Here is a 144,179-nt window from a genome sequence, read left to right as displayed (position 1 = left end):
TTCAGGGCAGTCTTTTCCAGTCAGACTCAGAAAGAGATGACAGTAGGATTCTGTAAGCAGGGCAATTTTTATAATTCATGCTGGAACCAGGAGAAAGACTATGCTAGACTCAGCATCTTCAAATCATAATGTTTTTTACATCTAAGTCTCCTAATCACACAGAAATGTACATGTCAGATGCAGCACTAGTCTGGATGTCTTTTTTAGTCCATAATCCACTTTAATTTTCCATGTTATAGTAAGGCTATTTGGGTTACCCAGGCCAAAACTGCACATTAAATGAATCCTTTGCCTCCCAGGACCTGTTCTGCTTTAGTATGGCTCCCAAGCTTAGTCCCTGGATCAGAGTGGCCCATGGGTCTCCTGTATTTCACACAACCATGGTGATGGACTCCAATCCCATCCATTAGGCCATGTGGGATCTAAATTCCCTCTTAATTTAGAGGAGGTGTGGGCATTGCCACCCCAGGGACCTCAGGATGGAGGAATAAAATATGGATTAGAATGGACTTGCTTGTATTCTACTATAGAAATACTGTGACTCTAGCAATGGAAGAAATTATGTCATTGATGTGGAGACAGTGGCCATGGGAGTTGCTGTGGCAGAGAGAGGGACTTGCAGTTGTCTTGAATGATATAGCAAGGATACATGTGGGACATTATATATCCTGCCATAACCCACTTAATGGACTGGGGGAGAGTGTAAACTACAATGTAAACTATAATCCATGTTGTGCAGCAATGCTCCAAAATGTATTCATCATATGCAATGAATGTAAAACACTGATGAAAGAAGTTGCTGATATGGGAAAAATGGGGGTGTGTGGGGAGTAGGGTGTATGGGAACCTCATATTTTTTTAATGTAACATTTTGTATGGCCTATGTATCTTTAAAATAAATAAAAGATAATAATCAAAAAAGAGCAGCTGGGTCTTTGATGCTTTACTTCCCTACATTTGGAGGGGTAGGAAGTATATTCTCATTGTCAACACAATATGGACTGCTTTTAATGTGAGAAAATATGTTTTATTTTATTTTATTTTAGCTTAATATTAGATTTAATAATTATTTTGGGCTTCTGACAATAAAATCTAGCATGTTCCCTGTTTTTTTTTCTCTTTTTTTTTTTAAATATCACATTGAAAAAATACTAGGTCCCCATATATCCTGCAAGCCCTCACCCTACTCCTCCCAAATCAACAACCACTTTCATTATCATGGGGCATTCAATGCATTTGGTGAATACATTTTGGAGCACTGCTGCACCACATGGATAATGGTTTACATTAAAGTTCACACTTTCCACCAGTCCAACCAGTGGGCCACAGCAGGACATACAATGCCCAACAACTGTCCCTACAGCACCACCGAGGACAACTACAAGGGCTGAATATGCCCCCACATCATGTCTCTTCTTCCCTCTCCCAAGCATCAGCAGCCACTGTGGCCACCCTCTCCACATCACTACTACAATTTCTTCCCTTACTAATCTCAATAGTTCCCCAGCAGAACACGAGTAAATCCACTCTAATCCATACTCTATTCCTCCATCTTGTGGACCTGGGATGGCTATGTTCAGCCCCCCTCTACATCAAGAGGGGGTTTAGATTCCACATGGATGATGGATGCAATTCCCATGCTTGCAGCTGTAGGCACTCTTGGCTCCCTGGTGTGGTGGCTGAACCTCTTCACCTTCCTGTCAGCTGACCAGGGTAAGATAAAGGAACTGGAGGGTAGGAGCTGCAAGACTGCTAAGGCCCAGGGCCTGCCCATCACGTGGACAGTTCAGAGATCCAAGTCTCCTGAGCATACACCAACCCAAATGCCAACCACAGGTCAGGTAAAAGTGGCAGAAGAGGCATATGTAGAAAGCTTATAGCAGAGTCCAACTCCATCACACTCAAGAACACAAACTCCAAAATAGGGCCAACTGACATGGCTCTGAATTCCAGATCCATCTGTCTTGACCATAGAACCTGTGGGTCACTGCAGCCCTCAGGAGAACCAGCACCTGGATTTCCATCTACCTTGGCTGTCTCTGGTACCCTGCTGAGGCTTGCATAAGCATCACCCCCTAATGACCTCCCGACTCTTTTTTGAGACTCATAGCCATATAAACTCATTTGTTCTTTCCATTTCCCCATTTTATTGGAGGTCAAAATGCAGTTTTTAATACCTGATATTACATGTAAGCTGAGATATTCTGCCAGCTGAGTTGACCCCTTTGTTCATGGTCTTTTTGTAGTTACATCATCAGCTGGTGCTTGGTAGTAATCCCTCGGTGCCAGGGAGGCTCATCCCTGGGAATCATGTCCCATGCTGGGGGGAAGGCACTACGTCTACATGTTGAGTTTGACTTAGAGAGTGGCCAATATTGAACCACATGGAGGCTCTCAGGAGGTAACTCTTAGGTACCCCACAGCTATAGGCTTAGTTCATATTTCAGGTACACAGGCTCATAATCAGAGCCATCAGTATCAAGATCTCATCATTGGACTATCCATCTTTATTGGTCTTTGCCATTGCACTTGGGGAATTGTTGTTGTTCTCTTGGGGAATGTGATAAAGCTCCCCTGGTCAGGAATTCAGCACTCTCTCATCTGTCATTTCCAACTGAAACCATTATGAAAATATCCAAAGTTTTCTATGAACCCTGTATACATGCCCTGGAGAACTTCCAACCATGTGCCACTGACTAATGACACTCCACACAAGTGCTCCTCCCCCACCATAGTTGAACCTCTCTGTAGTCCAAAAGTTCTTCAAAAAGGAAACCCAGTATATTACCAGGTTCCTTTAATAGAAAAATGAAATATAATAATGGGTTTAAAGGTTAGATATAGAATACATAGAAAAATTAAATTAAGGAAAAATAAATTGGGGTATCAAAGAAATGAAAAAATGAAAAAGCTTTATTTTTGACATTTTGCCTTTCATCACTGCTACAGGTGTTGCCCTGTATGTACATTGGCAAAGCAATTTCTTCCATTTCTTCCTCAGTGTCTACCTCCTTTCTTTCTTTTTTTATTCCTGATTATTAAGTTTCTCTTGTCACAGTAATTCACATATACAATATATGGTACTCACACATATCCAACATCAAACTCTTTGTCCCTTCCCCAACAGTGATCTTTTTACATGTTCATATTATATTTGCTGCAGCTAATGTACAGGTACTGAAATGATAGCTTTCAAACATGGTTCCATTTAGGTTTACATTATGGTTTATAGTTTAGACTATACAATTTTCTAAATTTTTAGTCATCTTATGTTTACACTATGGTTGACATTTTAGCCTATAGAATTTTATACATTTTTGGCATAATTTAACATGACCTATATCCATCACGGCATGATCTTGTGGAACACTTTCATTGCCCCACAGTTACCCTGATTCCATGTATTCAACACCTCTTTCCCCCTCCCCTCAGGGACCACCATGAAAATCAATCTTCATTACTTGAAGGACCATATTCAGAAATACTTGCAACAATGTTGAGGGCTTCACATACTTGACTGCCCTAACCCATTGGGAGCCACCAATTCTCTCAAGAGATACAATTCCCTCTGTTTGAGAACATCAGTCCTCCCCAGGATATGGGTATACCTTCACTCTCATTGTATGCATCTCCACCCAATGATATAATCCACTATGACAAAATGAACACCCACACACTCCCCAGAAGTTTCCCTGTGTCAGATGCCCACCTCTTAAGCATCTCAAACAGGGAATCTTCCATATTACATTCTCTGAAGAGTTTTCTCTGCACCACAATTTCAACCACATACCTGACAATCTCCTATGATCAAATGTTCCCCTCACCCTCTCCCCAATTAATTGGGCAATCTGACTCATCCTCCCATCCCTAGCACCCCTAAAGCCCATGTAGCCCCACCCCAAATTATCCCTTTACCCCTATTTTATGCCTTCCCTGTACAAATACTTACCTCCCTTTTATCATAGATTTCACCCAAGTAGCTATCAGCTCACACCCTTCCTCTTGTTGGCATACTCTCTTAGTTTCTGTTTATCTGTGAATATTTTGAAATCATCATCATTTTTGAATACTAACTTTGCTGGATAGAGTTCTCAGTTGGAAGTTTTTTTCTTTTAGTACCTTGACTATGTCATGTCACTGTCTTCTTCCCTCCATGATTTCAGATGAGAAATCAGCACTTAATCTTATGGAGCCTCCTTTGTATGTGATGGTTCTCTTTTCTCTTGCTACTTTTAGTATTTTCTCTTTGTCTTGAGCATTGGATAACTTGGCAAGTATATTTCTTGGGGTAGGCCTGTTGGGATTTATGCTGTTTAGGGTGTGTTGAGCTTCCTGGACATGTACATCCATCTCCCTCAATAGGTTTGGGAAGTTTTCAGCCATTATTTCCTCCAACACCCCTTCTGTCCCCTTTCTCTTCTCTTCTCCTTTGGGATGCCTATAATATGCACGTTTGCATGCTTTGCATTTTCATTCAGGTCCCTAAGCCCTTGCTGGACTTTTTCTATGATTTTTTCGACCAGTTCTACTCTCTGTTTGATTTCAGATGTACTGTCTTCCACATCACTTAATTTCTGCTCTGCCTCTTTGAGTCTGCTGTTATTTGCTGAGAGTGTATTTTTGATTTCTTGAATTGTGCTGTTCTTCACCATCATATCCGTTATATTTTTGTGTATGATTGCAATTTCTTCTGTATTCTCTCCAATTGTTTTCTTCATATTCTTTATCTCTTCCTTCACCTCATCAAATTGGTCCCTAATATATGTTTTCAGATCTTTAATTACTTGTTCGATGTTCTGCTTCTGTTCCTGGTTTTTAGTTTGTTCATTGGATTAGGGCATGTTTTCCTGACTATTGATTTGGTTTGTAGTTTTTTGTTGCTGTCTGGTCATCATTTTATCTTGACATGTTTAGTCAGTTGCTTAGCTTCTTTGTCTAGTTTGGAGTTTAATTAGATGTTTTTGCATGTGTGTTCAGTCTTCTCTTTGTCACTTTGCTCTTCTTATTCATTTCCTTGTTGGCTAAGTTCATTTGAAAGAAAATAATAGGGGCAGAGAAAGCAAAAGGAGTAAGAAAAGAAAATGAATAATAGTATTGATAGTAAATATTATCAGAGGAACCATGTGAGATATAGGAGAATGGATATTAGACTCATGTAAGGTATGTAGAGTTATAACACTAAGAAAGTAGAGTACACAAAAATCTGAATATGTGGAGGAATACAGTGTGAATTAAAAGGCCTGTGTGTTCAGGAGAGAGGGAAAAAGAAAAGAGAGAACAATAATATAAAGAGTGAATATAAGGCAGAAAACAGAACAAAGGTATTAGCAATAAAAAGTAAAAAAAAAAAAAATATGGGGCCAAACAAATAGAGGTGTAATGTAAGAGAAACAATCAATGATGGAGGATAGAAAGATGTAGAGGAAAGGGAATAGTGTTGGTGGCCAAAATCAATACACAGAGAAAAGAGTAAATGAAGGATGGGGAAATACAGCAAATGTGAAGCTCTCCCTGCAGCACCTAATATAAGAGAATAAGAAAGCAGAGAAAGAAAGAAAGAGGAAAAAAAGGGACTAAAGGGAGGGGGGAAGTAAATAGGGAAAGGAAAAAGAGAAAGAAAGAAAAAAGAAAGAAAACAGGGCCTTGGGGGGATAAAGAGGAAGGAAAACAAGGAAAAACCAACCAAATACTAGGGAAAGTTTCAAATGAGGAATCCTGTTTGTAGTTGAATAAAATGCTTAGGGATCTGATGTTCCCCATTTTCTCCCTTCCTCGCTACCCTCTCTCCCAGGCTGCAGGAAAGCTGCCTGAGAGGTCTGGTAGGAGATTCAAGTGGGTCCTTGTTGAATCAGCTCTGCACAGAAAACAATGCTCTTAATTCAGAGAGAGAGCACCCACACCTCACCTGGAATCCCAAATATGCTATTGGAGGCTTGGAAAGCACTCCTACAGTCTCTCTCCTTTAGGTATGCTATGAGAGGTCTAGTTGATTTTCTGACTCCACCTTCTCCCCAACAAAGTTTCCTACCCCAGGGTATCTAGGTGAATTGAGCTTTCTCAGCAGATTCACCACTCCTCTCTTCCCAGACTCTCCCCAAGCCAGCTGGTATTCTCCTCCAAGCCCCCCCCCTCCAAAAGAAAAAAGCGGGGAGAACACCAGAAAATTGAACCCACACTAGCCAGGCCCGCTTTTTGCACCCCCCACCAAATCCCTCCTACCCACGGAGTCAGTCCCAAACCTGAGGGCTAGGGCAATCCTGGACCTCCAGAAGTGTTGGACTTGGGAAAGGGAAGTCCAGGACTCTGCAGACCCAGGTCACATAGGTCCAAGAAACACAGGCTATGGGGACTCAGGGGACATGGGCCTGGGGATCACACACATGGGGACCACAAGGCCCAGGAATGACACCACACAACTGACAAATCTCAGGAAATATAGTGGCTGCCAGCCCCAGGGGGAAGGGTTCTGCCAGTCCACAGCTTCTGACCTCTGTACTTGTAAGCCTCAATTCTACCTTTAGCAAGCACCACCTCCACCACTCTCTCTCCAAATTGATGTCCACACACCCTCTGCTCTGCAAGGCCCCAAGACAACCCACACTGACAAGACTCCAACCCACTTGATTGCCTCTTTGCTGGATAGACTGTAAGGTGCAGTCACTTAGATACCATCTTGCCCTGCCTCCAAAATAGACTTTAAATGAAAAACTATTTTGAGAGACAAAGAAGGACACTAGATATTAGTAAAAAGGGTAATCTTTCAAGAATAAAGAACAATCATAAACATTTATACATCTAACCAGGGTGCTCAAAATACATGAGGAAAACAATGGACAAACTAAGTGGAGCTAGACATGCCGGTACAATTATAGTGGGGTATTTTAATACACAATTATCAGCATTAGACAGAGCATCTCCATAGAGACTCAATAAATAAACAAAAACTTTGAACATTATATTAGAGGATCTGGACCTAATAGACATATACAGAAAATTACACCCAAATACAGCAAGATACACATTCTTCTCAAGTGCACATGGATCATTCTCAAAGACAGATCAAATGCTAGACTACAGAGAAAGTCTCAATGAATTCAGAAAGATAGAGATCATACAAAATCATTTCTCTGACAATAGTGGAACGAAGCTAGAAATCTGCAAGGGCCAGAGACACAGATTAGGCAGCAAGACACTCTTAAATGTCTTTAAGCAACACACTCTTAGAGAAACAGTGGGTGAAGAAGGAAATCTCAAAAGAAATCAGTAACTAACTTGAAACTAATGAAAATTACAACACAACACATCAAAACTTATGGCATGCTACAAAAGCTGTAGTGAGAGGGAAATTCACAGCAATAAATTCACACATGAAAAAAGAAGAAAGAGATAAAATTTAAGACCTAATTGCACCCTTGGATGAATTAATAAATAAACAACAAACTAACACCAAAGGAAGAAGCAATGAATAAATAATAAAGATCAGAGCAGAATTAAATGAAATAGAAAATAAGAACAAGAAAAAATAACAAAACAAAGACCAGATTCTTTGAGAATATCAATAAAATTGACAAACCCTTAGCTACACTAACAGAGAAAAAAAATAAAGATGATACAAATTCACAAAATAAGAAATTATAAAGGGTATATAACCACTGATCTCACAGAAATAAAATCTACCATAAGAGGATATTTTGAAAGACTATATGTCATCAAGAAGAACAATTTAGAGGAAATGGACAAATTCCTAGAAACACATAAGCAGCCAACATTAATGAAAGAAGAAATTCATGATCTCAACTAACCAATTACAAGTAAAGAGATAGAAACAGTTATTAAAATCCTCCAAACTAAGAAGCACCCTAGGTCAGACAGATTCACAGGCGAATTCTACCAAACATTCCAGAAAGAACTAGCACCAATTTTGCTTAAACTCTTCTACAAAATTAAAATAGAAGAAACATTAGCTAATCCATTCTATGATGGCAATATTGCCCTAATACCAAAGCCAAAAAAAGAGAACACAAGAAAGGAAAATTACAGACTATTCTCTCTAATGAACCCAGATGCTAAAATCCTCAACAAAATACTTCCTAATCATATTCAACAACACATCAAATGAATTATACACCATGGCCAAGTAAGTTGCAATTCTGGTATGCAAGGATGGTTCAACATAAGAAAACCAATCAATGTAATTCAGCACATAAATAGATTGAAAGAAAAAAATCACATGTTCATATCTATAGATGCAGAAAAAACATTTGACAAAATACAGCACACTTTCCTGATTAAATACCTGAAAAAGATAGTAGTATAAAGAAACTTCTGAGAGGTGGGGCAAGATGGTGGCTGAGTGAGCTTACCTGATAATATCTCCTGCAAAGAAGCAGCCGGGCAGCGTTGGAGGTTTTTCGGGAACAGGCTGTTTCAGGATTTTTGCAGGTCAGGAGGTATCTGGACATCGATTTGGTGGGAAGGTAAAAGAGAAAATATGTCTATAAAATATACACGGAGTTCCCGGCTGTGTGCGGAAAGCTCCCTCCTTGGGTGGGCGGTTTTTTTTTTTTTTTTTTGGAGGCTCTGCAATACTGGGGAATTCATAAGCCCTGAGTGGCCTATTGGGGGGTTAATAGGACAGGAGGCGCTTGCAGACTGATTTGGGGAGACAAACGGGAGTTTTATGGCAAAGCGGGGGGAATTTTTGATTGCAGACACAAACAATTGCACTTCCGCCTAGAGCCACGCCCCCCCCAAACCCGGCTGCTGATCTACAGTGGACTTAAAGTGATAGTAATAAAGAGACGCCACCAGGGTTTGGCAGGGTGGGAGACGTTTGGAAGCTGATTAGGGGAATATTTTACGAAGCATGGGAATTTCAGGTTTGGACTCTGTTATTAGTATTTCTGGCTGGAGCCCCACACCTGGACCTGGCTATTAATCTGTTTCATTAAATTGGCTGCAGCCTAGAGGTGCCCCCAGGTGGCCTTTCTGGGGGATCACAGGGTGGGAGGGGTCCTGAAGTCAATTGGTGATTCATCCACAGAATAGACCCCAGCGAGTGAGTGAATTGTGGGGTACAGAACACAGGATAGAGCTTGTGGATGTGACCTCACCCATAGGGCTGGCACCAAGCTGCAGGGATCCCTGAAGGCTGTGATGCACTGTGGTGCTCCCAGGCTTCCTGTTAACCGGATTTGAGGTTGCCAGGTCTGAGTCCCCTAAACCATGGTGGCCCACACCCCAGAGAATCACACCTCTTGAGTCTTCAATATCTCAGACTTTCCATCCCTGAATCCATCATGCTGTGAGGTCCACCCGAGGTCCTTGAATGTCCTAGCCCTCAATGTTTGTGTTTTTTCTTTTTTGTTTTGTTTTGTTTTTATTTTTATTCTATTTTATTTTTTATTTTATTTTTTTAATGTTCTGATTGCTAACATTGCATTATCCCCTAGTCTTTTCTCCCAGCATATCCCCCAAAGTCTTTTTTTTTTTTTCAGTTATTTAAGGTTTTTTTTTTTTTATTGGTATTGTGGCTGTGGTGGTTGGTGTATATCTTTTTTCTCTTTTCCCTATCTGTTCCCAGCCCTTTACTCACCCTCTTTTTCTTTCTTCCTTTCTTCTCTCTTTTTTTTTTTGTTATCTCTCTCTTGTCCCCCATCTTCATCTTATTCTATCTTATCTTAACTATAAAATAGGTGCTGCAGGGAACACCTCACATTTGCTGGGTTTCCTCATCCTCCACTGCCTCATTTTTGTGTGAATAGATTTTGGCTATCTACACTCTCCCCTTTCCCCTACATCTTGATATCATCCATCATCTACTGTCTCTCCTACATTCCACCTCCCTTTCTTTGATCCACAAAGTGTATAACTCTTAATTTCTAATACCTTTGCTTTGTTTTCTGTCTGTTATCCACTCTTGAAACTATTGCCTTTCTTTTCTCTTTCCATCTCTCACGAAAACAATAGCTTTTTAGTTCACACCATACTCCTCCCATATTCAGTCGTCTACCTCATTATAGGTACTCTACCTACTGCTATAACTCTACACATTTTACATGAATCTAACCTCCATCCTCCCAGAGCTCATTTTGTTGCTTTGTTAACATATATCACCAATACTACTTTACACTTTTTCCTTGCTTACACAATTGCCGTTCCCTGGCACAAACACTTTCCTTTAAAGTGAACTCAACCAGCAATAAGAAATTAGAATAAGAACAACAAAGGGGCAAAGATAAGATACAACACTTACACAAAAACAACAGCTAATTAATCTCCAAGACTAGAAAAAGAAGCTAAGGAAATGATTAAACCCGTCAAGATAAAACGATGACCAGACAGCAACAAAAATCTACAAACCAAACCAGTAATCAGAAAAACATGGCTGAATCCAATCAACAAACTAAAAATCAGGAAAGGGAACAGAACTTCACGCAAGCAATGAAAGATCTCAGAACATTTATCACCGACAAATTTGATGAAGTAAAGGAAGACGTTAACAACATGAAGACAACACTTGGAGGGGAAATTGCAGACATATGCAAAAAGATAACAGATATGATGGAAATGAACACCACAGTTCAAGAAATCAAAAATAAACTTGCAGCAAATATCAGCAGACTAGAAGAGGCAAAGCAGAGAATTAGTGATGTGGAAGACAGTACATCGGAAATCAAACAGATAGTAGAATTGATCGATAAAAAGATAGAAAAAATCCAGGTAGGACTTAGGGAACTGAATGATAATGCAAAATGCTCAAACCTACATATTATAGGCATTCCAGAAGGAGAAGAGAAGGGAAAGGGTTCAGAGGGAGTGTTGCAGGAAATAATGGATGAAAACTTCCCAAATCTACTGAAAGAGACAGATGTACATATCCAAGAAGCACAGCACACTCCACTGGTTATAAACCCCAACAGGCCCACCCCAAGGCATATACTTGTCAAATTATCCAATGCTCAAGACAAAGAGAAAATTCTAAAAGCAGCAAGAGAAAAGAAAACCATCACATACAAGGGAAGCTCCATAAGATTAAGTGCTGATTTCTCATCTGAAACCATGGAGGCAAGAAGGCAGTGGTATGATATAGTCAAGGTACTAAAAGGAAAAAATTTCCAACCAAGAATACTCTATCCAGCTAAACTAGCATTCAAACATGATGGAGAGTTCAAAATATTCACAGATAATCAGAAACTGAAAGAGTATGCCAACAAGAAACCTCCCCTTCAAGAAATTCTAAAGGGAGTTCTGCAGGAAGAAAGGAAAAAACAGGACAGGCAGAGTTGGAGGAGAGTGCAAGAGCAACAAAAAAGGCAAAAAGAGAAGGAAAAAAATGGAAACAAAATATGACAAACACAAGTCCAATCAAAATATGGCTAACACAAATAATTCCTTGAAAATAATAACACTGAATGTCAAAGAATTAAACTCACATATCAAAAGATTCAAACTGGGACATTGGATAAGGAAATATGACGCATCTATATGCTGTCTCCAAGAGACATACCTTAGACCCAGAGACTCATGGAGGTTGAAAGTGAATGGATGGAAAACCATTATACAAGCAAACAATAACCAAACAAAGGCAGGAGTAGCTATATTAATATCAGACAAAATAGACTTTAAATGTGAAACAACATTGAGAGACAAAGAAGGATACTACATTTTAGTGAAAGGGACAATCTGTCAAGAAGATCGAACAATCATAAATATTTATGCTCCTAACAAGGGTGCCTCTAAATACATGAGGCAAACGCTGGAAAAACTAAGTGAAAAAATAGATGCATCTACAATTATAGTGGGGGATTTTAATACACCACTATCAACTCTGGACAGAACATCTCAAAAGAGAATCACTAAAGAAAAAAAATTTTGAACAGTATATTAGAGGTGCTGGATCTAATAGACATATACAGATCATTACACCCAAACACAGCAGGATATACATTTTTCTCAAGCACACATGGATCATTCTCCAAGATAGACCATACACTAGGCCACAAAGAAAGGCTTAATGAATTCAGAAAGATCAAAATCATACAAAACAATATCTCTGACCACAGTGGAGTGAACCTGGAAATTTGCAAGGAACAGAGGCCCAGATTTCACACCACGATTTGGAAATTAAACAGCACAATCTTAGAAAAACAGTGTGTCAAAGAGGAAATCTCAAAAGAAATCAATGACTACCTTGAAACAAATGATAATGATAGTACAACATACCAAAATTTATGGGATGCAGCAAAAGCAGTACTGAGAGGGAAATTTATAGCCATAAATTCATATATCAAAAAGGAAGAAAGAGCAAAAATTGAAGAACTAACTGCACATTTGAAGGAATTAGGAAAATAACAATGAAGTAACCCAACAGGAAGAAGAAGGAAGGAAATAATAATGATAAGAGCAGAACTAAAGAAATTGAATATAAGAAAGCACTTGAAATGATATACAAGACCAAGAGCTGATTTTCTGAGAAGATCAACAAAATTGACAAACCTTTAGTGAGACTAACAAAGAAAAAAAGAGATAAGATATAAATACACAAAATAAGAAATGAGAAAGGTGATATCACCACTGACCCTACAGAAATAAAGACTATCATAAGAGGATACTTTGAAAAACTATATTCCAACAAAAATGACAATTTAGAGGAAATGGACATATTCCTAGAAACACATAAGCAGCCTATATTGATGAAAGAAGAAATTGATGATCTTAATAAACCAATCACAAGCAAAGAGATAAAATCAGTCATTAAAAATCTCCCAACTAAGAAGAGCCCAGGGCCAGAATGCTTCACAATGTTTTGAATTCTACAAAACATTCTGGAAAGAACTAACACCAATCCTGCTGAAACTCTTCCAAAAAATCAAAACAGAAGGAACATTTCCTAACTCCTTCTATGATGCCAACATTACCCTAGTACCAAAGCCAAACAAAGACACCACAAGAAAAGAAAAGTACAGACCAAATTCTCTAATGAACCTAGATGCAAAAATACTTACCAAAGTACTTGCTAATCGTATTCAACAACACATTAAACAAATTATACACCACGACCAATTGGGATTTATTCCAGTATGCAAGGATGGTTCAACATAAGAAAATCAATCAATGTAATACACCATATAAACAGATTGAAGGGAAAAAAATCACATGATTATATCTATAGATGCAGAAAAAGCATTTGACAAAATACAGCACCATTTCTTGCTAAAAACACTCCAAAAGATCAGAATACAAGGAAATTTTTTGAACATGATAAAGAGTATATATGAATAACCTACAGCCAACATGGTTTACAATGGAGAAATCCTAAAATCTGTCCCTCTAAACTCAGGAACAAAACAAGGCTGTCCATTGTCTCCGCTCCTATTTAACATTGTCTTAGAAGTACTTGCTTGAGCACTGAGGCAAGAACCAGATATAAAAGGCATTCAAATTGGAAAGGAAGAAGTCAAAATTTCATTATTTGCAATTGACATGATCCTATACATAGAAAACCCTGAGAGATCTACAACAAAGCTGCTAGAACTCATAAATGAGTTCAGCAAAGTCACAGGTTATAAGATCAATGCGCAAAAATCAGTAGCATTTCTGTACATGAATAATGAGCAAGATCAGGAGGAAATCAAGAAACAAATACCGTTCACAATAGTAAATAAAAAAGTCAAATACATAGGAATAAATTTAACTAAAGAGGTAGAAAACTTATACACTGAGAACTATACAAGACTGTTCAAGGAAATTAAAGAAGACCTAAATAAATGGAAGAATATCCCTTGTTCATGGATAGGAAGACTGAATATTATTAAGATGTCTATCCTACCAAAACTGATCTACACATTCAATGCAATCCCAATAAAAATCAACACAGCCTTCTTTAAGGAACTAGAAAAACTAACTATGAAATTTTTTTGGAAAGGAAAGAGGCCCCGAATAGCCAAAGACATATTGAAAAAGAAAAATGAAATTGGAGGAATCACACTTCCTAACTTCAAAACATACTACAAAGCTACAGTAGTGAAAACAGCATGGTATTGGCATAAGGAGAGACACACAGACCAAAGGAATCGAAGTGAAAGTTCTGATATAGAACCTCATATATATAGCCATATAATATTCGATAAAGCCACCAAACCCTCTCAACTGGGAGAGAATGGCCTATTCAAAAATGGTGCCTGGAGAACTGGATAGCCATATCTAGAAGAATGAAAGAGAATTACCATTGCACACCTTATACAAAGATCAACTCAAGATGGATCAAAGACCTAAATATAAGAGCCAAGACCATAAAAATCTTGGAAAGCAGCATAGGGAAACATTTATAAGACCTTGTAATAGGAAATGGCTTCATGAATATCACACCAAAAACACGAGGAGCAAAAGAACAAATAGATAAATGGGACTTCCACAAAATTAAAGCCTTCTGTACCTCAAAGGAGTTTGTCAAGAAAATAAAAAGGGAACCCATACAATGGGAGAAAATATTGGGCAATCATATATCTGATAAGAGACTTATAACTTGCATATATAAAGAACTCATATATTTTGAAAATAAAAAGATAAACAGCCCATTTAAACAATGGGGAAAAGATTTAAACAGACACTTCTCCAAAGAAGAAATACAAATGGTTAAAAAGCACATGAAAAAATGCTCCATATTTCTAGCTATCAGGGAAATGCAAATCAAAACTACAATGAGATACCATCTTACTCCCATAAGATTGGCAGCTATGAAAAAACACAAGAATACAAATGCTGGAGAGGATGTGAAGAAAGGGGAACACTCATCCACTGCTGGTGGGAATGCAGAAGGATCCAACCATTCTGGAGGACAGTTTGGCGGTTTCTCAAAAAACTAACCATAGTTTTGCCATATGACCCAGCAATACTACTGCTGGGTATATACCCAGCAGAACTGAAAACAAGGACACAAACCGATATATGTACACCAATGTTCATAGCAGCATTGTTCACTATCGCCAAAAGTTGGAATCAACCCAAATGCCCATCAACAGATGAGTGGATCAATAAAATGTGGTATATACACACAATGGAATACTACTCGGCTGTACGAACAAATATACTGCAAACACACTTGATAACATGGATGAATCTTGAGAACCATATGTTGAGTGAAGCAACCCAGGCATTGAAGGACAAATATTACATGACCTCAATGATATGAAATAAACAAGCTTCCTCAGAGAGGTAGAGACTGTAAGATAGGCTTAGAGGAAATTTGGGGGTGGAGGAAGGATGTGAGCCGACGTCTGCAGGGGTGGGATCTATGATGAGCTGGTGGTAAGTATGAGCACAAAGAAGAGATAAAATGGGGGCAAGGGGTTGCCTTTGGGTGGGGCTTTGTGGGTTTGAGGGGGGCTTGGGATGGGCAGATGGGTAATATTGCCCACAAAATTGGGGGGAGGGAGGGGCAACATATGAACATAGGAGAGTGTTCAGGTGTTGGCTAAGAGTAAAATGCTGAGAAAATCATATCAAAATATAATTAGGAGGGTTACCTGTTTAGGACGCTCAGAGGTAAAGGTCTGATGCGGGACAGACTCCTGGGGAATGTCTGAATGCTCATTTTGCCAGGGTGGGTTGTGCCATTGGGTAGAGACCCAAGAAGTGAGAGTTGGGGTGGACCCACATCCTGGGGAGGACTAATGCCATCAAATAGCGAGAACTGTATCTCTCGAGAGAAAGGGTGGCTCCCAGGGCATTAGGGCAGTTGAGCAAGTCAGGCCCTGAACACTGTTGCAAGTATCTCTGGACATGGCTCCTCAGGAAACGGAGATTGGCTGTTGCTGTGGGCACCAAGGGGAGGGGAAAATGGACGTTGAATGGATGGAACCAAGGTAAATGTGGGGCAAGAGAGGAGTTTCATGAGAATACATGAGGATGAATATAAAACATGTAATATTACACCAAAAAAATATAGGGGACGACAGACTAATAATGTAAACCATAATGTAAAACATAGGATAACTAAAAAATTTAGAAAACTGTATATCCTAAAGTATGGACCACATTGTAAGCACAGATGTCATTTTGTTTGAAAACTATTGTTTCCGAGTCTGTAATCAGTTTCAGTAAATATGACATGAATAAGTTAAAAGATTATCGCTGTGGAAGAAAAAGGTTTTATGGTGGATGTGTGGGAATACTGTATATTGCATATATGAATTAATGTGATCTAAGACTCTTGTGAAGAGAAGCTCAATAATTAGGAAAAAAGAAAAGAAAAAGATAGGATGTAGAAATTTTTCCAAATCAATATGTACTCTAGATCTAACCTTTAAACTCATTGCTATATTCCATTTTACTAGTAAGGGAACCTGACATTATATTGGGATTCACTTTACAGGAAGTTTTTGATCACAGAGTGGTTCAACAATGGCGGTGGAGGAATACTGGTATGGGATGTTATTGACAGGCGATATATGGTTGACAGGGAGTTATACAGGGCATATGTCCAGGGTGCATGGTAATGTTTGGATATACTCATAGTGTCAACAATTAAAAACAACAGCCAGGGGGGTACTGGGTTCCTGGCTGGGGGTGCTCTGTCATGGTCCCTAGGGGAGCAGTGGCAGTCCCCCAGGAGCAACGGTAAGAACCAGGAAGGAATGAGGGTCCAACAGTGAGCCCCTGATACTAAAGACTATGCTTGTGAGCCTATATGCCTGAAATAAAAACAAGGCCTAGAGCAGCACTGTGCCTGGGAGTTTCCTCCTGACAGCCTTCATGTTACTCAAATGTGGCCAGTCTCGAAGTCAAACTCAGCATGTAGATGCAGTGCATTCCCCCCAGCGTGGGACATGACACCTGGGGATGAGCCTCCCTGGCACCGAGGGATCACTACCAAATACCAGCTGATGATGCAACTAGAAAATGACCTTGAATTAAAGGTTCAACGTGCATCAGCAGAATATCCCTATCTACATATAATAACAGGACTTTAAAATGCTGTTTGACCTAATGTAAGGGGGAAATGGAAAGGAGAACTGAGTTTATATTGTTGTGAGTCTCTAAACAAGAGTCTGGAGGTTGTTAGAAGGATTGCCCTTATGCACACCTGAGCAGAGTCTCAGAGACAGATAAAGTAGATACAACCCCAGGTATTGGTTCTTTTGAGGGCTAAAGAGACCCACAGGTTCTATGGTCATGGCAGATGGGGTTCACTGCCATGTCAGTTGGCCCTTCTTTGGAGCTGGTGTTTCTGCGTGATGGAACTGGTCTCAAATGGGGTCTCTTTTCACAAGACTTTCATGCTACTTTACTGGAATTGTAGTTGGTGTTGGGGTTTAAGATATATTTAGGGGATTTAAATCTCTGGACTGACAGTATGATAGCCAGGCCCTGAGCCTCAACAGACTTCACCTCCTACACTCTAATTTATTGGACTTACTCCACTCAGCTAACATGGAATTGAAGAAGGTCAACCACCACACCATGGAGCCTAGTGTGCCTACAACTGAAAGCAGGAGGATTGCATCCAGTATCCATGTGGAATCTAAGCCCTCACTTAACATAGATGTGCAATGGACACAACCAATCCAATGTCCACAGAGAAAATGTGGCATTGGTGTGGGAAGTGTGGCCATGGTGGTTGCTGGATGCGGGGAGTGGGAGGAAGAGATGAGATGGGGAGGCATTTTCGGGACTTGGAGTTGTCCTGGGTGGTGCTTCACGGACAACTATGGGACATTGTAGATCCCCCCACGGCCCACTGGATGGAACATGGGAGAGTGGGCTATGATGTGGACCATTGACTATGGGGTGCAGTGATGCCCAGAGATGTACTTACCAGGTGCAATGGATGTGTCATGATGATGGGAGAGAGTGTTGCTGTGGGTCGGAGTGGGAGGTGGGGGCAGTGGGATTGAATGGGACCTCATTTTTTTTATTGTAATATTTTTTTTAAAAATGAATTAAAAAATAAAAAATAAAAAAAAAACATAAAAGTAAGTAATGGAATAACCAACACATAATTTAGGTTGGTTATTTTGAATTTCAGGAATGGAAAGTCAGGGTACAGAAAAATCACAGATAAACTAAAATGTTGATTCAAAGATGGACTCTATATTTACGACAAAAATGGATTTTTTAACAATGAAATTTTTTGAGGTACTGGGGCCGGGAATAATCTGGGCCTTCATATGCAAGATGCTGGCACTCAAACCCTGAGCCATTTAGGTTCTTCTGAGTTGGTTTTTAAATTGTTTGCTTGCTTGTTTGTTTTTTCATTTGTTTGTTTTTCAGTAGGCACTGGGAACTTAATAAAGGACCTCCCATGTGGGGAAAAAAAAAGAAAAGAAAAGAAATAATAGGAAATTAGCACACAATGGTCATATATGAAAACCCTTCAACTAACATTCTATTCAGGGGCAAACAAGATTATCCAGTCTCAACCAAGTGAACAAATGAATTCCTGCTGCAGATGCCAAATTGATTCATAGTATTTGATTTAGCAGCCAGTAAACTAAGACAAATTCCTAGAGGAAAATAAAGGTAAACCTCTGTAGGACCTTGTGTTAGACAATGTTCACTTAGCATCTATCCCAAAAACCTTGAATGGGAGAAAAAATATAGATAAATGGGTCTTCATTAAAATTAAAAACTTTTGTGCATCAAAGTACTTTATCATGAAAGTAGCAAAGGCTACAGAATATACAGAATAGTAGAATATATTTGGAAATTATGTATCAGATAAGGGTTTATTATCCAGAAATATAAGGAAATTCTATAACTTGCCAACAAAAAGACAACAACCTAAATAAAGAAGGGATAAAATTTTAATAAATGTATTTCTAAAGAAATTAGATAAGCAGTCAATAAGCACATGAAAGTACCTCAGGGAAATTCAAAAGGAGAATGAGATCCATTTCACACCCACTAGAATATCTACCATGATGTAAACATTGCCTAATAAAATAAAACAGGCCAATAAGGCAAACCCATGACTTTAATGCTGATGCTATTGAATCTTATTCCTGTAACAATGAAATTAAGCCTAATTATAAGTAAAGCCTAAGAGTTACCTCTTGAAAACTTGCTCATTACTCAAATATGGTCTCTCTCTAAGCCAAGCTCTGCAAATGAAATCACTAGCTTCCCAAGATGTGGGACATGACTTCCAAGGATCAGCATCCCTGTTACCATTGTATTATTATTAAGCATTAATCAGTAATGCATTAGGAAAAAGATCTTGGCCAAAAGGGGAAAATATTAAGTAAAACAAAGTTTTCATGGCTAATCAATTTCAAAGTGAGTCAGGAGTTCATTTCAGAGATTATTCTTATGTAGGTCTCAGCAAGACTTCACAAACGTCCATAGTAGTCTCAAACAAAATATCTCTTGAGTTTCCTAAGGTTATCTGGACACTATAGGCAAGGCACTAGGTCTAAAAAAATCAACACCTCATCAGTGGGCCCTATCTGTGAAGATATGAAAATCTATTTCCCAAATATAACATAGTTATATGCATTTATGAATTGCCTAATCATAATTCCTCTACTCCTCTTATTTGAATGTACAATTTTCTATTTATCTGTTAAGAATATTTCTCAAAGACTTATATCTTAGTATTGTTCATATGCCAGTTGAGTTCTGAAACCCAACAAAGTTGTGACCAACTCCTTCTCTCCAGTTCTTCAGGTTTGTCTTGCATAATTAACAAAATTATGAACCAGTTCCATCCCAATATCAAGGAGTATCTTCAACTGCAAGCAAAATAATTCCTTTTCTCTGCCACATAATATATACATTCCTTTTCTGCTTGAAGAAGTCAGAGTGCACATAATCACAAATCCCTCAGCATTGAGGAGTGAACAAGAATAAGGGTGGAGTGTAACCACAGCAATGCAAATTCATTATTAACCTAGTTATCATCTTGTGTTAAAGGGGTAACTTGTAACACTGATTTATATTTTAAAAAAAATACAATGAGATACCTTTTCACACTCACTGGAATACCTACTATGAAAAACAGAGATGATGTGGAGAAATGGGAACATTTGTTCATTGTTAGTTCAAATATAAAATGATGCTTATACAGATACTTTGAAAACCTGGTTGGATGTTCTTCAGAAGGTTTAGAATAGAATTACCATACAACCTGGCAATTGAACAGCCAAAATAATATTTCTGTGGGAAAGGAATAGTTGAGCTGTGGGAGCAAGAATATACTAACATGTGCTGAAAAATATCTGTACTAAAATGCATTCAAAATATAAGACAAAAATAGATGTCAAATAAAAATCCATAGAATTCCACTACCTCATTCTCTTTTTATGTAAAAGTAGAATTCAGATGTTGAGAACTACAGTTCTACCATGATTTTCTCTCTTAAAGACCAATATCAAGGTATAATATATTTAATTCTCAAGTTAATAACTTTCCAGTGTTCATAGCTCAACCAGGAATTTGTTGATTTCTTTTGCACTATGGAACCTTCCTTTAGTATCAAAGTAATAATTTAATATTTCCTATTGTATTTGGTTAATATCTAGATCAACCAATGCATTGACACTGTAATTTTCATAAACAAAAAAAAGTTGCATTTGTTTGTTGAAACAATTGTAACCCTAAGACTTAACATAATACCTTGAACACAGTTTACTCAAAAGATATTTTTTAAAAAATATTAAATTATGGAATAAATAATAGAAGCAATAAATAGCACTTATTTACAGCTTTGTATTTACTTGACATTATATAAATGAATTGTATATACTAAGTTATTTATCCTCATAACAACTCCAAGAGGTGGTTCTATTAATACCTATAATCACATTTGAAGAAACAAGGCACATAAACTCTAAGGAATATTTTCAAGTCCACATAACTCTTAAGCATGTTATAAGGATTCAAACCTAAATATTGGGCTATAGATTTCTTGTATTTAAGAACTTTAGTACTTCAGTAGAATGAAGTACTTTAGAACTTTAGTAGAATGAAGTAACATACTCATCTTTCTACTTTGTTAAATGCATTAACAGACCTGCAGAAAATATCATCTGAAGCACTGAAAGTCTTCATTTTGAAATGGCAGAAATAAGAGAGAAAAACAAAATCTGAAAGAAGTCCACTATCAAAACTTGATTCCATTATTTTTCACAGATTATTCAATTGTTTGATAAATGATGTAAAATTTATTTTTGTATCTGAGCAATTAAAAGCAATCATTTAAAGAGGAAGAAAAATAAGTAGAATTACTATTATTTTATTATTTTTAGAAGTATTAGAGTGAAAATAAGGAGGAGAAGAAAGAGGAGGAGGAGGAGACAGAGCAGGATGGGAGATAGGACAATTATAAAAGTAAATGGATGAGATGAGTTGTACCTACCGTAATTCTGAGGTGCCATCACATTTTCAAGGTACAATATTACATTGTATTTGCAGATATGAGTTTCCATAAAGGAAATATTTGAAGTCACAGCAGTTGATAAGATTTAAAAGTATATATAGTAATGCTACTTCTACCAAGGATATAGAAATCTAAAAAGATCAATATTTCAATGCTGACAATTTTAAGAAGTTATTAATCTGCAAAATCCTAACTTTTCTTTACCCCACCAGAAAGAAGAGGTTGGAAACATCTAAGAAATCAAATTCAAAGAAGGGAGAAATCCATCAACGTGGAGATGGGATAAATGAACTGTTTCACCTTTGACAAAGGGTGGGAGAAAATGTGACTACTCTATAAGCAGATAGGAAGAATACATATGTATTTTTCAGAATTATTAATGACAAATGTGAGTTACAGTGCTAATTGGGAAAAAAAGTGAGCCCTAGATTCAAGGGCTTTGCCTTAACTTTCAGTACTTTCTTTGCAGATCCATATCATGTGCTCATGGGATAGACTAAGGGCAGGTTGGGAGACCTTCAGACAAGGTCACTGCTTAATACCAAAACATGAAATATCCCTCTCCTCCTTCTTTACTATTCATCAATTATACTTCATCAATTATAGCTTTATACCTACTTTAGTCTGCATAACAATGTATGAAATGTATTGATAATCATTGAATTGCTCCTGTATTCTGACCACATCCAAATGAAAAACAAACCATTGCTTACTTATAACCTTTTCCTGGTAATGCAATCAAATCTTAAATCTTCTAATGTGTTCTTCCATAAAAATGAGGAAAGGATCAGTGAATTGATTATATGTCAATAGGATTTAACAAACAGAAAATAAAGAAAAATTAAAACTTTTGGAAAAATTAATATAAGCTATGATAACATATATAATATGTGAATATAGATAAAGTATTATAACAAGAATAGAAAGGGAGTGCATCACATTACCTAATAAATCTTTCTTTGCTCTATATTTTTTTCTGTAAATAAGGTGTAGTAGTTTGATATGGTTATGAATTCCAAAAATAGATATTTGATTATGTTTGTAATCTGGACTGTAACTGGGTACAATTAAGTTATGATTAGGGCTTTGATTGGGCCACATTGTTAGGGCACCAAGGGGTGGGGACTCACAGATAAAAGGCACAGCAAAGGACAGAGTTGGGGTTTTTTGGATTTTGGAGTTTTGACGTTGAACTTTGATGGTGAAGCCTTAAGTTGGAGCCCTGAGATGTAAGCTCACAGAGAAAACAGAAACAAGTCCCAGGAAGAGAGAAACCCTGAGCCCAGGAAGAAGCAAACCCTAGGAAGAAAGAACCCTGAACCCAGAGAGAAGCAAGACCCTGGAGGAGAGGAACCCAGAAAGCCTGCACCCTCACAGACACTGGCAGCCATCTTACTCCAACACATGAAAATAGACTTTGGTGAGGGAGGTAATTTATGCTTATGGCCTGGTATCTGTAAGATCCTACCCTAAATAATACCCTTTATAAAAACCAACCAATTTCTGGTATTTTGCATCAGCACCCCTTTGGGCTGACTAATACTTCTGTACTAAGTATTAGCATATTACTTTGGTACTAAGGAGTGGGGAAGTACTTTTGTAGCTACCAAAATACTGGAACAGTTTTATAAATAGGTAAGTGGTGTTTTTTGGAAGAATTGTGAGATGCTGGATGGAAAAGGCCTAGATTGCTTTGAAGAAACTGTTGATAGCAATATGGATGCTAAAGAGACATTTTATGATGCCTCAGAAGTAAATGATGAAACTCTTATTTGAAAATGGAGGAAAGGCAATCCATGTTTTAAGGTTACAAAGAACTTAGCAAGATTAATTCCTGGTGTTTCATGGAAGGCAGAATTTGAAAATGATAAACTTCAGCATTTAGCTGATGAAATTTTCAAGGTAAACCTGGAGAATGTGGCTTGGGTTCTGCTTTCAGCTTATCGAAAAATGCAAGATGAGAAAAATATGCTGAGAACTGAGATGTTGGGTACAAAGAAAACAGAAACTGATTTCAGAAATTACAAGCCTCTGGAAATCAAGCTCCCAGATGAAAGTGCCCCATTTAAGGACTTAACTAAACTTGGAACTTGTAAATCAGGATTGAAGATGCATTTATCTTGGAAAGACTAATGGAAAGGCTTACTGTCTGATGGCTTGGACCCCTGCTTCTTACATGTTAAGCCAACAAGGTTTTAAGAGAACTGGATGAACAAAATCACTGTCAGCTTGGACTAAAAGGACATGTAATGGAGAGATTGAAGGAGAAACATCTTTAAGAGGAAAACCATGGAAGCTGAGTTCTTGAATTAAGACATCACCTTGGGTCAAGAGAGGAACCCTACACAGGTGTACAGAGAGGGTGTTTGCCCCAGCAGCTGAAGAGGCAGGATGTTCCCACACAATGCTGTGGAAGAGTTTTGCAACCCTAGGTTATAGAGAGAGTGGAGCACATTCCCCAAGGATTATGGCAGTTAAGGTCAGCATCCCACAGATCTGAGAGGGGTGGACCTATTCCCCATGATTTTAGAAGGCCATGTGGTTAACTCACTGCCCTGAGAGGGTTGAGCCTGTATGCCCAAGGTTAGGGAAGGCCAGGTGATCAACACATTGCTCTGAGAGGGTTGAGCCTAGATACCAAAGATTAGGGAAGACCAGGTGGTCAACTCCTTGCTCTGTATGCCAAGAGTTAGGGGGGATGTTCACTGTACTAGGGGGTTAAGAATCTACTCCAAAGGTTGACATTTCATCTGAATGCAACCTTGAATACATACATTCAGTCTTACATCCTATCTGAACATTCAATGACTGTATGGCCTATATTACTTATTTGGATTTATAGAGACTAGGTACACTTGGAAACAATTTTGAATTTATGCACAGGCTATATTATATTCCTTTCTTTGAGGCCAAGCTTAAGTTATTAAGCTTCAGCATCACTATTGTCAGTCTCTCTGGACTGACTGGTATGTATATAGAGCCATGAGATGGGCAGCTGTTTGCCTTTTTACTACACCATTTATTAGGGTGCGCATTCTGCTCATGATGAAAGGTAGGAGGCATGGAAGGATGGTGCATGCTCCTATGAAGAGGGCAACTATTCCCAAGCTTGAAATTGTTTACTATTGACTGCCAGCTTCCAAAGGGGTTATTTATATTCCAGCCATTCCAGGTTTGCACTGGGACATGAGCAATTTTTACTATATTGCTTGTAATTTCATCAATAACCTTTCCAGTGTTATCTAATTCAAGGCAGCAGTTAGAGAGATTGAATTTTCCACAAACTCCCCTTTCAGCTGCCAAGAGATAGTCTAGGGCAAGACGGTTTTGATAGATAGCATTCCTGAATTTAGTTTGCTCTTGGGCTAGTAAGTTCAGTGCATGGGCAGTTTCATTAGTTATTATTTCTACCACCGCTTGTAGGCGGATGATTCGGTTTAGCATATAGATAGGGGTTCGGTAACCCCACATGCCATCCTCTGCCCAAGTTGCTGGCCCATAGTATTGGATTATACGCTCAGGGGGCCATTCTTCACCTCCCCAGGTAATGACAGCCCTTTTTTCCTATATGTTTTGATACACTGGCTGGCTTAGCTCTTTCCCTTCTGTTAGGGGAATGAGGAAGAAGGAGGGTTTTATTGTACCAAGCATACAAGTTCCACACCAGTTTCGTGGCAGTTCTCGGAATGCAACTTTCCCACAAATCCAGTACAAACCATTTGGGGCAGTAAAGGGGCCCTTTGCAGTGGAGTTCCACACTGTGATTAAATTGGGGAAAGTACGATTTATGAGAACGAGGTCTGATTCGTTCCATGTTCCCCAAGGTTCTGTTGTATTTGTGGTATAATTTTGGAATTTTCCCCCTGTACATGTTAGATTTCCAACAGCTATAGAGGAGCTTAGGCAGGCCCTTGAAGCACAATATTTTCCTATGACAGAAGTTTGTAAGGGCCACATACTATCTCGGGGGGCAGCCGGGAGGCCAGTTGCATTATATGGTTGGCTGTAATTGTATTCCCTGGTCTCCCATGGCCATTGGTCTCCCATATTAGTACCGCCACATACATAACATGAGGAGACATTTAAGGCTGCGCCCACCACTTCAGCCAGGCTTATAAAGAGGTTTGTTGCTGCTTGTGGGATGGAAAAGGGCTTTTCCATTTCTTCATAAAAGGAGTGGAACACAGAATGGGCTTTACTTGTGAGTGGGTATTCTCGATACCCAACCCAGATGTAGGCTCCTGGGTCTATTCCTTTACCTTCAATGTGGAGGCCCATTCGGACTCCCTGAGTCTGCCAGGATTCAGGTTTAAGGATGGTGAGATTTAAAGGGTTACATTGACCACGTGGACAGTTAGCCGGGGCCATACCCTTGGTGAGGATAGCTGTCTGTTTAGCTATGTTTGTTTTCCAGGTGGCCCAGGTGACACAAGACCAATAGGGGCAGTAGTATGTACCTATGTATTTGCACCAAAAGCTCCCCCCTTGGGCTGCACCTCTCATCTCTGGAGCGCACATGTACTTATTGCTATGAGTATACGTCCGCTCCCAGCCGAGCCCTCCACAATCTGTGTTCCATGGTGTCCCAGAGTCTATAACCTGACATGTGTCAAATAGGAGGGACACTTGTTCATTCTGGCTCATGACTGGGGTGGAGGAAAGCAACCCCCCATTTTGATTAAGCACTCTTATTTCCCATTTATGGGAGACTGTTGGGGGTCTAGGATCATAGCAGGTTATTTGGCCAGATGCATTACAGACACTATAGGAGGTTCCCTGAAACTGACAGGTGGTTACCTGGCCCTTGCAGGTGTAATGACTATGATATATTAATGTGGTGTTGACATGGGCCCCTGTACGCACCTTTTGAATACATGGCTCACATTCTGTGGTGTCGACCTGGGACCAGGGGAGGTTTAGGGTTAGAAGTAGGAAAAATAGGCAAAGGGACATTGCAACAGATTAAACCTGATTCCTAATCTTCGGCTGTGCGTAGACCAATCAGCTTCCGGGTGTGATTGGAGCAGAGCTCGGTGTTCCCTCCTCAATCTTCGGCCGTGCGTAGACCAGTCAGCTTCCGGGGTGTGACTGGAGCAGGATGAGTTCCCCTTTTTCGCAGGATGAGTTTGGTTGGGCTGTGGGTATCTGGAACACAGGTCCAGGACTCTGAGGTAGCTCGCTTGACTCGGCTATGGTGAATCCACGGGATGATTTCAGCCACCTTAACTGCAGTGGGGGTGGATAAAATGACAAGATAGGGCCCTCGCCATCGAGGAGTTAGTGGAGCTGACTTCCAGTCCTTGACCCAGACTGCATCTCCTGGCTTGTACGGGTGTACAGAGCTGCTTAAGCTAATGGGGGCCCTTTCTTGGACCCAGCGATGCAGGTTATGTAGGGTTTTTCCTAAGCTTATCATCTGCTGAGCTATTGATAAGTTCCCTCTTTCTCTAAGATCCCCCTCTATATTTCTAATTAAGGGAGGAGGCCTCCCAAAGAGGATTTCATAAGGAGTTAGGCTTAGTTTTCGGCTTGGGCTGGCTCGAATTTGGAGGAGAGCACCTGGAAGTACTTGCACCCATGTTAGCCCAGTTTCTTGGCAAATCTTGGCAATATAAGTCTTTATTGTATGATTCATTCGCTCTACCTTTCCTGAGCTCTGAGGATGGTAAGCGGTGTGCAGTTTCCATTGGATGCGCAGTGCCTTTGCAATCTTTTGAGTGATTTCAGAGACAAAGGCTGGTCCATTGTCAGAGCCAATTGAGAGCGGTAGCCCATAGCGAGGAATAATTTCCCTAAGGAGAACCTTGGCTACTTCTTCAGCTTTTTCTGTTCGAGTGGGGAAGGCTTCCACCCAGCCAGAAAATGTGCAAACAAGGACTAGGAGATATTTATAGCCTCCAGATCGTGGCATTTCAGTGAAATCAACTACTAGATCTTCGAGGGGCATACTACCAATTCTCTGGACCCCTGGGGCTGTTGTGGGCCCCTGGCGAGGGTTATTCTTTGCACATGTCACACATCGTTGGCATACAGCATGGGTGATAGTGACTAGTCTTGGGATGTAAAAGAATCTTTCTAACACTTCCTTAAGATGAGTTTTTCCCAAGTGTGTGTTCTCATGGTAGTCTTGAACTACGGCTGCTGCTAATATTTGCGGCACAACTATTCTGTGATCAGGCAATGTCCACCATCCATTTTCCCCTTGTGTCCCGCCCTCAGATAGTATCCACTCTCTCTCAGCTTGAGTATATTGTGGCTCTTGGTGACTCAGAGGCTGCGGGGCAAGAACAGGCAGTGTATACTGGATGTTCTGATAATTAAGGGGTTGAGGAATGAGAGCAGTGGCCAGGTTTTCAGATAGGGATCCCTCCCGTGCCACTCTTTTTGCTTCAGCGTCTGCCCTCCGATTTCCCTGGGCAATGGGGCTGTGGCTGGTCTGGTGTCCTTTACAGTGCATTACAGCCACTTTGGCAGGCTCCCAAACTGCATCTAGTAGCTCCAGAATCTGTGTGCCGTATTTAATGCTCTTGCCTCCCGAGTTAATGAGTCCCTTTTGTTTATATAAGGCTCCATGCGCATGCAGGGTAAGAAAGGCATATTTGGAGTCTGTGTAGATGTTAACCTTGGCTCCGGCTGCAAGTTGCAAGGCTCGGGTGAGGGCAATGAGTTCAGCTTTTTGTGCTGATGTGTTATTTGGGAGGCGCTGTGCCTCTACTGTGGTCTCAGATGTTACTACAGCATATCCTGCTCGTCGATTGCTGCCCTGCATAAAGCTACTCCCATCTGTAAAAAGCTCCATGTCGGGATTTGCCAATGGCTGGTCTTGAAGGTCTGGCCTGCTGGAATATACTTCTTGCAATGTTTCCAGGCAGTTATGGGCTGGAACCCCTGGCTCTACGGGTAGCAGGGTGGCTGGATTTAGGGTTTTTACAAGTTCCAGCTGGATGGATGGGTTTTCACATAATAGAGTCTGATATTTAACCAGGCGGCTGTTAGTAAGCCAATGTGTTCCTTTGGCTTCTAAGATTGTGACTACTGCATGTGGAACCCGGACAATAATAGGCTGCCCAAGAGTCAATTTTATAGCTTCTACTGTAAGCACGGCTGCAGCCGCTACAGCTTGCAAACATGAAGGCCATCCCTGGGCTACAGTGTCCAGTTGTTTAGATAAATACGCTACAGGTCTTTGCCAGGAACCGAGGTATTGAGTGAGTACTCCTACTGCTATGCTTTGGCGGTTGTGAACACAGAGGTAGAATGGCTTACTGAGGTCCAGAAGTCCGAGACTCGGTGCTTCCATTAGAGCTTGTTTGAGAGCAGTGAAAGCATTTTTCTGTGGGCTTTCCCAGAGCAGGGGATCCCTATCTCCCCCCTTTGTGGCTTCATATAAAGGGCGCATGAGAACCCCAAAATTGGGGATCCAATTGCGGCAGAATCCAGCTGCCCCAAGGAACTCTCGCAGCTTCCGGTGAGAATTGGGCTCAGGCAGACTACAGATCGCTTCCTTTCTCTCAAGTCCTAATTCACGGCGCCCCTGTGTTATTTTATAACCTAGGTATTTGACCTGAGGTAGGCAGATTTGGGCCTTTTTCTTAGACACCCGATAGCCCTTCTGCTGTAGATGTTTTAAAAGAGCATGGGTTCCACCAGCACAGTCCTGATAGGTGGAACTTCCGAGAATGAGGTCATCTACATACTGGAGAAGAAAACAGTTATGGCTTTCCGCCTTAAAGGATTTGAGATCACTGGCCAGGGCTTGTCCAAAAATAGTGGGTGCATTTTTAAATCCCTGAGGCAATCGCGTCCATGTCAGCTGCTGCCTTTCACCTGAATTTGGATTTTCCCATGTAAAGGCAAAAATCAGCTGACTCCTTGGTGCTACCCTAATGCAGAAGAAAGCATCCTTAAGATCTAGGCATGAAAAATAGATTGCCGATGCTGGTATTAAGCTGAGCAGAGTACAAGGATTTGAAACTGCAGAATGAAGGGCTACTACTGCCAAATTAACTGCTCGTAAGTCCTGGACTGGGCGGTAATCTCCATCTGGCTTTTTAACTGGGAAGAGAGGGGTGTTCCACGGAGACTGGCACGGCTTCAATATGCCCTCACTCAGCAATCTCTGAATATGTAGCTGGACCCTTTCTTGCGCTTCGCGTGGAACTGGATACTGCCTTATGCTTACTGGACTGGCTGTAGGCTTTATTTCAATAATAACTGGAGGAATGTCATGTGCCATCCCCATCGGGTTCCCCTCTGCCCATACTTCAGGCACATCTTCAAAGGGGAGCTGTGTGGCCATGGATTGGCCAGTCTCACTGAGGCAAAATAGTCTCCATTCCTCCTGCAGAGGAAGGGTTAGCGCTACCTTCGGAGGGTCTTGTGGCCCCAAGATCAGTGTGGATTGCCCTGTGGCACTAAAGGTAATTTGAGCCTGTAGTTTTGACAGCAGGTCTCGACCCAGGAGGGGGACTGGGCACTCCGGAAGATAGAGGAATTCGTGAGTGACTTCCCTTCCCCCAATGTTGCAGGTCCTGGCTTGAAGGAAAGGCCGTTGGGCACTTTTGCCAGTTGCCCCTACGATAGTGGCTTGTCTTTTTGATAGAGGCCCAACTGGCTTGGTCATTACAGAATGTTGAGCCCCAGTGTCAACCATCATCTGTATGGTGCGGCCCCCAATTTGAACTCCGACCATAGGCTCCTCGGGGCCAAGGGAATAGGAGCCCGGTCTGTCCTAATAATCTCTATCAGAGTCCTCCATTCCTGCCAGCCCAATGATCTGATTTGCAGGTTTCTTCTCTGAACCTTTATGGTCCCAGCGTTTGGGTTGTGATACCCCACTGGCCTTTCTGGCTAATGCTTTGGCTGCAGAGGCCGGGTCAAGTGGCCAGCTAGGACACTCTCGCTTCCAATGTCCATCCTCCTTGCAGTATGCACACTGATTTCGCCCTAGACGTGGGCCTTTCCCTCTCCTTGGGGCTGGGGCTTGCCAAGTTACCTTCCTTGTTACAGGAATGGACTTTTCCACTATGGCTGCGGCCAGAAAATCTGCCTTTTTCCTCATCTTCCTAATTTCCTCCCTTTTTGTTTCTTCATCACGGTTGACATAAACCTTAGTAGCTACTTCCATGAGCTGAGAGATATTCATTCCAGCAAACCCATCTAATTTCTGCAGCTTTCTCCGAATGTCAGCCTGTGACTGAGCAACAAATGCTGCATTTACCATTGTTTGGCTCTCAGGAGCATCTGGGTTAAAGGGCGTGTATACACGGAACGCCTCACACAGTCTCTCATAGAATTGAGCAGGACTCTCATCTAGAGCCTGTAGAATTTGACTGGTCTTTGCCATATTCACTGCCTTTCGGCTCCCCACCTTGAATCCTTCAACTAATGCCCTATGGAATGTCTCTAGTCGGTTGAGCCCTACGGCGCTATTTGGATCCCACAGGGGGTCCTCTTCTGGGAACTGCAAGCGGGCATATTGATCACTGTCCAAAGTTCCCTCAGGTGGGTGCTCTCTAAGCCAGGCTAGCGCTCCCTGTGTGACCCGCATTCTCTCCTCAAAGTTCAATAAAGTCATTATAAGTTGTTTACAATCAGCCCAGGTGGGTCTGTGGGTCTGTATGATGGACTGGAAAAGGTCTGTCATGGCCTGAGGCTTCTCTGAAAATGGTGGGGTGTGGCTTTTCCAGTTAAAGAAATCTGTTGTTGTAAAGGGCTGATAGATAAATGTCTGGCTTCCTCCCTGAACCTGGCCATCTGCATCGTAAAAGATTGGGGCCCGGGTTTCACCGAGCGGGAACTGGAAAGCAGCCTTTTCCCCTGCTCCCTCTGCCCCCGGGGCTCCCTGTGGTTTGAGCTGTAATCTCTTAGCGTCTCCTCCCTGACTGACACGCAGTGCTGCAGCGGCATTGCCAGAGGCAACTGGCTGTAAAAGCAGCTGGTCTGCATTTTTCCTTGCCGAAGGTGCCAAAGACCGCTGCGGAGACGGTGAAAGCTGCTGTGGGGATGGCGTAGGGCTCTCAGGTGCAGATGGTGATAAAGGCAACTGCGGGGATAGTATAAGTGCCCTCTCTGATGGTGACAAAAGCAGAGGCGGGGGTGGTGACAAAAGCAGCGGCGGGGATGGTGAGGATATTGCACTTCCCTGTGCGGATGACGACTGTGGGTCACTGCTTAGGGAGACTAGCTCATTTTCATTCCTTAGTACCGCCGAGGCGGGAGTCATCGCATAAGGCGGTGGAAATTCAAATTCATCTGGCCCTTCCAAAACAGGCAGATTAGCACTGGACTTGGGACGCACTTTCTCTGTGCCCTTTGCACGGTGATTGTTTGGTCTGGTCCCTGGGACGGCACTCCTCGGTTTCTGCATTAAGCAAATTCTAGCTTCCTTAGCCATGCACTTCCTTAACCAAGGCGGGTTTTGGCTCACAGCGTTCTCCCAAGCATCAATGTAGGGGAATTGGTCCGGATGCCCTGGATTTCCAGTCACTGCCTCGTGGACTTTACGGATGATCCGGGGATCCAAAGTGCCCTCCTGGGGCCAGCCCATGCCGAAAGTTGGCCATTCTAACTCACAAAGCATCCTAAGCTTTCCTGGCTGAAACCTTATGCCGTACATCTCTCCCTGGAATGCACGGGGGAAGTTTTCTAGCATACATCCTAACGGGGTTTTACTGTGTGTGTTTCCCATTTCCACCCTGTGCCGGCGGTGTACAACAGTCACTCAAGCCTTTCGCTTCGTCCGTCTCTGGCCGCGTCCCTCGCGGGAACTTTCAGGCGCCTCTTAATCTTAGCAGATCGGTATAAGCCCCCGATATGGAAGATGGTCCCTTTGCAGGGACCCCCCAGACCGCCCTTGATCATATGAGGTCGCCACGGAACCGCGGATCGGGACTCCGCACTCGCGCCGCAGAAGCAATTTTCCGCGTCTCACTCAGTCGCCACAAGCACACGCACACTACCACCCCCCTTTCCTTTCCTCGGACCTGGAGAGGAGACGGCTTCCTCCTGTATTCTCAGGAGTACTAGGGCCTCCTCTTTGAGAGTTGATCAGACTCCCTCCTAATTTCAGAATTAGGCCTTCCCTGCACTATGCCCCCGGGGGTCTTACCAATCCGACGTGTGGAGCTCCTTGCTTCGTTCTCAGGGTCTCTCAAACCTCCCGGTGTCCCCGGCTCCTCCGGAAGGGCTCCAGCGAAAACCGCAACCTCTTTCTGGACTCAAATGGGGTGTCCAGGGGCGCCCAGGGCTGGGTTTCGCCCAGGCCCTCCCGGCCTCCCCGGAGACGTCCGGTAGGGGCAAACAACTGTTGCCACCTCTGACCTTCTCAGCGCCTCCTGGCTGGCTCACCAGAAATGTAGTGGAGAAATTCGGATAGGCGCGGTTTCGAAGGCCAGGACACGAGAATACCGAGAAGGAAGTTGGTTTATTTCGACCGGCCGGGCTCGGCGGACTCTTGTCCTAATAAAAACCGAGCCCCGAACAGCCTTTTCCAGACCCTTTTATACAGAGGATATAGGATTAGGAAGACTAACAGTGATGGTAAACAGACCTTTGGTTAGGTTCTTCAGATCTTAGTATCAGATAGGTTATTTCCTCCCGGTGAGTTACATATTCTCCAAATCCAAGCCAGTTTGGATTAGCATATCTTCCACATCGTCTGGAGGCAGCCCTGAATACACATTCAGTCTCACATCCCTTCTGAACATTCAAAGACTGCAGGGCCTATATTGCTTATTTGGCCATCTTGGAGACTAGGTACTCTTGGAAATAATTTTGATTTTAATGCACAGGCTATATCAATAAAACTAATTTTATGGTTACATTTCTAAATTTGTTTTCTGAATTTTTTTGCTATATTTCTGAATTTCTGGGATTCCAAAATACCATCTGTAGTAGTATAGTAATTTTGGTAGAAGAACAGAACTGAGAAACAGAGAGGATACATGACTTCTTTGGGCAACATTTTTTAAAATAAGAATTTTACTCCTGAAAATTATTCAGTATCATTATTTTCTTAAAATGCTATTCCTCCTTTTAGAGAAATAAGGTAGAGATTATAATAACAACTGCTGTATCAACAAAGCTGCTCCTACATAGATAATCAGTATTGCTTGTAAAAATGCCCTTTTAAGCAGTAAAGTGACAAAACATATCAGGAATGGCTGCTTGGAATAGAAGGTGACAACTGGGGTTATAATTTTTGGAAGGACTTCAAATTATATAGAGTAATAACTCTGTTTGAGAGAAGGAAATAAGTTTTATAGTACTTGATGGAAATGTAGGAAAAAAATGAAGGCTGTGAAAGAGATGAGTAGGGAGAGACATAATACAGTGAAATGTTATAAATCCAGGGATTACAAAGAGAAGGCAAGTCAGGAGTTATTTTGTGATGGCATTGCTATATTACTTTTAGAATAAGTAAGCCTGGTATGAATATATAAACTTTTAATTTGCTTAGAGTCTTATGTCAGTGTTAGATATCTGAAGTTGTGATATGTCAAATTCCAGTGAGTGGGATATGCTGCTTACACCAAACAGATACAGAAATTAAGAGACGAGAAATCTCCATTTTGGAATTTTAAATTCCTTCCCTGAATTTGTTTATACAGTCATTGATATAGGCTATTGGTGGGGGTCATTCATCTCTTTGCAGATAACCTGAGCTGTGTGTATCCAAATGGTGAAAGCTGCAGCCTTGCCCTTGGTAACCATGGGAACAGCTCTAGTCCCAGAAGAACAATTAAGCAATGTAAACTCTATAAACTTTAAATATTCAGGGGAAATGCAAACCAAATGTGTTAAAAGCTTACATGAAATGTATGAAGTTCATGCTAAAAGCTTACCTTGAATGTATAAATTTCATGCTAAAAGCATACCTAAAATGTGTGGGTTATGTGTTAATTCAAACTTACTATAAGAGCACTGCAACAAAGGACCATTTAATTCTTCCTCTGTATAAAAGGAACTCGAAAATCTTATTCGGAGCTCGGGTTTTGAATAGAAAGGTCCTGAGCCAAGCCGGTCATAAATAAATTCTCTTTTCCTTCCCAAAATTATTACTGAGTCCTGGCCTTTCCATATGCAAATAATTGAATCTCTCTAAACATCTACAACATCATGGCAATAGCTATGTACTTTTTGTAACATTTTGATTCAGCATAAAAGTCTTTTCTCTCAGAGAGTAAATGCATACATCATTTTATTGTGCTGTCAGACTTTTTTTTTTTATAAATTGAAAGCTTGTAGCAACAAGAACCCTGCATTAATAATGTTTATTGGTACCATTTTTCCAACTTCATGTGCTCACATCATGTCTCTGTGACACATTTTAGTTAAGGTATACACTTTTTAAAAAACATAATGTTATTGCACACAATAAATACAGTGTAGTGCAAATATAATTTTTATATGTACAGGCAAACCAAAAAATTTTTATGACTAACCTTTATTGCAATATTTGATTTATTATGGTGGTTAGGAACAGAACATGCAATATCTCCAAGGTATACCTGTATTGAAATGCCTATAAAATATTGAGGTTTAAAAATCACAATTTTTCAAATTCCAATGAATTATTCAATGATTTTTTAGGAAAATGTCTTGGGCTTTCATTCACTTAAATTTGGTAGATTAGGCTTTAAATTTACAAAATGACACTTACTATACTTCTAAATTTGGGAAATTATTACCTTTTCTTAATTGCATGTTCTTGAAGGGATTCTATAAGTGCCCCACCCAAGATTTACACACACTTGCAATACTTTCTATCCAGGGCTCCCCTAAATTATGAATTTGGGTCAAAGCTACCTCTGTTCGACCTACAAAATGAGAATGCTCTGTGGTTGCTAGTTTTCATACATGTGCCCAGACAGTCCTTTCTCATGACTTCTTTGCCTCTCTTATTCCCCTAACTATTGCCAGGACTTTTCTATCATTGTTTAGACACAAGATGTTATAGAACTTTCTGGAAATCTGGATCTGCCCAATTTGAAAATGCCAGGGATTAATATCCCATGTGTGTTACTTGGACCAGAATGAGATTTACAGTTGGCAGATAAATCATTTTTTTCCTATTTTATTTCCCTGGAAACTTGTGTTTTGCTGATGTGCCTGCTTGTTTTTTTTAAATATTTTTATTGAAATATATCATTCATACATGAACATACATAAACAATAAGTATAAAGTGAAAGTTGTGAACTTACAAAATAAATTTGCATAACATCATACAGGAGTCCCATACATCACCTTTCCACAAACACCTTGCATTGTCTGGAAAAACTTGTTACAAATTATGCAAGAACATTGTCAAAATATTACTACTAAATATAGCCCATATCTTTCATTTGGTTTATTTTCACCCAAAACAACTCTATTATTTTTTTAATATATATTTTTTGCAGCAGGTGTAAACTTAGAAAAAAAATCATGCACATATTTAGAATTAACATACAATGTCACTTCACCAACAAACTACACTGTGGTGGAATATTTGCTACAGATTATGAGATAATATAATCAAACTATTACCACCAATCATGGGCCATAGCATACATTTGGCATGCTTTTCCCCAAACCCCCTTTATTATCACAGTACATCTTTGGCATTGATGCAAGAGTATTACAGTATTGTTCTTAACACAGTCCATAGGTCACACAAACTGTATTTTTCTTATGCTCCTCCATATTCTCAGCATCTTGCAGTAGAGAGGTACATCTGCTCTAGTTCAAAGAATGATCCTCTTGCATCTGTACCATCAACCACAAATCTTATCCACTTCTGGGTTCACTGTGATACTCAGTCCCTAGATTATTCCCTAGCTTTTTTTCAGTTAACATTAATATCCTTAGAGTATCCGTTTCAACCACAATCTCATTTATAAAACAGCTACTTCTCACTATGATGTGTTATCATCAACTCTATCCATTTCCACACTTTTACAGTCAAGTTAATTAAAATGTCTTCATATTTTAAGTATCAGTAATTATTCTCAACCCTCCTTTTATCTCCTAATAGCCTATGCTTTAGGTTTTAACTCCATTCATTTATTTTTCATCTTTAATTCATATTAATGAGATCATTCAATATTTGTTCTTTTAGGTCTGGTTTACTTCACTTAGCATAGTTTTTTCAAGATTTACCCATGTTATCACTTGTGTCCTGATTTCCTTTATTCTTACTGTAGCATAGTATTCCATCATATCTATACACCACATTTTGTTTATCCATTTGTTGGATGTTGACACCTGGGTTGTTTTCATCTGTTGGCAATTGTTTATAATGATGCAATGTGTATCAGTATGCTGATGGGTATTCATATTGTTCTAGAAATAGGTATAACTCCATTCAATTTTGCCAGTTTGTCAGTGTTTGCCACATGTATCATGGAGCATCCTGGTTAGGTGCATATACATTTATATTTACTTTTTACTGGTGAATTACCCTTTTTTGTCCATATAATGCCCATTCATTTCTTAATATGGATTTGCTTTTAAAGTCTATTTTATTTAATGTAAGTATAACTACTTTAACTTTTTTTGTTGTTGTTATTGAATGCATGGAATATCTTTTCCCAACCTTTCACTTTCAATCTATTTATATCCTTGGGTCTAAGCTGAACTTCTAGTAGAGATCACATAAATGGCTTATATTTTCTTATCCATTCTTCCAGTCTGTCTTCTGATTGGGAAGTTTAATCCATTAACGGTCAGTTTCATTACTGTAAAGGCAGTTCTTATTTCGCCCATTTTGACCTATGTGTTTTGTCATATTTTATGTTGACCCGTCTTTTTTTACACTTTAATTACTGTTACTGATACAATCTTCATTTCTAATCTCTCTTCCAATACTCTCCTGTCTTTTCTTTTAAGGCTGTAATTCTTCCATTAGTATTTCCTGAAAAGCTCGTCTCTTTTCTGTTTATCTTTGAATATTCTAAATATTGAGTATTCTAAACTCACCCTCATTTTTGAACGACAATCTTGCCAGATAAAAGATAGCTGGTGGGTAGTTGTTCTCTTTCAGTTTCTTAAATATATCATACCATTGCCTTCTTGTCTCCATGGTTTCTGTTGAGAAACTGGCTCTTATATCCCTTATATGTTATGCATCACTTTTCTCTTGCTGCTCTCAGAATTCTCTTTGTCTTTGGCATTTGACATTCTGATTAGTATGTGTCTCAGAATTAGCCTGTTTGGATTTTTTTTTTTTTTTATGGGAGTATGATGTACTTCTTGGACACGGATATCTATGTCCTTCAATAGGGTTGAGAAATTTTCTACCATTATTTCTTCAAATATTCCTTCTTTCCCTATTCCCTTCTCTTCTCCTTTTGGAACATCCATGACATGGATGTTTGCAAGTCTCTAGCTATCATTTAGCAGTGTGAGACTCTGTTCAGTTTTTTCCATTCTTTTTTTTTAATCAGTTGCTTGTATGTTCACTTTTGGAAGCCATGTCTTCAAGCTCACAGATCCTTTCTTCTGTCTCCTCTTTCCTGCTGTTATATGCCTCCATTGTATTTGTAATTTCATTTATTAGATCTTTCATTCCCAAAAGATCTTCTATTTTCTATGTATCCTTTTAAACTTCTTTGTGCTCATTCAGTGTCTTCTTAATATCCTTGATTTCTTTAGCCATCTCACTGAATTTATTAAAGAGATATGTTTGGACATATATGATTAATTGGCTCAACTCCTTTATATCATCTGGAGGTTTATATTGTTCTTTAACTTGGCCATGTCTTCCTGTTTCTTGGTATGGATTGTGATTTTTTTCTTGGTGTCAGCATCTAGCTTCTTACAAGATGTATTTATTCTGGGTGTTGTTTCTCTCTCTAATTTAAGCTTTTCTTATGTTTTCTCCCTTGCTGGCTATGTAGGGAGAGCCAAGTATGTAGTTGGTGCTGTAAGCAGTGGAGGCTGAAGGTGCCTCAGAAATTCATGAAACTTCTTCCACCTTTCTTCTCTGCCAGGGATAGGGATAGAGCCACAGCTGTATATAATAATCCAAGTGGTGCCGGAAAAAACTATAGTTGCCCAGAGAGACTGATGAAGCTTCACACCCCTTTCTTCTCTACTGCAGGTAGGGATGGAGCTGCAGGTATGTCAGCAATCTATTTTGTGTGGTTCCAAAATGACCAGATTTTCCCAGAAAGACTGATATGACACCGGTCACTCCCTCCCTGTCAAGAGTGGGGATGGACCATCTGGAGTGCCCAACAATCCACTTTACATAGGCCTAATATGCCACCAATTGCCCCGATAGCTGAGAGAGTACTGTCCCTTCTGCTGTTTAGAAGGTGGGAATAGAACAGCCACTGCCCAACATTTCAGGCCATGTTGGCTGAAAGTGCCAGCCATTGCCCATACAGACTAAGAAAACCAGCTGCTCCTATCCTATTTGGTGATGGGGATGGATTCACAGGTGCCCAACACTTCAGTCTGAGTGGCCAAAAATGCCTGCTATTGTCCTGAAGGCCTGAGGAAGCCCAGCTTCCCTCCTATCATAGTTGGGGTGGTGCTAGAGCTACAAATGTCCAACTATTCAGTTTGTGTGTGCCAAGAGCACCTGCATTTACCAGGGATGCTGAGACACAGCCCTTCTATTGTCCTTTTGGATGTGGCTGTAGAGCCACATGTCCCCAACAGTCAAGTTTGTGTAGGACAAAAGTGTTCTCATTTGCCTTGAGAGGCTAAGGAAACACCAGCCCTCTCCCATCCTATGGGGGGACAGAATTGGAGATGGAACTGAAGGAATTCAACAAACCAGTTTCTGTGGAAACTGCACTTGCAACTGCACTTGCCAGGAGTGGCTAAGGAAACACAGCTACTCTCCTACCCCTTTTTGGTTATGCTGATGGAGTCCCAGGTGTCCAACTATTTAGTCTGTGCTGGTTGGAAACATTTGAAGTTACCAAGGGGCTGGTGCAGGTGCCCTAGCTGCCTTCCTGCTGGAGGTGAAGCTGGAGCCTAAACTAAGACTGAAATCTGATATGAGTGGAAACAAAGTGGAAAATCACTGTGATTTTCAGTAAGTGCCACTTGCCCTCATGCCATGGACAGTTGGCTCTTTCCAACTTGGACAGGATCAAACTTAGGCCATTTGGATTATACTTTAGCCAGTCAAGTTTTCTAATCATTACTTGAAATTAGTTGCCAACCTTCACTTCTTACCTGTTTTTGGGAAACGGAGCTTCCAACTTCAGTCACAGAACAGATTCTAAGACAGCTTGTGCTACCAGTGGAGTATGGGCACAAGCCCCCTGGCATGGAGTGCTCTTGTCATTAATCTTCTGTGAAATTGGATAGACTCCTCCTTCCATATTTTTAAAGGTATTGCAGGATGCTCTTTTCATCTCCTGTGGCCTGCAAACAAGTGTTTAGATATCTCTACATGATTTCTAACTGCCCTGTAGGACAAGTTGACACTTGAAGCTCCTTATTTTGCCATCATCTTTGCTTATTTTTTCCCTGTTTTTTAATGAATTGGTTCATCTCTTCTCATTGAAATTGTAGTAAGTGATATGTGAGTGAGTGTATCAAACCTTTAAGACAAGTCCGTTTTTGCTTCTCTTTTATTTAATGAGGATTCCACATAGAGTTTGAATAGAACAAATATTGTAGCTGATAATGTAGAATAAGAATATAATATATAAACTTTGGTGCAGTTATTTTATTAACACTAGTAAATGAGAGGAGGGCAAGATTTCAGATTGGTCATTTCCAAAAATATGCCAACAAAGAAAAGGTAGAGAGAAGAATGTCTGCCCACCCAGATCTGTCCAAGATCTAATTCCCAGAACCTGTGACTCTCTGGCCTTTAATGGAAAAACAGGCATTGCTGTTGGAAATAGTTAAGTGTATTGAGATGGGTTGATAATCTTGCATTATCTGCACATGCATAATGCAATCAACAAGGAAGTTACAAAGGAAATAAGGAGGCATGGGTGTCAGAAGCAAAGGAGATGTGAAGACAGAGGCAGCTTGGATTGATGTGTTGGTTGGCATGAAGGGATCCATAAGTCAAGGCATATGAACATCCTATAGAAGTTGGAAAAGGCAAGGAATGGACCCTGCTAACACATTGAGCGTTAGAGTTATGTTCTCCAGATATGTGAGATAATAACTTTTTTTTGGAATAAAATACTAAATTTGTGTTAATTTGTTTCAGCAGCAATAAACAACAAATGCATAAGACAGAATACTTTCAGAAAATTAATATGTGAAGACCAAATTAAAAGAAAAAATGCTGCAGTTTTCTTCCTTGACCTTAATTCACTTAACAAATCATACACTATTGTTAATATTGCAAGGTGAGTTTAGCACTATTGCTCCAAATCTATTCACCAAGCCAGAGGCAAGGAGAATCTTTTTAAGACTGGAAAATATAGTTTTCTAATTACAAGTGTATTGACTAGTGAAACCAAACATGCTCCTAATAAATTAAAATGAAACAATGAATCATAAAAATTAAATAGCATAAAAACCTTATAAGCTAATTTAATCAAATTATTGCTAATTTTGTATCTTGAGACCAGAAAAAACTATCTTATATTGTATCTTATATTCTGCTCTACCTCTTCTATTTATTCTTTATCATAAATAGAAATTCACTTACAGTTATTGATTTATATCAGTTATTGGTTTTGGTTTGTTTCTCACCTGACCAGAAATATTAAAAATGTAGTTAGTTACTAAACTCCATCTTCACTTTGCACATCATGCCTACTTCTTCCCAATTCATCTCATGTTGAAAGCATTTTACATGTACATAGACATTTTACATGACCATGAGGTCCTTGAAATATGATGGCACCTTTAGGAAAATTATTTTTTTTCTTTTTTAAAATTTTCATATCTGAGCATACTGATAAAAATGCCAGGAGAAGTATATTTGAATTAATGATTTCATAACAAAGGCAATTCTATACAATAGCATCTAGCATAATGATATTATATGGGAAAATTTCAATTCTATGCCATATTTAAATGAGCATAAACATTTTGCTTGAATAGAATAAAACTAATGAAATGGAGAATTCTTTTACATTTTCTCTCAGAATATTGTACCATATCTATTTCCATATGTTTGAATCATTCTTGTGCTTAGTTTCTATGTTTCAACAGAATTTTATTTGTCTGTGATATAAACTGACCTGAAAGAGCACAATAATAGGCCCATTAAAGATTGTGAAATAGATGTAAAAAGAGATGTAATAAAAATAAAATATTAAGAAAATAATAAATCCTTAATTGTTTAAAATTAAACAAATATTAGGAATGGTGTGGCAGTTTGATATTATTTATGAATTCCAAAAATAGATATTGGATTAAGTTTGTAAACTGTTCTATTCCCCTTGACATATTAAACTGTACTGGATTCAAAGGCTTAACTTTTGATTAATTAAATTATGTTTAAGGCTTTGATTGGGCCACATCAGTAGGATGATGAGTCCCTGCCTTCTTGGTGAGTGGGGATTCACAGAGAAAATGACATGGTGGAGGAGACAGTTGGAGTTTTTTTAATCTGGAGCCTTAGGAAGTAAACACAGAAGAATAGAAAGGAATAGAGATTGCTCCCTAGGCATGGCAGAGGCCCGTGGAAAAGAAAGATCCTGATATTCTACAGCTGAGTTTTGGAGAGACCAGAGCAGCTGAGCCCAGAGAGAAATGAGATTTGAGAGAGTTATGAGACTTATCCCAGCCTGTAGCTGATATTGGGAGAAGCTGGGACCACAGAGACTTAAGAGGAAGTGAAGGCTTGCAGGCATCAGCAGATAATTTTTCCAACATGTGGCAAGAGACATTGTTCAGGGAAGTAACTTATGATTTATGGTCTGGTAACTGTAAGCTTCTATCCCAAGTAAATACCATTTATAAAACTCAACAGATTTCTGGTATTTTGCATGAGCACCCCTTTGGCTCACTAAAGCAAATGGCCAAAATGATGATTTTGTTACTTCTTCCTTGTTTGGAAATTAAAATTTATTTTATTGTATTTACTTAATTTTAAACTATTATTTATTCTACATGTTTTTTTTTTAATTTTATAATTAATATATTTTTATACCTGGAACTATTGCTTGGATATTTTGGGTTGGAATATAGTTCTTTAAGATTTCTTCAATTAAAATGAAATTAAAGTAATGTAACCATTTATTACCTCTTCATTCAATAGCTGAATTTTTTTCAAGGGAACAAAGACAACAGCAAGTAAATAGAATAAAACTATGGAGTAGAAAGTTAACCAAATTAACAAGCCCATTATGATAAACAGATGCTTAGATGTCAACAAAAACATATACACCTTATTAAGAAATAGGAAGATATGGCCCAATCTAATGAGCAAACTAAAAAAATGGAAGAAGAGACAAAATGTGGAACATCTAATCAGAGATGTCCAAACAAATACCATAAATCAACCTAATAAAGTGAAGGAAGAGATTAAGGATATTAAGAAGAAACTGGAAAAACATACTGAAGAAATTATAATTATAAATAAACAGATAATGGATATGATGGTGATGAATGGCACAGTGCAAGAAATCTAAAATACACTGGAAGCACACATCAGCAGTTTTGAAAAGACAGAGGAAAGAATCAGCAATGTGCAGGACAATACATCTGAAATCAGACATAATAGAACAGATAGAAAAAAAGAAAAAAATCCAAAGAGGGATTTAGGGATTTGAATGGCAACATGAAATGCACAAATGTTCGCCATATAGGCCTCTGTTTATGTCTATAAAGAGAAGGGAATGAAGGCAGAAGAAGTTTATAGGCATCTGTTTAAAGAGTTTATTGACATTTGTTTATGCCTATACAGAGAAGGGAAAGAAGGCAGGAGTTTTGGAGGAAATAATGTCTGAAAATTTCCCAAATCTTTCAAAGGACATAGACATACATGTCCAGAAAATGCAGCACACTCCAAACAGTATAGATACTAACAGGCATATCCCAAGATATCTACTTTTCAAATTGTTAATGCTCAAGATATAGAATACTGAAAGCAGCAAGAAAAAGAGATCCATCACATACAAGGGAAGCCTGATAAAAATAACTGCTGATTTCTCATATGAAATCAAGGAAGCAAGAAGGCAGTGTGATGATGTAGTTAAGGTGCCAAAAGAAAAAAACAAAACAAAACTGTCAGCCAAGAATTCTGGAACCAAAAATGAGGGAGAGTTCAAAATATTCATAGATAGAAATTAAGAGCTTGTCAATAAGAAACTGTCTTTTCAAGAAATAATAAAGGGAGTATATTTCTGTTTATATTAAATATATATACAGGGTGAAAGGAAAAAAACAGGAAAGAGGTTTGCAGGAGTGTGTAGAAAATAAAACAATTGGTAAGGGTACCTAAAAATAAAAATAAAAAGAGAAATACAAACATTATATGGCCATTTTATTAGTCAGGGTTCTCTAGGGAAACAGAATCAACAGGAGATATCTGTAAATAGTATGAGAATTGATAAGATTCTTTCACATGACTGTGCAAATGAGGGACTCTGGTGAAAGTTCAATGAAAGCCCTTGATGAGTTTCTAGGAGGTATTGTCTGTCCAAAAGCTAGCCAAGAAATTCTCTCTCAATGCAGAAAACACTTCCTTTTTTAAAGCATTCAAATGATTGGATAAAACATCACTCATTGCTGATGGCAATCTCGCTGGTTGATCATAGATGTAATCAGTGATCTATGCAATAAACTCTCTGGTAACTAAAACCCATAAATGTCCTTGTATTACAATTATCCCAGGACTTTCTTTACCAAACAAGTGGGCACAATTACCTGGCTGATCACCCTGGGCAATGGTGCCTTATGGGGCTGAGTGTGGGTCTCTGTGCTGGCAGATTGGCCACTCAGTGGCTGTAGTCAAGTTAGCCTTGGTGAGGGGAAGTCCATGTTGCTGAGCCCATGCATAATCTCCATCCCTAACTCCATGTCCACTTTGTTCATGAGCCTACTGGTCAATGACAGTAGTGGTGGTGTACAAAGGCTGAACATTAGCCACAGAGTAGATCATCTCAAACACTTGATGATTAAAATATTCCTTTACTGAAGTCACCCTCTGGTGAGCTGTCTCTTGGTACACAAATATTTCATGTTGTTGTTTTTTTCCACTGAGAAAGGTTTATACACATACCTCTTCCCCAGAACTCTTTGCCACAAATTTTCCAATCATTTTCTTCCCAAATCCCTTATCATCCAGTCAAACAATTGGCAACAACCCATGAATCAGTACAATTGCACTTCTAGCCATTTCTTCTTCCAAGCAAAATGACCAACCAGATGCATTGCTCAAAGATCTGCTCACTCGGGTGATTTGTTCTCACCACTGTCCTTCAGGGATATCCCAGTAAAGGGCTGCAGTGCTGCAACTGTCCCACTTTCAGGTGGTACCTAAATATCATGAAAAACAATCTCTAAACCAGGCCTGAGTTTTCTTTCCTCCATCAATTGATTGTAAGGGGTTCCCCAAGAGGCCAAAGCTATGGTCTAGAAAAGAGAGCATAATATGGCAGGGGTGGGTATTTGGGTATTTGGGCTATGCCCTCATGTAACTTACTTCAGCCTTAAGGATCTCCCTGAGCCCTATCTTGTATATACCACTTTTGCTTTATTATGGAGTGCTGCTCTGCATGCCCAACTTTATGGTTTTGTGGGTTAGACAATACCGAGCTTATGATAGGTAACTCAGGTCTCATGGTAACTTTATGGCCCATGGTTAAGCAGTCAGTCTCTACCAACGCCCAGTAGTAGGACAAAAGCTCTTTCTTAAAAGGGGAGTAGTTACCTGCAGAGCATGGGAGAGCTTTTCCCTTAGCGTTTCTAAGGGTCTCCATTGTGATTCTCCTATAGGAGCCTGCCAAAGGCTCCAGACAGCATTTATATTTGCCAATGAAACTTCCAGCACCATTGAATCTGCTGAGTCATATGGCCCAAGTGATAGTGCAGCTTGTACATCAGCCTGGGCATGTCACAGAGACTCTTTTTGTTCTTTTCCCCAACCAAAACTAACACCTTCTCAGGTCACTCTGTAAATGGACTGGATTAGCACACACAAATGAGGAATGTGTTCCTCTTTTTTTTTGGTCATAGGTAAGGCCTGATGCAATAGCTTATCTTTCACTTTAGAAGGGATATCTTGCCATGGGCCAAACCACTGGACTCCTAGAAATTTCACCAAAGAGGAAGGCCCCTGTAGTTTTTGGATTTATCTCCCATCCTCTCTAATGCAAATGCTTTACCAATAAGTCTAGAATCTTTGCAACTTTTTGCTCACTAGACCTTATCAGCATAATATTATCAATATAATGGACCATTGTGATGTTTTGTGAGAGGGTGAGATGATCAAGGTCCCTGCAGACAAAATTATGACATATCACTGGAGAGTTGATATACTACTAAGGCAGCACAGTGAAAGTATACTGCTGTCCTTGCCAGCTGAAAGCAAACTGTTTCTGGTGATCCTTACTAATGAGAATTGAGAAAAAAAGCATTTGCCTGATCAATAGCTGCATACCCATTACAGGGGATGTGGTGATTTGCTCAAGCAATGATACCACATCTGGGACAGCAGGTGCAATTGAAATCATCACTTTGTTAAGTTTATGACAATCTACTGTCACCATTCAAGATCAATCTATTTTCTGCACAGGCCAAATAATAGAGTTGAATGGGAGTGTGCTTGGAATCACCACCCATGCATCCTTCAGATCACTGATGGTGGCACTAATCACTGAAATTACTCCAGGAATCTGGTATTGTTTTTGACGTATTATTTTGGTAGGCAGAGGTAATTCTAGTGGCATCCACTTGGCCTTGGCTACCATAAAGCCCTCACTCCAGAAGTCAGGGATTCAGTGTGGAGATTCTGCCAGTTACTTAATATGTCTATTCTAATTATGTATTCTGGAACTGGGGAAATATTCACAGGGTGGGTCTGAGGACCCACTGGGCCCATCTTGAGATAGACCTGAGCTAAAACTCCATCAATCCCTGACCTCTATAAACCCCTACTCACAGTGATGTTCTGCATCTCCTGGAATTAATGTCACTTCTGAACCAGAGTCTAATAATTCCCAAAATGTCTGATCGTTTCCTCTCCCCTAATGCACATTTACTCTGGTGAAAGGCTGTAGGTCTCCTTGCAGAAAGATGAGAAGAATTTTAACAGTATAAGTTTTCAGAAATTTAACAGGATCCTTCTGCAAGGAGACCTGGCCTTCTCCTCAATCAAGGGTCTCTGGGTTGGCAAACTGTCTCAAGTCTGGGAATTGATTTAAGGGCTGTGACTCTCTATGTCTGTAAATTGAGTTAAGGTAGAGTTCTCTCAACATAGAACTTTTCTGCTTATACAGATACAGAAGAAATTTAGTAGACTGCCCATCTATTTCACTTCTAGGTATCCCATGATCTATTAACCAACATCACAAATCCATGAGACTCAGATTATTTTGAGTGCTGCTTTAATCTACTTTTCACTTCAGTAGTCACATTCACCTTGTCTTTTCAATTAACTGCTGATACATGACATTTACCTGACCAAGATCTGATTATTCCCATAATGTCTAAGGATTCTAATTCTATTACAACACTCCCTACAGTAATATTTGGACTACAAAAAAAGAGCAAGCACAGAATTCTTCAAGGAAAATGGAGATAGTCTTACAGATTTATCCTCCCAGTCTGGTTAAAGGTATGTCCTCTTGACATTCCTAGGGGGTGAGCAGATCTTACATGGTAAATCCATCGTAGCATTGCAATCACTCTAAGACTTGAATTCCTTCTTCAACACTATACCAAGGCAAATTAGGGATCTCAACCTCAGACATGGTAGGATATCCTTTGGTCCATGTTTCTGTCAGCCACCCAAACAACCTATTAGAACCCTTTCTAACTCCTTGAGTTACAACTTTGAGTCCATAATTTCTGCTTAGTGGGCCCATATCAATAAATTCAGTGTGATCCAATTTTATATTCCTTCCACCATTTTCCAATACCCTTAGTATCCATTCCCACTCATATTCCTCTGAATTCTTCTTTTATAAGTTGGAAAACCCATGCAGTTCTTTCTAACTATAGCATACTACCTTATGAGTCACACTTTGCATTTCACTTTTAGGAGTTGGCTGTGATTTTAGTCTAGTAATAGGACTCAAAGAAAAGAGGGGTGATGGGGGTGGGTAAAGAGAAAGACCCTTAAAAGCCTTGCAAGCAACTGACCTCAGTGCAATATTTTGCATTTTCTTCTGGTAAAACAGGAGTAATCTCTTCAGGCAGTGATTATAAGGTTATTTATTCAGGGTAGGGTGAAGATTGGGCAGTGCATGCTGGACTTGGTCTGGTACATAACTCAGGGATGGAAGAAGGTCTGGACTTCCTGGGGCAGTCAAGAGGCTGTGTGATACAAGGTTGACAAATTGTGTCCTCTACAGGGCATGAAAATCATAAGGTTATCTGGTAAACTCTCAGCAGAATTTAGGGTTCCAATATCCCTGCCAATATTATCATCATTCCATGTCTCCATCCCATTCCTTGGGTTCCACTAGTTTCCAATAAATAACTTCATTTTAACCACAGATACCTTGCAGAGTTGTGATTTTAGTTTCTTTTGTAACTCTCCTACTCTTACAATGATACCCTTTGTCTGGTTTTCAGATATCTCAAGCCTGTGGCTGAAGGAGACAATATTTTCTTTCAGAGCACACATAGAAACATTTACATCATTCATGTGACATTTAAGTTTTAAATTTGAAGTCTTTGGTTCATCTCTTTCTTTTGTAACTATATCCAGAGTATTTAGGAGGAACCAGCCAACATCATCATACCTTTTGACTCCACAAAACTCTGTTAAGGTGTTGAAAACACTGTCACCCAGATCTTTGCCTCTTATAAGTATGGAAGTAGGGGAATCCAATTATGATATTTTGTGTATCTCCATTCCCAACTTATGCCATGGACTGTTAGTGGTCTCTTCATTATTATAAAGGAAGTTATCATTACCCTTGAATCCAATTAGAGTAGAGAACCAATTGAAAAACTACAAGTACCACCTCAGACATCACATCTTTAAGATTCTGTTTCTCAAGAACCACTCCTGGTACCAAGCTGTACTAGGCAGGGTTCTCTAGGGAAACAGAATCAATGGGAGATATCTGTAAACAGTAAGAGATTTTATAAGAATCTCTCACTTGACTGTGGGAATGAACAAGTCCAGATTACATAGGCAGGCTGAAAATTAGGGGCTTTGATGAAAGTTCAGTGAAGGTCCTTGATGAATTGCTGGTAGATGTTATCTGTCCAAAGGCAAGCTTGGAAATTCTCTCTGAATGCTGAAATCACTTCCCCTTTTAAGGCACTCAAATAATTGGCTAAAGTGTCACTCATTGCTGATGGTAATCTCACTGGTTGATCATAACTGTAATCAGCCCTCTATGCAGTAAACTCACTGGTGACTAAAGCCCATAAATGTCCTTGTATTGCAATTAGCCCAGGACTTGTTTGACCAAACAATTGGGCACAATTATCTGGCCAAGTTGATACATTAGCTTAACCATCACAGGATACATAAACCTAAAGTAAATATATCTAGTGTGAGTAATTCCTTGAGAGTGATAACATGAAATGTTAATGGATTAAATTCGCCAATCAAAAGACACAGATTGACAGAATGGATAACGAAATATGACCCCATCTATAACCTGTCTAAAAGAAACTCACCTTAGACACTGAGATGCAAGGAAGTTTAAAGTGAATGGTTGGAAAACAATTTTACTAGCAAACAACAAAAGAAAGACAGGAGTATCTATATTAATAATGGATAAAATAGACTTTAAATGCAAAACTACTATATGACACAAAGAAGAATACTATATATTAATAAAAAGGATAATCTATCATGAAGAAAGAACAACCATAAACATTTATGAACCAACCAATGTGCTTCAAAATACATGAGGCAAACATTGGAAAAACTAAGTGAAAAAAGAGATGTCTTTACAGTTTCAAAAGGAGACTTTAACTCAAGATCATTATAATTAGACAGAACATCTCAACAGAGGAATTACAAAACAGAGATCTTGAAAAATATATTAGAAGATATGGAAGTAATAGAAATTTACAGAACAATTCACCAAATACTGCAGGATATACCTTCTTTTTTAGAGCAAATAATTCATTTTCTAGGATAGACCACATGCTAGGCCAAATACCAACGCTTGATGAATTCAGAAAGATTGAAATTATATAAAGTAATTTCTCAGACCACAATGTAATAAAGCTGGAAATCAGTAAGTGGTAAAGAAGCAGATTAGATGCAAAAATATGGAAATTAAACAAAATGCTCTTAGATAATCAGTGGGTCAAGTAGGAAATTGCAAAAGAAATAAATAACTACCTTGAAATGAACAAAAATGACAACTAAACATATCAAAATTGGATGCAGGAAAAGTAGATTTGAGAGGGAAATTCAGAGCCATAAATGCCTATAATAAAAAAAAAAAGAAAGACCTAAAATACAAGACCAAACTGTGCAGCTGGAGAAATCAGTAAAAGAACCACAATCTAATCCAAAAGCCAGTAGAAAGAAGGAAACAACAAAGTTTAGAGCAGAGCTAAATGAAATTGAAAATAAGAAAGCAAAGAAAAATGAAACCAAAAGCTGATTCTGTGAGGTTAATAAAATTAACTATCCCTTAGGAAGACTAACAAAGGAAAAAATAAAAAGAGAATATACACACGTATAAAATAAGAAACAAGGAAGGAAATTTCACCACTGATCCCTTAGAAATAAAGAGTATCATAAGAGAATACTTTGAAAAAAATGTTTGACAAAAAGGTGGATAACTTACAGGAAATAGACTAATGCCTAGAGACATACAAGCAACCTACATTGATGAAACAAGAAACTGATGACCAATCACAAGGAAAAGGATGTTATTAGATACCAAAACCTCCCAACTAAGAAGAACTTAGGGCTAGATAGCTTCACAGGTGAATTCTCCCAAACATTCCAGAAAGAACTAGCACCAACCCTGCTTAAACGCTTCCAAAACATAGGAGTGGAGGGAACATTGCCCAGCTCATTCTGTGATGCCAACATCACCCAAATTACAAAGACAGACAAGATGCCACAAAAAAGTAAAATAATACATTGATCTCTCTAATGACCCTAGATGATGAAATTCTAAATAAATACTAGCTATTCATATTTCAACAACATATCAAAGGAATTATACACCATGATCAAGTGGGTTTTATCCTTCATGTGCAAGGATGGTTCAACATAAGAGAATCAATGTACATCACATTAGCAGGTCAAAAGAAAAACTCACATTATCATCTCTATAAATGCAGAAAAAGCATTTGATAAAATACAGCATCTTTCCTGATGAAAACACTTCAAAAGACAGTCATAGAAAGAAACTTCCTCAACATGATAATGGGTATATATGAAAATCCCACAGCTAAGATCAATGGTGAAGTCCTAAAAGCTTTCCCTCTAAGATCTGGAACAAGACAAGGATGCCACTTTCACTGCTGTTATTTAACATTGTGGTAGAAGTACTTGCTGGAGCACTTAGAGAAGAAAAAGACATAAAAGGCATTCAAATGGGAAAGGAAGAAGTAAAAATTTCACTATTTGCAAATGACATAATCCTATATATACAGAAATCCCTGAGAAATCTACAATAAAGGTTCTAGAACTTACAATAGCATTCAATAAATGCTCTTTATAAATTATATAAGATTAAGTTGCAAAATTTAGTGACATTTCTGTACATCAATAATGAGCAATCTAAGGAGGAAATCAAGAAAAAATTCCACTTGCAGTAGCAATTAAAAGAGTTGTCCTAAATGATATTACAGGATCAGATTCCACACATTATATTTCCTGCCATAACCCACAGAATGAATGGGGGAGAGTGTAAACTACAATGTAAACTATAATCTATGCAGTGCAGCAATGCTCCAAAATGTATTCAGCAAGTGCAATGCATTTGCCACAATGATGAAAGAGGTTGCTGATGTGGGAGGAATGGGGGGATGGAGTGTGGGGTATATGGAAATCTCTTATATTTTAAATACAACATTTTTGTGATCTTTTTATCTTCAAACAAATACAATTAAAAAAATGTAAGCCTGGATGATTCCAACTCTCAACCACACCCTAACACCCCAACACCCAGGAAAGGATCAGGGAGAGTTTCCAAGTACTGAGGAGGTTTTAAAGATGGCCTAGCAACAGACTGAGCCTTTCTCCTTGATATAAAACAGAATTGATGTATTACTGATGTGGAGACAGTGGCCACAGTAGTTGCTGAGGGCAGGGAAAGGGAAGAAGAGATGAGAAGTGGGAGCATTTCTGGGACTTGGAGTTGTCCTAAATGATATTGTAGGGATAGATGCTGGACATCATATATATTCTGTCATAAACCACTGAGTGGACTGGGAGAGAGTGTAAACTACAATGCAAACTATAATTCATGTGGTGTGGCAGTGCTTCAAAATGTATTCACCAAATGCAATGCATGTGCCACAGTGATGAAAGAGGTTGCTGATACAGGAGGAATTGGGGGTGTGGGGTGTGGGGTATATGAGAACCTCTTATATTATTAATGTAACATTTTTTGTGATCTATGTATTTTTTTTAAAAAGACAATAAATTTTTAAAAATAAAAATAAGAAATCCCTCTGGCTACTAACACTAAAAAAAAAAAAAGGAAAAATACTAGGAATAAATTTAACTAATGATGTAAAGGATTTGTATGCCAAAAAACTACACAACATTGTCAAAGGAAATTAAAGATCTAAATAAGTGGAAGAATATTTCCTGTTTATGGAAATGAAGACTAAACATCATTAAGATATCAACCTTACCAAAAATAATTTACAGATTATTGCAATTCCAATAAATATTACCACAGCATATGTTTTTACTCAATTAGAGAAGCTAGCTATCAATTTTATTTTGACAGGCAAGGGGCTCTGAAGAGCCAAAGATATATTGTAAAAAATGAAATTGCAGGAATCACACAGCCTGTCTTTTAAAAACACTACAAATCTTCAATGGTCACAACTGTATGGTATTGACACAAAGATTGACATACAGACCAATGGAACAGAAATGAGAGTTCTGATATAGATTGACATATATACGGTCAACTGACATTTGATAAGGCCACCAAACCCATGAAACTGTGAGAGAATGGCCTATTCAGCAAATATTGCATGGAGAACTGGATATGCATATCCAAAAGAATGATAGTGGAAGCCATCTCACATCATGTACAAAAATGATCTCAAATTAGATCAGAGATCTAAATGTAAGAGCCAAGACCACAAAGACCTTAGAAGATATTGTAGGGAAGCATCTAAAAAATTTTATAATAGGAACTGTGTTCATGAATTTTACATACCAAAGTATGAGCAATAAAAGAGAAAAAGATAAGTGGGAGCACGTCAAAATTTTTTTAAAAATTGTATCTCAAAGTAGTTTGTCAGGAAAGTGAAAAGGCAGCTGAGTCAATGGGAGAAAATATTTGGTAACCATTATCCAATAGGGGCCTAATATTCAGTATATATAAATATAAGTGGCCACTAGGCATATGAAATGAAGCTCAATATCACTAGCTTTAGGCAAATGTACATGAAAACGACAATGTGATATCATCTTACACCAATCACACTGGTGGCTACTAAAAAAAAAAAAAAAGAGGACTAAAAGTGTTGAAAAGGATGTGGGGAAAAGGGAACATTTATCCCCTGCTGGTGGGAATGAAGAGTGATGCAGCCATTCTGGAAGATGCTTTGGCCAGTTCCTTTGGAAGCTAACTATAGAACTGTCATATGATCCCAGAATCCCACTGCTGAGTATATATACAGAAAAACTGAAAGCAGGAACACAAACAGATATATGATCATCAATGATCATATTGGCATTATTCACTCTTGCCAAAAGTTGGAAACAACCCAAATGTCCATCAATAGATGAATGGGTAAGCAAATGGTGGAATATATATATGATAGGATATTACTCAGCTGTTAAGAAGGAATGCATTATTAACATATGGGATAACATGGATGAATCTTGAAGATCTTATGTTGAGTGAAGCAAGCCCAGCACCAAAGGACAATATTAAATGACCTCACTGACATGAATTAAGCAAATTGGGCAGGCTCACAGGAGATAGAGTCTGGAAGACAGTTTTATGGAAGACAGAAAGAGAGTACTGGGTTCTGAGCTAATGTCCATATGGACTTAATCTATGATAAGGTGGAAGGGTGTAGTTAAGCAGTGAATGGGCATGTCAGTGGTGCAGTGATGCTATTGGATTTGGCAGTGCAAATTTGTGAGGGGGTAGAGTGGAGGAGCTGGGGTGGACTATCCAAGGAACTGGAGAGAGGGTCAGGGGAAGAAGCAGGTGAACTCTGGAGATTTGCTGTTCTGTGGTTAAAACTACAATATTGGGAATGGTCTTATGACAAATATGGCAGTGGAAGGTTATTGGTGTAGAGTATTAGATGAGGGAGGTATACAGGACAGATCACACTTGGGGCAGGCTTCTTTGGAAAATAAATGTGTCATCTTGTCATAAAGTGTTATCTCAGTGGGTGGAGACCCACACAATAAACATGAAAATATTAACCTCCCATCCTAGGGTGTTCTGCTATGTTCTCAATAGAGGGGCAAGAGTCTCTTGAGAATGTAGGCTGTACCTAATAAAATTAAAGAGACCAGTATATCCAGCCCTCAATATTATTGCAAGTAATTATGAATCTTATTCCTTAGAAGTGAAACTTAGCGGTAACCATTGGTCCTGAGGTGAGGAGAGGTAAGGATAGAATAGATGGAGCATAGGACATTTTAAGGCATTAGAAGTATTCTGCATGATCTTGCAAAAATGGATACAGGCCATTTTAAATTTCACCAAAATTTATAAAAGTGTATGGTCCAAAATGTAAACCTGGATGTAAATCATTGACCAAGATTAGTAGTAATGCTTTATTATTTATACATTAATTTTAACAAATGTATGATCTGCATGTAAAATGTTATTAAGAGAGGAGAGGGGTAAAGTGGGAGGATGTGGCATATAGGGGAATCCTCTATATTCTGTACCTGACTTTTCTGTAACCTAAAGCTTCTTTGAATTAAAATGGAAAAAAAATAAAGCAGTTAGGACTATATAGAAGAAAATGTCACTGTACATACAAGAGAAAAAATCTTACAGTGATGAAAGATAAAATGTCAAAAATATTTTTTAATTATTTAATTTTTTTCAATTTTTTGTATTTAATTTGTTTTTTTAAAAAGCTATCATTATTTCATTTTCTTATTAATTTTGTTTATTTTGTTGGTTTCATTTTCAAAGAAGTGTTGTATAAAAGAAGTGTCACAACTGTGGCAGGGGAAGATCATTGGTACAGGGTAACAGTAATGAGGAAGCTTTGTGAGAAGGTTCACTTGAGGCATACTTCTAAGACATATGAATGTGTTCAAGTGTTCATGGGGCATTTTCACAGTGGGTGGAAATCCACACAATAACTGAAAGAATATCAAATTACCATCCTGTGGAGCTCTGCCACATTCTCTAATGGGCCAGCAAGTTTTCTGATTATAGGCACAATGCCTAGTGAAGGAGGATGGAATATTGTGACAGGCCCTTGATATTGATTACAGTACTTAACCTTTTCTTTAGAAATTGAAACTTAGCCTAGTATTATATGCTGCCTAAGAGTTACCTAATGAGGTCCTCCTTGTTGCTCAAATGTGGTCTTTCTCTATGGCAAACTCAGCATATAAATTCATTACCTTTCCCCCAGTGTGGGACATGACTGTTGGAGATGACCCTCCCTGGTGCTAAGGGATTATGCCCAGGTACCAACTAGCAATTCACCTAGAAAAACACCTTGGTCAAAAGGGGGAATTTTTAAATACAAATGAGTTTTCATTGCTAAGAGATTTCAAAGTGGATTAGGAGGTCAATCCAGAGGAAACACTTAGGCATGTGTCAGCAGGATCTCATTGACTGCCAGAGTAAATATTGCCTCATGTAGCAGGGTTCCTGAGGGCCTTATAGACATTCAGACACTATAGGCAGGACAGACAGCTCAGGAATATGGCACCCTGCCAGTGGGGCCCTACTTTGTTATTTATGCTCCCCAGTGTGATAAAGTTGGATTCATTTGTGGTTTCCCTGCACATAGCTCTTCTACCACTTCTATTTGAACCTCTAATTAGTTTTAGCTTGATAGGTGTATTCCCCAGAGACTTAAATTTTGGGTTGGCCATGTGCCAGTTGGAGTAAATCTCAGCAGTGTTACAACACCTACTCTCCAGTTCATTGGTCTCACCCAGGACAACTAACAAAGAGATGATGATGGACAACACCCAACCCAAGAAGCAGAGAGATTCTGCATCTGCAAGCAAGATAATTCTATCCATCTGCCCCATGGTATCTAAGTCCTTTCTCAATTAGAGGCAAAATGGGTATCACCACCCCAGAATCCTCATTATTGGGCAATGGTCACTGGACTAGAGTAGACTTCCTATATTTGTACTGTAGACTTATCATTATTCTAGCAATGGAAGAATTTTAATCATTGATGTGGAGGAAGTGCCCTCCCCTCAGAGGTTCTGTGAGGAGGGAGAGGGAAAAACACTTGCAATATGGGCGCATTTTGGGGACAGTGGGATTATCCTGAATGACATTTCAGTGATGGATACAAGCCATTATATATTTTGTCATAACTTACAAAATTATGTGGTACAGAGTGTAACCTATAATATAAACTGTAATCCACACTTGGTGGCAGTGCTCCAATATGTGTTCATTTGTAACAAATGTACCACACTAATGAAGGATATTGTTAATGTGTGAAAGTGTGGGAGGGGTAGGGAGTGGAGCATGTGGGAATTGCCTGTACTTTTATGTAACATTTATGTAAAGTATTTGTTAATTTTAAAAAGTATTTAAAATTAAATTAATTTGGCCATTTATTACCTCTTCATTCAGTAGCAGGATTTTCAGAAATAAATTTAAATGTTTAAAAAAAGGTTGTATTTTTAAATCTGCATTAGTTTGAAAAAGTAGCAAGTGTTATTTAGGAATCTCTTCAATGACATCTTTTTCTTGGTAAATTAGAGGACTCAGCATTGCTATCAATAAGATGTAAAATACCCAGTCTTTATTATCAGCATCTAATGAGGGATTGGCCCTTAGTTGCAAATCCATGAACAAAAGTTTACCATAGAACACAGCAAAAGTAATCATTTTAAAGCACAGGTAGAATGGATTTTTGTGCCCCTTCTGAACATATGTTTGAGGAACATATCCTCAAACAGATGAAGACAATGTAGAAGTATTATATAAGAGCAATGATCGTGGAAAACAACAAATTAATCCTTCAAAATTAAGCATTGCTGTTTCTGGAATGAAGATATCAGAACAAGGTGATGTTAACAAAAGGAAACTATCACAATAAAAATGGTTGATTATAGTGGAAAATCAATATAATACAGAGAATACACAATAGGAGACAATCATTGCAGTGGTCAGACTGTACAGGTATGTGATGAATACTATCAGAAGGCAGATTTAATGGGGCATCATTACCATGTGGACGGGGATTTTTAATAATGACATAGCAGTCATAAGCCATTGCAGTCAAAATGAAAACTACGAATCCACCCAGTGGGGCTGCATAACTATAAACAGGAGATGGTTTTCTTATTAACCAGTAAGTTGACCAACATTTTTGAGAAAATGGCAATAAAATTGGCAAGATTAATGATAGACAAGTGTTCTAGGAAAAAGTTCATGAGGGCTTGAATTCAATAATTAACCATGATAAGCATGATAATGCCCTATTCCCAGCCAAATTTAGACCACAGGCCACAAGGAAAATAAAGAAATGAGGATTCTTTAGCTCTGGTATGTTCAGGACTCTCATGAGAACAAATTCAGTCACCCTGTCGATGTTACCTGGGGTCATTTATTTGGTTAATTAATTGATGGTAAAATTTCCATTATGCTGTAATAGAGTTTCTTTTTGCTAAATAATTTCATTTACATAGTTAATTTTTGATTGTGAACACTGGAAAGCTTCAGATCTTAAATATTTTTCTTGTCTCCTTTTCACAAAGCTCAGAAATACAAACTCATAAGAACCCCATTGAAGTTCTTTGAATTGTATGACAGAGCTATTATATTATTTCCTCACTGTTAAATATATTTTAAATATTGGATAAATATATAGAGATAGATGTTATGTATATTGTTTTATAATGACAATGTTTTCCAGTGATAAAAGAGAACTGCTTTAGGAAATTCATGAGCTAAACGTTATCTCCAGCTATCTTTTTTCTAGCTGCCATAGACCTCTTTTCTAGCCCCTATTTATCATCATCCTTGGATGCATAAATGTATCAGTGGATACAATACCAATACCCTGGCATTCTCTTTATGACTTCTAGCATACCACTTTGATATAACTAACATAAAACTTATATGTCAATACTGTGCTTTCTAAAGTGTGACACTGAACTACCCTTACTTAATCTTGAATTTTTACTTCTGCCAAGTAAATGAGTCTTATTCTATGACTGTGACTTCTAATTGCTCAAATTCTTCTCATTATTTTTCTCTGAAAAAATCTATTTTTATATTTCTTATTACTTGCAATTCTGGTTCATTAAATTTCAAATAATTTGTTTAAGTTGTTTAGAGAAATGAGAGAGTGCACCATGTTTTTTAAAAATTTCTAATGGTACTCAGAACCATGCTAAAAGTTTTGACATGATTAATCTCATTATTCTGCAGGAGAGTCTTAAGCTATATAATTATTTTAATATTTGTTGAAGGGCTTGTACTCCAAAAATTATGACACTGATAAAAGAAATTAAAGAAAGCCAACATAAGTGGCAAGACCTCCATTTGTCATGGAAAGAAAAACATCATATTGTTAAGGTGTCAATAACACACAAAGGAATCTATAGATTCAGTGCAAGTACTCTTAAAAGACTGAAGCCATTTTTGTAGAAATGGAAAAGCCAATCCTTGAATTCCAAAGGAATTGCATGTTGCCTTGAATAGTCAAATCAATATTGAGAAAAAAAAGAAGTAAGTTAGAGATCTCACACATGCTATCAGGCTGCCATAAAAATTACCACACAATTGGTTCACTCAAACAGCAAGAAAATACTGGCTTAGGGTTTCAGAAGCTAGAAGTCATAAATAAAGGCACTGACAAGACAATGCCATGTCCCAAAGTCTGTAGCATCCTGGTGATATCTTGCCTAGAATTCTTGGTGTTTTTTTACTTACATCCCTGCCTCCTGTAACCTCATCATCTATCTTTCCTTGTCTCTGTTTTCTGGTTTCAACAAAGCTTTACCTTTGGACTACTCCTTGTGGCTTTCCCTAACTGCCTATAAAATTCTTCTACTGACTCCAGAACTACGGATGGAGGCCTACTCTGATGCAATTTGGCCACCTTAACTATAAAGTATTTTTAAAGTTCCTATTTACACAAGTTAACAAATTAAGGTCAATTTAAAACATATCCTTCATTTTTGTATATATTTAAGCCTATAAAGTTACTACATTTAAAGGTAATTAGAAAGCTAATGTAATAAAAACAGGTAATGACATAAAGTTAGTCAAATAAAATTGAGATTTAAAAAATAAACCCACACATCTGACTACGTGATTTTTTACAACTGTGCTAAGTATACTAACTGGGGATAGATCCTGCTCTTCAATAAGTGATGCTGGGAAAACTGTATATGCACATGCAAAGGAATGATGTTTAAACTCTACCTCATACCATATACAAAAATCAACTAAAAATTGATTGATGCCTTAAATATGAGCTAAAACCATGAAATCAATAGAAGAAAACATGAGAAACAATCTTCATAACATGAAATTCGGTAGTGATTTCTTAGATGTGACAATGAAAACAAGAACAACAAAAGAAAAAATCGATCAGATGGATTTCATTAAAATTTTTAAAAATTGTATATCAAAAGACACTATCAAAAAATGAAATGAAAATTACACAATGAAAGAAAACATTTGCTATGTATCTGATCAAATTTTAATATCAAGAATATATAAAGAACTACTACAATTCAATAACAAAAAACCCAATTTAAAAATGGATGCATGATTCAATAGACAATCCTTCAAAGATATACCAGTGGCCAAAAAGCTGAAAAATAAATGCTCAACATCACTGGTCATCAAAGAAATGCAAACAAAAACCACAATGAAATACATCACACCCAAAAGTGTGGATATTATTTAAAAATAGAAAATTAGAAGGGCTGTCAAAAGTTGCAGAGAGGGGAAACGGACTTTGGCCCAGTGGTTAGGGCGTCCGTCTACCACATGGGAGGCCCACGGTTCAAACCCTGGGCCTCCTTGACCCGTGTGAAGCTGGCCCATGCGCAGTGCTGATGCGCGCAAGGAGTGCCGTGCCACACAGGGGTGTCCCCCATGTAGGGGAGCCCCACGCGCAAGGAGTGCACCCATAAGGAGAGCCGCCCAGCGTGAAGGAGGGAGCAGCCTGCCGAGGAATGGTGCCGCCCACACTTCCCGTGCCGCTGACGACAACAGAAGCGTACAAAGAAACAAGACGCAGCAACAAGACACAGAAAACAGACAACCGGGGGAGGGGAGGGGAATTAAATAAATAAAAAAAATAAATCTTTAAAAAAAAAAAAAAGTTGCAGAGAATTTGGAACTCTTATATATTACCGGTGTGATTATAAATGGTACAAGCACTGTGGAAAAGTGTTTAGCAGTTCCTTAGAATGTTGAGCATAGAATTATCACATAACCCAAACATTTAATTTCTTGGTATTTATCCAAAGAATTGAAAGATAGAATTTAAATAGATACATGTATACCAGTGTTCATTGCAGCATTATTCACAATAGCTAAAAGGTGGAAGCAATCTAATTGACCATCAACAAATGAAAGATTAAACAAAATGTAAAACATTCAATGAAATACTGTTCAGTCACGAAAAAGAATGAATTTTTGATACAAGTCTTTACTGGTTATTAACCTAAAATACAACATGTTGAGTGAAATAAGTCAGATACAAATAGATGAATATCATATGATCTCACTTGTATGAAATACATACAACAGACAAATTCATAGAGATATATAGTAGACTGCAGTTTACCAGGGACTTGACGTATGAGAGTAATAGGGAATTACTGATATTTTGTTACAGGGTTCCTGTTTGAGGAGATGAAATATTTGGGGTAATGGATATTGGTGATGGTGCTAAAATATTGTCAGTGTAATTAATACCAATGAACTGTGCACTTGAAAGTTGCTAAAATGGGAAATTCTGAGTTGTATATAAGTTATTACAATAAAAGTACTAAATATTATGTATATATTAAATGCCAGTAACATTTGTTTTACTTTGTTGCATTTTCTATTCTTACTTATAAGAGAAATGGATATGTTAGAATAGTTAATCTTTGTATAATCAGGATTTCAAAATAATACCCAGGATAGATAGACATACCAAAAATATTTATTTAAACTAACCATGAAGTAATGAATGAAAGGATGAATAATTACTTAAATATCTATCCAAAAAATTTGAAAATCAGTTGTTTTTGTCAGTGTTTTAATCAAACCTTAATGTTATTTTAACTTTGATAATGAAATAAGGACAATTAAATTCTCAAATATATTCACTACTTTAAGTCTTGAATTATCATTTACTGCCTTGTCTTGATTTTTTTGAAATGTAATATGGGCTGTACATTCTAGACTCCTAAATAACACAAAATAAAATAATGAAGTAAAAGAAAAATTGTGGAAAACAAAGAAGACATTATTGCCAATATCAGGAGAAAATATTTTCATAGTATTAGTGGAAAGAATAAAGGTACAGAAAAATAGACATGCTCAAATGAGATCTCAGAGAAAGCATATTTAGGCTGAAGTCTATATATTAGAAATAAAATGTGAGGAAAATTAAATTAGTACTCTCAAATCACCTATTCTAAATTGTTAAATATTTTGAGTGGACATAACACTATAAAGTACTTTCAAAATTTTCATTTAATTAAAAACTATTTTGGGAAGTGGATTTGGCTCAATTGATAGAGTGTCCAAGTACCATATGGGAGGTCCAGTGTTCAAACCCAGGGCCTCCTGACCCATGTGGTGAGCTAGCCCATGCACAGTACTGATGTGCACAAGGAGTGTTGTGCCATGCAAGAGTGTCCCCCACATAGGGGACCCCCATGTGCAAGGAGAGTGCTTCACAAGGAGAGCCACCCATCATGAAAAAAGCGCAGCCTGTCCAGAAGTGGCACTGCACATATGGAGGGCTGACACAGCAAGATGATGCAACAAAAAGAGACATAGATTCCCAGTGCCATTGACAAGTATGCAAGTGGACACAGAAGAACACACAGTGAATGGACACAGAGAGCAGACAATGGGGGGAGGTGAGGGAAGGGGAGAAAAAATAAATAAACAGAAAAACTATATCAATAACTTCATTGGAAAACCCTCAAATATTTTTTTTCTTATTATAAAATTACCTTTGAGGAATGGTTTGACATGAAAATTAACTAAAGGGAGGTTGAGACAAAAGTGTCTATACCGTAGATGTAAGAGCAGAATTGAATGAAGTAAAATATATTACATGGTAAAGGGTGAAACACATAACTTAAAGCTCTGGTCAAATATAATGTTCAAGGATTTGGTAGTAACTAACTTTGTGAGTCAATATTTACTAATTTTCAAAAATAAATACATTTGATGACAAAAATTATATTGTGTCTCGTTAATATTCAAAATTTAAATACTGAGAGAAAATTCTTTATCATGCCTAGCTTTTATTCAATGAGCTGAGACATAAATGTATAAATACATCCTTTTTAGATTTGAAACCCTACAGTACATATGTTGTAATGTTGTGACCTCAGGAACTTCATTGAGCTGATGACAAATACTGCATTAAGTGTATTTTAGTTTTCTAAGGCTACTGATGCAAAAAGCAGAAATGGTTTGGCTTTTTTTAAGGGGAATTTATTAGGGCAACAGTTTACAATTCCAAGGCTTCAATAATGTCCAAATCAAAGCATCATCAGAAATGCTTTCTCACCAAATGTCAGCTACTAGTAGGTCCTGGAGTCCTGACACCTAGTGAGGTAGGATGGTAGATCTGCCAGTCTCTTTACATTCACCAGGACCTCTACTCTGGGAAATCAGGCATATACCTCTGCCCACATCTCTTCAGTTGTGTAGAGATTCTCTGTCTTTCTGCAACTATAGGTGAGCCTTGAGACTCCTCTTTCTCATGGCAGGGTCAAAATCACAGAGCTCCCTTTCTGTGTTTCTTTCTCTATTTATAAATGGTTCCAGGAAGAAGGCAGAGAACCAATCTAGGCTATGGCTCATTAATGTAGTCCAGTCAAAAGTCCTAATGTATTCTAACCAGGTGTTAAAGTTGCCTTAGCAGAATTTAATGCAAATTAATTTACCACAAGAATGGAATAGTTCAAAAACATAATCTTTTCTAGGATTCACAAAATTCAAGCTGTGATAGATCTTTTTAGGAGGCAGCAGAGTAAATCCTAAGAGCATAATGGAGTCGTATTGTATTGGTTCCAAAATATACAGTGGCAGCCTGAAAGCATGACCCAGAAGCACCATTTTCTTGCTCTTCTTAGAAGATGCCCTATAGGCTGACACAATTTTTAGACAGTTAAAAGGTGTAAGAAGCAATTGATTCAAAATGGGCAGGGGCAAATGTTTCTAAGCTTTAGAATATAAGTAAGGCATCCTGAAAGGGTGAAATTCTACTTCATAGGGATAGGAAAAGTATACCAGTTCTTGCAAACAGGAAAATTTATGAGGCTGCAAACAAGCCCGTGACAAGACACAGGCTCAGATAAATAGATGAACCAAGACCTTGAAATCTACTGATCTTGATCAAAGAGTAAAACTCTAAAGGTGGGCACCGGACAACACAGAGCCAATTTTCAAAGCCACTGAAAGCTATTTTTTGCATTGACTTTTTTCTTAATTCCTGTCAGTCAATGATATATCTTTCATATGACTAGCTCTATACAAACTTAGTAAAAACAGAGCTCAGGGACTAAATCCCAAAGATAAAACATTAAAATATTAAAATGTACTTCATGAAACAAAAGTCTATAGACAAAAATGTAAGAAATTATAGCCTATTGAAAAGAAAGATATAAACATCAAAGAATAAAACCAGAAGTTGGATATATTGTAGAAAGAATCAGTGAAATCAAATATAGCACATTTTAAATAATTCAGGCTGAAGAGGAGAAAGAAAATAAAGAGAAAAAGTTAACACAGCCTAAGAGACATGTGAGACAACCTCACAAATACCAATATAGTCCTAGCAGAAGTCCAAGAAGACAAAAGATAGAAAGGGGCAGGAGGAATATCCAAAGTAGAAAATTTCACTAATTTAATGAATTAAAGACAAGTACTTACAATCAAGGAAACCAGGAACAACACACCAAATAAATTTGAAGAGCACTATGGCCAGACAGTGGCAAATCTGTAGAATGCAAGAGAGAGTTCTGGAATCTGCAAGATTATAGCAACATGTTATGTAAAAGGCAGTCTCCATAAAATTAACTGATTTCTCAGCAAAAAATATGGAGGCATAAATTCAGAGTGATGAAATATTTAAGTGCTGAAAGAAAATAATTTCAAGAGAGAATTTTACACATGGCAAGGCTGTTTTATAAATGAGAAAAAAAGTAACACATTGTCAGATTAACAAAAGCTGTGAGACATAATCACCACTTAGGGTGTCCAATAAAACATTGTTACAGGGAGTTGTTTAAATATAAAAGGAAGGATACTAGATGGTAGATCAAAGCAGCATAAAGAAATAAAGATTTCGTTAAGTAACTATATTGGTAATTATAATCCCAGTATTATATTGTATTGCATTTATTAATGTAACTAAACTTTTTATCTGTACTGATTTTTAAAAGCACATTCTTGAAAAGTAATTGCAATTTAATATTTAATGGATTGAATGTGTGAATATATAAGTTGCGATAATTAAAACCACAGTGAGAGATAGTGGGATACAACAACATTTGTGTGTGTTGTTGAATTTAAGTTAATATCAAATCAAATGAGATTATCATTGATTTAGGATGTTGTACTTAAACTCAATAATAACCACAAGTAAAATGTCTTAAAACTTACCAGAAGTAAATGAAGAGGGATTAAAAATACTACAAAACAAAATATCAAAAGAAATGACATTAGACATTAAGTGAAGAATTGCGAGACAAAAAATAAAAAACTAATAAAGTGCAAATTGCAAAATGATAGGACAAAATACTATATTACTATTGACTACTTTAAATGAAAATGGACTAAACTCTCCATTAAAAGGCAGAGAGTGGCATAATGATTAAAACTATATGCTTCATACAAGATACTAAACCTTAATTCAAATAAAGAAATTAGTTGAATATGAAAAGTTAGAAAAATATTCCATGCAAATAGCAACCAAAAGAAAACTGTAGTAGCCATACTAATATCAGATAAAATAGTCATCAAGTACAAACCATTATATAGGACAAAGGGGAGTGTAATATATACTCATATAGTAGGCAAGTCAACAGGATGACATAACAGTTGTAAATATGTTCTGAAACAGCAAAGAAACAAAATAATGAAGAAAATATTGAACTTTTGAAAAGAGAAAGAGATGGTTTTATCACCTAGTAATAAATATCAATACACAGACTTTAATAATATATAGAACATTTAAAGAGAGGATTGAGGAGAAAATGGAAGACCTGAGTGATACTATGTGCAGTCCAGAGCTAGGAAATTTATGTTTTACACTTCACCCAATAAGATCAGAATACACATTCTTCTCTAGTTCATATGGCTCTTTCTATAAAGTAAACCTTATGCTAGAACACATTACAAGACTGGTAGATTTAATAAGATTGTATCATACAATGAATGTTCTCTGACAAAACTGTAATGATGCTAGAAATCAATAAAAGAAGGATAATTGGAAAACTCACTGATATGTAGAAGTTAAAAAGTACACTCAAACAACCAATATGTCAAAGAGGAAATCACTAAGGCAATTAGGAAATATCTTGATGTGAACAAACAAGAACAAAACATACCAAATATTATGGATGGATCAAAGGCAGATATGAGAGGGAAATTTTTAGCTCTAAATTCTAACAAAAAATGAGAAAAATCTCAAATATGAGAAATAAGCTCACAGTATCATGTACTAGAAAGAAAAGAGCACAATAAATTCAAAGGGAACAATTAGAATGAAATTAAAAGGATCATAATATAGATAAATACAATAGAGAAAAAACAATAGAGAAGTTCAATAAAATCAAAAGCTTTTTTTGGTAAAGATCAATAAAATTAACAACTTTATTTTGACAAAGACAATAAAAAGAGAGGGCAGAAATAAGTAAAATGAGTAATGAAAGGAGAGACATTACCATCCACCCCACAGTAATAAAGCAAAATATAAAAAAAAGTTATGAAGAGTTGTGTCCCAACAAATTAGATAATCTAGATGAAATGAATGAATTCCTTGAAATATACAAACTGCCTACACTCAAAAAGAAATAGAAGATAGCAAAAGACCTGAATTGATTAAAGAGATCAAATCAGTAATCAAACCCTCCCAAAAAAAGAAAATCACAGGATGAGTTGGGTGCACAGGAAAATTTCACCATATTTTCAAAAACACCTATCCTAGTGATATTCCTCCAAAAATTGAACTGAAGTGAATAACTCCTGTTTTAGTTTGCTGAAAGCTGCAAAGGCAATATACAAGAAATGAATTGTCTTTTAAAATGGGAATTCATGAATTTAAAGCTTGTAGTTTCAAGGCTGAGAAAAACGCCCAAATTAAGCCTTCACCAGGAGACTGACCTTCAGCAAACCTGAAATCCACCTTCATAGAGTAAAGCACATGGAGGCATCTTCTGGGGCTATCCTTTCTTTTCTGGGTCTCTTTGCTTTCAAGTCTTTGCTTCCTCCAATTTTCTCTATGCTACTGTCACCTCTCTACTCCTACGGTTTTCTCTCCCCTGGTTTCCATTGATTTCAACTTCCAGCATCCAAGAATTTTTCTGTCAGCTGTAGGATGTTTCTTCCTGTCTCTGTGGCCCCATCTCTCCATATTCATTCTCTTTATAAAGGACATCACTAAGAGAATTAATATCTACTCTGGGCTATACCTTACTGAAGCAAACTAATAAAAGTTTTTCATTGAAACTAATCTGAAGGTCCCACCTAAAATAGTTTCACACCCACAGGAATGGATTACCTCTAAAGCATCATCTTTTCTTGGTACATAGAGTCTCAAATTACTACAATTCCTTACCTATTTTATGGGGTAAGCATCAGCCTAATATTAAAGCTAGATAAAGATACCACAGTAAAATTATGAACCAATATCACTTATAAATATTGATGCAAAGACACTAAACAATATTTTGGCAAACAGAATCCAACTGCACAATAAAAGAATTATACACCATAGTCAAGTGAGATTTATCTAATATGCATGTTGGTTCAACATAAAATCAATTAATATTCTCCATATTAATAAATGAAGAAAAAAGTGAAAAAAAAAAACAAAGTAATAACATGATCATCTAAATTGTTGCAGATAAGTCATTTGGCAAAATCCAGCACAATTTTTATAAAAACACTCACAAAAAAAACTAGGAATAGTAGGAAATTTAACTCAAAATGATAAAGGTCTTATAGGAAAATCCCACAAGTAATATCATATTCAAGTTCAAAACAAGGATTCCCACTAATACCAACATTATAAAACGTTGTTATGTTAGCTTTAACCAGAGTAGTAACGCAAAAAAAAAGAAATAAAAGTAAAAAAACTTAGGAGGAAAACTTTCCCTCTTCAGCTGATAACATGATCCTATTTGTAGCAGTTTGATGTAACTATGAATTCCAAAAATAGATATTGGATTATGTTTGTAATCTAGTCTGTACCTGGGTGTGATTAAGTTATGATTAGGGCTTTGATTGGGTCACATCATTAGGGCATTGATTCCCCACCCCTTGGTGGGTAGGGGCTCACAGTTAAAAGACAAGGCAAAGGACAGAGTTAGAGGGTTCTTAATGTTGGAGTTTTGATGTTGGAGTTTAATGCTGAAGTCTTAAGCTGGCACCCCAGGAAGTAAGCAAACAGAGGAAAGAGAAGCAAACCCCAGGAAGAAAGGAATCTTGAACCCGGAGAGAAGCAAGATGGTGGAAGGGAGGCACCCAGGAAGCCTGAACCTTCATAGATGTTGGCAACCATCTTGCTCCACCATGTGAAAATAGACTTTGATCAGGTAAGTAACTTATGCTTTATGGCCTGGTATCTGTAAGCCAAATATATACCCTTTATAAAAACCAACCCATTTCTGATATTTTGCATCAGCACCCCTTTGGCTGACTCATACACTATTATATGGAGGTGTTTCATAAAGCTACAACATAGATAAGAGCTATTAACTAATTCAGCAAAGTTCAGGGAAAAATATCAACACAAAAATCATTCTATAAATTAGTAATTTAAAATTTTAAGAGGAAATCAAGTATATAATTCCTTAAACTTGAACAAATATAAAAAATCACACAACTAATATTAAATTTACCAAAGGCTATAAAGGCCTTACACAAGATAATTCAAAATATTGCTGATAGTATGCAAATAAATAAATAAATAAATAAATAAATAAATAAATAAAGGGATATTTTGTGCTCAAGAATTTGAACACTAAATATTGCTAAGGTGTCAATTCTACCTGAAGTGATTTACAGGGAAGTGGATTTGGCTCAATAGATAGAGTGTCCACCTATTACATGGGAGGTCCAGGGCTCAAGCCCAGGGCCTCCTGACCCATGTGATGAGCTGGCCCATGCACAGTGCTGATGCACACAAGGAGTGCTATGCCATGCAAGGCTGTCCCCCATATAGGGAGGCCCCACAAGCAAGGAGTGCACCCTCTAAGGCGGGCCATCCAGTGCAAAAAAAGTGCAACCAGCCCAGGAGTGGAGCTGCACACATGGAAAGCTGACACAGTAAGATGAAGCAACAGAAGGAGACACAGATTCCTGGTGCCACTGACAAGAATATAAGTGGACACAGAAAAACACAGAGAAAATGGACACAGAGAGCAGACAACTGTGGTTGTGGGGAAGGGGAGAGAAATAAATAAAAAATATATCTTAAATTAAAAAATAAAGTGATTTACAGATTCAATGTAATCAATGAAAATTCTAAAGATCATGTTAGCAGAAATGGAAAAGACAAGCAACAAATTTACATGGAAATGTAAAGCAACAAATAGCAGAAAAATCCTTTAAAAAGTAGGATATTGGAACTCTAACATTTACTGATTTAAAAAATGTTAACCACATGACACTGGCACAAAGACAGACATAGAGATCAATGTAACCAAAATGGGAGTTCAGGGTAAAACCTTGTCTATGGACAACTGATTTTTAGAAAGGATGCTAAGTCCTCTCAATGGGGAAACAACACTCCCTTCAAAATATGGTTTGGGAGATAACTGGATTGGTTTATACAAAAGAATGAATCTGGACCCCCTACCTCTCACCATATACAAAAAGTTAACTGAAAATGAATCAAATACTTAATATAAGAACCAAAACTATAAAATCTTTTGGTGATTGAATTATGTATCCAAAATGCATGTTTTTAACCATAATCTATTCCTATGGGAATGGCAAAGCAACAGGATATAGTGTGATCAGGGTAACCTTAGTGGAATTTGTGATTTGATCAAAGACTTGAAACCAGATGATTAAGTCATATGTTTTCATGGGAGGAAATTGTCACAATTAGGGGAACACCAGTGCAGAGGGCCTGTGCATGTGGTGAGCTATGCTGTTTCAGAAAAGAGTGACATTCACTTGTAAGGTGTGGGGGGTAATGATCAACCAAGTACATGCATGAGGATGGTGATAATTGCAATGGAAGAAAAATTAAGTGGAGGGATTCCAAGGACAAAGTAGAGTTTTCTCTCTTGATAATTAAGTAATAGAATTTTTTTTCAAGGAAAAAAGCCACATTAGAGCAACCTTAACAAAGTAGAGAGTCATAGAATTGCCTGAAATAAGTGAGGCTAAGACAAATGGAATCATAAAAGCTGGATTCAGTAATCTTAATTACTTTTTATACTTTTATCTCAATGCCTTTGATCATTTTCTTTTAATAAAAATTGTGTAACACATATAACATATTGGATTTTTGAATTATGACTGTCTGATATACTTTGACTTTTTAGAGGACTTTTTCTACATAATACATGCAACATTAAAATTTTCTCAAATTATATTATGTTCACTTTACTTTTCAAAATACATTCTCATTTCTTGTACCCTATTTGTTAATTATTGTCTTTAGATATTTTAAAATAGTTGTTCTTTTGCCCTCACATCTCTTTTAAATTTTGAAGGGCAAATATCCTACAAAAAAACTGAACCTATTCTATGACATGTTCTCCAAATATTCACAAAATATTCACTTCATTTTTTAATGGATTTTTTAATCTTTCTGTATAGATATGAGTGACTTTAAATATACATGATATTAAAGTATCACTTCATTCCTTAATTGTATTTTTATTAAATACCTTGGCTTTTAAAGAATTCCTGAGGAGGAGGCGGGGCAAAATGGTGTCTGAGTGAGTGGAATTTATAATCTCTCCTGCAAAGAAGCTGCTGAGTAGGGTTGGAGTCCTGCTGGACTGAGTGGTTTTCAGTGTTTGCAGGGCAGGAGGTGTCTGGACATCAATTTAGTGGGACAGTGGCAGAGCAGATTCTTGTAAGTGGTAGAATTTTGTGTCTCTTTCACAGCGATGGGGCTGCGTGCGGGGCCCTGCTCTCTAGGGCTGGCAGCCCAGCGGTGGTGATTCCTGGAGGCTTTGCTGTGCTGGGGAGTTCCCAAGCCCTGAGTGGGCTGCTTCAGGGGCTTGCAGGGTGGGAGGTGTCTGGAAGTTGATTTGGTGAGACAGTGACGGAGGAGATACTTGCGAGACATGGAATTTTGGGTTTCTACCTTGAGGTCAGAGCTTCTGGCTGGAGCCCCTCCCTCTAAGGCTGGCAGCCAATCTGCGGTGGTCCCTGAAATGTTTGTAGTACAGTGGCACCCCCAGCAGGTTGTTTCGGGGGCTTGCAGGGTGGGAGGTGTCTGAAAGTCAATTTGGTGAGACAGTGACAGAAGAGATTCTTGCAAGATGTAGAATTTTGGGTTTCTGACACAGGGGTCAGAGTTTGTGGGCATAACCCCTCCACCTAGGGCTGGCACCCAGCTGTGGGAATCCCTGAAGGCTGTATTGCAATGCAGTGCTCCCAGGGTCCCTGTTAACTGGATGCATGGTTTCCAGGTCTGTGTCCCCTAAACCCTGGTGGCTCACACTCCAGAGATTCATACCTCTTGAGTCTACAATATCACAGACATCCCATCCCTGAATCGACAGCACCCTGAGGTCCATCTACATCCTTGATAATCCTAACCCTCAGCGTTTGTGTGTTTTTTTCTCTCTTTTTTTTCTTTTTTTTATTATCTTGGTTGCTAATATTGCATTATCTCCTGGTCTTACTCCCATTTTATCCCACAAGGTCCTTTTTCATTTATTTAGGGTTTTTTCTTCTTTTCTTTTTCTTTCTTGTTTCCCTCCCTTTTCTTGCCCACCCCCTTTTTTTCTTCTCTATTTTTTCTTTTCTCTTTTTTTCTTCTTATTTTATTTTATTTATATAATAGGTCCTGCAGGGAGCGCTTCATATTTGCTGTGTTTCCTCACCCTCCCTTTCCTCTTTTCTGTGTGAATTGATTTTGGCCACCTACACTACCTCCTTTCCCCCACATCTTGCTATCCTCCATCATCTACTGTCTCTCTTACATTCCACCTCCCTTTCTTTGGTCCCCAAATTGTCTAATATTTAATTTCTAATACCTTTGTTCTGTTTTCTGTCTTTTATACACTCCTGATATTATTGTCTTTCCTTTCTCTTTCCCTCTCTCATGAAAACAAAGGCTTTTTAATTCATAATATATTCCTCCCCATATTGAGTTGACTATCTTGTTATAGGTACTCTACGTACTGGTATAACACTACACAGCTTACGTGAGTCTAATATCCATTCTCCCAGATTTCACATTGTTGCCCTGTTAACATTTATTACCAATACTACTTTATACATTTTCTTTTAGTACACAATTTCCTTTCCCTGGCCCTAATATTTTCCTTCAAAGTGAACATAGGCAGCAACAAGAAATTAGAGTAAGAAGAACAAAGTGAAAAAGAGAAGACATAACACTTATGCAAAAACAAAAACTAATTAATCCCCAAGACTAGACAAAGAAGTGAAGGAACTGATTAAACCCATCAAGATAAAATGATGACCAGACAGCAACAAAAAACTACAAATGATACCAATAAACAGGAAAACATGGCTGAATCCAATGAACAAACAGAAAACCAGGAAGGGGAGGAGAACTTTGCACAAGTAATTAAAGATCCAAAAACATATATTAGAGACCAAATTAATGAAGTAAAGGAAAAGTTTAACAATATGAAGAAAACACTTGGAGAGGAAATTCAGGCATACACAAAAAGATAACAGATATAATGGAAATGAACACCACAGTTCAAGAAATCAAAAATACACTCTCAGCAAATAGCAGCAGATTAGAAGAGACAGAGCAGAGAATTAGCAATGTGGAAGACAGTACATCTGAATTCAAACAGATAGTAGAAGTGATCGATAAAAAGAAAAAATCCAGCTAGGACTTAGGGACCTGAATGACAATGCAAAACACACGAACATAGGTATTATAGGCATCCCAGAAGGAGAAGAGAAGAGAAAGGGGACAGGAGGGGTGTTGCAGGAAATAATGGCTGTAAAATTCCCAAATCTACTGAGACAGATGGATGTACATGTCCAGGAAGCACAATGCACCACAAACATCATAAACCCCAAGAGGCCCACCCCAAGATATATACTTGTCAAATTATCCAATGCTCAAGACAAAGAGAAAATTCTAAAAGCAGCAAGAGAAAAGAAAACCATCACATACAAGGGAGGCTCCATAAGTTTAAATGCTGATTTCTCATCTGAAACCATGGAGGCAAGAAGGCAGTGGTATGATATAGTCAAGGTACTAAAAGAAAAAAATTCCAACCAAGAATACTCTATCCAGCTAAACTAGCATTCAAAAATGATGGAGAGTTCAAAATATTCACAGATAATCAGAAATTGAAAGACAATGCCAACAAGAAACCTCCCGTTCAAGAAATACTAAAGGGAGTTCTGCAGGAAGAAAGGAAAAATCAGGAGAGGCAGAATTGGAGGAGAGTGTAAGAGCAACAAAAAAGACAAAAAGTGAAGGAAAAAAACAAACAAAATACGACAAACACAAGTCCAAAAAAAATATGGCTAAAATAAATAATTCCTTGAAAGTAATAACACTGAATGTCAATGGATTAAACTCATCTATCAAAAAATTCAGACTGGGACATTGGATAAGGAAATATGACCCATCTATATACTGCTACAAGAAACACATCTTAGACCCAGGGATTCATGGAGGCTGAAAGTGAACAGTTGGAAAACAATCTTACAAGCAAACAATGACCAAAAAAAGGCAAGAGTAGCTATATTAATATCAGTCAAAATAGACTTTAAATGTGAAACCATGGTGAGAGACAAAGAAGGATACTACATATTAGTGAAGGGGACAATCTCTCAAGAGAAATGAACAATCATACATATTTATGCTCCTAACAAGGGCACCACCAAATACATGAGGCAAACACTGGAAAAGCTAAGTGAAAGAATAGATGCCTCTACAATTATAGTGGGAGATTTTAATAAACCACTGTCAATGTTGGACAGTACATCTCAAAAGAGAATCACTAAAAAAACAAAATATTTGAAAAGTGTATTAGAGGACCTGGATCTAATAGACATACACAGGTCATTACACCCGAATACAGCAGGATATACATTTCTCTCAAGTGCACATGGATCATTCTCCAAGAAAGACCATATACTAGGCTATAAAGAAAGGCTCAATGAATTCAGAAAGATTGAAATCATACAAAATAATATCTCTGATGACAGTGGAGTGAAGCTGGAAATCTGCAAGGGCCAGAGGCCCAGATTTCACACCAAGATATGGAAATAAAATAGCACACTCTTAGAAAAACAGTGAGTCAAAGAGGAAATCTCAAAGGAAATTAATAACTATCTTGAAACTAATGATAGTGGTAAGATAACATATCAAAGCTCATGGGATGCAGCAAAAGCAGTACTGAGAGGGAAATTTATAGCCATAAATTCATACATCAAAAAAGAAAAAAGAGCAAAAATTGAAGAACTAACTGCACATTTGGAGGAATTAGCAAAAAAAAAAAAATCCCACAGGAAGAAGAAAGAAAGAAATAACAAAGATAAGAGTAGAACTAAATGAAATAGAATATAAGAAAGCACTAGAAAAGATAAACAAGACCAAGAGCTGGTTCTTTGAGAAGATAAATGAAATTGACAAACCTTTAGTGAGACTATAAAAGAAAAAACGAGAGAAGATGCAAATACACAAAATAAGAAATGAGAAAGGAGATATCACCACTGACCCCACAGAAATAAAGACTATCATAAGAGGATACTTTGAAAAACTATATTCTAACAAAAATGACAATTCAGAGGAAATGGACAATTCCTAGAAACATGTAAGCAACCTATATTGACAAAAGAAGAAATTGATGATCTCAACAAACCCATCACAAGCAAAGAGATAGAATCAGTCATTAAAAACCTCGCAACTAAGTAGAGCCCAGGGTCAGATGGCTTCATAGGTGAACTCTACAAAACATTCTGGAAAGAACTAACACCAATCCTGCTGAAACTCTTCCAAAAAATTGAAACAGAAGGATCATTATCAAACTTCTATGATGCCAGCATTACCCTAGTATCAAAGACAAATAAAGACACCACAAGAAAGGAAAATTAAAAACCAATTTCTCTAATGAAGCTAGATACAAAAATCTTCAAGAAAATACTTGCTAACCATAATCAACAACACATTAAATGAATTATACACCATGACCAAGTGGGATTCATTCCAGGTATGCAAGAATGGTTCAACATAAGAAAATTAATCAATGTAATACACCATATAAACAGATTAAAGGGAAAAGTCACATGATTATATCTATAGATGCAGAAAAAGCATTTGAGAAAATACAGCACCCTTTCTTGATAAAAACACAGCAAAAGATTGGAATACGAGGAAATTTTTTGAACATGATAAAGAGTATATATGAAAAACCCACAGCCAACGTTGTTTACAATGGTGAAATCGTAAAATCATTCACTCTAAGTTCAAGAACAAGACAAGGATGCCCACTCTCTCCCCTTCTATTGAACATTGTCTTAGAAGCACTTGCTCAAGCACTAAGGCAAGAACCAGATATAAAAGGCATTCAAATTGCAGATGACATGATCGTATACATAGAAAACCCTGAGAGGTCTACAACAAAGCTTCTAGAACTCATAAATTAGTTTAGTAAAGTCACAGGTTATAAGATCAATGCCCAAAAATCAATAGCATTTCTGTATACCAATAAAGAGCAAGCTCAGGAGGAAGTCAAGAAACAAATACCATTTACAATAGTAAATTTAAAAAAATCAAATACCTAGGAATAAATTTAACTAAAGATGTAAAAAACTTATATCCAGAAAACCACACAAGTATGTTCAAGGAAATCAAAAAACCTAAATAAATGGAAGAAGATTCCCTGTTCATGGATAGGAAGACTCAATATTATTAAGATGTCTATCCTACAAAAATGGATCTATGTAATCCCAATAAAAATCAACACAGTATTCTTTAAGGAACAAGAAAAACTAACTGTGAAATTTATTTGGAAAGGAAAGAGGCCCCCAATAGCCAAAACATATTGAAAAAGAAAAATGAAATTGGAGGAATCACACTACCTGACTTCAAAACATACTACAAAGCTACAGTAGTGAAAACAGCATGGTATTGGCATAAGGAGAGACACACAGATGAATGGAATTGAATTGAGAGTTCTGATATAGATACTCATATATATAGCTATGTAATATTCAATAAAGCCACCAAACCCTCTCAACTGGGAGAGAATGGCCTATTCAACAAATGGTGTCTGGAGAACTGGATATCCATATGTAGAAGAATGAAAGAAGATTAACATCTCACACCTTATACAAAAGTCAACTCAAGATGGATCAAATACCTAAATACAAGAGCCGAGACCATAAAGACTTTGGAAAGCAGTGTAGGAAAGCATATACAAGACCATGTAATAAGAAATGGCTTCATGAATTTCACAGCAAAAGCACAAGCAGCAAAAGAACAAATAGATAAATGGGACCTCCTCAAAATTAAAGCCTTCTGTACCTCAAAGGAGTCTGTCAAGAATGTGAAAAGGGAGCCTACACAATGGGAGAAAATATTTGGTAACCACATATCAGATAGGAGACTTATAACTTGCATATATAAAGAACTCCTATATCTTGAAAATAAAAAGATAAACAACCCATTTAATAAATGGGAGAAAGATTTAAACAGACACTTTTCCAAAGAAGAAATACAAATGACTAAATAGCACATGAAAAAATGCTCCAAATCTCTAGCTATCAGGGAAATGCAAATCAAAACTACAATGAGATACCATCTTACTCCCATAAGATTGGCAGCTATGAAAAAAACAGAAGACTACAAATGCTGGAAAGGATGTGGAGGAATGGGAATACTCATCCACTCCTGGTGGGAATGCAGAAGGATCCAGCCCTTCTGGATGACAGTTTGGCGGTTTCTCAAAAAACTAACCATAGATTTGCCATATGACCCATCCATTCCACTGCTGGGTATATATCCAGCAGAACTGAAAACAAGGACACAAACCAATATATGCACACCAATGTTCATAGCAGCATTGTTCACTCTTGCCAAAAGATGGAATCAACCCAAATGGCCATCAACAGATGAATCAATAAAAAAATGTGGTATATACATACAGTGGAATACTACTTGGCTTTAAGAACAAATACACAACAAACACACGTGATAACGTGGCTGAATCTTGAGAACCTTATGTTGAGTGAAGCAACCCAGGTATTGAAGACTAAATACTACATGACCTCAATGAAATGAAATAAGTAAACCAAGCTGCCTCAGAGTGCTAGAGACTGGATGATAGGCTTACAGGAAATGGGAGGTTAGAGAAAGGATGTAAGCTGACATCTACATGGGTTAAATCTATGATAAGCTGGAGGTAAGTATGTGTACCAGGAATGGATAAAATGGGGGCACAGTGGGGCTTTGTGGGCTTGAGGGGGGCTAGGGATGGGAGGATGGGTAACATTGCCAAATAAATTGGGAGGAGGGTGGGGCAACATATGAGCATAGGCAATTGTCAGGTGTTTGTTGAGAGTATAATGCTGAGAAAACCTTTTCAAAAATATAAAAGAAAGTTACCTGTTTAAGATACTTAAAGGGGATAATCTGACACAGGACAGACTCCTAGGAAATATGTGAATGCTCATTTTGCCAGAGTGGGTTATACCATTGTGTAGAGACCCATATAGTGAGAGTGAAGATATACCCACATCCCAGGGAGGACTGATGCCCTCAAATACAGGGAACTGTATCCCTCAAGAGAAATGGTGGCTCCCAGGGTATTAGGGCAGTTGAGCATGTCAAGCCCTCAACACTGTGGCAAGTGTCTGTGAACATGGCTCTTCAAGAAATGAAGATTGACTGTCACTGTGGGCCCTAAGGAGAGGGGGAAATAGATATTGAACAGATGGAACCAATGTAACTGTGTGGGCAATAGAAGTGTTTCTCATGAGTACACAAGGATGGATATAAGACATGTAAAATTACACCAAAAATATATAGGGGCTGATAGGCTAAAATGTAAATCATAATGTAAAACATAATTAAAAATTTAGAAAATTGTATAGTCTAAAGTATAAACCACAATGTAAACACAAATGTTACCTTGTTTGAAAGCTATTGTCTCAATATCTGTACATGAGTTTCAGTAAATATGGTATGATTATGTTAAAAGATTATTGCTGTGGAAGGAAAAGGTTTTATAATGGATATGTGGGAGTACTGTATATTGTATATATGAATTATTGTGATCTAAAACTCTTGTGAAGATAAGCTTAATAATTAGAAAAAAAAGATAGGATGTAGAATTTTTCCAAATTAATATGTATTCTCTATCTAACCTTTAAACTCATCGCTATATTCCATTTTACTAGTAAGGGAACCTGGCATTATATTGGGCTTCACTTCTCAGGAAGTTTTGGATCACAGAGAGGTTCAACAATGGCAGCAGAGGAATACTGGTGTGGGATGTTATTGACAGGGGCCATATGGTTGACAGGGAGTTATACAGGGCATGTGTCCAGGGTGCATGGAAATGTTTGGATATACTCATAGTGGAAACAGTTAAAAACAACAGCTGGGGGAGTGCTGAGTTCCTAGTCAGTGGACCTCTATCACAGTCCCTAAAGGAACATCAACAATACCCAAGTGCAACAGCAAAGACCAAAAAAGAATGAATGTCCAACAATGAGCCCTTGATACTAATGAATATGCTTGTAAGCCTGTGCACCTGAAGTAAGGACAAGTCCTAGAGCTTCAGGGTGCCTAAGAGTTACCTCCTGAGAGCCTCTGTGTTGCTTAAATGTGGCCAGGCTTGAAGCCAAACTCAGCATGTAAACGTGTTGCCTTCCCCCCAGCATGGGACATGACTCCTGGGGATGAGCCTCCCTGGTGCCGAGGGATTACTATCAAGTACCACCTGATGATGTAACCAGAAAATGACCTTGAATAAAAGGTTCAACTCAGACCAGCTGAATATCCCTGTCTACATATAATAACAGGAGTTAAAAATGCTTTTTGACCTAAATCAAGGGGCAAATGGAAAGGACAAATGAGTTTATATGGCTATGAGTCTCTAAAAAAGAGCCAGAAGGTTATCAGAGGGGTTGCCCTTATGCACACCTGAACAGAGTCCGAGAGGCAGATAAAATAGATACAATCCCAGGTATTGGTTCTTCTGAGGGCTACAGAGACCCACAGGTTTTATGGTCATGGCAGATGGAGTTCACTGCCATGTCAGTTGGCCCTTCTTTGGAGTTGGTGTTTCTGTGTGATGGAGCTGGACTCAGATGTGATCTCTTTTCACAAGCCTTTCCTGTTACTTTACCAGAATTGTTGTTGCTGGGGTTTAATATATTCCCAGGGGATTTGCATCTCTGGACTGACCATATGATAGCCAGGACCTGAGACTCAACAGACTTCAGCTCCTACACTCTGGTTTATTGGACTTACCCCACTCAGCTAACATGGGTTGAAGAATGTCAACCGCCACACCATGGAGCCAAGAGTGCCTACAACTGAAAGCAGGAGGATTGCATCCAGCATCCAGGTGGAATCTAAGCTCCCTCTTGGCAATGATGTGGATTGGACACAACCAATCCAAGGTCCACAGCATGGAGGAATAGAATATGGATTAGCGTGGACTTACTGATATTCTATTCATGAACTATTGTGATTAGTAATCGAAGAAAATGTGGCATTGGTGTGGAGAAAGTGGCCATGGTGGCTGCTGGGTGTGGGGAATGGGAGGAAGAAATGAGATGTGGACCCATTTTCGGGACTTGGAGTTGTCCTGCGTGGTGCTGCAGAGACAATTACTGGACATTGTAGGTCCTCCCATGGCACTGGTTGGAACGTGGGAGAGTGTGGCCTATGATGTGGACCAATGACCATGGGGTGCAGTGATGCTCAGAGATGTGTTCACCAGGTGCAGTGGGTGTCTCATGATGATGGGGGGGAGTGTAGCTGTGGGGGGAGTGGTGGGGTGGGGGGGTGGGGGGTGTATGGGGACCTCATTTTTTTTAATGTAATATTAAAAAAATGAATAAAAACATAGAAAAAATAAGCATTGTCAAAATATTACTATTAGCCAAAGTATTTTCCTGCAACCAACCCTATTATTATTATCTTTGTATCATTTATATATGAACATACATAAACAATTACATGTATGGTAAAAGTTGTGAACTTACAAACAAACATGCATAGCATCATACATGGCTCCCATATATCAACCCTCCACCAACACCTTGCATTGTCATGAGAGGTCTGCTGCAAATTATGAAAGAACATTGTCAAAATCTTACTACTAATCATAGTCCTTATCTTACATTTGGTGTGTTTTTTCCCCAACCCACCCTATTATTATTTGTTAACTATATTTTTTATGACAGAAGTTATAAACTTATAAAATAATCATACATTGAATTTTGACATAACACCATGAACAAAATGATTTTGTCTTAAAAATACCTCAGACCACATCTTACATAAAATATGGCATGCAATTCTAAAAAGGGGAAATAGAGGAAAAAGTATATACTCTAGTGGATTAAGCATTCCCCAATGGTTATATGACATTTATTTAATAATATCATGAATATAGGTGGTGGACTTGGCTCACCCAGTGGTTAAGGCATCCGTCTACCAAATGGGAGGTCCATGGTTCAAACCTGGGGCCTCGTTGACCCGTGTGGAGCTGGCCCATGCACAGTTCTGATGTGTACAAGGAGTGCCGTGCCACACAGGGGTGTCCCCCGAATAGGGGAGCCCCTATGGCGCAAGGAGTGTGCCCCATAAGGAGAGCTGCCCAGCATGAAAGAAAGTGCAGCCTGCCCAGGAATAGTGCTGCACACATGGAGAGCTGACACAACAAGATGATGCAACAAAAAGAAACACAGATTCCCATGCCACTGACAACAACAGAAGTGGACAAAGAAGATGCAGCAAATAGACACAGAGAACAGACAACCAGGGTGGAAGGGGAGGGTAAAGAAAATAAATAAATAAAACTTTTAAAAAAATCATGACTATATTCTAAAATATGTTACAGGAGAACAGGATAGCCTTAATTTAATTAAAAGATAAGCAATTCCTGATTTTATTTCTGTCCAAAAATTAGAGAAAGTTTTGAACATCATTGCAAAAATAAGCCAGCAGGATATGTTTTCTGAATCATAGAATTGTGCATAAAGGAAAGCAAGGTCGGCATAGTCCATATAAATGTCAAGGAATTATAAAGGGCTTATAAATATCAGAACACACACAATAAATGATCAAGATGAGAGATTTGTGGAAAAGGAATAGTTTAAAAAAATAAATGTTTATCAAAGACATAGCTATAGGCTAAGGAAACAAAAAAGAATAGCAATAAATATAAATTATAGACCACATAGAGTTCAGAGGAAAATTAAATATTAATACAGTAATGTATATGGTTATTATGTAAGATAAGTGAAAATTGTTTATGAATTAAGGATGTAAAGAAAAATGTTGCAAAATTTAATTAATGAATAAATTAATTAGCAGTGATAATAATTCAGTCTTTATTTAAATTTTAATCCTAAAATACAGATTGACTTTAATCTTTCAAAAACCACTTAAGAAATTTAATAAGTATAAATCTACAAAGAATATGTCAATATAAATTAAGGACCACAAATCACTGTAAGGAAAAAATATAGCTTATAAATATTGTTTAAGTTTAAATACAAATTATTAAATACAGGAAAATAAGAAAAAGTATTTTTCTTATATATAATTGTAGAGAAAATTAAAATTGCCCTTCTGAATTTCATAGAGACATTTTAAAAGGTAATATTAGCAACCTACCTAACCAAACTTTATAGATATCACACAATGTGTAGGCATTATCAATTCTTTGCTTTGCAAATTTTCTTTATTAAAATTCATATAGCAAATGAACAAAAATTTAACTAAAAATTGTATATCTTTATAAAGATGATAAACCAATAGAAACCAGGAAAAAAGGGAATAAGTTTTTTAATCATAAGAAAATTAAACAAAAAATTGTAATTACTGTAACTTATTGAGGCACCACAAAATATTAGGGTTTTCAAATGGTTAGCAGGTACATGCAAAAGAATTATGACAGAAAGCAAATACTTAACCACAAGAATGTAGAAAACATCAGGTCTTAAAACACTGCAAGATGTGCTTATTGATTTAACTACTGTGCCAAGAAAATATTCATCTCCTAAGTTTAAATGTCAAAGGAGTTACCAAAGGTTATAGAGATGAGTACAAAACAAAAGCTGCAATATAGAAATAGAGTACAACAAATATTAATATATATAATATGTACAAAGTATACCAGAAACAAAACTCTCGAGAATGGCTATATTTCTGTCTTCTTTAATGACATAAATATTTTCGAAATTTTCTTCAATGTTCACATAACCAATTCCTATGACTAATTCTATCACGATATTTTACTTTGCTCTAAGACAAAATATTGAAGTGCTCTTTTTCCTATTTAGCTGTTTGTTTATGCATAACATTAGCCCAAAGTATTAAAACCAGTGAATATTTCATATCAAATGCAATTGTTAATACAAAATTTGCAAGAAAGTATGTATTCTGATTATTGAGGTTAAAATTAATTAGTACTGCATTAATTTTTGCACTCATCTTATGAATTAATCTGTAAATTAGCACTATGGACTTAGAATCACTCGATTTTTAAAAATGAAGAAACTAGACTAAAATTTTCAGTGACTAAGCAAAAAATACAGTTGAAAAGCTAGCTTTCTAGCATCTCAACTTTAGAATTTCTAGTCAAAAGTAGAATTCTGTAAAAGCTGAGCTGTATTTCTTCTCTTTGGAATAATTGGAATGACCTCTTAAAGAAGTCTCCATGATGAAATTCTCTGAAATTTAATAGGAATTGGAATTACTGTGATGCAATTTTAATATAATGCCACATTTTCAAAAATTTTTACTCATTGGTTGCCCTTAAAAAACACATATTTTGAAACCACAGGAATAACACATACTTCATGACTTTCATATATTATGTAGATTTCTAAAAACATATTATTGGAAATCTTTCAAATCTTCTATGCTGAAATTGAGGCTGGGTTCCACAGAAATGCAAACAATTTTAAGGATGCTACTGTAATTAGAACCAAGTAAATTCTTAAGTAGGAAAGAAAGATTCACTTAAATGTTTAACATCACTGTCACTTCCATTGCCTGGAGCCTTCCCTCTTATGTATGACTCTAAGGAGAGCACATTTCACCTCTTTATTCCTAAGACTATAAATGAATGGATTCAGTGTGGGGACCACGACAGTGTAAAACACCGAGGCCACTTGATACTTTCCCAAAGAATAGGACTTTTTTGGTTTTAAATAAGCAAAACTCGTAGTGCTAAAATAGATGGTGACCCCCAGGAGGTGGGCGGCACAAGTAGAGAAGGCTTTGCACTTTCCTGAAGTGGAATTAATTTTCAGGATAGTAGACAGAATGGACCCATAAGACACAGAGATTGTGATAAGAGACACCATTACATTTAAACTACCGAGAATGAATATCAAGATTTCAGTGTCATGAATGTCAGTGCAGGACAAGGCTAAAATTGGGGGTATATCACAGAAAAAGTGATAGATTACATTGGATTTGCACAAATGCAAACTCTTTATGTAAAGAACAATGACTAACGATTCAGTAAATCCAATCATGTAGGAGCCAGTGATGAGGGCGCAGCAGAGTCTTGTGGACATAACAACACGATAATGAAGAGGTTTGCAGATAGCTACATAGCGGTCATAGGCCATTGATGATAGAAGGAAAAATTCAGTGATGGCCAAGAAGAAAAAGAAATACATCTGAGTGAAGCAGCCTATGAATGAAATGTATTTGTTGAAAGTCAGTAAGTTCTCTAAGGTTTTAGGAGTGATGGAAGTTGAGTAACCCAGGTCAATGAGTGACAGGTGACTGAGGAAAAAATACATGGGAGTGTGAAGCTGGAGATCCAAGTGAATTAAGAGTATCATCCCTGCATTCCCGAACAGGGCAGTCAGGTATATCAGGAGAAACAGCATAAAGAGGACCCACCGGATCTCCTCAGAATCTGTCAATCCCGTAAGGATGAAGTCAGGCACATTTGTGTTATTCCTATTTCCAAGCATCCAACTCTCGTAAACTGTTGAGAAATCAAAGAAGATCCTGAGCATGAATGACCCCAAAACAGTTTTGTTTGTAAGAATGGTCATTTTTGTAAGCTAGTTTAGTGATTCTAGACATTCATAGTAGAGAGGAGTTTTCAAATGTGACTGAAAAAAATCTTAATTTGATTGCCAAAGACAAATTAGGTATAAATGAGGATTTTATATATAGTAACTTTTATGTCTATTGCACAATTAGAATGAACACTACACTTGTATAAATAGTTTCCTTCATTGACATATCTGTCCATTTTAAAATATTATACTTAAATATACATATTTCTTAAAATTGCACACATCAGGTTAGCTAAAGAGCAAAGAAAGTTAAGTAACTTACCCAGATTCTCAACCATTAAGTATTGTTTGCTCGGCGATTTCCAAGACTGGGTGAGTCAAGAGCTCAAGGTATAGCACTATATTCCTACTTAGGTTTAATTTCAACAAAACAAACAAAAAAGCTAGTTATGTACTAAACAATGATAAGGAGTTTTAATGCATCATTTACTTGCTTTTATACCAAATAATTTTACCATTATTGGATAAAAAATGAAAACCATGGGAATTTCCCTTAATGACATTGCAATGATAGATACAGATCATTCTATCTTATGCCATATCCTACAGAATTAGGTGGGAGAACGTAAACTGAAATGTAAACCTTAATCCATTCTTGGTGTCAATGCTCCAAAATGTGTTAATCAATTGCAAAGAATGTTCCACACTAATAAAGGGAGTTGTTAATGTGGGAAAATGCAGAAGGTGTAGGGAGCGGGACATATGGAAATCACCTCTATTTTTTTATGTAACATTTATGCAACCTAAATATCTTAAAATACATATATATAGGTATACCATGGTGGGATTTTCAGGACATTGGAGTTGTCTTGAATGATGTTTCAATGATGGATACAGGCTATTATATATCTTGTCATAGGTTACAAAAATGTGTAGGAGAGGGTTTAAACTATAATGTAAACTCTAATCCACACTTAGTGGCAATGCTCCAAAATTTGTTAATCAACTGTAACAAATGTACCACACTAATGAAGAATGTTGTTAATTTAGGAGAGTGTGGGAGAGGAGAAGTAGTGGGGCATATGGGAATCCCCTACATATTTTATGTAACATTTAGGTAATCTAAGTATCTATAAAAAATAAAAATAACAGAGACAAAACAAAATCTATTCCAGCAGCCAAAGGGCGGAAAGACAGTGTAAAATTCTGGCACCTCTGTTAATTAAAAGAAAAGAAAAGAAAAGAAAACCTTAGTTTTATTAATATTTTACATGACACATTTTTATTAATTTTAAGAAAATATATTTTAACATTGTTTGATCAAACTTTTTCAAATATTTTATTTTAAATATATATGTATAACTTGATGACTTTGATTCCATCAATTATATATTTCCATTTCACAAATCCTGACATTACTTAGGCAAAGCCTACATGATATGTGTGTGTGTGTGTCTGTCATATCATTCTAATAATATCCCCATTTATTCAGCTGAACTAAAATGATCTAACTTTGAGAGTAATACTTACCAAGAGGCAAAGTTGGTAAAAAACTTCCTCCAGCATCATCTGACTAGAAAGTTTTCAAACTAAAGTTTTCTGTACAAATAAAATATGTAAATGATGACTCTGAAATTTCTGCAATACATTAATTGTTTCCTTTGAGATAAAATTGAGCTTAATTTTGAGGTTTTATTTTCATGTGTGAGGTACAAAAAATTCAACCTAAATAGGAAGTTCACCTGTAAATTATGTCTCACATGTATACCTACGCTGAACACAGAGGAGAATATCCTTTGCCTGTGGCCCTGATAATTCCATGGCATCTCTTATTTTGAGAATTGCTGATAATGCAACATTTGATCATCTCTGGGACCAATTTCCAAAGAAGATTTCTTGGCATGTTGTCAAGGGTAAAAGTTCAAGGACTAATGCATCCTCATTAGGTTTGAAACAGAGAGTGCCCTCCCCCTGTCCCTTAGCAGCCACATAATATTGAGCAGCATGTTTTTTATCTCTTTTTTGATGTTCTATTTTATTACTGTGCATAGAAGAGTTAACTTATTATTTAGAGAAATAGTTCATTAATCTTTGGCTGAAAGTGCAGATGTTTAACCACCGAGGATAGAATGGCATTTTTTTCAACAAGTGACACTCTGATAGGATTGAACCTAGTTCATGATACAAATTATTTTATTAAAAACAATATGCAGAAAAAAGTGAAGATAGCTCATAAATATTGTTATTCTTTAGATATATTTTCCAGTATTCTCCTTTAGCCAAATAAAGCTTATTTAAATTATACTTTTGTGTTTATATAAATTTATCACCTTTAACGATTTTCAGTAATATCCTGATTTTAATGTTAAATATTTACAATACATGGACACCTATGATATAATAGATCTTTGTAAACACCACAATTCCATGTAATTTATATTGCCTGGAGCAGCATAACTAAGTTATTTTCTAGGGATGATTACCACCTAATGAATAGGTGCTTTTGAGATATCACAAGGAAAACATGGTGTAAGTTTTCCAGTCAGGGTTGGAAGTGTAAATGAATTCATAAACAGAGCATATGTACTGCTGTATTCATCCACAGTGTTTGCTGTATTAGTTTTATTTTTTAGTGTGCTGGCTTTTATTGTTACATATATATAAATATATAAATCCACAACTTTTACAAACATTGTTGTGACTGAATACAACAGCATTGCTGTGTTGAAAAGTTGACATTTCCAAGACTGACTGGAAAATTTCCACTATATTTTATCTGTGATACCTCAAAACACCCATTCATAAGCTAGTGCACAGTCTTAGAAAGAAATTTGTAAAACTTATTTTATTATTTAGTGTATTGGCTTTTATTATATTAAAAGAAACATGAGAGTAGAAACTAATAATCAGTGCTGAGATGAAATGAATCAAATATTCTGCTTATATGAATGGGCAAAAACATTCTTCCTCTATATACAACCAGGTAAAATGCATTCTTATGAATCTTTCAATAATTAATGATAATGAAGTCAATTTTCATGTAGATTTAGAACAACTACAAGAAAAACTGTTTATACTGCAGTTTGTAGAGAATTTGATGGCATTGATCAAGGAATTAGGACGTATATTATAAATTTGATGAAATATAAAGGTACAATTCTTAATTCTTCAATTCATCAATAATTCAATGATACTGAGAAAAGTTTATTTGGAGATAAAGAGGATAGCACTGTTTTATTTCACAATATGTGACCTTGAGGTTTAATAGTTTCTGTCATTTTCACCTCAATGGTCTGCTTATTTTTTGCAAAATCACCATGAGGTAGGTTTTCTTCCTAACAACAAAATCAATTATCTTTAGTCTTTAAGTGTACTTTCAAATAATATTAAGATTTAAAGAAAGAATTGCTTATGGAGAGAAGGGACCAGGTGGTAGCAGAGTAAGGACTCCCAAGATTCAGCTCATTCTACAAGGCAGTTAGTAATCACCCAGATATATCTAAAGCACCTGACTGGGGCCACCAGGAGACCAGAAGAACATCCTGCAACATCCTTGAAAAAATGGAAGAGTGACACTGTCCATCTACAATGAGGATTCATGAGTAGAGTACTACACACTGGGGAAGGCCAGTAATTCATCCTCCACTGGCAATGTAAGTTGTCTTGAGAGCTATTCTGCAGCTGAAGTTGGAAGATTCATTTCCCAAAAATGAGGAAGGAAGACAGTTGGGCACCAACCTCAGGTACCATTTAGTAAATTCAGCTGGCTAAACATAATCCTAAGAACAACTAAAATCTGAAACTGTCCAAGTCAGAAAGAGGCATTCAGCTGCCATTTTAACTCTGCCACTGGCATGAAGGGAAGTGGGGCTGTTTGAAAATCGCAGTGACAGTAGGGACTTGCTTCCTTCCACCTAGATCGGATTGCAACTCTACCTTAAGCTCCAGTCCACCTCTGGCAGGGAGGAAGCTGGGGGAAACTGCACCTGCCTCTGGGAGCAATTGCAGGAATTTTGGAGAGCACAAACTAAATAGTCAGACACCTGTAGCTCTATCCTACTCCTAATAGAAGAGGAGAATATTTGTAATTCCTTAATCTCTCTGGGAAACTGCTTTCAGCCTGCCCTAGATTCCATCCCTGCCCCCACACCATGGAGGCATCCACACCACCCATCCTATGGAGGAAAAGAGAGGGCTGGTGTTTCTTCACTCTCTCTGTGCAACTGCAGGCACTTTCAGGTTGCAAAGACTGGGCTGTTGGGTGCCTGTGGCTCCATCCCCATCCCCAATATGATAGGAGGGAAGCTGTGTTTCCTCAGCCTCTCCTGGCAACAGGGACAAAAATAAGTCATAATATGATAATTTATATAATATGTATAAGTTAAAATTTACATAGAAATTCAGGATTTAGAGAAAGGTAAAGCACATTATATTTATTTCAATTAATTGATAACAGTGACAAATTTGTGAAAAGTTGTTAAATATTTAAACCATAAAACAGAGCTTGAATATTATTTTATTCAAAACAACTTTGAAAATATCTAAACGTGATCTACAAAGAAAATCTTAATAAAATTTAAAAAAATATACACTATTTCAATGCAAAAAATATATATAATAACAATTGTAAAAGTTTAAATAAAATAATCCAACACTTGGAAGAAGAATAAAACAAACTTCCTTAAATATAACTTGAATAGCAGAAAATGTAAAACTTCAACTCAAAATTACATAGAGGAATTTTTAATTGAAATCTTATTAAACTACCTAAACTTTATGGTATGTTATAAAATTTGGATGCATTATCCACTTTTAATTTTCTCTAATAATTTTTTTAGTGTGTAATGAATTTACCTCTTGAATTTATTTCTCTGTAAAGACTAAAACAAAATTTTAGGACTCAGGAAAAAAGTAAGTTTTATAAAATTGTTCTAAAATTAATCAAAGAAATACTACTTCCTAAATCATGTTGACACATCACAGAATGACAGGGTTTTCAGTTGTTTAGTAGGTAGACAGAAAATATATTTTACTGCATGCAGCTCAGTAGCCTCATGAGTTTATGAAACTTCAGGTCTTAAAGCATTGCAAAAAGAGATTCTTGATTTCACTTATTTTTTTAAGAAAACGTTCATCTCACAAATTTAAATAACAAAGGATTTATCAAATATTGTAAGGATCAGTAGAAACTAAAAGCTGGAAAAAAGAAATAGAAAATAATCATTTTGCATGAATATTCAGTATATACATACACATACAAAATTGTTAGAAAATCATATATAAAATATCAGAAATGGTTAGGATATTTTTTTATATGAACATTTGAAAATATTTTCCAATTTATCTTCAGTGTTCACATACATTTTTTCTATAACTTAATTCTGTCACTAAATTTTACTTTGCTCTAGGACCAAATATTGAAATATAATTTTCTATTGTAGCTGTTTTTGTGCTTATGAATATGATAAAGTGAATTATTTATAAAACACCAGCAAATATTATCATAACCAAAGATACTGGGTATTCAAAATTTTACATGAATATAAACATTTATTAATACTGGATTAAATTTTCATATTCAACATCAGTTTTAATCTTTATAAAAATTTGGGAAAATTACAATTGGTGTGACCTATAGACTGTGGTTAACAGCAATATTATAATATTCTTGAATCAATGCCAGTGCTCTACTGTGTTGATAATGGGGGCGTATGGAAAAAGTCTGCCAAATGTTATGATATGGACCATGAATTGGTGGTAATTTTCTGATAATATTGTCTCATAATCTGTAAAAAATGTTCCATCAGGTTGTGGAGTTGTATGGGAAATCTACACATCTGTATGATTGTTTTGCAGGTCCAGAATACCTGTAACACAAATATATTTTTAAAAATAGTATGGGTTGAAGAAAAAACACAACAAATATAAAATAAAGACTATAGTTGGTAGTAATATTCTGATGATGCGCTTGCATAATTTATAACAAATGTTTCACAACAATGCAAAGAGTTGGTAGAGGGGTGATGTTTGAGACCCCTGTCTATGATGTTATGTATGTTTATTTTTTAAGTTCACAATCTTTACTATACACTTGTTGTTTATGCGTATTCATGTATGAATGACATACTTCAATAAAATTTAAAAATTAAAAAAAAACAAAAATATTCTTTTGATTTATAATTATCCATAGAGGTATTTAAACACTGACTTATTAAAAAAACGTAAACTACAGGTATTAAACATATTTCATGCCTTTCAATTATTACGTAGATTTTTAAAAAGATATTCATGGAAATATTTCAGGGAATGTGTGAGCAAATACAAGATGGGCCAACAAAAATGCAAACTAATTATAGGATGTTATTGTATTTAGAAAGAGATCAAGTAAATACAAAATAGGAAAGAAAGAAAAGATGATATCAAATATTCAGTATCATTATTTCATTTACCTGATGTCCTCTCTCTTCTGTATGACTCTAATGAAAATATTTTTCACTTTGTTCCTAAGACTTTAAGTGAGTGGATTCGACATGTGGATCCTTTCCTTGGGAAAGGATCAAATGGTGAGATGTCTGAGGTGGGAGGTGCAAGCAGAAAAGGCTTTGCACTTTCCTGAAGTGGAATTAATTTTCAGGATAGTAGACAGCATACAAATGTAGGAAGCAGAGTTGTGATGACGTAACATTACATTTGAGTCAATGAGAATATTATGGTGATTTCAATGTCAAGAGCATCAGTGTAAGACAGGGCTAAAATTCGGGATGTGTCACAGAAAAAGTGATAGATTACACGAGGAAAAAAAAGGAAAAAAGATTACATTGGAGTTGCAGAAAAGAAACTGCAAAGTTTATGCAAACAATATTGACCAAGGAGTCAATAAATTCAATCAAGTAGAACCCAGGGAAGAAGGCGTGATAGAGTCTTTTGGACATAACAGCTTGGTAATGTAGAGAATTGTAGATAACTACGTAGCAGTTATAGGCCATTGAAGACAGTATGGAATATTCAGTGGCACTCAAGAAGACAAAATATACATCTGGTGAAGCAACCTGTAAATGGAACATACTAAGTGGAAATCCATAAATTCTTTAAGGTTTTTTATATATATACATAATTTTATTTTTTTAATTCATTTTTAAAAAATACTACATTTTAAAAATATGAGGTCCCCATTCACCCCCCACCACCCCCACCCCACCACTCTCACCACAGCAACAATCTCCTCCATCATCATGACACATCCATTGCATTTGGTGAGTACATCTCTGGGTATGGCTGCACCTCATGGTCAATGGTCCACATCATAGCCCATACTCTCCCACATTCCATCCACTGGGTCATGGGAGAATCTACAATGTCTGGTAATTGTCCCTGCGGCACCACCCAGGAAAACTCCAAGTTCAGAAAATGCCTCCACATCTCATCTCTTCCTCCCATTCCCCACACCCAGCAGGTACCATGGCCACTTTTTCCACACCAATGCCACATTTTCTTGATTACTAACCACAATAGTTCATGAATAGAATATCAGTAAGTCCACTCTAATTCTTACTGTATTCCTCCATCCTGTGGACCTTGGATTGGTCGTGTCCATTCCACATCTATGTCAAGAGGGGGCTTAGATTCCTCATGGATACTGGATGCAATCCTCCTGCTTTCTGTTGTAGGCACTCTTGGCTCCATGGTGTGGTGGTTGACATTCTTCAATTGGGGTAAGTCCAATAAATCAGGGTGTAGGAGCTGAAGTCTGTTGAGGCTCAGGGCCTGGCTATCATATTGTCAGTCCAGAGATTCAGATCCCCTAGATATATCTTAAACCCCAGCACCAACTACAATTCTGGTAAAGTAACAGGAAAGGCTTGTGAAAAGAGATCACATCTGAGTCCAGCTCCATCACACAGAAACACCAACTCCAAAGAAGGGTCAACTGACATGGCAGTGAGCTCCATCTGCCATGACCATAAAACCTGTGGGTCTCTGTATCCCTCAGAAGAACCAGTACCTGGGGGTGTATCTACTTTATCTGTCTCTGAGAATCTGCTCAGGTGCACATAAGGGCAATCCTTCTGATAAATTCCAGACTCTTTTTTAGAGACTCATAGCCACATAAACTGATTTGTCCTTTCCATTTCCCCCTTACTTTAGGTCAAAAAGCATTTTTAACCCCTGTTATTATATGTAGACAGGGATATTCAGCTGCTCCGAGTTGAACCTTTTATTCAAGGTCATTTTCTAGTTACGTCATAAGTTGGTACTTGGTAGTGATCACTTGGTGCCAGTGAGGCTCATACCCGGGTGTCATGTCCCATGCTGGGGTGAAGGCAGTGCATTTACATGCTGAGTTTGGCTTCCAGACTGGCCATATTTGAGTAACACGGAGACTGTCAGGAGGAAACTCCTGTGCTGCACAATGCTGCTCTAGGCCTTGTTCTTATTTCAGGTGTATAGGCTCACAAGCATAGTCGTTAGTATCGGGGGCTCACTGTTGGACCCTCATTCCTTCCTGGTCCTTGCCGTTGCACCCAGGGGACCACTGCTGCTCCGCTCAGGACCACGACAGAGTCCCCCCCCACCCCGGCCAGAAACCTAGCACCAACCGAGTTGTTTTTATTTGTTTCCACTATGAATATATCCAAACATTTCCTTGCACCCCGGCAACATGCCCTGTATTACGCCCTGTCAACCATATGTCCCCTGTCAATAACATCCATACCAGTATTCCTCTGCTGCCATTGTTGAACCACTCTGTGACCCAAAACTTCTTAAAAAGTGAAGCCCAATATAATGCCAGGTTCCATTAATATTAAAATGGAATATAGCAATGAGTTTAAAGGCTACACATAGAATACATATTAATTTGGAAAAATTCTACATCCTATCTTTTTCTTTTCTTTTTTCCTAATTATGAAGCTTCTCTTCACAAGATCACAGTAATTCATATATAAAATATACAATACTCCCACATATCCAATATAAAACCTTTTCTCTTCCACAGCAATAATCTTTTAACATGTTCATACCATATTTACTGAAACTGATGTACAGATATTGAGACAATAGTTTTCAAACAAGGTAACATTTGTATTTACATTGTTGTTCATACTTTAGGCGGTACAATTTTCTAAATTTTTAGTTATCCTATGTTTTACATTATGATTTAGATTATTAGTCTGTCAGCCCCTATATGATTTTGGTGTAATATTACATGTTTTATATCCATCCTTGCATACTCTTGTGAAACACTTCTATAGCCCTCACAGTTAAGTTGATTCCATCTATTCAATATCTATTTCCCCCTCCCCTTGGGGCCCACAGTGACAATTAATCTTCATTTCTAGAGGAGCCATGTTCAGAGATACTTGCAACAGTGTTGAGGGCTTGACATGCTCAACTGCCCTAATGCCCTGGGAGACACCATTTCTCTTGAGAGATACAGTTCCCTCTATTTGAAGGCATTAGTCCTCCCCAGGATGTGGATATACCTTCACTCTCATTATATGGATCTCTACCCAATGATATAACCCACTCTGGAAAAATGAGCATTCACATATTCCCTAGGAGTCTGTCCTACATCAGATTATCCCCTTTAAATATCTTACACAGGTAACTTTCCTAATTATATTTTGAAAAGGTTTTCTCAGCATTATACTCTCAACCAACACCTGACAATCTCCTATGTTCGTATATTGCCCCACCCTCCCTCCATTTTCTTGGGCAATATTACCCATCCGCCCATCCCTAGCCCCCCTCAAGCCCACAAAGCCCCACCCAAGGTAACTCTTGCCCCCATTTTATCCCTTCCTTGTACACATACTTACCTCCAGCTTATCATAGATTTAACCCATGTAGATGTCAGCTTACATTCTTCCTCTGCTCCCTGATTTCCTGTAAGCCTATCATCCAGTCTGGAGTTCTCTGAGGCAGCTTGGTTTACTTATTTCATATCATCGAGGTCATGTAGTATTTGTCCTTCAATGCCTGGGTTGCTTCATTCAACATTAGGTTCTCAAGATTCATCCATGTTATCACGTGTGTTTGTTGTGTATTTGTTCTTAAAGCCAAGTAGTATTCCATTGTATGTATATACCACATTTTCATATCCATTCATCTGTTAATGGGCATTTGGGGTGATTCCAACTTTTGGCAATAGTGAACAATGCTGCTATGAACATTGGTGTGCATATATCAGTTTGTGTCCTTGTTTTCAGTTCTGCTGGGTATATATCCAGCAGTGGAATTGCTGGGTCATATGGCAAATATATGGTAAGATTTTTGAGAAACCACCAAACTGTCCTCCAGAATGGTTGGATACTTCTGCATTCCCACCAGCAGTGGATGAGTGTTCCCATTTCTCCACATCCTCTCCAGCATTTGCATTCTTCTGTTTTTTTCATAGCTCCCAATCTTATGGGTGTAAGATGGTATCTCATTGTAGTTTTGATTTGCATTTCCCTGATAGCTAAAGATTTGGAGCATTTTTTCATGTGCTTTTTAGCCATTTGTATTTCTTCTTTGGAGAAGTGTCTGTTTAAATCTTTTCCCCATTTTTTAAATATGTTGTTTATCTTTTTATTTTCAAGATATAGGAGTTCTTTATATATGCAAGTTATAAGTCTCTTATCAGATATATGGTTACTAAATATTTTCTCCCTTTGTGCAGACTCCCTTTTTACTTTATTGGCAAACTCCTTCAAGGTGCAGAAGGCTTTAATTCTGAGGGAGTCCCATTTGTCTATTTGTTCTTTTGCTGCTCGTGCTTTTGGTGTGATGTTTATGAAGCCATTTCCTATCACAAGGTCTTGTAGATGTTTCCCTACACTGCTTTCCAAAGTCTTTACAGTCTTGGCTCTTATATTTAGGTCTTTGATCCATCTTGAGTTGATCCTTGTATAAGGTGTGAGATGGTAGTCCTCATTCATTCTTCTACATATGGATATCGAGTTCTCCAGGCACCATTTGTTGAACAGGCCATTTTCTCCCAGTTGAGAGGGTTTGGTGGCTTTATCGAAAATTATATGGGTACATATATGAGGTTCTATATCAGAATTTTCAAACCGATTGCATTAGTTTGTGTGTCTCTCCTTATGCCAATGCTGTTTTCACTACTGTAGCTTTGTAGTATGTTTTGAAGTCAGGTAGTGTGATTCCTCCAATTTCGTTTTTCTTTTTCAATATGTCTTTGGTTATTTGAGGCCTCTTTCCTTTCCAAATAAATTTCATAGTTAGTTTTTCTAGTTCCTTAAAGAAGGCTGTGTTGATTTTTTTTGGGATTGCATTGAATGTGTAGATCAGTTTTGGTAGGATAGATATCTTAATAATATTTAGTCTTCCTATCCATGAACAGGGAATCTTCATCCATTTATTTAGGTCTTCTTTGATTTCCTTGAGCAGGGTTGTGTAGTTCGCTGTGTATACATTTTTTACATCTTTAGTTAAATTTATTCCTAGGTATTTGAATTTTTTATTTACTATTGAAAATGGTATTTGTTTCTTGATTTCCTTCTGGTCTTGCTCATTATTGGTGTACAGAAATGTACTGATTTTTGTGCATTGATCTTATAACCTGCAACTTTACTAAACTAATTTATGAGTTCTACAAGCTTTATTGTAGACCTCTCAGGGTTTTCTATGTATAGGATCATGATCATGTCATCTGCAAATAATGAAATTTTGACTTGTTCCTTTCCAATTTGAATGCCTTTTATATCTGGTTATTGCCTCAGTGCTCGAGCAAGTACTTCTAAGACAATGTTAAATAGAAGGAGAGAGAGTGGGCATCCTTGTCTTGTTCCTGAATTTAAAGGGAAGGATTTTAGGATTTCTCCTTTGTAAACAATGTTGGCTCTGGGTTTTTCGTATATACCCTTTATCTTGTTCAAAAAATTCCCTTTTAGTCCTATCTTTTGGAGTGTTTTTATCAAGAAAGGGTGCTGTATTTTTTCAAATGCTTTTTCTGCATCTATAAATATAATGATGGGATTTTTTTCTTTAATCTGTTTATATGGTGTATTGCATTGATTGATTTTCTTATGTTGAACCATCCTTGCATACCTGTTGGAATCCTACTTGGTCGTGGTGTATAATTCATTTAATCTGTTGTTGAATATGATTAGCAAGTATTTTGTTAAATATTTTTGCATCTAGGTTCATTAGAGAAATTGGTCTGTAATTTTCCTTTCTTGTGGTGTCTTCATTTGGCTTTGGTACTAGGGTAATCTTGGCATCATAAATGAGTTAGGCAATGTTCCTTCTGTTTCAAATTTTGGAAGAGTTTCAGCAGGATTGGTGTTAGTTCTTTCTCGAATGTTTTGTAGCATTCACCTGTGAAGCCGTCTGGCCCTGGGCTCTTCTTAGTTGGGCGGTTTTTAATGACTGATTCTATCTCTTTCCTTGTGGTTCATTTGTTGAGATCATCAATTTCTTCTTTTGTCAATATAGGCTGCTTATGTGTTTCTAGGAATTTGTCCATTTCCTCTGAATTGCCATTTTTGTTGGAATATAGCTTTTCAAAGTATCCTCTTATGATAGTCTTTATTTCTGTGGGGTCAGTGTGATATCTCCTTTCTCATTTCTTATTTTGTGTATTTGCATCTTCTCTCTTTTTTTCTTTGTTAGTCTCACTAAAGGTTTGTCAATTTTATTGATCTTCTCAAAAAACCAGCTCTTGGTCTTGTTTATCTTTTCAAGTGCTTTCTTATTTTCTATTTCATTTAGTTCTGCTCTTATCTTTGTTATTTCTTTTATTCTTTCTTCTTCCTGTGGGATTACTTTGTTGTTTTTTAGTAAATCCTCCAAATGTGCAGTTAGTTCTTCAATATTTGCTCTTTCTTCTTTTTTGATGTATGAATTTATGGCTATAAATTTCCCTCTCCGTACTGCTTTTGCTGCATCCTATAAGTTTTGGTATGTTGTGTTATCATTATCATTTGTTTCAAGGCAGTTATTGATTTCTTTTGAGATTTCCTCTTTGACCCACTGTTTTACCAAGAATGGGCTGTTTAATTTCCATATCGTGGGGTGAAATCTGGGCCTCTGGCCCTTGCAGATTTCCAGCTTCACTCCACTCTGGTCAGAGATATTATTTTTTATGATTCAATCTTTCTGAATTCATTAAGCCTTTCCTTGTGGCCTATCATATGGTCTATCTTGAAGAATGATCCATGTGCACTTGAGAAAAATGTATATCCTGCTGTATTCAGGTGTAATGATCTGTATATGTCTATTAGATCCAACTCCTCTAATATACTGTTCAAATATTTTGTTTCTTTAGTAATTCTCTTTTGAGGTATTCTGTCCAGAGTTGATAGTGGTGTATTAAAATCCCCCACTATAATTGTAGATGCATCTCTTCTTTCACTTAGTTTTTCCAGTATTTGCCTCACGTATTTGGAGGCACCCTTGTTAGGAGCATAAATATTTATGATTGGTCATTCTTCTTGACAGATTGTCCCTTTCACTAATATGTAGTATCCTTCTTTATCTCTCACAATTGTTTCGCATTAAAGTCTATTTTGTCTGATATTAATTTAGCTACTCCTGCCTTTTTTTGGTTATTGTTTGCTTGTAAGATTGTTTTCCAACCACTCACTTTCAGCCTCCATGAATCTCTGGGTCTAAGATGTGTCTCTTGTAGAAAGAATATAGATGAGTCACATTTCCTTGTCCAATGTCCCAGTCTGATTCTTTTGATAGGTGAGTTTAATCCATTGACATTCAGTGTTATTTCTTTCAGGGAACTATTTATGTTAGCCATATTTTGATTGGACTTGTGTTTGTCATATTTTGTTTGTTTGTTTTTCCTTCTCTTTTTGTCTTTTTTGTTGCTCTTACACTCTCCTCCAACTCTGCCTGTCCTGTTTTTTCCTTTCTTCCTGCAGAACTCCATTTAGTATTTCTTGAAGTGGAGGTTTCTTGTTGGCATACTCTTTCAATTTCTGATTATCTGTGAATATTTTGAACTCTCCATTATTTTTGAATGCTAGTTTAGCTGGGTAGAGTATTCTTGGTTGGAAATTTTTTTTCTTTTAGTACCTTGACTATATCATACCACTGCCTTCTTGCCTCCATGGTTTCAGATGAGGAATCAGCACTTAAACTTATGGAGCCTCCCTCGTATGTGATGGTTTTCTTTTCTCTTGCTGCTTTTAGAATTTTCTCTTTGTCTTGAGCATTGGATAATTTGACATGTATATGTCTTGGGGTGGGTCTGTTGGGCTTTATGATGTTTGGTGTGCCTTGTGCTTCTTGGATATGTACATCTGTGTCTCTCAGTAGATTTGGGAAGTTTTCAGCCATTATTTTCTGCAACACCCCTTCTGATACCTTTCCCTTCTCTTCTCCTTCTGGGATGCCTATAATATGTATGTTTGTGCGTTTTGCATTGTCATTCAGGTCCCTAAGTCCTAGCTGGATTTTTTCTATCTTTGTATCCATCAATTCTACTATCTGTTTGAATTCCGATGTACTGTCTTCCACATCGCTAATTCTTTCCTCTGCCTCTTCTAATCTGATGCTATTTGCTGCGAGTGTATTTTTGATTTCTTGAACTGTGGTGTTCATTCCCATCATATCTGTTATCTTTTTGCATATGTCTGCAATTTCCTCTCCAAGTGTTTTCTTCCTATTGTTAAACTCTTCCTTTACTTCTTTAAGTTTGTCTCTGATGTATGTTCTGAGATCTTTAATTACTTGTCCACAGTTCTGCTCCCGTTCCTGGTTTTTAGTTTGTTCATTGTATTAAGCCATGTTTTCCTAATTACTGGTTTGATTTGTAGTTTTTTGTTGCTTTCTGGTCATCATTTTATCTTGACAGGTTTAATCAGCTCCTTAGCTTCTTTGTCTAGTCTTGGGGATTAATTAGCTGTTGTTCTTTTTTTTTTTTTTTTAAGATTTATTTTTATTTATTTAATTCCCCTCTCCTCCCCCGGTTGTCTGTTTTCTGTGTCTTTTTGCTGGGTCTTGTTTCTTTGTCCGCTTCTGTTGTCGTCAGCAGCACGGGAAGTGTGGGCGGCGCCATTCTTCCACAGGCTGCTCCCTCCTTCGCGCTGGGCAGCTCTCCTTATGGGTGCACTCCTTGCGCATGGGGCTCCCCTACGCGGGGGACACCCCTGTGTGGCAGGGCACTCCTTGCGCGCATCAGCACTGCGCATGGGCCAGCTCCACACGGGTCAAGGAGGCCCGGGGCTTGAACTGCGGGCCTCCCATGTGGTAGACCCCCTAACCACTGGGCCAAAGTCCGTTTCCCATAGCTGTTGTTCTTGTGTAAGTGTTATATCTTCTCTTTGTCACTTTGTTCTTCTTATTCTAATTTCTTGTTGCTGGCTGAGTTCACTTTGAAGGAAAATATTAGGTCCAGTGAAAGGCAATTGTGTAAAAAAGGAAAATGTGTAAAGTAGTATTGGTAATAAATGTTAACAGAGCAACAATATGAGATCTGGGAGGATGGATATTAGATTCATGTAAGTTGTGTCACCATCCCACCAAATCGATGTCCAGACACCTCCTGCCCTGCAAAACCCTGAAACAGCCTGGTCCTGAAGAATTTCCAATGCTGCCCAGCTGCTTCTTTGCAGGAGAGACTATAACGTGCACTCACTCAGACACCATCTTGCCCTGCCTCTTCTTTAAAGTTTTAAATGTGACAAACATTGAGTAACTGAGGTCAAGGAATGACAGGTGACTGAAAAAATTATGTAGGGATGTGAATCTGGAGATCCAGGTGAGTTACTGGTATCATCCCTCCATTCCCAAACAATGTAATCAGGCATATGAAGAGAAACAGCATAAAAGGGTCCTGCCAGATCCCTTCAGAGCCTGCCAAACCCATAAGGACGGAGTTTGGCCCATTTGTGTTATTCTTACTTTTCACAACATTCATCTGTTGTAAGCTGTTGAGAAATCAAAGGTGATGCTTAGCATGAATAACTTCCAAATTGTTTTGGTTTATATGAATGATCTGGCATCTAATTTACTCATTCTAGAAATTTACAATAAAAAGTAGTTTGCAAGATATGAGTGAAAATAAAACTTTAACTGTCAAATAAATATTAGATATAAATCATCATTTGTATATTATAGAATAGAAAAATCATACATATTGCATAATTAGAATTTACTTGATACTATTATTATTTTAGAGTAGCCAAGAGATTAAATAATTATTAAGAAACAAGCAAAGAAAAACTGTATTAAACTCCAGAAATGATTGTGGGTGTGCTGCAGTGTGAAACATACCTGTGGAGTCCCAGGTTAGGCCTTTTTAAGATGTTCCCTCTTCCCCTTTCCTAATATAGGGGAGGGACCCCAGCTGTTTTCTCTTCTGATTGGTGGCCCCACCTGTTATCTCTCAGGGGGCCAATGTTCTTTAGAGTTATCTGAGGCTTCCCCTTGACCCTTGACACTATTATTAATACTTCTCTTTATTAACACACTTATTCAGATAAAATATTATGAATATTATACTTATTACAATTTCACATATTGTTTAGATGAAGAAAATAGCACAGAAAATTATGTAACTTACAACAGATTCTCACCATTAATTTTTAGCCCTGTGATTCCACCAAGATTGGTTGACTCCAGATATCATGCTTATAACACTATATTCCTACATAAAAATAATTTAAGAAAAACAGAAAATAACTGCTAGATATATAAGAAATGATAGTTTTAGTGCATCATTTATTGTGATTTTATATACAATTATTGTCTAATAAAGGTGCCAGAGCAGAAATTGAAACCTTAAAACCACTTAATAGGGGTGTATTATAGATCACATATTACTATTAATATTTAGAAGATACTTTATAAGTGATTATATAAATCAAATTTATTCTAAAATTATATTTTCATTGTATGTAAATTGTTGATTCATCAATTTCATATTCACATTTCTACAACCAGTCATGATTAGATAAGAACCAAATGTTATGTGTATATATATATGACTGTTCTTTTCAAAATATCCCCATATTTTGATAGAAACTAAAACATTCTGAGAACAGTACTTTTTATACCATCATTATCTCTCTATAAATTTGTCATGCTCAAGATTTTATCACAAATAAAATATTTAAACCATTTAAGGAGCTTTAAATTTCTGTGATCTATTTGTTTCCTTGAAGTTACTTATGCTTAATTTTTGTGCATGCATTTTTTGTTTTGTTCGGAGGTAAAATAAATCAAATAAAATTTTTTCAGGTCCTGTTCAAATGGAGATTTCACCTTGCACGTATACCATGAAGCTACTGTGATCACATAAAGAGCAGGAGAATTCCTTTCTGTTCACTTGATAAGGCCCCAGAATCTCTTACAGTGAGGATTGCTGATAATGTATCATTCCATTATCCCAGATCTAATTTCCAAGAAAGATTGTTTGGCATTTTCTAAGAACTAATGTATCCATGTTAAGCTTGTGCCAGAGAGTTCCTCATCTTTTAGAAACCACATAATTTTGTACACACTTTTTTGGTATTCCTTTGTGATGCTCTAATTGATTACTGGTTAAAAGAGATGGTATTTCACAGAAATAGTTAACCTGTGGCTTACAGGTCAGAAAATTAACCACCAAGGATGGAATAGCACATTTTTAACAATGGAACATTGAACATTTGGAGCCTCAAATTGTGGTGATTTGAGGATTTTAGAATCATCTAGACACTATAGGCAAGGCACACAATCCCTTGAAATCAGCACCGTGTTGGTGGGCATAACCTTGGAATATATGACAAACTATTTCCCCACTGTAACAGAGTTAGAGTCTTTTATAACTTCCCTACACATGATTCTTCTACCCCTTTTATTCAAGTCTACATTTAACACTATGCCATTAAATATATGTCTCAGAGACTTAAAGCTTATGTCTGTTCATATGCTGGTTGAGCTCTGAATCTCAGAAGAGTTGTGGCCAACATCTACTCACCAGTTCATTGGACTCACCCAGGACAACCAACAAATTATAATCATGGACAACCCCATCCTCCAAAAACAGGGGTATCGCCAACTGCAAGTAAAACAGTTCTTTCCATCTGCCCCATAATATTTGGGTCCCTTCTTACTCTGAGGCAGAGTGGGCATCATTATCCCCAAATCCTCAAGACTGAGTAATGAACAAATATAAGAGGGGAATGCAACCATGGATAAAGTAAACTTACCAATATCATAGTAATGGAAGTACATGTAACATTGATATAGAGGTAGTGGTCTGAGGGGAAGGGGAATGAATAATAGGTGGAACACTGAGCATTTTTGAGCATTGAAATTAAGTGTAAACTATGATTAAACTAAAGATCTTGCTTAGTAGCAATGCTTCAATATTTATTCATCAATTGTAACAAATTTACCACACAACTGTAAGATGCTATTAATAGGTGAAAATGTAGGCGGGGAGAGGGTGGGGTAACTGGGAAACCCTTATACTTTCAATGTAACTTTCCTGTAACCAAAAACTTTCAAAATATAGTTTATTATATTAAATAAAGCAAAAACTGTGTTCATGGAAAAATATTTCATTACATCAAAGACTTGAAGGAAAAAGAGTTAGTCACATAGGCACATGGGAAAAAGAGTATTAGAACAGGGGGAACATCAGTGTAAAAGCCCTGTGAAGAGGGTGGGGGGCATACAGTCTTAGAAACAACAGGAGGCCTATTGAACAAGAATGTCATTCTGTGTGAATCAGCCAAGTTCATGTATGTTGATGTGATAAGTGCTATGAAGCAAAAAATTGAAGGGGCTCTATGGTGCCATGTGGCCTCACTCTTAAAAGGATTTTCATGACAGTCTTTAAGTGCAAGGTCACATTTGAACAACCTGAAAGACTTGACTATGAATACGTGGAGGAAATGAGGTTCAGGCTAATGGAAGTGTAAAAAAATTCTTCAGATTTATGACTTTTTATATTAACCTTTTTCATCACTATATTTTATGAAAAGTTTTGTAAAAATGGAATATCTTGGATTTATTATTTTAATTCACACTGATAATCCTTTTCTTTTTGAAAAGAATTTATTCTGCATAATAAATATAAAATTAATATTTTAATATTATTTGAGATTTCATTATATTACTATTTCTAATTTCCTTTTTATATATATTTTCTTTTTTCTGCTCTCTTTTTTATTTGTTGTCTTTAGATATTTGTATATATTTCCTCTACTGTCTCCCACCACCTCTATATTTTTAAGGGAAATATCCCACCATACCTAATCTATTCTGCGTTCTCCAAATATCCACAAAATTCTTGACTACATTTCTGAATGAACCTCCAATTTTCATGTGTGGCTTTAAGAATCAGTTTGAATCTACATGGTACCAAGTGTCAATTTCCGCCCATTGAATACCTCACTTCAGTTTTTCAAGAATGCCTAATATACTTCTTCACATAATATTAGTTAAGGAAAAAATATATTTTTTGTTGATATAAGTATCTTAGAGGTAGCAAAATAAATAATAAATGCAAGGAAAGCAAATGGTTAACAGAAACATTGCCAGGGCACCCAAGACTTAACAGAATGAAAAAAAAAAAAAAAATAAGTATCATTACTGGGAAGCCTGATAAATATATAACATATTTAAATTGAGTGGTTTTTTTTAATCAGAATATTTAAAAGGAAATGTATTTGGCAAATTCCAAACTAAGGAGTTGATCACATAAGGAATAGAATAAGAGCATCTGGCAATTCAGGCAGAGAGAAAGAGTGCAGAAGAGGTAAGAAATGCATGGTTCATTTTAGAAAGTTCAGTATTACAGTGGAGCTCTAGGGGAGGTCCATAAAGGGAGGTTAAAAAAGGAAAGGGGGTAGCAGATTTGGCTCAAGCATTTGAGCTCCTGCTTTCCACATGGGAGGTCCTGGGTTCAGTTCCAAGTACCTCCTAAAAACAAACAAACAAAACACAAGCAAACAAACAGAAGGGCCAGCTCTGGGGAGCTTATGTGGCTCAGTGGCTGAGCACCAGCTTTCCACATATATATGGTCCTGAGTTTGATCCCTGGCCCCAGTACCTTGAGAGATAGATAAATAAATAAATAAATAAATAAATAAATAAATGAAATAATGGGATATTCTAGTACCAAATATGAAACACACAATGAGTATAATTAACAATGGTTTTTAAATATCATTTTATGCAAATAAAATATATTACTGCTTCTTATGATCAATTGGCAAGGAAAGTGCACCATGAATTTGCTCCTATTAATTTTCCATGAATAGCTGGAAAATATTATACTAATAATTTAAAAAGAAAAATTAGCTAATGCTTTAAAATATTAAGTAAATAAGTGTACAAGATAATTAAAATGTTTATATAAAAATAAATATTCAGGGCAATTGCAACAAAAAATGTAGTACATACAAATTAGAACCAAGATGAATAAAAATAAGGAGTGAAAACACTATATTTCTCAAAATTATTAAAAACCTTGCATGGTATTTAGAATAAAAGAATGAAAACCTTCAGTGAAAATACAAATGAATAAATAATAAGCAGCTTAATAATTCTCAATAATGAGGAGGAAAAATTTTCAGGGCAACCAGCTTTAATCAGATTCTGTGATTGGAATAAAAAATCTTATATAATCTAAATAAAGAGTGAGTTAATAGACAGTAACCTCAATATATCCCTACAATAATGCATTATAAAGTTTTTGTTTTTCCTTTTATATAATTCACAAATATATATTATTATATTGTAAAGTGATGTGTACAGCAGTCCTATTCATATAAAATAGATACAAAAAGAAAATAAAACCTAAAAGCAAATGGAAAATATATGTACATATATGTACATACACAACAATCTCTCATTTGAGCCATCTTCAATCACTCCAAGACTGAAGATTGATTGTCCTGTATAGATTTCCAATGAGATGAATTCTGTCTTCATGACTACTAACCATCCTTTCTTTATCACATGGAATAAGCAGTTGATTACATAAAAAAGAATTGCAAATATCAAAGAAATGCAAATCTCAAACCCAATTTAAATAGGAGTTCCTAAGGAAACCCTAAGCAAATGGGGCAAAAGCAAGGACACCAAAACAATCTTTGTCCAATGAAACTTGCAGCTACAGAAAAGAGTAAACTCAGCCAACCTCTGAACCAAATAAACCCTAAGATTTTGCACTAATTTTGATTTACTTCAGTTTCTTTTATCTGATACAGCATGCCTAGTTTCAACAATAAATCACAAAGCAAAATAAAAGGAAAACACAGTCTAAAGATGAGGATAAGTGTCAGAACCTGAAGCAGATATGACAGAGACGCTAGAATTATCATGCAAATAATTTAAAGAGCCTATGACTGATATGCTAAGGACTGATAGAATATGAAAGCAATCACTTAATTTGAAGCACACTTATTGATTGCTACAAAGATTGTCTTTAAATTTTATTTTTTATGTTGTTTTCCAAAAAATGTGAAGTATCAAATCTTATGTAAAACTGATTGTTTATATCTAGTTGTCTATGCAGTACATAAGGACTCAAGGGTTTAGTACCAGGGATTTCATAGCATACTTGAACTAGGATTTTACTTTCTATATCCTAAAATAGTATGCAAATTATCTGAAAATTCTGCTTACTTGTGGAACAGTAAAATCTTATGTAATTTATACTATGAATAGGTCCATTTGGCTATTTATAGATTGTGGATAAACAATATCCACTTTGCTGTTATCATCCACAGTAGAGTCCCCAAGGGGCATATATGCCAATTATCTTCTGGTTCAAAACAACAATAAGATGATTTTATTAATAATAAAGTATATGTTACTGAAATAATACACTACATGCTGACATTCTTTCAATGAATACAGTTTTTAGCTCACTCACTTAAAATATCTTGTAAAATACATACAGACATGTTTTAATGTTATATAAGAAATCTAATGATATGAGATAGAAGTGTCTATGATAAACTCTGTCATGGGTTAGCACATAGTTTATTTGAGGCCCAGTTTCTCATCCTGGCAGTGTTACTTATATTATATTGCACCAAAATAGGAAATACAATGAACTGTAATAATGTTACACCACAGTATGATTCATGCAGATTCTAGAAAATACATTTACAGTATTACAAATTTATTATTTTTCACCTTTTTTAAATTATGAAGGGCTAGGTTTGCAGTGCTTAAGCTATACCTTTTGAGCTTACTCGAGGACTATTGTTCCAAATGAAAACAAAACTGCAAAAATTTTATAGGCATGTGGACATGAGGACATCAAAAGTACAAAGGATTAGAGTCTTGTAATCTTGTGAATTCAGAATAATACTATATAGTTACACAGAAGAATTAGTAAACACACAGGCTCACACACACATACAAACATACAGGCCTCAAATACAGACATTTAAAATTGATAGACAAGAGAGCCTACACAATTATTTTTTTCTTTTTTAAATCTCTGAAAGCTCCTGGTAGGCTATTGTTCCTTAATATTTTGAGGACTTATTTGTAGGCATGTAACACAACAAATAAAAATGTTGTGGAGTAGAAATACCATCAGGAAAAGCAAAGCAGAGAAAAGGTAAAAAATTGCTTTGAAGTGTTGGATGTCATCTATTTCAGAGAATGTGAAGTGGGCCTCCATGATGAGATGACATTGGAACCAAAATCTGAAAGAAGAGATGAAACATGATACTAAGAATTCCTTCTTTCAGTGACCCATTTTTAAAGATGAGCAGACAGTAAAGATAACTGAGTAAACACTGTATTTGAAAAAGAAAGAAAAAGAAACAAATATTAAAAAGAAAATTGAATGAAACTGAGAAAGTAGGGAGAAGAAAACTGATAAGAGCAGAAACACTGGAAGGAAAGATTCAAATAAGGGAGAGACTTCTGGAAGCTACAGGTCTCAAAGTACTGTTACAGCAACATACGGTATCTACTGTGCAGCAAAGCATGTAGGAAGGCAAGACTTGTGAGGGAAACAAAGGCACAGTTGTGCTGTTTCTATGGTTACACTGTTAACACAGGAATGCAGAAAGTAAACCAGACCGAAGCTGTCCAGGACTGGGAGAAATATGAGAAAACACACTTTGTAGTCTGAGATCACAAGGATTTTGTACTCTGAGATAAGATTTTAGTCCTGCAGCTTGTGTGCAGCTGCATGCTATTGTTTGTGCTTACAGTAGCTAGAGTATATGTAATGCTATTTGGAAATAATAAAGTCATCAGATGAACTTAAGGATTCAATGCTCTCAGAACCTCTGATCCCAATCTCTTTGCCTTTCATTCCTGATACCCTTTGGGCTGACATTCTGACAAGTGGTGCCCAATGTGGGGCCTGAAGAAGTGAGTGAGTCTTCCATAATCATATTGGGAACCCATGGAAGAGACCTCATTGAGGGTCAAGTGAGACGTCCAAAGCAGAGCAACTCAAGTCTTCAAGATTAAGTAAGTGGATGGTGCTTCAGGGGCAGTCACCGGACATTGTAAATCCTCACAGGGCCCACTGGATGGAATGGGGGAGAGTATGGGCCATGATGTGGACCATTGACCATGAGGTGCAGAAGTGCCCAGGGATGTGCTTACCAAGTGCAATGGATGTGTCATGATGATGGGAATGAGTGTTGCTGGGGGGGGAGAGGTGGGGTGGGGGTAGCGGGGTTGAATGGGACCTCATATATATATATATATTTTTTAATGTAATATTATTACAAAGTCAATAAAAAATAAAATAAAATAAAAAAATAAAATAAAAAATAAAAAAATAAAAAAAATAAAATAAAATAAAACGCCTTACTTCCGAGGCGAAGCGAAAAAAAAAAAAAACCCTACCATAATCCTTCTATGAAGCCAACATCATCTTAACACCAAACCAAATAAAGATACTATAAAAGAAAAAAAAAAAAGAAAAAAAAAGTAAGTAAATAATATTTCTGCGAAGTCATCAGGGTATAAGTAATCAACCAGGATTTCTGGAAGAATATTCTCAAGTGTTAAAAACTTTATTAAATACTACAGGGGTGCCAGTTAGAGTAACAGATTTGTTAGAACTCTTTGCTTTAGTTCGAAAACATTGTTACTGGTTTCAACCACAAAGTAAAAACCTTTTAAATTTGAAACAGTGGAAACAAGTAATGAAGGCTTTATGAAGAGCATATCAAAAAGGAGAATCTATTCCATTGTCAGTCTGGGTTTTAGGACAGCAAATAGCAGCCACTTTAGATCCTTTACAGTCTGAAGAAGAAGAGAAAGATGAAATTACTATATTTTCTAAGCCCATAAGTAAATTTGAAATAAAAGAAATTAATAGGAACAGGAACAGGAACTTGAGGTGAATGGGGAACTGTCAGGTTTTTCCCCTCTTTCTGATATTACCACTTTCATCAATAAAAGCTCAATGAAGTGTCCTAATGAAATATCTTCTATGTATCCAGTACAACCCTCTGTACCTACTGAATTGCCTTCTGTTACTAAGCCTAATTTAGAAATGTTTTCAGATGTTGCAGATGCTTTGCCTTATGCTAATAAGATTGTTGTTCCTGGGAAGTGGACTTGGCCCAGTTGTTAAGGCATCCAGCTACCACATGGAAAGTTCATGGTTCAAACCCTGGGTCTCCTTGACCCATGTGGAGCTGGCCTATGTGCAGTGCTGATGCATGCAAGGAGTGCCGTGCCATGCAGGGGTGTCCCCCGCATAGGGGAGCCCCATTCACAAGGAGTGCACCCCATAAGGAGAGCTGCCCAGTGTGAAAGAAAATGCAGCCTGCCCAAGAATGGTGCTGCAAACACGGAGAGCTGACACAACAAGATGACACAACAAAAAGAAACACAGATTCTTGTGCACTGACAACAACAGAAGCAGACAAAGAAGAAGATGCAGCAAATAGACACAGAGAACAGACAACTGGGGTGGGGGGGAGGGAAGAAAAATAAATAAATAAATAAATCTTTGGGGAAAAAAAAGATGAGAAATGATGGATAATTTAAAAACAGCTATACCCAAAAAGTAAGAATTATGAGTCAAAATGTAAACTTCATGTTTCTGTTGGTATGTTATAATTGTTTTGTGTTTGTCTGTTTGTTCAGTGTCAGTGTATATTTTAATACCTCTGGATGGTATTATTAAACAGAAACTGAATTGATAATAACAAAAAGTAATTTATAACAGGAAAAGTTGTTGGCAGCCAGCCTCCTCTGCCAACTTGTTTCTAAAGACTGTTTCTAGTATTGCATGCTACTAGGTATTTAAAATAAAGATTTTTTTTGCATATAACCAAACTAAATCATTATTTAAAATTTTGTTTAGTGTTAATGGTAATTGTATATTGTAAGAAGTTTGATTGGAGACAGTTTCCAAAATCACTTTGGTAACTTATGTACATAGGATGTATAGAATGTGTTATTATTATTAAAGAAACAGAAAATAATTTTGTCCTAAGATAAAATGATTGATTATTAAGAAAGAGCAAAATGTGGGACAAAACCTGAATGAATACTGAAAGTGCAGAATGTTCATGAAAAAGGAATTTTTATGGTTAATGTTGAGTAAGATTTGATGGGTCTGGCTATAAAGTTTAAAAAGTTTTAGTATCAATTAGTATACTAATGCAAAGTTAAAATTTTGTTCTCTCTCAAAGTCTCTCAAGTCATTAGTCTGTTCGAATAAAAGTTTATAAAGAGTTTTTCTCCTGAATAACCAGTATACAAAGAAAGTCTGTTTTATCAAAATAACCTCTTGTGCTTTAACCTTATCATTTTCAGAGGAACACAATGTTTAAACCTGCTTTCTCAAGGTCAACTCCTGAAAAGTATCTTTTTATTTCAAACTCTTGCAAAAGATTTATTCTTTTACCTTGCAAAAAGGAAAGTAATAAAATAGCTTAGTTCCTTTAATATGTTATAAGTTGAATGGAAAGTGTTTAAAAGTATTATAAAATTAAATGGAATTCTTTAGTCCTCTGTTAATTAAAGTTGTATGAGTAAAAAGTTCATATGAATACTTAAAGTGTATAAAATTCCTGAAAATTTACCATTGTTTCAGCATAATATTAAACAAAAGTACTAAATTATGGCAAAACAATTTATTATGGCAGGCTGCTCTTTCTAATTTTATTGGAATACTTAATACACATTTACCATCAAATAAATTTCTGACATTTTTTCAAAACATATCTTTTGTTATCAATATAATAGTACAGGCCCAATCTATAAAAAATGCTAGTATATATTTTACAGATGGAAATGGAAAAGGAAAAGCTGGATATTATGGACCCACTAAAAAATTATTGATAATAAACAAGCTTCACCACAAAAAGTAGAAGTGTAAGCTGTTATTTAATTACTTTCTGATGTACATGAACTGATTATATAGTAGCTGATTCTTCCTATATTTGCTATACTGTTAACCATATGGAAACTGCTCATCTTTCTCAAAATATGGAGACTGATTTATTTTGGCAGACTAGCATACATCCATGTAACTCTAAATACTTACAATGGATTTACTTAGACTTCTGCTATGACAGGAGAAACTGCAAAACATGCTATTCATCATTGTCTTGCTACTATGGTTATTATGGGTGTGCCTAATTAGATTAAAACTGACAATAGCCCTACATGTATTAGTAAATCATTTTCTAATTTCTATAAATCATGGAATATCAACATAATTCTGAAATCCCCTATAATCTCTGAGGGCTTGCATCAAATCAGATCTGGCTGATGAATGTCACACATGTTCCAACTTTTGATAAATTGCAATATGTTCATGTGTGTATTAAAACTTATTCTCACTTTTCCTGGGCTACAGCACATAGTGGGGAAAAATTTTGTCATGTTCATTCACATTTGTGGTCTGCCTTTGCAGTCATCGGATGCCCTGCACAAATCAATACTGATAAAGGTCCGGCTTATTCTGGCAAACAATTTGCAACATTTTACGCTAAATACCTCATTGCTCATTTCACAGAAATTCCTTATAATCCTACAGGTCAAGCTATAGTTGACCTGTAGCATTATAATGTCTCATAATCAGATTTATGTAGCTGATGATAAGGATATCTTTATGATCTGATCTTACATGTTAATAAGTTTAAGGGTCACATCATACCTTAGCAAATGTTATTAAAACAAAAAGGGGGAGATGATGGCATTATATTACCGAAGGATCAATTGGCAAAAGCTTTATTTACTTTTAAATTTTCTTAATGTATATGATTCAATAACACCCACTGAATGGTGTTATGCTTTGAATAAGAATAAAGAAAAGATATAGTGTGACTCAGCTGAATATCAGCCAATATATTGGAAAAATGTACTAACTGACACTTGGAAAAAGGAAAGGGTAAAAGTGTAGGGGAGAGGATGTGCTCTTGTCATTTCAGAAAATGGGGAACAGATTTGGCTATCTACAAGGAGGATTAAACTGAGAACTGAAGGGAAGAAGCAGAGAAGTGGAATGCATTCTTCTGATCATGATGATGGTAATCATGAGTAAAGGTGAAGAGTATGAAAATCATACACATTGGGCTTATATACCTAACCCTCCATTAATATGAGCTTTAACCTGGAGGGATCCATCTTTTCCTATATTCTTGAATAAAACTTATATATTTCCTGGACCCATTGATAATAGGTTGCCATCAAAACCTAAAGAGAAAGAAAAGAAAGCATACAATCTAATATTTTCTTTTGATTATAGACCATTGTGTACTGGAAAAAGTCCCCCTTGTGTGCAGATAAAAAAATATAACTATGGTAATTATGAAATCTAAGGGTACCAAGTTATTAGTAACTTTGTTCCTTTCACATAATTCGGTTGTGACTAAAAGGCAAACTTACAATTGTCCACCCCAAGGTTATGGCATCAAAGAAGGATGGCAAGACTGTCATATAGGAAGAGGATCTGTCATTTTTAATGATTCCTATGGAATTGTGTGGGAAAGTGCCCCTTTGGAGGCTCCCAAAGAACATAGCAGCAGATTTATATGGTATGGTCTTAATAGTAGAGGTCAACAGGTCAGTAACATGCGATATCCCTTTTCAGAACCTCTGTATGTTAATGAACAAATGGTATACAGCAAGAATTATAGTATAGGGAGATATAGAGGGAAATGGATACCCACCACATGGATAAACGATACTTACAATCTAAATATACATAAAAATGTATGGAAAGAATTTCTGGGAATTCTGCCCCTATTTGTGAATGGATTGGTAATTATAGTCAAACTGGCCAATATTTACAATGAAATCAAGCCTATCAATTAAGACCATGTGTTAGAGATCCATATGTGTTTATCACTTTATAGTTTATAACTATAAAGGACAATGTTTTGTTTTACAAAAGTGGTGACTTGTATACATGTCTGTCAGAAAATGTATTGCAGGATGGAGATAACCATTACAATGGCCAGAAAATGACTAAGTATATGGATTCCTGCCCAAACGAATTGAATTTGTCAGCCTTCACCTGAAAGTCAGTTGCTGCTTCATATGGCCTAAGAGATGCTGAAGCAGACAAAAATATTTGTTGCACTCTTAATAATTAGCATAATGGCTGAAATTATTACATCTGCTGCAGCTGCTGCTGTAGATTTTCATGAGACTGTCCAGACTGAACAGCACATGCATGAATGTCATAAGAATGCTAGTGATTTATGTTGCACTCTTAATAATTAGCATAATGGCTGAAATTATTACATCTGCTGCAGCTGCTGCTGTAGATTTTCATGAGACTGTCCAGACTGAACAGCACATGCATGATTGTCATAAGAATGCTAGTGATTTATGCCATAGTCAAGAACATATTGATGAACAATTAAATAACAGAGTTGATTTAGAATCAGCAATTTTGCATCTTAGAGACCAAGTGTATAAATTAAATCTGCTTAGAGGACTGAAATGTGACTGGAATGAGAGTAATTTTTGTATTACCCTGCTTGCTTACAATGCTTCTATGATTGAATGGGAAAAGATTAAAAATCATCTAATAGGTCATAAAACTAACATATCCTTAGAAATAGTAGAACTTAGAAAAAGATATTAGAAATGTCTCATAATCAGCTGTATATAGCCAATGATAAGGATATCTTTGATGATCTGATTTCACATGTTAATAAGTTTAATCTGGTGAATTGGTGGAAGTCTCAACATTTTTTATCAACACTAGAAATGGGAGTCAGTGTGGTGGTCTTGTTGCTCATTGTTATTGCTTGCCTGGGACAATGTGTTCAGAGAAGACAGTACAGTGTGGATGCTATACGGCAAGCCAATAATTTGGTGCTTGCTAAAACCTTGCGAAGAAGATACCCATGGTCAGAGCACTTGGCTGGTAGTCAATGATGGGTAAGACTCTCAGAGGAGGGCAACCTAAGACAGGCACATCCACCCTGACTAAAACAAAAAGGGGGACATGTGGGAAACAAAGGCATGGTGGTGCTGTTTCCATGGTTACACTGTTAACACAGGAATGCAGAATTTAAACAGGACTGAAGCTGTCCAGGACTGGGAAAAATATGAGAAAACACACTTTGTAGTCTGAAAGCACTATGATTTGTACTCTGAGATAAGATTTCAGTCCTGCAGCTTGTGAGAATTTTTTGTGTGCAGCTGCATGCTATTGTTTGTGCTTACAGTAGCTTGCATATAGATAATGCTAATTGGAAATAATAAAGTCATCTGATGAGCTTAAGGATTGAATGCTCTCAGAACCCCTGATCCCAATCTTTCTTTGTCTTTCATTCCCAATACCCTCCGGGCCAACATTCTGACAGACTTGTATAGCTGTGGGATTCAAAGAACTCAGGATAGAAAATGCTCATGAATCAAGCATAAGGCTGAGGGTTAAAGTAGCTCAAAATAAAGTAATATTTTAAGGCTATCAAAAGAAACACAAGAATGTTTCCTGAGCAAGAAACTGGATAAACCACTTTGACCAATCCTAAGTTACATCTGCACATCTTCCTGAGTCAAATGCCTATCACTTTTAACATGGGGGAATTGAACAATTACAATTGATTCCATACTGTGATGTTAATGTGAAAATGATGACAAGAAGAAATAATATTCCTAAAGTTACAAGCATTTAAGCATAAAATAAGACCTTATGGCAGGCAAATGAATACACTCATTTATTATATTAAAATAGTATAAGAAACTGACAGCTTCATGAAAATTATATTTATCTGATATGATACGGATACATCTTGTGGATTTGAAAACATGACTCAAAGAACTGAGAAACCAACTTAAAATAAAAAGAAAAATATCATTAAAATACTGGAGTGTTTATCACCATACCAAGCACTGTTAAGGAACAAAAAAATGCAGAGGACTGATAGGAAGAAAACAATTTGAAATAAGAAAGAATAATTTGAAAATAATTGACAAACTTAAAAGTACTAACCCATAATTTTCAAAATGTGAAAAAGCTGACTAATACAAATATGAAATGAATACATGGAGAAAATTCATTCACTATCTCATTAATAGAAGAACCAGTAAGATGGTAAGATGGATTCGAAGAACACTTAAGCAAAAGGATTTATGGTATTTCGATAGAAAAGGAGCAACAATAAGCATTTCTCTACTTTTAATTTTTTATAGTGTCCCAAAATAACTAAAAACTACTTGTATAGCAATGTCCATCTGAGCATTAAAAACAACAGCCAAAAGGCAAAAGCAACAAAGTGCCCATCAGCAGATGAATGGATCAACCCAATGTGGTCTATACACACCATGGAATATTATTGAGCCATAAAAAGAATTGAAGCACTGATACATGCTACAAGATGGATGAATCTTGAAGATATCATGTTGGGTGAAATAAGTCAGAAAAAAAGGATAAATATTGTGTGATTTCTTTTATAGTAAATACTTAAAATAAGCAAATTCATAGGGAAAGAAAGCAGAATAGTTGTTACCAAGGGCGAGGGCAGATTGGAATGGGGTATTGTTGCTAAATGAATAGGATTTCTGGTTTAGAGTAATTAAAATAGTCTGGAAATAGATTTTGGTGACAGTTTTGCAGTATTGCCAAAGTATTTAGTGTCAATGAATTACCCACTTAAAATGGTTAGAATGGTTTTTATATTACATATATTTCACCACAACTAACAATAAATATATATTTTTAAAAGAGTGTATTTGATGTGACAAAATATTATTGTGAATCATAAGCACATATACAGGTACAGATATCATTAGCATAAAGCTTAATGAATTTTCATGACCTGAACATACCTTTGTAAACAAGACCAAGTCTACAAAGCAGAACATTGCCTACACCACAGAACACTCCTTTATGTTGTCTTTGGTCACTATCTTTCCTTTACAGCTTATTCCCCTTCTGTAGCAAAGGTTAGTTTATGTGTAGGTATTATTAAATTTGGATTATTTTAATATATATATATACACATAAAATCCACCATTTCCATATGTTAGTTATATGAATTGTACCAACATCTACAATTGAATAATCACAAAAAGTTACAAATTTCAAAATTGGCCTGCATATTTTTACTTCCTTAATTGTGTTATGTAAAATTTGTAACCTAGATTACAAATCAGGATGAATGCTTCCCTTAATGCTTTTAGGTATATTATGAGAGGGTAAAGGGGAGACCCAATCCCAGACCTATGGAGTGTTTAAGGCTTGGCAAGGTCACCAATTTGAAAATTAGCATATACTCACTTGACATAATTTAACTAAAGACTGGCTTTCCCTGATGCTTTAATTCTGCTGATATTAAACTCAGTTTGATCCTCATTAGAAATATATTCTAGGCCCTTCTGAGTCTTGAACTTCACTATCCATATGGAAACAAGTGCTAATTTATTACAAAAATAGGAAGTTCTTAGGCATTCTATTACTACATGCCGATGAATATATTAGCCTAAACCTAAATATTTGCTATTTTATCTGGACTTTTTAATTTTTATTTGTTAAAGATTTATTATTTATTTATTTCTCTTCCCTTCCCCCCCATTGTCTGCTCTCTGTGTCAATTCACTGTGTGTTCTGTGTCCACGTATATTCTTGTCAGCAGCACTGAGACACTGTGTCTCTTTTAGTTGCATTATCTTGCTGCATCAGCTCTCCGTGTGTATGGCACCACCCCTGGATAGGCTGCATTTTTTTCACACAGGGCAGCTCTCCTTATAGGGTGCATTCCTTGCACATGGCTCTGCCCTACAAGGGGGACACCCTTGCATGGCATGGCACTCCTTACTATGACAAATATCACTGTTACAGAAATATTGGGTCTCTCCATTCCCTATCATATTGTACCCCTTCTGATGTGGTCTGCAGTTGTGTCCAAGCTGCAGCTTCACTGACTTTCCTTGGAACAATTCCAAGGAGATATCTGCAGGACACATCAAAGCATTTCAAGATATTAAGCCTTACTTAACAGTATTAACTTGTTTATTATTGCACACATAGTTAGAATTTTCTTTTCTCCCTTCCCTATCTTACTGTTCCCATTTCCTCATTTATGCCTACTGGAATTATCTACCAATTAGCACCTTATACCCAAGAAAGAATGAATTTAATAAATGGGAATAGTTACAGATTACAGCAATTTAATAATATTACTATAATATTAGTAGAGAAGAGAGGGCAGTAGAGAATTGGTAAATATGTAATAACATTTATGGATCTCAAAAATGTAGCTGAATAAAAACCTTAGATATTAAAGTGAAATCTGTAACAACAAATGCACATTCTTTAAAACATACATTATATATGTCTTATGAAGATATATGCCTTTTTAAGGATACATGCCATCCTCATAAGGGGTGGTCTGTACATAAAGGAGGATTGAAATGGAAGAAAGATTGAGGAATGATGATAATTATGGGATAAGGAATTAAGCTAGGATGAGCTCGGTTCAGTTGTGAAGAGTAAAAGAAAGAAAAAATGAGTAACATATATTAATAATTTATATTCTCATTGGCTCTTTTAAATACTCTAGGGATTGTTATAAAACTTCCTTTATCCTCAGACATAAAACATGGAGGGAGCCACAGTGGAAAATACTGATTAGTGAAATTTTTCAGAGATTAAAATATACAACTAATAATATATGTAAGTCAAGGCATTTGAGAAGGGGTAACACAAAAATAACACAAGAAAACAAGAAAATTGCATATAAAAGAATGATTCTCAATAGGGAAATCAAAGGTGTCCTGGATAATTAACAAAGACCCAGTGGCAATGTTTCTTGGTCTCAGATGATTTGGGAATAATAACTAATTGCATTCAAACTTCCAATGTTATATCTCATAAAGAAAAGATATTAATTGTACTTATTTCATTGTGGTTGAGAACCACATGGAGGAATAACACATCCCTCATTTGAAGTAAATGGAGAGCCCCAACCTCCATGATTAGCAAATTAGCTCCAATAACAATTAACAATTCTTTTTTTTTAAAGATTTTTTAAAATGATTTATTTCTCCCCCCCCAAGTTGTCTGCTCTCTGTGTCCATTCGCTGCGTGCCCTTCTGTGACTGCTCCCATCCCTATCAGCAGCACCAGGAATCTGTGTTTCCTTTTGCTGCATCATCTTGCTGTGTCAGCACTCCTTGTGTGTGGCACCATTCTTGGGCAGGCTGCACTTTCTTTTGTGCTGGGCTGCTCTCCTTATGGGGATACTCCTTGTGCGTGGGACTCACCTATGCAGGGGACACCCCTGAGTGGCATTGCACTCTTTGTGTGCATCAGCACTGCACATGGGTCAGCTCCACATGGGTCAAGGATACCCCGGGGTTTGAACTGCAGACCTCCCATGTGGTAGGTAGATGCCCTAACCATTGGGCCAAATCCACTTCCCCAGTAACAATTCTTGATTCATGGTTTCAACTTAAATTACATTAATGACAGTAATATTGACAGACTCAGCATATTATATCATGCATATTTATATTTTAATTTCAAAACAATGGTTTCTGGAGTAACTTGGCATTTTTAGAAACATTATTATGTTCTTTAAAGAAAGTGAGGAATGTTTCTATTTTTTATGATTTCTATATTGAAACTGAAAATTTAATCAATGAAAATTCTGAAGGAAAGGAGAAAAAAATGTTTGAAAGATTGATCTAGAATGTGGTCTTAGGGAAGACTGTGACGATCAGGTCAGGCTTACTGATGTTGAGTAAGGATTTGTGTTTCAAATACTAATCATTTTTGATAAAAGCTTCCTGATTTTTTTAGAAAGCTGATATTAGTATTATTATTGCATCTACAGAGTTTCATTTGTGCCATGGATATCTGTGTTTCATTTTACCATTGCTGTACAAGAGATGATAATTATCACAGTTTAAATTCCCTCTTGAGCAGATTCTTTAACAAGAACTTTGGTATATGGTGTTTGTTGTTAGGTAGTTCCAGAAAGCATAAATGAGGAAATGGGAAAAGTGAGACATGGAAGGGAGAGAAGAAAAAAAGCTAACTATATATGCAATAGAGAAGTTACTGCTGTAAATAAGACTCAATATTATGAAATGTTTTGATGAATCTGGCAGAAATAACCTTGGAATTGTCCCAAGGAAAGTCATAACTGCAGACCATATGGTAAGACAAAAAGGTATACAGATTGGGGACATTCAACATTTCTGACAATATTTCTGAATGAATGTAACAAGTGATATGTCAATGTGTGTGTGAAGTCTTTGAGCTCAATCATTTCTTATACTTATTTTATTTAATGAGGGTTCCATGTACAGTTTGCATTTGTTTAAGCCACTAAATGTGTCATAGTTTCAGCATTGGTAAGAAACTAATAAATGAGAGTGAATAATTCATTTTAGGAAATTCATGTGTGCAAACAAAATTAAAAGGAAAAATAGGCTACAGGTTTCATTCTTGATCTTAATTCACTCAACAAAACTCAGGGAGTTTATACCTGTTGCTCTAATCTGGTCACCTGAACAGAAGCAAAGATAATTGATTTTTACTGGGAAATATTATTTTCTATTTTAAAATATATTGGCTGGTGAAGCCAAACATAATTGTAATAAAATCAAGCAAACATATAATAACATAAAAGTCTTAAAAAGCTAATGTAATCAAATTAATGCTAATTTTGTATCTTGAGACCAGAAATATCCATGTTATATTTTGACTTTCTGCTTTCAACTCATGTACCTGAGACTCACAATTTCTAGGTTTTGGCTCATTGCTGACTTGCCTGCAAATGTCATAACTATATTTTATTACTAGAGACTGTCTTCATTACTCTCCCTCAGTGCATGCAATGTTGGAAGCATTTTACATATACATAGATTTTTCACATGAGGGGCCTTGATAAATCATTTTCTTTTTCCTAACAATATTTTCTCCACTGATCCCATCAATTTAAAATGCCAAAAGAAGTTATTTGATATTATGGTTTTATAACAAAAGAAACTTTATATAACAGTTTCTAGCATAAGAACATCATATGGGAAAAATTTAATTGCATGCCTTATTTAGATGAACATTTTGCTTTGTGTATATGACTGAATGACAAGGTTAAAAGGAAGCATCATTTTATTTATATTTCAGAACATTGTGTCATGTATCCTATTTCCATGTGTTTTGAAGCATTCTTGCATTGAGTTTTTATTTTCCCTTAACTTTTTATTTTTCTGTGATATAAATTGACTTTAAGTTGAAAGATAAAAATGGTCCTATAGATTGTGAAATTGGTAGAACAATATGATATAATTAAAAGGAAAAATGGTAATAAAATCTTTAACCATTGAACAAAGGATGTAGTTGGCAAAGAAGATGATCTGATTCACAAGTACCTACTAGGAAATGATTATTGGACACCTCTACCACCATCTGGATACTTCTTCATTTTTTAGAAATTACACACTTTATGAACTTGGAAGTTGTATTAGTCAGGGTTCTCTAGGGAAAGAGAATCAACAAAGAAATATCTGTCAATAGAGATTTTATGTGTCTCTCACATGCTTGTGGAGATGCACAAGTCCAGATCCTGCAGGCAGGCTACAACTGGGGGTGCCAATAAAAGTCCAACAAACGTCCTTGAGGAGTTCTGGGAAAAGGTGGCTGTCCAAAGATGAGCTGGGAAATTCTCCCTCAATGCTGGAATCACTTCTCCTTTTTAGGCATTCAACTGGTTGGATAAAGCATCACTCATTGCTGATGGCAATCTCCTTGATTGATGTAATTGTAATCAGCTATCTATGATTTATCACTGCAGGAAGTCAATAGTGAATAAAGTTCATAAGTGCCCTTGTAATACAATTAGCCCAGTGCTTGGTTAACAAAACAACTGTGCACAGTTACCTGGCTAAATTGACACATTAGCATAACCATCACAGTTGACCATTTTTCAACTCAGCATCCATAAACATTACCTTAAATCATGCTTAGTCTCTAAGTATAACAATAAGAGACATGTATATTTATATATATTTCTGCCTAACAATGTTCAACTCTCCTGTGTACAACCAGAAATGCATTAATTCCCTACAGAATAAGGTGCAAGCTTTTGGGTAATATTCACTCTCAAACTTAACGTCCTCAAATATTATGACATGAAACTGATAAACCTGTTATATGATAAGGGAAAAGATTGGGGAAGAAGACAAAGAAATTCCTTTTGTGTACATATACAGTCATAATCATAGTGAAACAAGGAAGAAAGATTCATGACAACTGCAGTTCTCATTTCTGTAATTGGTCACATGATCAAAGTTCATATTTATTGCTACCTTCTTCCACTACCCATTCCAAGTTTCCATTGCCCTCAGCAAGCACTTCAACTGCCTGTGGTTCTTAGTCTGGTGGGGCGACCCTAAGTTTCACACCTGAAGATTCTGTGCCATTGTTAGTCTTTTCTTGGATTGGGTTGTTGCAATTTTCCATTGACTTTAACCATAGGGCACGGCAGTAGTAGGAGACACCCTGGAGGATCTCCTGTATTCCAGGCAAACTTTTCTTTACCCCCATTACATAGATGCAGTCCTATTTCCCTTTAATAGGATGAATCATCCCAACCAATACAGTAATTCCCTTCTTTGACTGTTGATTCAGAGATAAGAGGAGCGCAAAGTGGCCAGTTTGCAGTCTTAACTTCCATTTCAATGGAATCATCGTCATGTTCCCTGGTGGCATCACTACTCCTTTTGAGACTAAAAGCTGTAGACCAGCAGAGTTTAAGGTTGAAAAGACAGGAAACAAAAAAATGTCCTAGTGGGTCACTAGAGGTAATAGTGAGTGGTGTCCCTTCCATTTCTACCTCGATCCTGCTTATGGGAGAAACAACACCGTAGAGTGGATGCTGATTTAGAGCATATACAACCTCCTGGAGAACACTGCCCAGCCCTGCAATGTATTGCCACCTGATTGGCACCGTAAGTGAGTTTTCAAAAGGCCATTCCACTGTTCTATCACTCCAGCTGCTTCAGGGTGATGGGGAACATGGTAAAACAAGTGAGTTCCTATGGCATGTGTCAATTTCCTCACATCGTTTGCTGTGAAATGGGTTCCTTGACTCCCTAATAGGCCAAATCTCTGGGCTAGGAAAGAGAAGATAACATGGAAGGGTAAGGGATCATGAGCATTTGGGCTAATTCTTCATGTAACTTACTCGTGACTTCAGGACCTGCTCAAGCCCTATCTTGTATATACCACTTCCACTTTATTATGGAGTGCTGCTGTGCACACCAAACTTTATGGTTTTGTGGGTCAGACAATACCCATGTCATGAGAGGTTTCATGGTAACTTGATGGCCCATGGTTAAGCATTCAGTCTCTACTAAGGCCCAGGAGCAGACCAAAAGCTATTTCTCAAAGGGAGAGTAGTTATTTGCAGAGGATGACAGGGCTTTGTGCCAAAATCCTAAGTACCTGTGTTGTAATTCTCCTAATAGTGGCCTTCAAAAGGCTCCAGATATCACCTCTATTTACTCCTGAAACTTCCAGCATTATTGGATCTGCTGGACCATATGGCCCAAGTGGTAGTGCAGCTTGTAGAGCAGCCTGAACTTGTAACAGAGCATCCTCTATTTTGAAAGCCCAATCAAAACTAGCAGTTTTTCTGGTCACCTTATAAGTGGCCTGGAGTAGCACACCCAAATGAGGAATGTATTATCTTCAAAATCCAAAGAGACCAAATAAGCATTGTGCCTTTTTTTGTTCTTGGAAGGGACCACATGCACCAGCTTATCCTTCACTTTAGAAGGGATATCTCAATATGCTCACACCACTGGACTCCTAGAAATTTCACTGAGGTAGAAGAACCCTGTATTTTAGTTGAATTTATCTCCTATCCTCTCTCACACAAATGCCTTATTAATAAGTCTAGAGACTTTGCTTCTTCTTCTCATTAGGTCCCATCAACATGATATCGCCAATATAATGTTTGAGTGTAATCTCTTGTAGGAGGTAGAGATGATAAAGTTCCCTGTAGACAATATTATGGCATAGGACTGGAGAGTTGATATACCCATGAGGCAGGACAGTGAAGGTATACTGCTTTCCTTGTCACCTGAAAGAAAACTGTTCCTGATGGCCCTTACTAATGGGAATTGAGAGAAAAAAAAAAAAAAAAGAAAGAAAAAAAAATTTGCCAAATCAAGATATGCAAATCAGGTACCAGGACATGTGTTAATTTGCTCAAACAATAATACCATATCTGGGACAGAAGCTGCAATTGGAGTCATCACCTGGTTAAGTTTTTGATAATCTACTGTCATCCTCCAAGATCCATCTCTTTTCTGTAGAGGCCAAATAAGAGAGATGGATGGGAATATGGTAGGAATCACTGCCTGTGCATCCTTCAAATTCTTGATGATGGCACTATTTCTGCAATCCTTCCAGGAATCCAGTATTTGCTACATAGGGGCACTCTAGTGGCTTCCACTTGGCCTTTCCAAACATAATAAGCCCTCACTCTACAAGTCACAGATCCAATGTGGGGATTCTGCCTGTTACTGAGTATGTCTATTCCAATTATGCTTTCTGGAACTATGGAAATAACCACAGGATGGGTCCAGGACACACTGAACCAACTGTGAGAAGGACCTGAGTTAAAACTCCATTAATCACCTGACCTCCATAAGCCCCTACTCTGAGTGGTGGACCACAGTGATTTTTTGTGTCTCCTGGAGTTAATGTCACTTCTGAGCCAGTGTCTAATCCTGAAATGTATGATCATTTCCTTTTCACCAATGTACAGTTACTCTGGTAAAAGGCCATAGGTTTCCTTGGGGAAAGATGAGAGGAAGATTAACAGTACTAACTTTCAGCAGTTTAACAGTACCCTTCCCCAAGGAGACCTGACCTTCTCCTCATTCAAGGGGCTCTGTGTCAGTAAACTGTCTCAAGTCTGGGAATTGATTAAGGGGCCATGATTCTCTGTGTCTGTAATTTGAGTTAAGATTTTGTTCACTCAACCTAGAACACTTCTGTTTATACAGATCCAGAAAAAAATTTGTAGACTGCCCCTCTACTTCCTTCTAGATATCCCATGATGTGTTTGCCAATGCCATATCTATATGTTACTTAGACTATTTTGAGTGCTTTTTTGAACCCACCTTTCATTGCAGTAGCCAAACCCACCTTGTGTTTGGTGATTACCACCAATACTTCACTTTTACTGGGCCAACATCCTATCAGCCCCATAATGTTTAAGGATTCTAATTCCATTACAGCCCTTCCTACACTAATATCTTGACTACAGAGAAGAGCAAACACAAAGCTCTTCAGAGAAGATGGAGTTAGTCTTACAAATGTATTCCTCACAGTCCTGGCTAAAAGTGTGTCCTGTGGGCATTCCTGGTGTTGATGGGCAGCTCTTAAATGGTAAATAAATTTTACCATTCCAATCTCTCTAAGGCTTTGAATTCCCTCTTCTACTGTGTACCCAGGAAAATTAGGCATCTCAACCTCAGACATGCTAGACCATCTTTTGGTCCATGTTTCAGTCAGCCACCCAAACAAACTGTTAGAGCCCTTTCTAACCCCTTGAGCTACAGTGTTGAATCCAGAATTTCTGCTTAGTGGGCCCATATCAATGAATTTAGCCTGATACAACTTTATATTCCTTCCACTATTATCCCATACCCTTAGTATCCATTCCCACTCATATTTCCCCAATTTTTGTCTATATGAATTGGAAAATATGCTGTTCTTTCTGAGTATACCTTACTTCCTCTTGGATCACACTTTGTATTTCCCTTTGGGGGCTTGTTGTGATTTTAGTCTAGTAATAGCTCTAGAAGATGAGGTGTTTCCCATATATCCTATGCTCTCCTTCTTCCCCCTCCCTTATTAATAACTTTTTACATGTGGTTGGTACATTTGTTACAGCTAGTGTATATTTGGAAGATCATTCCAGAGGTTACATTTATGCATATTTCAGCAGGATATCATTGACTGCCACACTAAACTGAGGGTTCTAAATATATCCCAAAACTATAGGCAGGGCAGACAGCTCAGGAATTCCATACCCTGTCAGTGGGCTTTACTTTGGAATTTATGCTCTCTAATGTAACATAGTTAGACTCATTTACAAGTTCTCTACACATTGCTCTTCTGACACTTTTACTTGAACCCATAGTTAGTGTTGTACTTGATAAATATATGTATCAGAGACTTAAACATTGGTTCATTCATGTACCAGTTGAGCCCTGAATTTCAGGAGATTTAAAGCACATACTCTCCAGTTCATTGGACCCACCCAAGACACGAACAAGGACATGATGATGGACAATGCTCATTCCAAGGAAAAGAGATAGTCTGTAACTGCAAGTGAGATAGATACACCCATCTGCCTCATGGGATCTAAGTTCCCTCTCATTTAGAAGCAGAGTGGACGTCAACATCCAAAAATCCTCAAGTTTGGGGAATGAACAAAGAAATGAAATAGACTTATTCTACTATAGACTTATTGTTATTCCAGCAATGAAATAAATCTTATCTGATTATAAGGCAGTGGCCACCAGAGTTTCTTTGGCATAGCAGAGGGAAAAATAAGTATAATATGGGCACAGTTTTGTGATATTGGATTTCTCCTGCATGACATTGCTGTGACAGATACAGGTCATTATATATTTGTCAAAATTTATAAAATTCTGTGCAACAAAGTATAAACTAAAATGTAAACAGTAGTCTGTGGTTAATAGCAATGCTTTAATATGTGTTCACTAGTTTCAACAAATATACCACACTAGTAAAGGATGTTGTTAATGTAGGAAAGTGTGATGGGGGAGGGAGTGGGACATATGGGAGTCCCTTATATTTCTTATATAATATTTATGTAATCAAAAACTTCTTTAAAAATAAAGAAATGAAAAGAGTTATTGTTACAAATGATTTTTGTTTCAAGTCACTCAAACCCCTCAATTCCAATCTACAAACACCATAGATCCTTATGAATTTCTTGTTTTTTTCCCAAAACTTTTAAAATTCATTTTATTGTATGTACTTGGAAACATAAACTAGATAGATGTATTTTCCCTAGTTATGTAGTTTTATAATTTGCTTTAGTATATTTCTAAAATTTGTGTCACTTCATGTTTGTTTTTACTTGCTTTCTTCCCAGCAGTAAAAGTTTGAGATAACTTCTTCTCTCTTTTTAGTTTAAAAACAATGTCATTTTATTTTTCATGGAATATGGTCATTTGTTCAATTGAAAGCATTGAACATGAGAACAGTTATTCTGACAAAGACATCAATAAAGACATAGTGTACACTTAAAATTATAAATTCATATAAAGAAGTTAGAGAAAGGGAAATTAAAGTGGACTGTATATATATATGTATGTATGTTTGTATACTGCAAACTGAGCTCAATTCAGTTGTCCTTTCCTACAGAATGCAAAGAAGATACCCACAAGGCAACCTTACTGCTGTTCAGCCACAAATTACTAGATTATTAAAAATAGTTTCCTCTAGGAGAATGCAAATATTTTGAAGTCAATAGCACACTTACCATGTAACTAGAGTTAGGGGAGTTATTTTTTGGTAGGCACAGTCTGTTTCCCTCTCAACTGTGGAAATAAAAGAAATTCCATCTTACAACCCTCACCTGGAGAGGAAAAATTCATTGGTGTAGGCTGTTGGTATGGAGGCCATCCAACAGCCAATATCCAGCAGGGGCCCTTTGTTGAAAATCTCCACAAGAAGTATCTAGTCTAGAGAGTAGAAAGTTTTCCTTTTAATCACAATCAACAAGAGATTCAGGTGCTAGAAAAGGGGACTGCCACTCCTGCAGGCCAGAAGGACAAAGCATTGACCCATAGATGACTCTCAGACCTTGAAATTAATAGAATTTTTGAGCTGGATTACAAACTTACTTGATACACTTGAACTCTTTTTCCTTCCAATTCCTTTCTTGTGGAAAGATAATGTCTATTTTATGCCTGCCCCATACTATATTTTGGAATCAGATAACTTGTTTTCTAATTTTCATAGTACCAATAACTAGAGAGAATTTTTTTCCCAGGATGGACCACACTCCCAACTGATTTGATGAGAATTTAGACTTAAGAGTTTGGGGATAATAGGATGTATAAATGTGTTTTATACATGCGAAGAATGTGTTTTTATGTTCCAGAGGGCAGAATATTATAGATTTCATATGTGCTCCTATGCACATGTTCCTTATATTAATCCTCATACCTTTGGGAGTAAACATTTTTGAAAATTGAACCTCTTGAATATATTATTTTTATTTAATTTGTGGTCCAAATGAATTCGGATTTGTCAATCAATATTATTGGGGGCTTTATGAAGAAAAGAAACTGGAAGCCAAAGGCTAGAGAAGGCCTCACAGGAAGAAGCTGGAAAGCAGAGAAGACAGAGCAGACACAAGGACAGAGAGATTTCCATGTGACAGGAAGCAGAGATACAATTCCAGGAAGTCCAAGAACTACAGCAAGCCAGCACCTGAATGCTACAGAATTTGGGTAGAGAGTAGGTCTTTCTGATAGCTTGAATGTGGATCTCTAGCTTGAAAAATTGGTGCTCTTAAGCTAACTTATTTTATGGCATTTGTCATAGAAATCTGGTAAACTGAGAGTGTTTTTGACATAAATGACATAATAAACATTAAAATACTTGTTATAGAAGTTGGATCACAACCTGGCTATGGGGGTTGCCAAGGCTGGACTCTGCAGGGAAGGCTGTGAGTTGGAAACTCTCATGATGGTGAAGTTGAATTTCCCAGTAGAAGTTGTTGGACTGACATAGAAGCAGAAATTCTTCTTTCTGTTTGCTGATACTCCTATTTCTATCATTTAAGACCTCCATCTAATTGGATGCAGAGACTACCCACATTGCTTCAGAAATCTCCTAAGCTGAGTGTGGATAAAATGAGCTGTAGAAATGTGATAGCCAGATCCTGAGCCTCAACAGACTCCAGCACCTACAATCTGATTTATTGGACTTACCACACTCAGCTAAGATGGAGTTGAAGAAGGACAACCACCACACCATGGAGCCTAGAGTGATTACAACTGAAAATGGGAGGATTGCATCCAGCATCCAGGTGGAATCTGAGCCTCCTCTTGACATAAAGGTGCAATGGACACAACCAATCCAGTGTCCACATAGAAGAGGTGGCATTGGATTGGGAAAAGTGGACATAATGGACAAAGGGTATGGGGAAAGGCAGGAAGAGATGAGAGGTGGAGGCTTCTTCGGGACATGGAGCTGCCCTGGATGGTGCTTCAGAGGTAATCACCGGACATTGTAAATCCTCACAGGGCCCACTTGATGGAATAGAGGAGAGTATGGGCCATGATGTGAACCAATGTATATGAGGTGCAGAGGTGCCCAAAGATGTACTTACCAAATCCAATGGATGTGTCATGATGATGGGAACGAGTGTTGTTGGGGGGGGGGAGAGGGGAGGTGGGGGGGTGGGGTTGAATGGGACCTCACATATATATTTTTAATGTAATATTATTACAAAGTCAATAAAAAATAAAAAAATTAAAAAAAAAAAAAAAAAGAGTCCATCCAACCCAAGTGAATGGAAAAAACAAAATGTGTATATGTATACACACATACACAATGGAATATTATTCCACCATAAACTCTGGGTTTTTGAGTCCAAATCAGTACTCTAAGACTAGTCAATTCTTTTTTCTACAGGATAAATTAATTCTCTAAGTGCTCTTCATAACAAAACTCTCTGAAACTGAAATATGCATGGGGATTTCTATGATACAGTTTGAGGGATAACAGTACATTTTTGTTTTTGGTTTTGCACATTAGTTGCACTTAAAAACACTAGAGGGAGCAGATGGAGCTTATGGTTGAGAGTGTCTGCTTTCCAGTTCAAGGTACCAGGTTCAAAAAAAAAAAAAAAAACACATACATTTAAAACACAGGTCTAACTCACATTTGATGACTTCCAATTATGTGTGGATTTCTAAAAACATATTCTTCAAAATGTTCCAGAACATTTACTATCAAATAGAGAATGGCTTCACAGAAATTCAAGCTAATTAAAGGATGCTACTGGATTTAGAGAATGAATACCCAAAGAGGAAAGAATGAAAAAATACACTTAAATGCTTACCATTATGGCTATTTCAAACCTGGAGATGTCTCTCTTCTGGATGACTCTAATAAAGGCATTTTTCCCCTCTATGTTCCCAAGACTATAAATGAGTGGGTTCAGCATAGGGATCATCATAGTATAAAACAGAAAAGTCACCTGATCCTTTCCCAAGGAGTAGGAGTTCTTGGATTTTAAATAAGTAAAAATCATCATTCTGTAAAACACTGTGACTCTCAGGAGTTGGGAGGCACACAAGTAGAGAAGGCTTTGTGCTTTCCTGAAGAGAAATTAAGTTTCAGGATAGTAAACAAAATGGACACATAAAACAGAGATTGTGATGAGAGACACTATTACATTTAAAATAGCAAAAATGAATATCCTGATTTCAGTGTCATGAGTGTCAGTGCAGGACGGGGCTAAAATTGGTGTTATGTTGTTGTAGATGTCAAGAAATGTTCAAATATTTGTATATGAAAAGGCCAGGACTAAGTAGTAATTTTGGGAAGGAAAAAGGAATTTATTTATGGCCAACTGGGCTCAGAGCTTCTCATTCAATATCTGAGCCCCAAATAAGATTTTCAAGTTCCTTTTATACAGAAGAAGAGTTAAATGGTCTTTTGCTTCAGTGCTCAATAAGTTTGAATTAACACATATCTCCTACATCCTAGGTATGCTGTTACCATGGACTTCATACATTCTAGGTAAGCTTTTAGCACATTTGGTTTGCATTTTCCCTGAATATTTAAATTTCATAGAGTTTGCATTGCTAACTTGTTTTTTCTGGGACTGGAATTGTTGCCATGGTTACCAAGGGCAGGTCTGCAGCTCTGTCCCACATGCACAGCTCAGGACACATTCAGCTCAGGTTATCTATGAAGATATGAACATCCCCCCACCCACAGCCTATATCATTCCCCCCTTTATGCCAACTTAATTTGCTAAGCTTTGGCATAATTATCATTGGATTTATGAGGCGGGTGGCTGTTTTGATTATTCCACTTATTAATTTTTTTCAGTGAGGACTTTAAGACAATGTTTCTGGGTAACATCCAGGCTTATCCTGTTTTCAGAAGATGTTCTCACTTTGCACAGTAGAATCTGGGGGTGGGGCCCCCTAGCAGTCATCCTGGGGATTACTGGAGCTTATGTGGATTTCTTGACAGGCTTCAGATCAATTTACTGATTTTATTTTACCCTTAGTGAGTTTACATATTTAATTTTAAAGGGGTGTTGAAGGGGGATGATCTTTTTTTGTAACTACTTCCTGCTGGCCATGGGTTGTAGTTCTTACCTAATAAGGTGTAAAAACTTTATTTTATTTTGACTGGAGGAAGATGGATCTAACATTTTGTATGAAGCTGGATGAAGTTTTTACATGGTTAAAAACATGTTTATTCTGAAGGAAACAGGCATAATTAGAATTTTGGAATACCTGTTTTTAAAAGAGAACATTGGATTATAGAGGTAGACGAGGTTAGGTGACTGTAAGGATGGTTGCTTTTTTAAAAGTTGGTGGGGAACAGTATACACACACACACACACACACACATATATATGTTATTTTCTTTTCAGAAAGAAATTGTAATAATTAGCAGTATTAAGTACTTAGCTTTGTTGATTTGTTTTGAAGACACATTTCAGGCTGTTTAATGATTGGCACTCATGCTTTTTCAGGTGCTTCTGGTGAACTGGCATCTTTTGGGCAGTTGGTTTCATTTAGGATTAGTACACCAAGTTGAAAATTTTTTTAGTTTTTAGCTGTGGGAGTGATCATAACTACAGAACAAAGTGTTTTTTTGTGTGTTTTTTTGCATTTTGGTTTTAATTGTACAATTCCTGGTAATTTTGACTGTTCAAGAGGTGACCCATCACTTAGCAAACAAGTCTCATTTTGCTACACAGCAAAGTACAGTAGAGCAGTAGGGTGGCTGAGTCTAGCACTAATTAACTGGCTACCTGCAAGCCACTGGTGACCCCATTGTTTTTAGCTAAGATTGCTACCTTATTTTATAGACATGTTTGTTAACTATTTAGAAAATGAATTTTACCAGGAATTTAACATGTTTAATATACTTTTGTATATGAGTTAGAATAGAAAAGATAATATTATAATTATCTTACATAATTATCTATATATATATCTTATATAACTATCTTATATAATTATAGAACAGGATAAAGATACAGAACTTAATTAATGTACTGCTTAATACATAAGGATTGAGTTGCAATTAATAGTTTTAAATTTTAGGTTTGCAATACTTTACATGTTATTTCTCCATGGGAGCAGGCCATAATGACAATAAGCATTTAAGTTTTACTTATGGTACTCTGATGATTATGGCTCCACTTGGTATGTTCTTCATGCAGTGAGCAAGCCGCAGCATCATTGAACCTAGAGAGAAGCTAAGAAGATAGATTCCAGTAGTTTACAGGCCTGGGACGTAGTGTTCTCTGGCACTATGGAACTGTGCCAGTCTGGAGGCAATATCCATTGTACTTTTGGCTGAACTGACATCATTAGCTGCTGCAGGAGTTTGAAATGCAATGTAGTTGTGCCTCAGGAGCACAACCAGAAGTGTGATGTAATAAATATTTTTATTGTTTGGTGTGTCAGTGACCAATCTAGGCAATGACATATATGGAGAAGCAACTTGTAATGTATTTAAGGCCTGGTTTGAATGCACAAGAGAGTTTGAAAACATTGAAGTTTATCTTTCGAATTTTATGTACCTTTTAAACATTTTCAATTTTCAATGCAATGTGTTACGTATTAAATGGCTTTGCTTACTTTTATAATTTTACCATGAAGATATTAGTAGGTATTTTACCTTAGTAGTAAAAGAAAAAACAATTTTTCATTGTTAAAATGAAAATGGAAGGTTTTTAACAGAATGAAGGTAACCTTTTTATTACCATTTACTTAAATATGCACCTTGCAGTGATTTTTAGACAGGTTTCACTATCACAAAGTTATTTCTTGCTATCAGTATCATTCTAGGTTTTTAGTTAACAATGACTTCTAGAACTAGAACCATTTAAATGCTTCAGTTTGGAAGATGTTTTTACAAACTTTTTACAATTGACCACAATTATAGACTGCCAAATTTACTCCAGATTACAACTAGTAACTAATGGAATTTACCCTATGCATTTAAGAGAGAGCAGTTTTACACTTAATTTAATGTCATTAAATGAGCTTATAGTAACTTTTATTTTAAAGATTCACTGCAGACAATGCTAACTTATTAACTCAGTATTTTATAAACTCATGAGATAATCGTTAGGCTGAACAAGTTGAAATTGTTATTGATTAGACAAAGAATGCTGTTTTCCTTTTTACAGGGGCTTAAAACCTTTTGTTTTTGGTAATTTTTAAACTGTGAATAATTTTAGAAGCAAACTAACTTTTAGACTTTGGAATATAAAGCAATTATTTAGCTTGTTTTAATTATAATTTAATGAGGATTTCTTAGCTTTTTAACAGTACTGTATATTTAGATTTTACATGACCTTTTATATCATTTAGTGTAATTTTTATTTTAGAAATATATATTACTTATATAACTGCATATTTAACTTTAATAAATTGAGCAAATAGGCAGACATGAGTAGTTTCATACAAAAACACCATTTAGTTATTTATAACCTCCTTTTCCTTTGCAGTTAAATTCAAAATATAGTTCCCTCACTGACTTTCCTAGTTACATTGCTATTTGGAGGGAACTTGGCAAGCATTTGGGCTTCTGTTTAGACTAGAAGAAACCAGGCAGCTTTTACTTGTTTTTTTTTTAAGATTTATTTATTTTATTTATTTTTCTCCCCTTACCCCCTCCTGCCCCAGTTGTCTGTTCTCTGTGTCTTTGCTGCGTTTTCTTCTTTGCCCACTTCTGTTGTTGTCTGTGGCATGGGAATCTGTGTTTCTTTTTGTTGCATCATCTTTTGTCAGCTCTCCATGTGTGTGGCACCATTCCTGGTCAGGCTGCACTTTCTTTTGCACTGGGTGGCTCTCCTTACAGGGCACACTCCTTGCACGTGGGGCTCCCCTACACAGGGGACACCCCTGCATGGCATGGCACTCATTGTGTGCATCAGCACTGTGCATGGGCCAGCTCCACAAGGGTCAAGGAGGCCCAGGGTTTGAACCCTGGATGTCCCATGTGGTAGACGGATGCCCTAACCACTGGGCCAAGTCTCTTCCCTCATTTTTTTTGAGACAGCCTGAACAATGAGGGCTGCTTAGTAAGGTCTGGGGCAATGAGAATAGTATTGTTTACTCTTGAAAAACCTGGCAACTGTTATTTCTGATTTCTGGTGGAAATGCCAATCAGAATTAATTTATATTATTTTAAAGGTCAAGGAAAAGGACAATTTTTCCTTTAAAAGGGTAAAGAGGAAATGAGAAGATTAAAAATATTTAGAATGGCACAAAAGTAATATGCATAAACCCCACTTTTTAATTTAAGTTTTAAAGTTTGTTTATTATGTTGGTTTGTTAAGGGGTGGGCTAGACCTGTAGAAACTGTAAGTAAAGGCAAATGCAAATGCAGTTTATAATTACCATCACAATAGTTGAAGACCAGGGGTAAAATTAGTTGTAAAATAACTATTGAATAAATTTAAGTAATAATTACCACCATCACTGTAAGCATTAGATAAAACTGAAGTAGCCATAAACAGAGGCAAATCAATTCAATATTACCATTACAATAGTTGAAATCCAGGCCACATTTACTCCATTGTAATAGCATTAGTTATAAATTTATATATATACACACACACACACACACACACATAAAGGTACTTATACAATGATTTTAATTTTTAGCTACAGATTTTAGTATGTTTTACTTTAAGATGAATTGGATACCTTTATTAATTAAGTTACAAGAATCTTATTAGTAACAACCATGTGAAATTTTCCTGTTTTTTTCTAGTAACTGAACAGCTCTCATTGGCAGGTTATGCATTTAATTCACCAGCAAGACAGTATTGGCAATTAAAGATTCATTTTAAGTTATCTTTTAACCATTATTTCTTAGGTGCAAGCAAACTGACAAAATCCAAACACAGATTTTAAAGATAAATACAAAGTTAAGCACAGATCAAAACAGAATTCCATATCGTAGCATTGTAAGGAACTCCCTGACCCTAATTGATGGCACATGAGGTCTTATTTTGATTACTATTTACACTTTTATAGACACAATTGAGTTTGAACTGAGAAGTTTGAGGTATATTTTTTTTTAATTTTTAAGGAGACATGTTATGAGGACTCTGGGTTTTCAGATTTATCTGTGTTTTTTTTTTTCCTACAGTTTTTATGACCCTTACTGATGACTCTTCCCAGCCAGACCATTAAAAGGACTATCAAGTGATTAGAGGTTTATTGTTTTCAAGAAATAGCCTCCTTCCTTTAGACTAAGGTATTTTACCAGTTTACAGCTTTAAAACATTTCAAAGCATTTCTTCATAGACTCACAAAGAAAGAGATTCAGAAAAGCAGAACCTTGGCAGAAGTCAATTATGCAAATTTATTTTGGCCTTTGACATTTTTAGGGAAGGAATTTTATTGCATTTTTTCTGATCCTGCTCTGCATCCCCTTCACCTCCCCCCATTTCCAGGCTTTCCACTTTCGCTATCCATTCTCCTAAAGGGAGGAGGGGAGAGAAGGTGATGGTAGCAAGTTTCAGACTGCTAAAATGGCTTGAAAGAACTTTTCAAATTTGGCACCTTTCCTGGGAACCCCCCACCCTGGCAGGGCTATGATTTAAGTTATTTATTTCACCAGCCATTCTGACTGGGGTTAGTTTCAATAAACTTGGGTGTGCAGCATGGACAAAGATAGCCCGCAAGTCCCATTAAAGGAAGTGAACCCAGAGATACAAGACAGCAGAGCATCCACACATATTTAGATTCTTCACTTTTGCTTTATAAACTATAATCATCTCACTCCTTTGCCAATTGCAATGGAGGGTTCCAGCTTAACCAAATTCACCACTTTATATAATTACAAAATTTAACACCAGCATTTAGCAGACACAGACAGAAGCACAAAACTTTTCAACCTGACTTAAAATTTTTATATATTTTATTTGGCATGACTGCCCCACAGCCATTACAAACTTTAGAAAGATAAAACACTTAACATTAATATGTGAACAGGATCTCCTGCTTATGCTTGCTGTTTATAAAGTGAATTTATCTGCAATTCAACACCATAACAAAAGATTCCAGCTAGACCTTCTCACTGTTCAACTTTACACCCAGAGCAAGGTTCACTAGAAAGCCAATTCATTTTCCTGTAACCAAGTTTTTCAATATTCAGACCAATTTCCAGGATGTTAGGACTCAAACCTATAAACATCCTTTCTTATTATAATCAAGCCTTCACTACCTCAGTAGAGACAAGACCAGAACCAGATGCTAACATGCAGTTAGACAAACCCAAACATCAGGCTTTTTCCCTTTTTTCCCTCTTTATTTCAGACCTGGAGGAGATGGCTTTCCCTTGAATTTCTGGAGGTAATGGGGTCTCCGGGGAGGTGATCAGGCTCCCTTTCCTAGCAATTAAAGCTAGGATTTTTCCTGACACTCTGCTCCCCAGGGAGTCTTACCTTTTTCTGTGTTTGGAGTCTTTAATTTCCAGAATTTATTTTTCAGGCCTTCTGTTGTCCTCAGTTTTCATCAGGAAGACTCTGGTGGAGCCCACATCTTTTCTGGACTTGTAGTCCAGGGGTGCCCAGATTTGGGATTCACCAGGGTCCTCTTGGCTTCCTCAGGGATCCAGAAGGTGTACGGAAATGCGACCTTCTCTGGTCTTCATTTGCAAATCCTGGACAAGCCCCCCCGATGCTGTAGATGTTGAGAGAGGTTCAATTATTGGCATATGAAAAGGCCAGGAGTAAGAAATAATTTTGGGAAGGAAAAAGGAATTTATTTACAGCCAGCTGGGCTCAGAGCTTCTCATTTAATATCTGAGTACAAAACAAGAATTTCGAGTTCCTTTTATACAGAGAAAGAGTTAAATGGTCTTTTGTTTCAGTGCTCAATAAGTTTGAACGAACACATATCTCTCACATCCTAGGTAGCTTTTAGCATGGACTTCATACATTCTAGGTAAGCTTTTAGCACATTTGGTTTGCATTTTCCCTGAATATTTAAATTTTATAGAGTTTGCATTGTTAAATTGTTATTTCTGGGACTGGAGTTGTTGCCATGGTTACCAAGGGCAGGCCTGCAGCTCTCACTGTCCCACATGCACAGCTCACAGCTCAGGACACATACTGCTCAGGTTATCTATGAAGATATGAATATCCCCCCCCCCCATAGCCTATATCAAAGTCACAGGAAAAGTGAGAGATCACATTGGAATTGCAGAAATGCAAGCTGTTCATTTAAAGAACAATAACTAATGATTCAGTAAAACCAATCATGTAAGACCCAGTGATGAGGGTACTGCAGAGTCTCATGGACATAAGGGTAATGAAGAGGCTTGCAGATAGCTTCACAGAGGTCATAGGCCATTGAGCAGAGAAAGTAAAATTCAGTGACAACCAAGAAAGAAAAATATACATCTGGGTGAAGCAGTCTATGAATGAAATATAGTTGGTAGAAGTCAGTAAGTTCTCTAAGGTTTTAGGTGTGATGACAATTGAGTAACAGAGGTCAAGAAATGACAGGTGACTGAGGAAAAAGTACATGGGGGTTTGAAGCTGCAGATCCAGGTGAATTACCACTATCTTCCCTGCATTCCCCAGAAGTGTAGCAAGATACATCAGGAGAAATAACATAAAGAAGATCTGCTGGATCTCTTCAGAATATGTCAAGCCCATCAGGATGAAGTAAGGCACATTTGTATTATTCCTTCTTCCCATAGAATCCAAGTGTTGTAAACTGTTGACAAATCAATGTGATAATCAGCATGAATGACTTCAAAACAGTTTTTGTATATATAAATGTTCTGGTCATTTTCCTGAAAAATAAATTAGGTTAGTAATTCTAGAAATATATTATAAAGAACAGTTTGCCAAATATGAATGAAAAAAAAATCTTAGTTTGACTGCCAAATATAAATTTGGTATAAGTCAACATTTAGATTTTATGTGGAAATTTATTTTGTTACATAATAGAATGAATGAAATAGTATTACAATACTTCTCTTTTTAACACATTTTTTCCAGATTAAAACACTATACCATACTTATTATTGTACACATTTCTTAGAGAGAAAAAACGGCACAGAACATTGTCACTTATCCAGAGTCACAACCATTAGGTATTGTTGATTCTGATTCCACCTAGATTGATTGAGTCCAGAGGTCATACTCATAATACAGTATTATTACTAATATTTAATATCAGAAAAACAAAAGAACTATTTACATAATATACAACAATAGTTTTAATGCATTATTTACTGACTTTTGTATCCAATATTACATAATACAAATGACAGATCAGAAATTAAAAACATAGATGCATTTATATTATAGACAACACATTACTATTAATTTCCTGAAGACAGATTATATAATCAAATTTCTTCAAAAATTTATATTCTCAATTAATGTTCATGGCTTAATGACTCTGATTCCATCAATTCTATACTTCCACTTGAACAAATTCTGTTATCACTTAGGTACAGCCTACATGATATGTTCATATATATGCTTACTCTTCTAATAATATTCCCAGTTTCTGAGATAAACTAAAAAGCTCTAATTTTGAGATTAGTACTTACCAAGAGTCAAAATGGGTGAAAAACTTCTTCAAGGGTTATATGTCCAGAAATTTGTCAGCCTCAATGTTTTCTCCCATATAAAATGTGTAAACCATATAAGAAGCCTGAAATTTGTGAGATATAAAATTTGTTTCTTTTGAGATAACTTATGTCAAATATTTTGTACATATATATTTTATTTTTTGTTTCTTTTTAAGTAAAATAAAGAATGTAATAATTTTGTTCAGGTCCTAGTCAAGTAGAAATCTCACCTGGAAAATATGTCTCACATGTAATCAGGGAACTACTTTGAATAGAATCAGAGTAGAGTATCCTTTGCCTTTTGCCTTGATGATGCCAGGGAACCTCTTATATTAAGATTGCTGATGAAATGAAATATTTGTTTTCTCTGGGACCAATTTCCAATGAAGATTGCCTAGCATGATGCCAAGGATAAAGGCTCAAGGACAGATGGATCCCTATTAGGTTAGTAACAGAGAGTTTCTTTCCCCTTTGTGTCACATAATGATGAAGAACATTTTTTGGAAATATTTTTTTATACTCACTTTTATGACTGTGTAAAATAATAGGTATTCCTAAAGAAATATTTAATTGCTTCATGACTGAAAGGGCAGATCATTAACCACCAAGGATGGAATAGCATATTTTTCCCAATGAAACTTTTTTATATTAAAAAGTATGACCCAACTTTTGACAATAGTGAATAGTGCTGTTATGAACATTGGTGTGCATGTATTGGTTTGTGTCCTGGTTTTCACTTCTACTGGGTATATACCTAGGAACGGGATTGCTGGATCATATGGCAAATCTATTGCTATTTTTTTGAGAACCCACCAAACTCTCCTCCAGAATGGCTGGATCTTTCTGCATTCCCACCAGCAGTGGATAAGTGTTCCAATTCCTTCACATCCTCTTGTAGTCCTCTGTTTTTTTCATAGCTGCCAATCTTATGGGAGTAAGATGGTATTTCATTGTAGTTTTGATTTGCATTTCCCTAAGAGCTAGTGGTTTTCAGTATTTATTCATGTACTGTTTAGTCATTTGTATTTCTCCTTTGGAGAAGTGTCTGTTCAAATCTTTTTCCAATTTTTTAAATGGGTTGTTTGTCTTTTTATTTTCCAGTAATAGGAATACTTATATATGCCGGATATATCTCCTATCAAATATATGGTTACCAAATAATTTCTACCTTTCTGTAGGCACTCTTTTCACTTTCTTGAGAAACTCCTGTGAGGTGCAGAAGGCTTTAATTCTGAGGAAGTCCCATTTATCTATTTGTTCTTTTGCTGCTCGTGCTTTGGGTGTGAAGTTTATAAAGCTGTTTCCTATTACAAGGTCCTATAGATGCTGCCCTATATGGCTTTCCAAAGTATTTATGGTCTTGGAACTTATATTTAGGTCTCTGATCCATCTTGAGTTGATTATTGTATAAGGTGTGCATTGGTAATCCTCTTTCATTCTTTTATGTATGGATATCCAGTTCTTCAGGTGCCATTTGTTGAATAGGCCATTCTCTCTCAGTTGAGTGGTTTTGGTGGCTTTGTCAAATGTTACATGACTGAATATATGAGGATCTATATCAGAATTCTCAATTCACTTCCATTGTTCTGTGTGTCTATCTCATGCCAATATCATGCTGTTTACACTACCGTAGCTTTGTAGTATGTTTTGAAGTCAGGTAGTGTGATTCCTCCAATTTCATTTTTTTTTCAATATGTCTTTGGCTATTCGGGTCTCTTTCCTTTCCAAATAAATTTCATATTTAGTTTTTCTAGTTCATTAAATTTGCTCTGTTGATTTTTATTGGGATTGCACTAAATGTGTAGATCAGGTTTGGTACCATAGACATCTTAATAATATTTAGCCTTCTTTTCCATGAACAGGGAATATTCTTCCATTTATTTAAGTCTTATTTGATTTCCTTGAACAGTGTTGTGTAGTTCTCTGTGTATAACTGTTTTACATCTTTGGTTAAATTTATTCCTAGGTATTTGATATTTTTATTTACTATTGTAAAAGGTATTTGTTTCTTGATTTCCTCCTGAGATTGCTCATTATTGGTGTACAGAAGTCCTCATTTTTGCACATTGGTCTTATAACCTACAAATTTACTGAACTCATTCATGATTTCTAGGAGCTTTCTTGTAGACTTCTCAGGGTTTTCTGTATATAGGATCATGTCATCTACAAATAATGAAATTTTGACTTCTTCCTTTTCAATTTGGATGCCTTTTATATCTGGTTCTTGCCTCAGTGCTCAAGAAAGTACTTCTAAGACAATGATAAATAGAAGGGGTTATAGTGGGCATCCTTGTCTTGTTCCTAAACTTAGAGGGAAAGATTTTAGGATTTCACCAATGTAAATGATGTTAGCTGTGGGTTTTTCATCATATATACTCTTTATCATGTTCAGAAAATTTCCTTCTATTCCAATCTTTTGCGGTTATTTTTTTATCAAGAAAGGGTGCTGTATTCTGTCAAATGCTTTATCTGCATCTATAGATATGATCACATGATTTTTTCCCTTCAATCTGTTTATATGGTGGATTACATTAATGGATTTTCTTATGTTGAACCATACATACATACCAGGGATGAATCCCACTTGATCATGGTGAGTAATTCACTTAATGTGTTGTTGAATATGATTAGCAAGTATTTTATTGAGGATTTTCGTCTCTAGGTTCCTTAGAGAGATTGGTCTGTAGTTTTTCTTTCTTGTGCTGTCTTTGACTTTGATACTAGGGTAATTTGGCATAGAATGACTTAGGTAATGTTCCTTCTGTTTCAACTTTTGGAAGATTTTCAGCAAGACTGTTGTTAGTTCTTTCTGGAATGTTTTGTAGAATTCACCTGTGAAGCCATCTGTCCCAGCACTCTTCTTAGTTGGGAGATTTTTAATGACTGATTCTATCTCTTTACTTGTGATGGGTTTGTTGAGATCATAAATTTCTTCTTTCATTAATGTAGGCTGCTTATGTGTTTCTAGGAATTAGTTCATTTCCTCTAAATTGTTCTTCCTGTTGGAATATAGTATTTCAAAGTCTCCTCTTATGATAGTCTTTATTTCTGTGGGGTCAGTGGTGATATGTCCTTTCTCATTTCTTTTTTTTTTTTTTTTGTGCATTTGCTTCTTTCTTTTTCTTTGTTAGTCTAGCTAAGGGTTTGTCAATTTTATTGGTCTTCTCAGAAAACCAACTCTTGGTTTTGTTTCTTTTTTCAAGTGTTTTCTTATTTTCTATTTCATTTAGTTCTGCTCTGATCTTTTTTTTTTCTTTTTTCTTTTTCATTTGGGGTTACTTTGTTGTTTTTTTACTAATTCCTCCAAGTGTGCAGTTAGATCTTCAATTTTAGCTCTTTCTTCTTTTTTGATGTATGAATTTATGGCTATAAATTTCCTTCTCAGTACTGCTTTTGCTGCACCCCATAAGTTTTGATATGTTGTGTTATCATTTTCATTAGTTTCAAGGTAGTTGTTGATTTCTTTGAGATTTTCTCCTTGACCCACTCTAAGAATATGTTGTTTAATTTCCATATCTTGGTGTGAAATCTGGGCTTCTGGCCCTTGCATATTTCCAGCTTCACTCCACTGTGGTCAGACAAATTATTGTGTATGATTTTGATCTTTCTGAATTCATTGAGACTTTCTTTCTGGTCTAGCATATGGTCTATCTTGGAGAATGGTCCATGTGCACTTGACCTATCTTCCAAGCTCTAACTCTCTGAGATGGCTCAATTTGCTTAATTCATATTAATATAGCCAGTGCATGAATTCAAAATTATCTAATTCTGAATCCAAGTGTGCCTAGTTTCTAAAAAGTCAATTAAGTAATAGACCCTATAGGTTTTAATTTTCAGAAAGGATGTAGATTGAACATGCATTCCAAATTAAATCCAGACAGAATGTGGGTGATACATTAATTCAAGCTTACATATGTTAAATCAAGCTTACCTGGAATGTGGGCTATATGTTCATTTAAAACCTATCTTGTACTCCAACACACATTTAAAACTCTAAGAAACTAACAAAGAAAAGTTCTTTTTTCATAAAAGCACCTACATCCTCTCTATGAAAGGGATCCAGAAACCCTATTTAGGGCTCAGATTTTTTGGACAAGAGTCCCCAGGCTCAGCCAGTCATTAATAATTTTTTCCCTCTCAAGAACATTCCTGAGTCCTTGCCTTCATTACACAATCATTGAATCTCTCTGCTTCCACAACATTTCCTGGGGGTTTATCTGAGATTGAAACAAAGACCAGAGGTGGCAACATTTCACTGCCCTTTTCAGACACCTCTGAGGAAACTGAGAGGGCCCAGGTGAATCCCCAATCCAGGCCAACCCTTTTAGTCCAGAAAGAGGTTGTGGGATCCACCAGAGCCCTCCCTCCCAGGAAAAAAAAAATCAGATACAATGAAGGGTTTAAAAGGAAATCCTGAGAACAAAAAAATCTCAGGCCAGACAGGTAAGAAGCCCCAGGGGGCATAGTGTCAAGAAAGTGTAATTTTAAACATTAGAAGGAGGGCTGATCATCTCCTAAAGAGGATACTAGTACCTCCAAAAGTTCAGGGGCAAGCTATCTTCTCCAGGTCTGAAAAGAAAAGGAAAAAACCCTGATGTTTTGTTTTAGCTAACTGTGGGTTGGCATCTGGTTGTGCCTTCACTAGATAGTGAAGGTTTGGTTACAGTGGGAGAGGAGTTGATGGGTTTAAGTCCTGCTTGCTACCTCACTAAAAAAAAAAAAAAAAGGAAAAACAACCTGCTGCCACTTGTGAATTTATTTTGGCTTCTCTCTCTCTCTCTCTCTCCATAGAAAATAAAGCATCAGTATCCAAGTGCTTTCCAGTGGAATGCATCCTGAAAAATTGGTCTGGATTTGAAAAATCTTGGTTATAGAAAAGTCAATTGGTTTTTGTAATAAAGCTTGGTCTCAATATAAGTTGAGCAATGAAAAAGTTTGGCCATAAAAAGGTCTTTGTTTTCATGCTGGATTGCAAATGAGCTTATTTTGTAAACAGCAAGGGTAGGCAAAGAACCCTGTTAGAAGTTCCCCCTCACTAAGGTTGTGATAGTTAACAAGCTGTAGCTCAAAAATGGCCATACTGGAGAAATGGAAATTATGAGTCAAATTGATGGGCTTTGCATTTCTGTCTGTGTGCAACAGTGCTTTAGTGTTTATCAGTTTATTTGATGCCAGTATATGATTTCATGCCTCCAGATGGTGGTATTCAATTGTGTGAAATGGTGAACTTTGGTTAGACTGGAACTCTGGAAGGCCAGTTCAGTTGACTATTAGAGTGTCTCTTCATTCTTTCTAGAATGATAAGTATGGCCTCTGGCATGCAAGCAGGCTCCTCATGGGAATCTCTTCTCAGGAATTGGGAAGTTCTGCCTGCTGCTGGTCCACATAGCCAAAAATCAGCCTCCATTTTTAACCCTAAAATCCAGTTAAACTGGTGTAAAAAAGGGAAAAAAAGGGGGAAGTAGTAGATGTGAAACCTAGAAACCTCATGTCATGTCTCCTAAAAAATTAGGAAATAAACCTCAAACTTCTCAGTTTAAACTCAGTCATGCCTATAAAAGGTGTGATTGGTGATCAAAAAATAAATTAACCTCATGTGCCATCAATTAAGATCAAAGATTTCCTAGAAATGTTAAATATAAAATTCTTCTGTTTTAATCTGTGCATAACCTTGTGTTCAACTTTGAAATCTGTATTTAACTGTGTCAGTGTGCTTGTGCCTAGGAAATCAGATTTGAGGTTCACCTGTTACAAGTTGGATAATGGTGAAAGTTAACCTAAAAATAAATCTTTAAATGCCAATACTGTTTTACAAGTGGATTTAATGCTTACCTCATGAATGAAATTTATTTAATTGTTGGAAAGGTGGAAGAATTGTTTTAATTATATAGTTAATAAATAAAGGTGCCTGAATTAATTTTAGTAAAAGCTTTCTAAAAACTAAGAGTTGAAATCACTGTATCAGTAATTTTGTATATATACATATATGTATATATATATATACATGCAATTTGTAAATGAAATTATTACAGCAGAGTATATTTAGCCTAGATTTCAGTTATTGTAATGAGAATCTTAAACTAATTTACCTTTGTTTATGGCTACTTCAAGTCTATCCAGTGCTTACTATAATATTGGTAACTATAACTTTAACTTACCTGTAATTATGGTTATTTTATATAATTATATATATTATATATTTTATATAATTATAAACTGAATTTGCTTTTGCTTATGGTTACTGAAAGTCTGGCCCACCCCTTGGCTCTGCTTATGTTTCTAAAACAAAGAAAAATTGTATCATAGCATTGGAAATATTTTGGTTCTAAGCCATTAATTAAGAAAGCCACAAAGGGGGGAAACCACAAACCCCTAGTCCAGAGAATCCAGCAAAATAAAGTCTTCAGGGAGATCTTTCAAGTGTTATTTTAGGGTTAAATTTGTTTTGTAGAAAAGAAAAGTTTTAAGTAGCTAAGTTGTGTTTCTGTGAAAAACTATTCAGGTCTGCCTGTTTGCTAAACATATATCTACATATATCAGGATGGTGATATCAAATTAACAAACCATTATTTAATTTTTTTTCCTGAGCTCTTTAACCTGCTCAGTCCCCAGGGTCCTCTCTTTGCAAGAAATCAGAGGGAGGGATTAGTTTTGGTAGTTTAAAACTCTGTCTTCTAGGCTTGGGAATGCAGTCAGATTTTCCTGAAGTTCTCCATTTTAAACTTTTTAACAGCCTTAAATAACGATAATTATTAATCCTATTACCAAATTTCAGCAAGTAAAGGAAAAGTCCTTAAAAGCTGTGAAAAAATCACTACAAAATTATAATTAAAGCAAATTAAATAATTATATTATATTCCAGATCCTAGAAGTCAGTATGGTTTTAAGAATATTCACAGTTTTAAAATTTTATCAAAGACAAGGGATTTTAAGCCCTGTAAAGAAAAGAGAGAGAGAAAAAAAGAAAACAACATTCTTTATTTAAACAAACACAGTTTTAACTTATTTGGCTTGGGTGTTATCTCTTTGGTTTATGGGATACCAGGTTAATATGTTAATATTATATGTATTGGATATTTAAAATGATAAAAACTGTTGGTTCATTTTTAATGAAATTGAGTTTTTAAAATTGTAAATCTGCCCTCTCCTAAATGTGTAAAGCAAAATCCATTGGTTGTGAATTGTAATCTAAGGTAAATTAACCACTCTATTAAGTATAAAAATATTGTAGGAGCATCTTCCAAATTAAAGCATTTGAATGGCTAGTTCTAAAAAGCCATTATTAAATAAAAATCTAAATCAATATTAATGGCA

This window comes from Dasypus novemcinctus, chromosome 19 (assembly GCF_030445035.2).
Source record: "Dasypus novemcinctus isolate mDasNov1 chromosome 19, mDasNov1.1.hap2, whole genome shotgun sequence".
NCBI classification, from domain to species: Eukaryota; Metazoa; Chordata; class Mammalia; order Cingulata; family Dasypodidae; genus Dasypus; species Dasypus novemcinctus.
This window is presented reverse-complemented; position numbering follows the sequence as displayed.